Raw genomic sequence first — 121,896 nt, forward strand, 5'->3', positions numbered from 1 at the left:
GAAGTGGAAGTAACCCACACAACTTAGAATGTTTGCCATATTAAACTGGAAAAATGAAAGTTGTGCTTGTAAGAAAAATGGAAATAAACAATAGCCATAAATGGGAAATCGATTTTAAATAGATTTTTCAAGTATTTCTCATCTTCGTTGACTATTGAAGGCATTCAAACATCATTTTGGTCTTCAAATTAATTTCAAACTATTGTAACATTTGTTCATAATCTCAAAGTGGTTTCAAAAATTAGTAGATTCCCTTATTTCCCTCAGAAATGAATCTCTGACACCATTTTGAGGCAGATCCTAGAGAAATAGAATCCCAATGCACTAGGAGAAGCAGCCTGTTAAGTGGGGAATATTTAAGAGAACATCTGAATTCAACTTGCTGAAATTGTACAATATGAAAAGATAAAAATATGGGACACTTGTCTCTCATTCACTCCCACATTCCTGCCTTCTGGAAGGGTATTGCCTCATACTCTACCATATCCCTACAGGAGAGATGTTCCTAAAGTAAGAGCTGTCCAGAGAAACCTGATTCCATCTCAGTGCCCTGGAACACCATCTCCAAGCTTCACCTACTTTTCTCCACCCAAAAAACTTGTCTGGTTTTTCTCCTTTCTACTAGATCCTTCTCAGATAGGGAGCACCTACAATACCTGGGAGTGTGCACCTACAATACCTGCACTCCCAATACCTGGGAAATGCAGACTCTCAGAACCCACCCTGAACTACCAAATAAGAATCTGCATTTTGGCCAGGTGCAGTGGCTCACGCCTATAATCCCAGCTCTTTAAGAGGCTGAGGCAGGCAGATCATGAGGTCAGGAGTTCGAGACCAGCCTGGCCTATATGGTGAAACCCCATCTCGACTAAAAATACAAAAATTAGCTGGCCGTGATGGTGGGTGCCTGTAGTCCCAGCTACTTAGAAGGCTGAGGCAGGAGAATCGCTTGAACCTGGGAAGCGGAGGTTGCAGTGAGTCAAGATCGCACCACTGCACTCCAGCCTGTGTGATGGAGCCAAGACTCCAGCTCAAAAAAAAAAAAAAAAAAAAAAAAGAATCTACATTTTATCAGGATCCCTATGGTATTTTCTTGCACATAGAAGTTTGAGAAGCTGCCACATCATTACATTCTTCTTCTTCCTGAGCCCCTTTCCACCTGGCCCCCTGAGCCCTCCCTTTTCTTTTATTAACATCCTAAAGTTTTTCTTAGTGAGTTTGTCATGATTTCAGTCACAAGTCTTTCCCCCATTGCTATTCTGTCCCATCTCCCACAGTATATGAAGCTGTGTGTAGGAAGATGTTACTTTTATTTTCTCTTGTGCTTTTCATTATCTGTGCTTAACCAGGTTTGCCCTGTCTTCTTCATTACACTTGAAGTTCAGCTCAAACCACATGAATTCCTTGTCTACACTGTGCCAGGCACTGTGGCAGGTGCAATGGTTACAAAGGCAGCTAAGATGTAGGACAAGGACATGTCCTCCAGGAAATGCAGTCTAGACTCTCTCTTGCCATTCATCCCAACAGCAGGCTCTCCTGTGAGCACTCCAAGGGCACCAACAACTGAGAAAAGACCTTCACCAACCAAAACTAGGCAAGACCAAGATGTGACAACAAACAAATTAGAGCTATTTAGGTAAAAACTCATTTTTTTATTTGGAAAAGTGCCTCACTGTACTTTCTATACTTGGATTAGATGGCCAATGCTCAAAGCAGAAAGACCACTATGCACCCTCTTCAGTCCACTATGCTTTCTGGTTTCCTCCTAAGAAAACTTTGGCCAATGCATGCAAGACCGATTCAGCACTTTTACCAAAGGAACAGTAAGGAAGTGGTTGCATTCCCTAGAACCCTTGGGGTGAGATCTATCTCTTAGCCTGCTTTCACCAATATGACCAATCAATGTGTGAACATACAGTGCGTGGTAGAGTAGAGCTGGCCACAAATTCTGTCACTCTCCCAATAAAACTGCAGTTTATTAACTCCGTGAATCTAGGCTATTGCTGTGACTCCCTAATGAATAAAAGTGACAGTGTGCCAGTTCCAGGCCTACATCTTCAGAATGTCTGGCAACTTCTCCTTTGCTCTTTTGAGAGCCCTGAGCTGCCATTTGGGCAATCTGACACCCTTGGTGGAGAGACCCCATGGAGAAGAAAGGCCAGCAGCTACATGGAGAAGGAGAGAGGTGCAGCCCTCCTAGCATCCCAGTCCAGCCTTCAGACAACTCCAGTTCCACTCACCATCTGGTTGCAGCCACGTGAGAGATTCCAAGCAACTAAGCAGAACCACACTGCTGAGCCCAGTCAACCTACAAAACCAATGAGAATTGATAGAATGGTTATTCTTTTAATCCCCTAAGCTTTGGGAACTTCATTACACATCAATAAATAATGTGTTGAAGTAATAAACTTCTGGTAAGTCAGAAATGGCCTTGGGATCTCCAGAAGATCAGCCTACCTATCAGAAATCTGTCTTATGTGAAAGAAAACAACCAACACTTCCAGATGGTCAGCCTTCAGTCTATTGCTGTGCCTGCTGCAGTCCCAGTGCATGTGGAATACACACTCTAACACTTACTAAAAGAGGATGACTGATAAAGGACAGGGAAGTCAGGGTCCAGCTACACTTGCTTCAGAGTGAACATGACTACTGCTTTCAGGTGTGACCAGCCAACTCTCAGCCAGCTGAGGTAATCTGCCCTGTGAACTATGTCACCATCATCAACGTTGAACCTCAACTGTGTCACTCCACTCAAGAGAAGGAAAGACTCTGCAAGAACCTGCGTAGGCTACTTGTAGACATGCCAATGTCTGATGAGGGATCAGGAGTTTTCAGTGAAAAGTGTTGGACCTCCCAGAAGCAAAAAGCCCTAGCAATTTGTTTCTGATCATTAAGTGTGTCCACCCATCAGATCATATTCCTCCACTCACCTCTCAACGCTAAAGGAAAAGCAACACACCCCCGATCTGATCAACTATACAATCATTGCTCATTAGGTCTCAAAGGGCAGTTAGGTGAGTGCAGGGTGGACCAACCTGAGGCTGATGAACTAGAGATGCTGGATAATGAAGTCAGCAACGTGCAGCCAATCAGCATCCCACCATTCAGAGTTCAACATAAAGCCCTGCAAAAGAGAAAGGTCAACAAGAGGCTCATGGTGTCCCAGCAGCTTTCTCACATGACAGCATGTGGAGATAATTTACCTGAATCATTGGCTGCAAAATAGTCAGCACCCAATCTGTGGTTGGCAATGCCCTGGAAAAGATACATATGAAAACTTACATCGAGATATAATCAGCCAAAATTAGGGGAGTAATTAAAGTACTTAGGGTATATTTATGTGAAACTTAATGTTGCCATTAAAAATTATGCTAAGGAAGAATATTGATGAATGGTAAATGCTCGTAATATAATGCTTTCTAGCTAAGTAATCTTGGACACATAACTTCAGCTGTCTGTGCCTCTGTTTCCTCATCTATAAATGAAGATAACACCACCATATTTAATTAACTTTAACATGCATATTTTCTCACATCTTAACATCTCTAGGGAAGAAACAAATTATAATTTATAGTGACTTAAAATTAGTGGGTAGTGTTTTCTTCTTTATTTCTTATTGTACATAAGATGCTCTAAGGTGATGCATCTTAGAACCCACAGCATCTTACACTTGATGAAAAGGTAGGATCTACTGTATTAGGTTGTTGTGATGATTAACAGAGTTGAAATAGATGGACAAACCTGAAACTGTATGTCACAAGAGGCAAGCACTCAGGAAAATTAGCTGTTATCACTGTTATCAAATGAAAGCTCCCTTGCACACATGTACTCACCTTAACAGGAACAGTCAGCTGCCTGCTTCAGAGGGCTGAGCAATGCTGATAGGCAATCCCACCTAAAACAAATGTACACCTCTCTTTATTTTTGTGCCTGGATTTCGCATCACCCATCCCTTCCCATCCACAAAAGCACGGCTTCCCAACTCTGGTTGCACAGAGGAATCACCTGAGGAGTTTTTGAAGTGCCAGTGGCTGGGAGACCTCCCTCACCCAAACACACACACACACACACACACACACACACACACACACATTCTGATTTAATTGGCCTGGGACAAGGCCCTGGCACTGGGATATTTAAAAGCTCCCTAGGTGATTCTGATGTATACCCAAATTGGAAAGTCACTGCAGTAAATTACAAGGTCTTTGAGACGAAAGGTTTTCCCAGGAAGAAAACCAATATAAAGGCACAGTAGGGTCCTGGAGTCAGACAGATCTGGGTTCAAATCCCTGCTCCTCCCCTCGACTAGTTAAGTGACAAATTGCTTAACTTCTCACAGTCTCAATTTCTTCATCTTCAAATCGAGAATAAAACCAACCTCATAGGGTTGTTTTGGGGATTCATAAAATGTCAATTAATGAGCTAAGAATATACATTTAATAAGTTATTAGTGCCATTTTGTGGCCTTTTTGGCACCTACCTAGTGACTTGCCAGTGGAGGTACTTAATAAGTATTTGTTGATTTGAATTGGGACACTAGAGGAAGACTCTTTCACGAGAGAGAAGGACATACAGAAGAGGTCATCAAAGGATCGCAGGTAAAGGCCAATCCCAATTCAGTCTAGACCACACTTGGTAGGAACACATCCTTCATCAACAGGGCAGCATTCAGCTCCAGGGACCTCTACCCTCAAGACGTCCTCTCCATGTTCAGCCTCCAGGGTAGGTAAACTGACAATTGACCAGCATTTGATAATCCAGTCAGAGGCGCAATCTGAGGGGTTTTTACAAACAAGGGACGTTGAAACAAAAAAATATATAAATACTCGACTAAATGCAGGGATCGATGTTCCTTGGGAATAAACCCAGACCTTAAAAGCTGAGTGGACAGAAAGGCACCATTCCCATAGGCCTTTCTATCCTGCATGCCTGGGCCAGACCACCAGCCAGGACTTGCCACGCTCCTGCGGTAAGCTGTACTAACAAGGATTCTCAGGGAAATGAAACCGGGTCCCATTCCTCACATCAGCATCAAATTTTTATTTCTTGACTAAATAGAAGCTCTGTGGCAGAGAAGCAAAATGACTTTTAAAAAGAAGCAAAATTAGAATGGAAATCATTTGCTGCCCTCTTGTGGGTGCCTTGGTATCCCGTCTTGCTGCTTGCCAAGGGAAGTCTGGGTTATCTCCTTAGCCTTGGAAGAAATGGTGAAGGAGAAGCAACAAAAGGCAAAACTTGTCATAGTGCTTATAATTTTCTTGTGGTACAAATCTGAATTTGGGCCTCTGGCTTAACGCTGCACCATCCAGGGGTGGTGGGAGGTAGGAGAGAGCTAGTAAGATGACGTATTCCAAGACCAATCCTTAGGGTTACATCTCCTCTAGAGAAGAGGAGGTCAGGGGCTCAGGCCAATTATGAAATCTTGGACCAGATCAACTGTGAAACCAAACCAGACTTCACGGAGCAGGAGGTGAGGCTGATTCACAGCGAAGGTGGCCTGAGCTGGGAGCAGGTGCTGTGCCCCAAATTGCAGCTCAAGTTCTGTCCACAGTGGACCGAGCTAGACTTTAGCCCATCAGGAGCTAAGCGAATTGCTTTTGTCTTTAGGAATGTTGAAAGATACTCTCCCTAGCTTGGAACAGATCCAAAATGTGTGTTGAAGTCACAGTCCCTCTAGAGATCACCCTGTGCTAATGAAAGATTTAAGATTTCCCTGTTAGCTGCCACATCATTTGCAACTTAACTAGTGACAGAAAAATGAACCTAAATGGATTTTTAAAATTATTACATTCTTAATATATACATGAAATTTCAGCAATCTTACAGAAATGTAACCACATATTCTAATAATCTAAGAAAAGAGGGGAGCCTTAATAAAACATTATTTAATTTACTATTATCTTTGTATTGATATATCATAATACAAAGTCTACTAATACTATTGCTGGAGTAGTGGTTTTAAAGTAGCATTCATTCTGATCCCATGAGCATTCACAACAGAAAAGCCTGTTTTATGAGCATCCTCTATCCTAAGATAGTAGTTTTCATTCTAAGGCTGGTCCATGCAGAAATCAAGCAATGAATTTATTTTTTCCTTACTTGATTGACCTAGCATTGCACAGATACAGCTTCATATTAATGATTCCTCAAATGAAGATTCGTTAAACACATACCTGACTGCATCACTCTTCTACTTGGAAGCTCCCATGGCCTCCATATTCCACAGTGGCACTGTCTGATATTGTAGCCACTAGCCATGTTTGTCTAAATTTATATTTTAATGCACTAAAATTAAAGTTTCCTCATTGCACCAGTCACTAGGCCCTTTATTGTTCAGTAGCTACATGTGGCTACTGTATTAGTGCAACTGTTGAACATTTCCAAGATTACATAAATTGCTCTTAAATATAGGATACTGATGAAAATCCTCGGCAAAACAAAGCCTGGTCCCAAATGCCTTACTCTCGTCTCTGGCCTCTTTCTCCAAATATCCCCACTACATGGCTCCCAATCCCATTGCTGCCACTGATCTCCCCAGGATGTCTCCCCTCTACTTCCTACCCCACTACCTGAGATCTGCTTACTCATCCTGTAAGACCCAGGTTCCTTAAATACCACCTCCTCCCTGCAGCTTTCCATAACTCACTTTCTCTCACCACAAAACTATAAGGTTAATTGGTCTCTTGTAATTTCACAGCTGTTTTTTTAATAAAATATGTATTATTTGTTAATTGTTCTTAACAATATATTTTACTAATATATTTTGTTATAAAATATTTTATCTTTTATTAATATTATTCAGAAATTTGGGGAACTATTACTTTTAAAAATAAATGTAAGCTTTGATTTCACCCATGTTTGAAATAGAGCTCTCAGAAAACACCTCCTGTATCTTCAGGGTCATAGTGAACTGGGAGAAAGAAAATCAAACTGGGGAGTAGGAAGCCTGGGGTCAAATCCTGGCTCTGACCTAACTAGCTGTGTAATCTGAGGCAAGTCACTAACCCTCTCAGGTTTCTCATTTATCACGTGGGGATTTAGGTCTGGCAATTTCTGAGTTCTTCTAGGACCTACGTCTAAGCAAGGAGCCAATGCAAGAATGATGGGCAACACAGGTGAAATTGGAGAATCAGAACACCCCTCTCTTTGTAATGAAGCTTCAGGAAACTAAACCTAAATGTCTACTTATTCTCCCCCAACTCATACCAAACTAGAAAACTCCAAGAGCTGTTGCCTCAGTCAAGCCACCAGAGCCACTAGATTCTTACAACCAAATCAAGATTTACCACTCAGTAGCAATCTACCTAGGGCTGGGCTCTCAGATTTGCTGTCTTTATGATTAACTTGCAAATACTAGAATTATTGGGGGCATTTAAAGGTACTAAAAAACTTGAATGCTACGAAAGTCAAATATCCTTAGCCTTCCGCATCTATTGATCTGGATGTCTCCTGACATGTTGAGGGCTCAGCTCAAATGTCATCTTTTCAGAAGGGCTTTCCCTGACTGTGCACCAGCCCCAGTCAGTCTTCTTCACACTACCTTGTTTTGTATTCTTTGTAACACTTATCATTATCTGAAATTATCTTTCCTGTTTGTTTCCTTGTCTATCGTGCCATAGACACACTACAAAAAGCTCCAGCAGGGCAGAACTATGCCTATCTTATTCACCAAGTTTTCCCTAGCACCTAGAATGATGACTGGTACATAGTAAACACATAAAAAATATTTGATGAAGGAACGAACAAATGAGGTCAGCAACATAGTGACAGGACCACTCCTACAGTATAATCAAGTTTTGCAGTGTAATTAAACCTCTCGCTATTCCCTTGGTTGCTCTTCAGCACTGGGTAGCTATTGAAGAAAATCTCCTTACTGCCCTGATCTTGCTCTTGTCTGTACTAATAAAACTATATTCTCATATATTCCAGTAAACACCCTTTCTTCCTTTGGCATTCTCTTTATACTATGCCATGTCTTTATTAGGAATCATTAAGGGTGAGTAGCTTATAACATGTACCCTTCACTGGGAAGTCTAGAATGCAGGAGCTGGGTCCTAGGGGTTCTGTGTATGCATAACAAAACCTTGAACTTCTGACTACATGAGCCACAGCAAAGTGGGACTTCCAAAAGTGGAGAGCTCCAGGGACCTCCAAGGCAGCTCCAGGGACCCCAATGACACCCAAGTTGGATCAATCAGATTCTTTCACCAAGAATTTTGAAAGATAGAATGGAAAGACCTAGGAGCTGGCAGTCACCAATCTCTAGAAAATGTCACAAACACTTAGCACCAAATTGCCCATTTCAAGGTTTGATTATCCCATTCTTCCTTTAGCTTTGTGAAATAAGACAGAGTTCTCCCAATTGACTACTATGGCTTATAATCAAATGAATCTTAATTGACACAAGATGGGGTGTACTCCATTCCACTTTGCAGCACATGACTCTGTCACTGAATATTTTATCTGGAAGATATCAGGAACAGCATGGATACTTAATTGTAGCAAACATAAATTTACACATTGATCAAAGGTGGTTGTTCACCAGTAGGACGATGTCAATACACTGTAAAGTACAGGAACTCAAGTGAAATCAGCAGCCTAGAAAGAGCCCAGGTTGCTGGAGGAAATGGCACAAAACCAAAATGACCAAATTTTATAGGAATACCTATTAAAACCCAAATTAATGTTATAATCATCTACATAATCAAATAAGAAGAGCTGGAAAGAGGTCAAGCACAGTGGCTCACGCCTGTAATCGCAGCACTTTGGAGCCCGAGGCAGGTCAATCACGTGAGGTCAGGAGTTTGAGACCAGCCTGGCCAACATGGTGAAACCCTGTCTCTACTAAAAATACAAAAATTGGCCAGGTGTAGTGGCGGGCACCTGTAATCCCAGCTACCTCGGGAAGCTAAGGCAGGAGAATCACTTGAACCCAGGAGGCGGAGGTTGCAGTGAGCCGAGATCATGCCATTGCACTCCAGCCTGGGCAACAAGAGCAAAACACTGTCCCAAAAAAAAAAAAGAAGAAGAAGAAGAAGAACTGGAAAAATCTTCCTTCTTGGCCGTTCGAATGGATGAGACCTGAAGATTTTAGCTGGGCTTAATCTCAGGATAAGCCAACACTATATGAGCACAACACGATGAGCATTATTAAAATGATAGACCTCCCAGATCATGATAGGTAATGATTCTACAGTCTGTGTAGATTAAATATTATTTGAAGTATTGTGCCTGATTTGTTGTCATCCTACAAAGATGACACTGGCTAGGGATCATCCAGCGAGGCCTCTAAAGTGATGAGAAATGTGTAAACCGTGTGACATGAGGTACCATTAACAGAACTTGGAGGTGTTTGGCCTAGAGAAGGAAAGTCTTCGGAGTCTAATTACTTCTTCACATATTTAAAGAACAAGCACATAAAAGAATGTGTTCACTGTAACTCTGGAGGACAGAAGCAGGATCCTGGAAGAAAATTACAGGGAAGCAGAATTGTTTTTAATAATTTCAACTTTTATTTTAGATTCATGGGGGAATGTGCAGGTTTGTTACCTGGGTATATTGCATGATACTGAGGTTTGGGTTACAATTAATCCCATCACCCAGGTACTAAGCATAGTACCCAATAGTTTTTCAGTCCTTGCTCCCTCCCTTTTTCCTTCACTCTAGTAGTCCCCAGTGTCTATTGTTCCCATCTTGGTGTCCATGAGTATCCACTGCTTAGCTCCCACTTATAAGTGATAACACACAGTATTTGGTTTTCTGCTCCTGTATGAATTCTCTTAGGATCATGGCCTCCAGCTGCATCCATGTTGTCACAAAAGATATGATTTTGTTCCTTTTTATGGCTGTGCAGTATTCCATAGTGTGTATGTACCACATTTTCTTTATCCACTCCACCATTGATGGGCACCTAGTTTGATTCCATGTCTTTGCTATTGTGAATAATGCTGCAATGAACATACACATGCATGTGTCTTTTTGGTAGAACAACTTATTTCTTTTGAACATATACACAGTAATGAATGGGATTGCTGGGTGAAATGGTAGTTCTATCTTAAGTTCATTGAGAAATTGCTGAACTGCTTTCCATAGTAACTGAACTAATCTACATTCCCATCAGTGGTGTATAAGCATGCCCTTTTTTCCATAGGGAGGCAGAACATAACCTAAAGAATAGCTTGCTTTCACAGTTCTCCAATAATGTAATAATGCACCTAACCAAGGAGTGGGTTGCCCTCCCTGGAAGTATCCTCCAACAGTCTAACTATTTAAGGAAAGTGTTTCTGTGTTAGATAACATACAGTCTCTTTCAGTACTAAGACATACTGCTTTTTTGCTCATGGTCCAGGTGACTTGAACAAGTAACTTAATTTCTTTTGGGCTTTTCAGCCTCACCTACAAGAGAAGGCTAATTAGATAATTCGAGGTCTCTCGCATTGCAGAAATCTGTAACTTACAACAGAGAGGGAACAGAACATCTGGGGTGGAGAAAGGGTAGACTCAGAGAGCAAGAAAGAGGAGGGAGTGGGGAAAGGAATCTGCAACTTGACCAAAAAAAAGGAGAGGCTGATCAAAGACCAGGGTAAATAGCAGTTTTCAAGAGGGAAGAAAAAGCATAAACAGAGTCATGTAGCAAGAGAGAAAAAAAAAGGAATCAAAAAGAAGAAACAGAAAGGTCAAAAGGGAATGGTGTTCTGCCTTTCCCCAGCCCTTGCTGGATCTATTTAATAGCTCCATCCCTGCCTTCTTTATTGTTCAGCTATTTTGATAAATTTCAACTGGCATTAATGTAAAGCATATGGATAATACCATAGTTTTAACTCCCAATTCAATTTTATTACTAAAGGTGTCTTTTTTTCCAAACAAGAATTTCTCTGAGACTCATTGCATTTTCCCTTTATATTCATCACATATTAAAGGTTTCCAGAAGCCCCTAAATTTCCCATTTATGCTGATGTTCCCATTTGGTATGCGGAAGGTACTTCATTGCCATTCGTTATGAATGAGCTGCAACAGTATTGCAGCAGTGCTCAGCAAACAGCTCCTGACTTTCAGGTGTCGTTACATGCAAGTTAAACTAAATGGATGAATTTTTAGCAGGAATAATGTAGTTCATGTTGACATTATTCACAGCTTTCCCAAGAAGACAGGTATTAATCAGAAAACACTCACGTAGGTCTCAGTATATAAATATTTGGGCGTCTGGCTAAACAGTGCCCTAACCTTTAAAAGGCATATAGACCTTATGCTTTAAATAGGATCATCAGTATAAAGGGCAATTTAGGACAAATAAAAGGAAGAACTTCCTTGCACAGGAGTATGGATGTATATGGAACCTATTATTTCAAGAGTTTGTACAGCATAAAAATAAAAATAAGCCCAAGAAGGATTTAGGTGGGTCAGTAATTACAAAGTTCTGTGAATTCTTCCTTCAAAATCACTCATCTATTTGCCTTTTCCATTCTATTTTCACCATCCTCACCTTGAACACGGTATATTTATTGAATCCTCCAAGAAAATATTTTTAAATGCAAGAAAAGTATATTTTCTGAAAATGTATAATCTCAAAAGTGGATGTGATATAAAACAAAAGATGAATAGAAAATGACATAGGCACATGCTAGTTGCTAAGGGAAGAGATAAACAATAATTGCTTCAAACCTTAAGAAGGGACTATTTCTCAGGGCAGGAAGACTTCCTGAAGAAGGATAAACTTGATATGCCACACTGCATGGGATGAGCACAGATAAGCAGACAAGATGGAAACCCCGCAAGCCAAGACACGAAGGCAACCAAGAGTATGACCCAATTTGAGTAAATCAGTTGTCTGGACGGAGAATGGAGTTCAAGTGAGGAAACTTCACATAGAAGAGCAGGAGAATGAGATCTTTAGGAACAGGATATTAGAAGTCTTTGATAAGCAGGCTAAAGAATTGAGACTATTCTGTAATGGTGAGGAGCCATCAAAAATGTCTGAGCAGGAGGTTCTGCCAAGGAGCAATAAGGACCCAAGTTGAGAGCAACAATGTGGAAAGAAACGAAGAAATTTATAGGGCAGTCTGCTCTTCCCTTCTAATGCACACTTCTGCTGGATTAATCCTCCTTTATCAACTTAGTAGTCTTCCACTCAAAAGACCTCATTGCATACCATACAAAGTCCAAACTCCTCTTCTTAGTATCCACTATGCTTTGCCATCTTGCACAGATCTATTTATAAAGTCAGTTGCCACTTACAACATGACCCTTCCACTGCATTCAACCAATCAGTTGACTATATCCAGCATACATATAGTTTATTATTAACAAGGTCACCCACTGTGCCCCGCGCTGTGCTACATGTGAAAATGAAAGAATGATAAAATAGAGACTATTCTTGAAGACCCAAATCTAATGGAATCCCTCTTCTACTGCTTTTTGCCTGAACACTATTCATTCATCTAGAAGCAGATCCACATCTTCCCCAGGGCCACTGATGATCACACTTACCTACACTGCCCTCACTTACTCTGAAATCATCTGTACCTATAATATTTTCCATTTATTTTATAATTTTATATTTATAATAATTTATAATTGTATTTTATTAATCATTTCTGATTTTAACATATCAAGAAATTATCACTTTTTAAAAACAGATTCAACACCTAAGATTGGTTTTTGTTCACATTCCCTGCAATTTGCCTATGCTGTCATCAGGATGCAATAGTGTGCCAGGGATACAACAGCACCCAGACTTTAAAAGCATAAATTTCTATTTTTATAAGTTTTAGATTAGCCCTAATGTTATAAACAAGTATAATTAAAACGCAATTTTCTTTTTGAGATGCAGTCCCACTCTGTCACCCAGGCTGTAGTGCAGTGGCATGATCTCGGCTCACTGCAACCTCCACCTCCCAGGTTCAAGTGATCCTCCCACTTCAGCCTCCCATGTAGCTGGGATTACAAGTGTGTGCCATCACGCCCGGCTAATTTTTGTATTTTTAGTAGAGACAAGGTTTCACCATGTTGGCCAGGCTGGTCTCAAACTCCTGACCTCAAGTGATCTGCCCACCTTGGCCTCTCAAAGTGCTGGGATAACAGGCGTGAGCAACTGCACCTGGCAAAACACAAATTATTATAACTTCCCTGAATCATAATTTGGGAATAAACTTCTATGAACAATTTACCCTTCAGTTTTGGCTTTAGAAGTGAAACTTTAATAACAATTTTTCTCAACAAATTCCACTTACTTTTCATAAAGCCAAGGCTCCTACTAGTCAAGCCAGGCTCCTTGACAGTCCCTTGCCCATTTGCTAGGTATCTTTTCACATACACATATTTTAGTATTCTCATATTAAAGAATAATCTTTAGTCCCTTCAAGTCCCTAACAAAGAACAGAACATGAGGTGAGCAATAAATATCTTTTGATTATATGATTGATTTTTATATATGTGTATTAGTTTCATTTCAGGTTATTAAAAGAACATATGGAAATATTCCTACATACTAAGGGGATATCACCAGAGTACCTCAGAATCTCACTTCAGAGACAAAATACAGGGCTAGCTTAACCAGTTATTTGGGCCAATGAAGAATTTTTATTCTCTTATTTTGCAGTGATGAAGAAAGAGATAGGAGCTTATGAGAAAGAACTGAACAGGTGGGAATACTTGGAGCAGAGCCCTTGTGATGAGTGCCTCCCACATCAAGCCTGAGGAGAACAGACACCAGAGTCCTGCTCATCAGTGGCTCTTAACAGACTCATGAATATCAAGCCCACCTAGAAAATTACTTGGTTCTCTTTCACATGTATATGCTACACTTTACAAGATATTAAACTGGAACTATGCCCTCACCTTCAACTGAGAGCCCAAGACAATAGGCACCAACTAATCTCGCTTTCCTCAGTGGAGTCTTAGACCACATAAGCACGTCTAGCAGAGGTGGGTGAGGAATGGGGGAGTCACCTCAAGCTCAGTGAATGAGGCCTGGTAGAGAGTTCACCATTTGAGTGGAGAGGTCTACATTTTAACATAAAGAAAGGCAGAGAATGGTACCATCTTAGAGACTTTGCCTAAGAGGGCTTTTAGAAGAGTAGAATTCTAACCAAAGGGTAACAGTGGAGTCATAAAGGGTCAGCCAGAGGAGATGCATTTGCCTGTGTCATTGCAGCTGCCAGGTCATAGATCCCCAGTACTAGAAAGTCTCTAAAGGGCCCGTGAATGCACCCACAAGAAAGCCATCTTTAAGCATGTGCAAATATCTACAACCATTTTGATGGCAGCAGAGTTAAACATGCCCTCTCTTCCTCTGCTCTAACTCTAGAAGGGTCAGAAGTTGAGGCTAACTAATGCATGGATGGGATGGGATGGAGGTAGGAGGTAGAAGACTTGACTGAGGAAAGGAAATAAATGTACCATGCCCTTCTTCTGATGGAAATCCAAGCAAAGCAAGGAAGTAACTTCAGTGTTGAATGCAATTCAGAGTTTTGATTATTACACTTGACTGGAGGTATTAACAATAGAACTGCAACTGTTTTAAGGGACTAAAGAGATCCCCTGCTTTTCACTGTGTAAGAGCGAGCAGATAAACAATGAGGCTTGCCTGAAATTTCATCTAATATAAGGAGAAAAAATGATCCCCATTGAGTGACTTTACAGGGGCAGTTATTTAAAAATATAAGTTGCGTTGTAAGTGTTCCTGACGTGTCTCTTTTAAGCATATAACAGCACAGGAAAGAGGGCTAAAAACAATAGCATATTACTATGAGTTCAAATTCTTAATAGCGGCGAAGAGTTGCAGCAGCAGAAGGAAAAACTAAAAGAAGACAGCTTATCTCCTACCTACTGAAACGGGAAAGGCTCCCCTGTCATCCCGCAGGGCGTGCGAGAGTGGACGAGGGAACCTTTCCTGTTTCAACCGGGGCCTCGCCCCAGCATCCTGGAAGGTGAGTGTGAATGAATGTGAATCTGTTGGGTCCACCTCCCTTCCGAAACCCTGCCACTTCTCTCTCTTTCCTGTGGTTAACAGGCTCTGTTTCCCTTCAAAACTCTGCCCTAACTGGTCCGGGCGCGGTGGCTCACGCCTGTAATCCCAGCACTTTGGGAGGCCAAGGCGGGCGGATCACGAGGTCAGGAAATCGAGACCATCCTGGCTAACACGGTGAAACCCCGTCTCTACTAAAAATACAAAAAATTAGGCGGGCGTGGTGGCAGGCGCCTGTAGTCCCAGCTACTCGGGAGGCTGAGGCAGGAGAATGGCATGAACCCGGGAGGTGGAGCTTGCAGTGAGCCGAGATGGCACCACTGCACTCCAGCCTGGGCGACAGAGCGAGACTCCATCTCAAAAAAATAAATAAAATAAAATAAAAATTCTGCCCTAACTGGCAAGTCAAAACCCCCAGACTTTGTCTCTTTTCTTTCACATGGTTTTAAATGGCTCTTATCTCTTTCTTTACAATGTTTTGCTACAGGGTACAGCAACGTTACTAAGCAAAGTGAGCACTTGGCTCAGCTGCCAAAGGTGCAAATCAGACCAACTGTTCCTAGAAGTGCCATGTATGCCACTACCGTGACAGCTGCAGGAACGCATGGCTTAGGACACCTCTCCTTATCCTTTCCCACAGGTGCCTAGCCGTGCCCACAGCAGGCAAAGGCCGAGCCCAACAGCTATGAGCGGGGCGGGAGAAAGCGGAGATGGTAGCCATGACCCTACAGGGTGCTTCTAGCCTGCCAAGCCGATGGAAACTTTTCTCTCCTGGCCATGGAATTCAACCCGGTTTGGGGAAAAGATATAGAGATTAGGGGCACCCACTTGCACTAAGCAAGGTTTTCTTCCCCCAGAATCTTCCCCTCTTTCCCCTTAAACTGTTTTTTCTTTTTTCCTTTTCTAAGTGAAAGGGCCCCCCACCCTGCAACACCCAACTGTGTTTCTGATAGGGAACGTAACAGAGGAATGACGCCTGCTGGCTGAGAACTTTGACGGGACACATTTGAGACACTCCAAACAGATACAAACAGCCTCTAAAATGCCTTTTCAATCCCTAACTCTATTCCAAGCTTCAGGCAGAGGCCCTAGAAAGAAAAACCAGGTCTTAGTGGGTCCAAAGCCAGGCAACAGGCACAATGTAAACGGGCATGACCAATTCCTGCCAACTGAACCCTCCACCCCAAAGAAGGAGGCCATGCTTCGTGGCATAAACAGGCCCAGAAAACTCAAAGTTTGCCAACAGCAGGAAGAAATGGAGGCACAGGTGAGAGTGGTTAATTCCTATTCTCCAGAGTTTCACTGCTTCATGGGTACATAGTGCAGTGGAAAAAGAGGAACTTTTCTGTAGACCTGAGGACAGATGGTCTGAGACCCCATATGTGCAGGCTTTCTATAACTTGCAAGGCAATCCAGACCTTTGTCGACAGTGTAGGATTGATCCAGCCCTCCTGTTTACTATCTCAGGTAGGCTGCAAGGGGCAAGCCCAGGGAAGTAAAGATAGGAGTCCCAGAAGCACCCCCAGCAGAGGAGCCAGCTCTCTCCAGCCCTGCCCCTCCAGGTTCACCCCTACCAGCCTATAGTGTTCCAGCCTCTCACTTACCCCCTCCTAAAAATCCTTGCCCTAAACAAGCCCAGTCTCTCTTTTGCCCCCACCTCAACAGATGCCCAGTGAATTTGGGCCCAGTAGGGTTCAAATTCCCTTCTCCCTATAGAACTTAGGGCAAATTAAGGGAGATCTTGGCAAGTTTTCAGATGACCCTGATAGATATATAGAGGCTTTCCAGGATTTCACTCAAATATTTGAACTCTCCTGGAGAGATGTAATGTTACTTTTGAATCAGACCCTAACAGACAATGAGAAGCAGGCTGCTCTGCAAGTAGCAGAGAGATTTGGGGATGAGCTTTGTTTCACATATAGTGTCAGGGAAGGGGGCAAACATTATCCAGCTGGAAGAGAAGCAGTACTAATGAATGACCCTAAATGGGATCCCAATGATGAGGTGGAAGTCTCAGGTGTGCATAATGGAAGGCTTATGGGACCAAGCCTCTCAATTATACTAAGTTGTCCATGATCGACCAGGGATTTGATAAAAATTCCACTGCCTTCCTGGAAAGGCTAAGGGAGGACTTGGTAAGTCTCTATCTCTTGATTCAGTCGAGGGACAGCTAATCCTAAAGGGCAAATATATTACTCAGGCAGCTCCTGACATCAGGAGGAAGTTGCAGAAACGAGCCCTGGGACCAGAAAGTACGTCAGAGGACCTCCTGAAAGTGGCCACCTCTGTCTTTTGTAATAGAGACAGGGAGGCCCGGGAAACAGAGAGAAGATACAGGTATTCCCAGGGTGCAGCTGTTAACTGCTGAAGATATGGCAAGAACTGTTATCTCTCTTCTACAATTTTATCTGCTCCCATACAAGGTTTAATTTCTTTCACCAGAGTGAAACAGCTCAGGGTACAATGTTGTTATTAGTATACTTCACTTCTTGTCTCTGTAATCTTTGGCACTAAATCCTTTCTGTGTATAATACACATGTTTAACCCATGCATACTTAACCTTATAAAACTTGTTTTTTTCTCTCACACCTAGAAACCATTAAACTCCAAACAGGCAACCAGAGCCTCAGATGATGGCTTACCTTTGCTAGGAACGCTTAGATAGACCTTTGGGAGGAGTCTGACTGCTGTTTTCCTCCAAAACAATGACCCCTGTCAGCAAGATGCAGCTAAGACCTGTCATCGTCCATATTCTAAAGGCAGTTAGATGTACTTCTTCAGAGGGGGAAAATGATACGGAAGTGCTGGGAAAGGAAGAGCGGTCCCTTTAAATGATACGGAAGCGGGGAAGGGAAGTGCTGGGGAGAGGAAAGGCGTGGTCCCTGGCTAGGGGTCCACCCTCAGGGACCCAGGTGAGGTCAGGCACTCCTGCCTTCATGCCCAAATGTTGCATTTCCCAAGACCGCCCTGGCCTGCCATGTCCCCATCCTGTGCCTCTAAAAACCCGAGACCCTAGCAGGGCAGAGACAAAAGCAGCCGGACTTCGAGAGGAGCACATCAGCGGAGGAACACACAGGCGGCTGGACGTGGAGAGGAAAGCACCAGCACCGACATGCCAACAGGCCACTGACCGGCAGAACCACATGGAGTTTGGCTGGGGCAGTTGGAGGAAAGCCTGGCTGCCAGGTGGCCCGACTCCACTGGAAAACCATCTCCCTTCTGCCTCCCCCATCTGCTGAGAGCTACTTCCATTCATAAAACCTTGCATTCATTCTCCAAGCCCACATGTGATCCAATTCTTCCGGTACACCAAAGCTAGAAACTCCAGGATACAGAAAACCCTCTATCCTTTAGACAGGGTAGAGGGTCTAATTGAGCTAACACAAGCCGCCTATAGAAAAAGAAAGGCAAACTGAAAGAGCACCCGGTAACACATGCCCACTGGGGCTTCAGGAGCTGTAAACGTTCACCCCTAGACATTGCTATGGGGTGGGAGTCCCACAGCCTGCCCATCTGTATGCTCCCCTAGAGGTCTGAGCAGCAGGGCACTGAAGAAGCGAGCCACACCCCCATCGCATGCCCTGCGAGGGGGACAAAGGAATCTTTCTCATTTCACTACCTCTCTATTTTTGTGTACAAAGATCAGACTAAATGCATACATGCTAGCACTTAAGCAAAGAATGCACCATGCACTAGCCTCACTCTGCTTCATACAGGATGCAAAAACTGACCGCTAAAAGAAATAAACTTCCAAAATCCCAAAAGAAAGCCATTCACAAAATGTTCATGTATGTAGTCTCGTTAATAAGTTAAATACCCAGTAATACATGGAAACAACATAACACAAAGAAATAGAGAAATGTACCTAACACTAGAGGCTTCAACAAAAGAATTTCTTGGGCAGCAAAAGAATGCAGGGGTGGATAAAAACAGAGTGTCAACCATGGGCAAGATTTGGGATTCAAATCCATGGTATGTGTCTGTCAAGGAAACAGGAGCTATTTGAATTATGGTGCTATAATTCCATCAAGGGATGCTGAGGACTGCATAAACCACTTGAGCCTTCAGAAATTACTACCCCATAGTTCAGTCACCTGTGATTTGTTCTATGAGTAATTTACTGGCCGCCTTTGCACAGTATGTTGTGTCAAACCTGAAACAGGATATTTCTTTGGAATCTGATTTGTCTTTTACCTGAGAATCTGTCCATTTCTGTAACAAATCTTTATTGAGCATTTATTACATGTACCAAGCTGTGAGGGGAAGTGGATTGTGCAGTTACCTTTGGACCTCCAGTTACTTCAGGCTTTAGGCCCATAAAGCTATTGACACCAGAAAACAGACATTCTATAGCCACCTAGAGAGTCCTGCCTGCAGAGTAAATACCCATCAACAAAAAAATTAAACAAATGTTCAATGAGGACACAACCACAAACGTTTTGGAGTGGGGGTTCTCAGAGTGCTCCATCCTTAAACGTCTATCTAAGCAGTTTTCTAGGACTCCACCCATAGGGAAAAGCTGCTGCACAGTGACTTTGGGAAGCTGCTGTTAAGGAAAAAAAGGGTGACTTATCTGATACTAAGACATATACTGCGTACACCCAGTCAGCCCACACCACCTGCCTCCAAGCAGCTAACATGATGCTACTGAGCAAAACCCTGTCCCTCCCTTTCACAGATGCATTCCATGTTCTCTCTGACCTTTTCAAGACACCTCTTTGCCTCCTTTATCCCTTCCATGTTAATGTTATTTACCTGTATAAGATGCTGATGGTGGATAGAGAGTCCTTGACAGTGTGAGTCGTCTCAGGAGGATGAAGATAAACAGAATCTTAAACTTAGAATTCAGGTCATGTGGTCTGTGGACAACTATTTCTTAGACTTCCAGCTTTCTGAAAGTCTTTTTAACCAATAAAATACATGTTTCTTCCTTTCTATGCTAACAAGAGGGCACATCTGAAGGTGTTATGATTTAGAAAAATAAGTTAACCTTCAGGCCAGGTACGGTGGCTCACGTCTGTAATCCCAGCACTTTGGGAGGCCGAGGCAGGTGGATCACAAGGTCAAGAGATCGAGACCATCCTAGCCAAAATGGTGACACCCCGTCTCTACTAAAAATACAAAAATTAGCTGGGTGTGGTGGCACCAGCCCGTAATCCCAGCTACTCGGGAGGCTGAGGCAGGAGAATCGCCTGAACAAGGGAGTCGGAGATTGCAGTGAGCTGAGATCGTGCCACTGCACTCCAGCCTGGTGACAGAGCGAGATTCTGTCTTGAAAATAAATAAATAAATAAATAAAATAAGTTAACCTTCAGTACTACAAGGGCAAGGAGAACAACAGAGAGAGGCGCAGAGCCTGGAAGTTCACTTCCAAGAGACCTCCCTGTGCTTCTGGAAGGCCTGCGGTGGAAAGACTCTCTTTACTATAGAGTCCAAATTATCTTATTATGAGCATCTATTTTGGGAAGTTTTCTTGGAGACAGTCTTGCTCTGTTACTAGGCTGGAGTGCAGCAGTGTGATCACAGCTCACTGCAGCCTCCATCTCCCAGGCTCAAGTGGTCCTCCCACCTCAGTCTCCTGAGTAGCTGGGACTATAAGCATGAGCCACCACACCTGGCTAAATTTTTGTAGACACGAGGTCTCCCTCTGTTGCCCAGGCTGGTATCAAACTCTTGGACTCAAGCGATTCTCCTGCCTCAGCCTCCCAAAGTGCTGGGATTATAGGCATGAGCCACCAGGCCCAGCCAGCATCTACCTTTTTTCAGAGTTTTGTGTGCTCATGCCTTACCTTCCATTGAAGGCAGGATCAATGCCTGGTTTATCTTTATATCCACCACTGTATTAGTCAGGGTTCTCTAGAGAAACAGAATAAGAGAGAGATTTATTCTGAAGAACTGGCTCATACAATTTTGGGGGCTAAGTCCCTCGCTGTCTGCAGGCTAGAGACACAGGAGAACCAGGGGAGCTAATGATGTAAATCCTACCCCAAGGTTGGGAGAAGATGAGATGATATGTCCCAGCTCAAGCAGTGAGGCGGGACAAAACAGAATGAATTCCTCCTTTCTCCACTTTTCATTCTATGCAGTGCTCAAAAGATCCGATGATGCCCAACCACATTAGGGAGGGCAATCTACTTTACTGAGTTTACCAATTCAAAAGTCAGTCTCACGTAGAAATATCCTCACAGGTGCACCAGAAACAATGTTTAATCCCAGCACCCTATGGCCCACTCAAGTTCACACACAAAATTAACCATCATAACTATAATTAGCAATAATATATAGTTTCAAATAGCTAGAAGGAAAAAAATAATAAATGTTTGAGATAATGAATATGCTAATTACCCTAAGCTGATCACTATGTGTACATATCACAATATCACTATCTATTGCATAAATATGTGCAATTATTATGTGTTCATCAAAACTGTTTTGAAATTTCAAAACATTAAAAAAATTTAAACAATAAATAAATAAAAATAAAATTAACCATTATAAAATTAAAGTGATGGTTAATAAAATTAACTGTCATTAATCCACTATATCAAAGAAATGAAAGAGAACCTTCTAGTGATCCTCTCTCCTTGGTGAAACTATAGCGAAATAAAGGTGCTCAGCAGAGAACACAGAAAAAATTAACCACAATCAACTATTTGTTATGTATGTAAAGGAAACAGACAAAGATGTCTGTCGCAGTCTGTTCAGGCTGCTGTTACAAAATACCCCAGACTGGATAATTTATAATATAGTAGAAATTGCTGATACCTTGGGCTTGGACTTCCCAGCCTCCAGAACTGTAAGAAACAGTGTCTGGTGAAGGCTCACTCTCTACTGTCAAAATGGCATCCTCACATGGTAAATGGGCACAAAAGGCATTCTGGATCTCACTAGACCCTCTCTCATAAGGACACGAGTCCCATTCATGAGCACCCTGCCCCCCTAAAGGCCCCACCTCAATACTATTACATTGGAGATTAGTTTTCAACATATGAATTTTGGAGGGACACATACAGTCAAACCACAGCAATGTAAAATTTTTTTTTAAACAGCATCCATCCCTTGGTGGTGGATTGCCATGTGAAACAACGTGACCAAAAACAATACATAGTTTGGTAGCTCTGGAATTTGGTGTGTGAGTATGGAAAGGGCAGTAGTGGGAAATGTGACCAGTAAGGGAGGCAGGTTCCAGGGCATGAAGATTCTTGTATGCCTGAACTTTATCTTGAAATCTACAGAAGCAGCATGAACAGGTTTTTGCTTTTTGAATAGCTTGGCAGCAAGGTAGAGAATGAGAGAGAACCCAGATAAGAAACAGCTCCTGGCCGAGTGCATTGGCTCACGCCTGTAATCCCAGCACTTTGGGAGGCCAAGGTAGGTGGATCACTTGAGGTCAGGAGTTAAAGACCAGCCTGGTTAACATGGTGAAACCCATCTCTACCAAAAATACAAAAAATTAGCAGAGCGTGGTGGCACATGCCTGTAATCCCAGCTATTTGGGAGGCTGAGGCATGAGAATTGCTTGAATCCAGGAGGCAGAGGTTGCAATGAGCTCATGCCACTGCACTTCAGCCTGGGTGGCAGATTAAGACTCTGTCTCAAAAAAAAAAAAAAAAAAAGAAGAAGAAGAAGAAACAGCAGCTCCAGAAATTCACGTTGAGCTGAAGAGGAGAGGAATTAAAACCGTCTTCAAAAAAGAACAAGATCATGTCCTTTTCAGCAACATGGATGGAAGATAGCCAAAGTGAACTAACACAGAAACAGAAAACAAAATGCCGCATGTTCTCACTTATAAGTGGATGCGAAGCATTGAGTATATATGGACACAAAGAAGGGAACAACAGACACCAGGGCCTACTTGAGGGTGGAGGTTTAGAGGGTGAGGATCAAAAAACAACCTATCAGGTACCATACTTATTATCTGGGTGATGACACAATCTGTACACAAAACCCCTGCAACATGCAATTTACCTATACAACAAACCTGCACACCTACCCCAATTCTAAAATAAAATTAAAAAAAAACTATTTTCAAAAAGTAGAATCTACAGGATTAGGTAACTCAAAATTTTCAAAGGGAAGGTAAGAGCCTTTTAGATGACTTCAAGGGTTTTGCTTAGACATTGGGTGGATTAGAAACATCAGGAAACAACAGACTAGGGGAAAGTGATTATAAGTTCACTTCTGAATATGTTGAGACATCAGAGGCAGTGTCCATAGATGTGTTTATATATGGGTCTGGAGATGGGGAACAAGGTCTGGGGTTAGAGATGTAGAAGTGTGTATCACCTGCTTGTAGATGGTGGAAAGCAATATGTAAGGTGAGCTTCTCAAGGCAGTGGCAGTTGAAGCCCTAAGAATCATGCCATTTAAGGGTGTTTTCTCCTTTATTTTTTCCGTAATATCCCCAGGACCCGTCTAAGAAGTCAGGGTGAATGAATTGTGTGGAACCAATGGTTATAACCACCAGAATTAAGGTGAACTGGCTGGGTGCGGTGGCTCACACATGTAATTGCAGCACTTTGGGAGGCCAAGGCAGGCAGATCACCTGGGGTAGTTTGAAACCAGCCTGGTCAACATGGTGAAACCCCGTCTCTAATAAAAATACAAAAATTAGCTGGGCATGGTGGCACACGGCTGTAATTCTAGCTACTTGGGAGGCTGAGGCAGGAGAATCACTTGAACCAGGGAGGTGGAGGTTGCAGGGAGCCAAGATAGGGCCACTGAACTCTGGCCTGGGTGACAGAGTAAGACTCCATCTCAAAAAAATAATAATAATAAAAATTAAAGTGAACTGACCACATATAATTCACAAATCAGACAGGCCCTCTAACAGAGAATCAAGGAGTGTCTGAACATAGATCAAGGGCATGATGATGTGTCCAGAGTTGGTTCCTTCCAGTGGGTTCTTGGACTCGCTGACTTCAAGAATGAAGCTGCAAACCCTCGTGGTGAGTGTTACAGTTCTTAAAGATGGTGTGTCTGACTGGGTATATACCCAAAGGATTATAAATCATGCTGCTATAAAGACACATGCACACGTATGTTTATTGCGGCACTATTCACAATAGCAAAGACTTGGAACCAAGCCAGATGTCCAACAACGATAGACTGGATTAAGAAAATGTGGCATATATACACCATGGAATACTATGCAGCCATAAAAAATGATGAGTTCATGTCCTTTGTAGGGACATGGATGAAGCTGGAAACCATCATTCTCAGCAAACTATCTCAAGGACAAAAAACCAAACACCGCATGTTCTCACTCATAGGTGGGAATTGAACAATGAGAACACATGGACACAGGAAGGGGAACATCACACTCCAGGGACTGTTATGGAGTGGGGGGAGGGATAGCATTAGGAGATATACCTAATGCTAAATGACAAATTAATGGGTGCAGCACACCAACATGGCACATGTATACATACGTAACAAATCTGCACATTGTGCACATGCACCCTAAAACTTAAAGTATAATAATAATAAAATTAAATTAAATTAAATTAAATTAAATTAAAAAAGATGGTGTGTCCGGAGTTTGTTCCTTCAGATGTTCAGATGTGTCCGGAGTTTCTTCCTTCTGATGAGTTCATGGTCTTGCTGGCTTCACGAGTGAAGCTGCAGACCTTCGCAGTGAGTGTTACAGTTCTTAAAGGTTGTGCAGACCCAAAGAGTGAGCAGCAGCAAGATTTATGGCAAAGAGCGAAAGAACAAAGCTTCCGCAGCATGGAAGGGGACCCAAGCAGGTTGCCGCTGCTGGCTCAGGTGGCCAGCTTTTATTCCCTTATTTGGCCCCACCCACATCCTGATGTTTTATCCATTTTACAGAGCGCTGATTGGTCCATTATACAGAGTGCTGATTGGTCCATTTTTACAGAGTGCTGATTGGTACATTTACAAACTTTTAGCTAGACACAGAGCACTGATTGGTGTGTTTACAATCCTTTAGCTAGACAGAAAATTTCCCCAAGTCCCCACCTGACCCAGAAGCCCAGCCGGCTTCACCTCTCCATCTCCCCTCTAAACAGGACACCCCAACTGCTGTTGGGAATTACCCGATGACCGCTCTAGCTACTTCCTGCTGGACAGGGGCAAAGAAGGGGCCCTGCAGTGATAGTGTCCTCCAGAGGGGAACTCTTTAGGCCGTGAAAGGGCCAGCAGGTCAGTCCAGGGGTCCTCTATAGAAGTTGTTAGTCGAGCTCATTTGGGATTCCATTTGTAAGACCATCTGTAGCTTGATGGCCTCAATCCTAGAGGAAACACATTTGACAAGGAGGTTAAAAATATAGGGCCCGAAGGTAAGTAATAGCAAGATGGCTGCCACAGGACCTAGAAAGGGGAGAAGCCATGTTGCCCAACTCCAGAGGTTGGTATAAGAGTTTGAAAGGCGTTGCCTGATTTCAGAAGCCTTTTCCTGTAAATGCCAGGCAGCATCTCGTACTATCCCTGACTGGTTAATGTAGAAACAACACTCCTCCTCTAAGAAGGTGCAGAGTCCTCCTTTCTCAGCAGTGAGGAGGTCTAGACCTTGGTGGTTTTGGAGAGTCACTGCTGCCAAAGAGTCTATTTGGGATTATAGTTACTATCCTTACTGGATAGATTTTGTTATTTCTTGCAAACTGTCTGAGAAATACTTTGAGAGTGTGTGGTAGTAGGATAATGCATGTTACACTATTAACTTTTAGCAAACTTTACTTTAGTTGAAAACCTTGTAAGTTTGGGATTTCAATTTTTCTTTGCTATTAATAAAACCGTTTGGGATTTCAATTTTTCTTTGCTATTAATAAAACCTCGTTCAGTCCACATTAACTTAGAAATGGTATAGATGGCTCCTTCCTGATTCTGTAAGTACTTTAAGATTTGGCTGAGTGCAAACAACTCGCAGGCGTGTTTGAGCAGACCAATTATTAGGCAATTTTCCTAACTGCTTCTACAAGAGTTCCTTATCACTTACTGAATACCCATTGTGTCTTTTTTTTTTTTCCTTAATTGCCTGGGAGGAACCATCTAATGTCCTGTCCTGAAGGGATTTCCTCCTAGATCTGGTTGGACCTTTGTATGGTAATTAATTAAGATTTAGATCCCTGTTAGGAAACCTGCTAGGTTAAGGATTTTTGACAGAAAGGCTATGGGTTGTCAGTGGCCTCAGTGCTTTCAGGCTATGCCCTTGTTTGCACTGACAACAAGGTGGTATTGGAGTGTTATAGGGTCACGGAGAAGACCTTCAATTATCAATTATAGGTTTTAAATTTACCCTGGCTTTTAAAGGAATAGGGTACACTGTTTTTTCTTTACTAATTCCACCTCTCTTTCTTTCTCTCTGACTTCTTTGTCTCTCTCTTTCTGACTCCTTCTTTGTCTGTTCCTCTCTCTCTTTGACTTTCTGTCTCTCTCTCTCTCTCTGACTTCCTCTTTGTCTGTCTCTTCCTCTCACTCTCTCTCTCTCTGACTTTCTGTCTCTTTCTTTCTGCTGGTCTTTCCCTGCCTCTGCTAGCCACTTATACTGGTGTTCTCCCCTCTCCTTCCCCTTTTTGATGGGTTCCACAGTGTAAGACAGTCACCTCCTTGGGTTTTTGCACTGCGTGCAATAACTCCATAATTTCCTTGTGGTATTTAATGGGGCTTCACCCAGAGGTTAGGAACTCCCTTTCTTTCCATATTGCAGCATGGGCATGTAGGATTAGATTAGCATACTTGCTATCTGTGTACACATTTATTCTTTTTCCCTTTCCCAGTTCTAAGGCTTGGGTAAGTGCCACTAGCTCTGCTAACTGGGCACTGGTCCCTGGGGGAGGAGGCTTACTTTCAAGTATGGTTACATCAACTATGGCATAACCTGCCCTTCATATCCCATTTTCCATCGGTATATAGGTTAAGGTCAGGATTAGCTAAGGGGACTTCTAAGAGATGATCTTGGGCGGCATAAGTCTGGACTACAACCTGTTGGCAGCCATGCTCGACCAGCTCCCCATCCTCTGGGAGAAAAACAGCAAGGCTGATGGCTGCACATGTATGCACTTGAAGCACCGGTCCCTCAAGTAGTAGCATCTCGTATCTAAGCAGGTGGTTGCCTGATATCCATAAACTTCCTTTGGCACCTAGTATTTCATTTACATCATGAGTAGTGCAGACAGTGAGGTCCTTTCCTTGTATTATTTTGATAGCCTCTGACACTAAGATGGCCACCACCGCAACTACCCATAAACAGTGAGGCCAGCCTTTTGCTACTACATCAATTTCCTTACTTAGGTATGCCACTGGTTGTGGGGTTGTCCCATGAGTCTGGGTAAGGACTCCAAGAGCTATCCCTGCTTTCTGGAAGGCTTAAAGCTGGAGCTTTTACTAGGGTCTGCTTTAAGGTTTTGAAGGCTCTTTCTGCCCCTGGTTCCCATTCTACTAGATGAGTATTTGCCCTCTTGGTCTCCTAGATTAGAGTATAGAGGGGCCTGGCTATCTCGCTGTATCTGGGGATTCATAGTTGGCAAAAGCCAGTGATTCCAAGGAACCCCTGAAACTGTTTTAATGTCTTAGGGTTAGGATAAGCCAGTATAGGCTGTATTTATTCCTTGCTGAGGGCCCTGGTTCCTCTGGCTAAGATTAGGCCTAGATATTTGACCCGCTGTAGGCAAAGCTGGGCCTTCAACCTAGATGCCTTGTACCCTTGATTAGCTAGAAAGTTCAAGAGATCTAGAGTAGCCTGCTGGCATGAGGCTTCTGAACTGGTAGCCAAAAGTAAATCATCCACATACTGAAGGACCAGAGTGCCTGGACTTGAGAAGTGGCCTAGATCTTGGGCCAGTGCCTGATCAAACAGAGGAGGGCTATCCCTAAACCCATGAGGCAAGACGGTCCACGTAAGTTGGGACGTGTGGTCTGTGGGATCCTCAAAGGCAAAGAGAAACTGGGAGTCAGAGTGCAGGGGAATACAGAAGAAGGCATCCTTGAGGTCCAGAACACTGAACCATTCTGCTTCCTCTGGTATTTGAGAAAGCAGGGTATAGGGGTTGGGTACAACTGGATATAGAGGAATTACTGCCTCATTGATGAGTCCAAGATCTTGCACTAGTCTCCACTGACCATTCTGTTTTTGTACTCCTAGAATTGGGGTGTTGCAGGGACTGCTGCATTTCCTTACTAAGCCTTGAGCTTTTAAATGTTTAACAATATCCTGTAATCCTTTATGAGCTTCAGGCCTTAAGGGATATTGCCTTTGATAAGGAAATGTGGTGGGATCTTTTAGCCTGATTTGGACTGTGTGGGCATTTGTGGCCCTTCCAAATTGTCCTTCCAATGCCCAGGCTTCAGGGTTGATTCCCTCCCAAGTAGAGGACAATAAATTGGTAACTTGTTCCCCATATTCATGTAGATAATAGCTCCAGCCTTGGCTAATATATCCCTCCTTAATAAGGGTGGGACTTTCAGGCATAACAAGAAAGGCATGTGAAAAGAGCAAAGTCTCCCAGTTACAACTGAGAAGGTGGGAGAAATACCTGGTTACAGGCTGTCCCAGGATTACTCAGATGATAATGGACCTTGATGACAACTGTCCAGGACAGGAGATTAACACTGAGAAGGCCGTGCCGGTATCCAGGAGGAAGTCAATTTCCTGGCCCTCAATGGTTAAATGTACCGGGGGCTCAGTGAGGGTGATGACATGGACATGAGCTGGCACTTGCCCTGGGCACCCTCAGTCCTGTTGTTGGATCATCTGGTTGGGGGCTTCTGGCCCAGAGAACCATTGCACTCTGGGGCAGTGCGCTTTCCAGTGATTGCCTCAGCATAGTGGACATGGACGAGGGGGAGGCTTGTTTCTCATTGGACAATCTTTTTTAAAATGTCCTTGTAAACCGCACTGATAACAAGCCCTACTGGGTGATTGGCCTGCTCCATTTTCTGTCCTCTCTGAACCACCAAGGTTTGTTTGTCTGAGGGCCATGACTAAGGCTGTGGCCTTTCTCTGATCTCACTTTTCCTTTTGGGCCTGTTCCTCTTGGTCCCTATTATAGAACACCAAGGTTGCTAGGTATAATAATGCCTCCAGATTTTGTTCAGGGCCCAGGGCTCGCTTTTGGAGCTATCTCCTGATATCTGCAGCTGATTGGGTAATAAACTTATCTTTTAGAATCAATTGACCCTCGAGTGAGTCGGGTGTCAGGGGAGTATATTTTCTTAAGGCCTCCCATAGCTGCTCAAGGAAGGCAGGATTTTCTTCCTTTCCCTGAATTATGGTAGACATCATTGAACAATTCATGGGCTTTTTCCTAATTCTCCTTATTCCTTCTAGGACACAGGTCAATAGATGTTTACGACTCCAGTCCCCATGATCTGAGTCGAGGTCCCAGTGGGGATCCATACTGGGGACAGCTTGCTGACTGGTAGGGAATTTGTCCCTTTCTTCAGCTGTCATTCTATCATTTACTTGACTGAGATACCAGGTATCTCCAAAGTCTCAGGCTACAGCTAAAGTCTCATTCTTTTCATTAAAGGCCAGGGTTTGATCTAACAATAGCAAGACATCTCTCCAAGTGAGATCAAAGGTTTGCCCTAGACCCTGTATGACATCTATGTACCTATCAGGATCATCTGAAAACTTCCCCAGATCTGCCTTGATCTGCTCTAAATCAGAGAGGGAGAAGGGGACATGTACCCAGGTTGGGCCAAATTCCCCTCCCCCTACAGCTTGAAAGGGACATAACCAATAGCACAGGGGGGGTTGTGGTCCTTTGGAGATTTCTTTGCTTATTTCCTTCCAGGTGGAGGAGATTAGAGGAGGCTTATCATTAATAGGAAGGGGAGCTATAGGGAGGCTAGGATATGGGGATAAGCTGTGAGGTCCTCCTGTAGGATGTAAATTGCAAGCTTTGCATAGTTGTGTATTCTCCTTCAATGAAAAGAAAGCTTGGACGTAAGGTATTTCACTCCATTGGCCTTCCCTCTTACAGAAAAGGTCAAGCTGCAGGATAGTATTGTAATTTATACTTCCCTCAGGTGGCCATTTTTCCCCATCAGAGAGACAATATTGGGGCCAAGCTGTAGTACAGAAAAAAATGAGCCAGGTCTTTTTCAGGGTTTGTGGGTCAAATTGGTCCCAATGGCTTAGGATGCATTTCAAGAATGAGCCTGTTGATGCTTGGATGTTTCCCATCTGAAAGACAAAACCGCCAGCGGTTTTGGTTTGTTTGTTTCTCCGCCTGCCCAAGAACCCGCAATGGTCCCTGGACCCTGCTGATCGGAATAGTCGCCCTCACTGATGTAGCAGCAGAAACACCTCTTGCCCAAGAACCCACAACAGTCCCTGGACCCTGCTGATCAGAATAGTTGCGCTCACTGATGCAGCAGCAGAAACACAAGTTTTCCTCCTAGACCACAAGGAGGACCGAGGAAGGTCAGATTTAGTGGCCCTTACTGATGCATTCTCGAAAACCTGTTAGAGTCCTAAGCATTCTTCTGTTAGTATTGAGACCTTACCCGTGTCCTATAAAGATGTTATGCCCCAAAAATGAAGTGGAGGGCCATACCCTGAGGGAGGGAAGGGATCTCCAGAGTTAGAAGAGTGATGCCTTTTGTCCTCACTTATATGAATAGGAAGGATACAATTTCTGAGGCTCCCCAAATCCTAGCTTCAGGAATAGCTTTTGTTAGGCCTGCTTTTCTGAGGAGGGATCCTAAAATTCCAGATAGTCCCCCCTACAATGGGGCTTTGGGCAAAAATTATGTCTTTCTGGTTGGTGAGCCCGGGTGCCTAAAGAAGGTAACAGAGTCCTGAAGTTTATACTATAAATCATTCTTACAGGAGAAACTAGAAAAGGACCAGAGACAGGGAGTGGTTTTTAGAAGCAGGACTAGCCTCGGAGAAGAAAGGCGAGAGGAAGTTTGTCTGACAGGCATTAGGACCCAGGAGGCAAGCATCAGGATAGATAGGATAGATGGGTGAGTCTCGCTTGGGCGACATGACTTTGAGAGTTCTGCTCATGGCTGCAGGGTCAACCAACTTGTCGGGACCCCAGAGCGGAATGGCTTTTCTCTCTGCCAACCCTTGGCTCAGCCCAGAAGTACAGGAAAAGCGGAAGCTGGTTCCAGGCAAACCAGCGCTCCCAATTCCAAAGAGTCGGGGGTTGTTAGAGAGCCCTTTCCCAGAAAGCCTGACAACCATGTCTTAAGTCTGGTGGCCATGCTAGTCACTTTTAACTGGCCAGCTTTTAACAGGTGCCTGGTATTTGGCCCCCAAATTCTAAGGAAAAATAGTACAAAATAGCAAGTGAAAGGGGTCTGATGGTACTCACTGCTTGGCGATAGGCAATAGTCCCATCTGGGTCACCAAAATGTGTCCAGAGTTGGTTCCTTCCAGTGGGTTCTTGGTCTCGCTGACTTCAAGAATGAAGCCGCAGACCCTCGCGGTGAGTGTTACAATTCTTAAAGATGGTGTGTCCAGAGTTTGTTCCTTCAGATGTTCAGATGTGTCCAGAGTTTCTTCCTTCTGGTGGGTTCGTGGTCTTGCTGAGTTCAGGAGTGAAGCTGCAGACCTTCACAGTGAATGTTACAGCTCTTAAAAGTGGCACGTCCAGAGCTGTTCATTCCTTCCAGTGCGTTCGTGGTCTCGCTGACTTCAGGAGTGAATCCGCAGACCTTTGTAGTGAATGTTACACTTCTTAAAGGTGGCACGTCCAGAGTTGTTCATTCCTCTTGATGGGTTCGTGGTCTCACTGATTTCAGGAGTGAAGCCGCAGACCTGCACCGTGAGTGTCACAGCTCTTAAAGGGGGTGTGGACACAAAGAGTGAGAAGCAGCAAGATTTATTGTGAAGAGTGAAAGAACAAAGCTTCCACAGTGTGGAAGGGGACCCTAGTGGGTTGCCACTGCTGGCTCAGGTGGCCAGCTTTTTTTTCCCTTATTTGGCCCTGCCCACGTCCTGCTGATCGGTCCATTTTACAGAGCGCTGATTGGTCCACTTTACAGAGTGCTGATTGGTCCGTTTTTACAGAGTACTGATTGGTGCATTTACAAACCTTTAGCTAGACACAGAGCACTGATTGGTGCGTTTTTACAGAGTGCTGATTGGTGCATTTACAAACATTTAGCTAGACGCAGAGTGCTGATTGGTGCATTTACAATCCTTTAGCTAGACAGAAAGTTCCCCAAGTCCCCACCTGACCCAGAAGCCCAGCCGGCTTCACCTCTCAATGATACAGATCTGCATGGGTTCTGTAAGAAGGCAAACCCTGCATTACGAGGTGAGGATGATTTAACAAAAGTTGATGAAGTAAAATCACTCCTGGTTCAACACAAGCACCTCCCAATCTTCACAGCCTTCTACCTTCTGTGTGGTCTGATAGCAGAAGAGATAGAGTGGTGTAGACCTAGTATTGTGCAGAATGTAAAAGCTACATTCCTAAACCTAGACTCTTTGCTTTCAAACCCCAGCCCTGTTGTTCACTTGGCATGAGATCTCCAGTGAGTTATGTAACCTCACTTTGCCTCAGTTTCTAATCTGTTGATATGATGATGATGATGGTGATGGTGATGGTGAGGATGGTGGTGGTGGTCGTGGTGGTGGTGGTGGTGATGGTGACAATGGTGATGGTGGTGATGATGACAATGGTGATGGTGGTGATGATGATGGAGCCACATGATGGTGATAATGATGGTGAAAATGACAATGGTAACAATGGTGATGATGACAATGGTGATGGTGGTGATGATGATGGAGCCACATGATGGTGATAATGATGGTGACAATGACAATGGTAACAATGATAGCACTTATTGTTGTGAGAATTCAATGAGTTGATATATGTAGCTTGCAAGGAACACGGTGTTTAGCACATGGTAAGTGATATGTAAATGTTAGCTATTATTAGTTGATTTGGTCAATAAACTCTTCATTGATATGAGAATCAGCAAAGCAGGAGGTAGAATTAGTATTTATAGAGAAGTAGTACTCAACTTCAGGGGAGGATGGAAGGAGGTTTGAGCTAGAAGGTATCTTAAAGATCAACCTACAGGCCCCCTCATTTTATATAAGAAAATGATAGTGACATGCTCCAGGAGTTACAATATCTTAAAGACAATTAAACATAATACAAATATAAGGTGCTAGTAATTTTTATTCTGTCTCTAGCTCTCCAGCTTATTTGCTTTAACTATCCCTTCATAGGCTGTGGCTTCACTTTACCCCATCACAAGTTCCAGGCCTGTGATTTGTTACTGGATCCTCAAATTCAGTGTGACTAAAACCAAACTCCATTTTCCCTGCAAACCCATTCCCCTTTCTCCACATTTCCCATGTCTGACAGCAGCATCACTACATCCCCAGTCTCCTGGGGTAGGAGCCTAAGCATTATCTTCATTTTCATCATCTCTCTCTCCACTGCTGCTCCTCACATCCCAGGAGCCTCAGTGTTTCCTTGTGCACGTGGCTGCTCTCTCCCTCTCCCCATCTCCACCATCCCCTCTCCCTTGCACGCCTTTAGCTTCACTCTGAGCCCCGGGAATCAGCAGGTCTAATTGTTCTGCCATGGCCTCTTCTCTGACTAGATCCAGGATGTCCTCAGATGAATCTTATTTAAATACTCTCCCATTGTGTTAGTCCCCTGCTCAAACACCCTCCTCACTCCAAAGGGATGACTTCCGTAGAATCTGGCCCTGCATACTTCCTCCTCACTTACCCCCCTTCCCAAGCTGTGCCACCAGTGAATCAGGACTATTTGACTTTTGACTGTTTGACAGTCCCACAGGATTTCCACCATCTTCCTTTGAAATCCCCAGCTAAAGTTGGGAGGAGGCCTGTGACGGTGGAGAAGGAAGTAGCCAGGCCCCCACACAATCAATGCCTGTAAACAGGTAGAGTGGGGAAGGGGCCTGGGCCTGACCCCTCCCACACTCAGCCCCTCCCTCAACCCTCCGCCCTTCCGGAGCTGCTTTTCGTGTTTGTTTTCATCCAGATTTACCTGTATATAATGTTGAGCACAGGTTACCCAGTGTGTTTGCCCAGGCCCAACATACCCTGCAGTAGGTGAACGTAAACCTCCAATCCAAACAGTCCCTCCACTGGAGACGACCCCCTAAGTCTTCATAACAAGAACACTGGCACTAAAATAGACCTCTTAGGCATACGGGGCAGCAACACGCTAATTCCGTAAGGAAGGAAGCTGGTTCTTTTTCCTCTTTTTTTTTTCTCCAAAATCCACTTTTATCCAAAGGATAAGCTGCTCTGACCTTGACAGTTTTTAAAAGAAAAGTCTGTTGCTAATGGGAACCAGCCCAGCTGTGAAAGATCTAATGAGTGCCTGCCAGTGGCGTCATCTAGAAACAAATCAAGCAGCTTCTGAGAGAGCAGGGAGACCAGCTGTTCCGCCTCTCCTCTAAAAGGAAAGAAGAACAGAAATATGAAACATTGAGTCAAGAAACAGTACAAATGGCAGCAAAACATGTATTTTAACGACTCTGAGATCACAGCACATTGGAAAGGTAAATGACCCTCTTCCCTCTGATGAGTCCTGAAAGCTAGGACAGCAAAGCTTCCCTAACAGGACAGACGGGAAGTCCAGGACCCCACACAAGTTCTAGAAGGGTGTGGAACCAACTGACGTTGAAGTAGATGTAGATCTATTTCAGAGCATTTCTGACTAGGGTCTATGTTAATAAACAGGGCTGATAGTTAGGATTTATAAGTCAAGAGAAATGGAGTCTAAAAAGATAAAAAACAAACTACAGGTTGAGCATCCCAAATCCAAAAATCCAAAATCTGAAACGCTCCAAAATCCAAAACTTTTTGAGCACTAACATGACACTCAAAGGAAACGGACATTGGATCATTTCAGATTTCCAGTTTTGATTTTGGGATACTCAACTGGTATAATGCAAATATTTCAAAATCTGAGAAAAACCCAAATCCAAAACACTTCTGGTTCCAAGCACTTCAGATAAGAGATAATCAGTATTATCACTGAAATGGGAAATTAGGGGGTTCTCTCATTTGCTACTTAATAGATATTCCCATGTTGGGAAGGGAGGGTTAGAATTTCGAATGTTACCTGATTGTAATTTGCTCTAAATGGTAAAAAGCTAATATTTGAGTAACAGTATTATTATTTGACCAAAGATTTGGTCAAATTTTAAGATAGAATTTGAAACATCCTGCATGTCTCTATAGATCTTGACATGCCTATAGGCCCAGCTATCCTTTAAGGTTCATTACCATACACATGTGTGAATCACTTCATAGTAAGATTTGAATTTCCAAAATCTTGCTGTGAATCTCTGACCCCAAAGACTTGAGCATATCATGGCCATATTACCATATGCCAGTTTATCATCCCAAACGTCTTTCTTCATCTGTAATTTGGGAACAATAATTACTTTATTGAAGAGGTATGAAAACTAATTGAGACTATATATGTGTGTGTGTGTGTGTGTGTGTGTGTGTGTGTTTGAGATGGAGTTTTGCTCTTGTTGCCCAGGCTGGAGTCAATGGCACAAAGTCAGCTCACTGCAGCCTCTGCCTCCTGGGTTCAAGCGATTCTCCTGCCTCAGCCTCCCAAGTAGCTGGGATTACAGGCATGCACCACCATGCCCGGCTAATTTTGTATTTTTAGTAGAGACAGGGTTTCTCCATGTTGGTCAGACTGGTCTCAAACTCCCAACCTCAGGTGATCCACCCACCTTGGCCTCCCAAAGTCCTGGGATTACAGGCATGAGCCGCTGCACCCTGCCTAATTGAGATAATATTTATACAAGGGGAAATTGGTCTATTATAAGGCCTAGCCATAGTAAAGGTCTCAACATGTGCTCCCAGCTCTCCCTCTCCTCCTTGTCTTCTCTCTACCAGTGGTTCTCACACTTCGTAACACTCTGAGGCACGCTGGGCATGAAATAAAAGCAGAAGAGGATGGGACAGCATATTCCAGAGATCTGTTTTTCTTCTCAAAAGCCACTCATTTGAAATTCTATCAAAGTTATATGCCTAAAAAATTCATTACCTCTGTTTTAATTATACAAGAGCCTTACAACTAAAATACTCTCCCAGTCAGCTAAGAGACCACCACTTAACAGTATATTAGATGCAAACATTTCAGATTTTCCCCATGAGCCTGAAGTTTAAACATTTAAATTTGCAAAAGAGAAGTAAATTGGAAGAAAGACATTCACAGAAAACTATTTCATATCCATTAGTTATCATTTACACATCAAATACATATAGCATTAAGACCAAATATACAGAATTTCCACATTTATATACAGTAGTCAACATAGTGCACAATTAAAATCTATCTTACAATCAAGTGTACAAGTTTAAATATGGCTTTATAAACTACTAATAACTCTGCTAAAGTAACTCATAGATCCAGAAATAAACACTGAAATGCCATCTTCACATTGGGGTCATCATTCAGCAAGATGCTAATCATTGTGTTTGCAAAACAGAGGGTGCAGGTAAGTGTTTCCAGGTGGTGTCCGCCCATTAGCCCCCAAGTAGCTGAAATGTGGGTTCAAATTATGCCAACATTGGCCCTTCCTATCTCAGATACCTAAAAATAAGTCTGCACATCTTCCACACATTTGAAGACACAAGATTATAAACAAATACAAAAAAAGACATGTAATCAGTGAGATGATGAATTATCAGGCATTATCAAAACATGTTTTTCAGATTGATGCTGAAATTCACAGACAATACATCCTGCATTTGCATTATCTGGGTATCACCTCACCCCTACTTTCTTTTCTTGTTTTGCTTACCTCAGTGTGTTGTTAAATCTTTCTGGAATTTTCAAGGCATTCTAGATCAAGTGGTCCCAAAAGCAGAATTAAAAACATCAGTCTTCAAGGTGACATCAAATTGTTCATCCTTCTCTTTCCCAACCAAAAATGCCTATTTTAAGTAAAAATAATTAAATACCTTGACCTAAAATCATGCATCCATGCCTGTTTTATATCTGCTTTGCCACAAATGGTATATACACATTCTCTAATCAATTACAGGCATCTGGGTGCTACGCCTAAAGACCCCTTGTCCCATTCTCTAAACTCCATTGAGGACCAGAAAATATACTTTTAAAATGTCTATGTTTGCTATGGTTTTTAATGTTTACATCAGTAAAACAGTATATACATATATAGCAGTGTATACATATATACATATATATCATAAATACATACATGGAGGGGCATGCTCAGAAAGTTTTACTAATAGGGTGAATAAACATAAACGTTTGGAGACCACTGCCTAAATAGGGATGGACGATCTGGGCTGTCTGCAAACATTTAAAAGACTTCTCTAAAACAAAATGTACATTACTATGTACAATTTTATATTTATAAAATGAAAAATATATGCCACAAACACTCTTGAGAGACTAGAAGGAAATTCCAAAATTAAAGGAGTAAATGTATCAGGGCCAGACCCTCTAAGCTGCTATCTAAGGTCCCAGGCCTGGCTTCAGAAGGGGAATGGGGGACATGAGCATAGAAATTAAGATAAAGATAAATGTTACTTCACTTCCTGCACTGGCCACTTGTATATCCATAGACAATCCTTCCCTACATAGATTGCACTTGTTTTTGATTTATAAACCTGTACTTTTTATTATTTTAGCAAGATGGCACCACCTAGAAAACTTTCAATTGCCTGATACATCTCTACCACAGCCATACCACATGGTTGCTTGAAACTTTGACATTGGTTACTGTTTTCTTCTCTCCTCCTACTCAGTTAAATTCTAATACCATCAAATGAGGGACTCAGACCCTCGGTTTTCCAAACATCACCATAGAAAAACCATCGCTGTCATCAACATTTGAGTTGTCAGACATTTGGCATGATGTAGATCACTGGGAAAAAAACATGTGTTTACAATAAGCTTGTTCTGATCCCACAAGACTTATTACTTGCAATAAAATCATTTTGACGGGAGTAACATTAAAATCATTTTACAGGAGTAAACATGTCACCCCTACTGAAGCAGAAGCCTTTAGCCTTATTTCTGTAAAAAACAAATCCCAGGCATAATTTGTTAAAGATAAAAATACAATCATTTGGACATGGTTTATATTTTAATAAGCCAAATATAATCTCTTGTAGAAGAGAAGCAAATACGAAAGAACATTTCTGATTCTGAACAATGAAAGAGGAAAGTCATTGATTATTTTTTAAAGAGGAGGAAGACAGTAAATATTCAGAGCATTCCTCTTTTTTAGCCCTCAATGAACAATTATATTATATTCCCTTTGCTATCTGTTTAGCCACCATTAACTAACATGGCAATTCAGAAGTTGGATCTTATTTTTTTAGAAGCCATGGGGTAACTAAAAACACAAAAGATATTAAATAAGGAAAAAAGCTTAAGCATTACTAATAAGTGAAAGTTACTCTATTCCAGAGCCACAAATAAATAAATAAAAATAAATGCATGCCAATGGGGGGTGGGAGGTGAATTAGTCACATTTAGTAGCACAACTTTTTATAAAGTTAACTGATTATGATACACATATATTGCTTTATGGTTAGTGGATTGTTTCAAAAATGCATGATGGCCATTAAATTCTTTGCTAAAATTATTGTGTACAGAACACCAAAGTACCATATCCATCTTTTACTCCAGATGACTTGTTTTCCTACTGAAATGGTCAGTTTGGTGCTGCTAGACCATATCTGTAGGTTATTCGTTTTATTATTGCAATGGTCCCCTTTATTTGTCTACCAATTTGACAATTTAAGGCAATCATCCTTATGAAATTTGAGCATCCTAGTTTGTCATGGTCCAGCCAATAGCAGGAGTTTTAGAGGGTCTAGGTCTGGGGACAAGTTCCTTGCTTCGGCGAAAGCAGAATGGTTGAGGAGGTCACCCTGTCAGCTCCAAAACAGCTGAGCCCCTTTTTTTAAATCTATGCTTCAATGCCCTCTGTAATCATCTCTAACAGGCAAGGCTAACGTTGCTGGTTCCAGCAGTCTCATCTCAAAGATTAAGGAAACTTAAATATCCTTAAGATATTCTTGAAAGTCAGGGACCAAAAATCTGAGTTTCTGGGTAAGGAATTCAGATGAGGAAAACATGCCACAGATGTTCGCATCCACGCCTGACACTAGCAAGAGTCTTACAGGTAAGAGGCCCCTCCCTCCTCACCCACCAAGGGGATCCTTTTGAACTTCCCAAGTTATATCCAGACCACTGGAAGCAACTGAATAAAGGTCAAGCACTTCCCAATCACATGCAATTGATCCCTGGACCTGTTAAAGATGGGTTCCCAGAGCCCAGCATTTATCCTGGGAAGTATTCGTCATTGAGTGTACTTTTATCAGTTCTAGTTTGACTTAAATAGCACTGCATATAAAGGAGAACAAAGGATCCTGGGTCATAGTCAGGAACAATAAAATAACATACTCTGTTTAAAAAAAAAAAAAAACCCTAAAAGAAAGAAAGAAAGAAGAATAACCTGAGTTGTTCCCTATCAACAAAAGGCACCAACCTTTTATTGAAAATACACTCAACAATTGTTCTATGAATGAATGAATAAACGAATACAGGAAAACCTGATTGTGCAGACCTTTCTTCTTTAAGGAAGAAAAATCCAGCCTCTTCTCTCCCACCTTCAGCCCAGGCTGGTTGCCCTATCCATGCAGAAGTGGTGGGTTTCAGGGCTGAAATGAAGCACACTTGGCCCTGAACTCATTTTGATAAATCAATTTTGGGGGTGGTTAAAAGATAAATGACAAGGACAACAACAAAATCCTATGACTTTCAAAATTCCAAACCTCCAAAACAAAATTTTCTCAAATAACCTAAGAGCACTTCTTTCTTCTTTTCTGTCACTCAAGACATACTGAACATGGATAATAGAGATTACTTTTGCTTGCATAGCCTGTACTAATTTTTCTTCTCTCTGGCTGTGTTAAAAACAAGAACAAACACAATGATAACATTTAAAGACTCTTGGGAACAAGACTCTTTAACTGGGGTCCATTAACCCCCTGAGGAAACCATGGATAATTTCAGGAGGTCTCTAAATTTCCTGAATTTATATGTAACATTTTATGTATTTGCATATATGTGTTTTTCTGGGAATAGGGTATAGAACTTTCGTTAGATTATCAGTGGAGTTCCTGACAAACAAAAAGTGAAAATTCACTGTTTAATGGTATGTGACTCACTCTCTGAGCATCTTTCCCATGCAACCTTCAGGGAAGGAAGTGATGAGTGCTTCGTTTTCAAAGGAAGAGATTATAATCAGCTGGGAAGCCTTCATGTGAAGCCGACGAAGTCAGACCTTGAGAGATGGGCATGACTTGGGCCAGTGGAGCAGAGAATAGAACATTTCAGGAGAAGGACTGGCATGAGCAGAGGCACAGAGGTGGGCCACATGAGGCTTTTTTAGGCAATGGCAAATGGATCAACCTGGCTGCACTGGATGGCTCCCATGGAGGAGCTATGGAGACAAGGTGAACAAAGGTGAAAACACCAGACCCTAAGGAGTAGCCCCCCTCACCCTGAGGCAACGCCACACCCCATCAGGGCCAAAGAGCTTTTTAGAAAGATTAATCCATTTGTAGTGGATGGAATGGAACAGGGAAATGACCAAGTACGTAAAAGAGGCTAGAGAAGTCTAGGCAAAAGGGGATGCCCTGAAATCAGAGTTCTGTGCTGTTCTACTTGCCACTCTACAACCAGTGTAGATCTCAGGCACAGGGTAGGTGCTCTGTAAATATTCAGCAAGTGAGGGAATGGACATGGGTTCTTTAAAAGATACATAAGGAAGTATGAGGAGTCTTGGTGATTTGGGAATCCATCTTGCTATTCTTCAGAGCCTAGCAATGCCCTGCACTGATGAGAAGTCTCTTGTATTGGTCTTGACCAGGCTGACAGGACATGGACAAAAGCGAAGTAGGATTCCAACCAGGGAATGGCTGGAGATGTGCTGGTTGTCTGAACACAGGGTGACTTCTCAGGTAACATGCATTTTATAAGACAACAAAGCCACAGTGGTATAATGGAAAGAACCATCAAGGGCAAGGTGGTGTAATAGAAAGAAACCATCAAGGGCAACGTGGTGTAATGGAAAGAACCATATTGACCTCAGTTTTTGGTCCTGCCCTTCAAATAAGTATGTGTGTGACACTGAGTCAATAAGGTGCTTTCTACAGCTAATTTTTAGCACAGCTATACATTTCTATGACTCTACATTATCTCTCGAACAAATCTAAGCAAGACCCACAAGGCCAAAATCCTTAGTATGTCTGTTCCTTGAACCTTAGCTATTTCACAAAAATATACCCTAACACCACAGTATACATGGGCAGGGCTCACTTGAGGAGTAGACTGCAGTTTGATTCAAGTCCAAGTTGTTCCAAGTCCGTGATTAGTCTCCTGGGTAGCCCACAGCCTTGGTAGTGTCACTTTCTACAATTCATTATGTAACAACAACAAATTGGTAAATGCTGACAATATAGTTCATCTTTGCATAAATATAGATTGTCCTTATATCTGTTCTGATGGAGAGTAAAGCTCAATGATTCTGCTCATTAATCTTGTTGAGTGGGGGTACAGATGGGCAAAGAGAGGTGGATGCAAGAGCTTGATTTACTTTTACAATGAGAGGTAAAAAAAGAACGAATAGCCTATGGGTCTGTTGTCCAACCAAAAGCATCTGTTAACATTAAAGATCACATACTTCAAGTTACCTTCCAGCAAAAAGGAAACACGGAACTTGAACAAGAAGCCAGATGACCAAAATGTCCCTTAACTTCTTATTGTTTTTTCTTATAATTAGCACCTGTTCATGAAATTGGAGAACATTTCAAATCTGGGTAGCTTAAGAATGAAGCACATAAAATTAAATCCTTCCGGATAAAGTATCACACTATGGTGACTTTGTCTTGGTTATTTTGTTTGCATAACCCACCTTGGGAAAGTAAAGCGGGGGCATATTCTAGGGCTCTAAATCAAATTAACACCTACAAAATGTTGATGCCCAGTTATATGCTGTCAGGCAATTGCCCAAGACTCCAGATAGCAATGTCCATTCATGCCCCTGTAAGAGGTACCTGGATGGAATGACTTATTTTACAACTTCATTTTCAAAGTTGGTTCTCTACATACTTGTATTGCAAGTAATATAAAATTAAAAACATACATGAATCTACATTCTCATAACTTAATCATCCTTTGAGAGAAAATACATCACACTTGGTACTGTATAGTAAGATAGATTGTTCATAGAAAAAAATTGAAATACATTTCTTTTCTGCTAAAATGTGGTGGGAAAAGGACAACCCATGCTTTGTGGAGACAGGTCTGCAGTCCACCTGTTCATTATATTCATATTTTCAGTCCAGGAGTCTCCCTAGTCACACAGAAATGCCACCAGTTGGCCTTAAAACACACTTGCTAGAGAGAGGGGAGGCAAACAGTCCTCCCAAATGATGCTGGAGCCTCAAACAGGCTTATCCATTCATATCTTCTCCACCACATTCTAATTAGGCATCAAACAGTCCCTTTAAATAAGAATGGTTTTAATAAGATATTAACAACTAAGTTTCCCATGGAATAAGAATTTCTAACTTAGGGTATCTCAGCACATATTCCCAGTTACACATGCTCTACACAATTGCTTAAGTGGTAAGCAGCCTGAAAAACTCTCCTCCCTTTACCTCTTTGTGAATCTACAGCAGCCTTTTAAGATTGTTTTGCAAATGCTATATTCAAAAAGAGGTTGTTTTTTTTTTTTCAAGTAAAGTGCATGGATTTCTCAGAAGTTGCTGTATTTTAATAAGTGCCTCTTTAACCCCATAATGAGCAATCCTTATGTTGGTCAGAAGCAAAGCAGTTTTGTTTGCAATTGTAAATCTTGGCTCTCCTAGCCCAAATCTCACAGCCGTCACCCAGGATCTCTGCCCCATATTTCCCTGGAAAATGTCCTAAGTCAAAACAGCAACAACAACAACAACAACAACTTCATCTTTAGAAATAGAGTGCCTTCACAAATATGGGTAAGCCAACAGTTCATTGAATACTATAGGGAGAGAGAGAGAGAACAGGGATGAGACAGCAAAAACATTAAGACTTGTTCTCAGCATTGCTCTCCTCTCACTGGGCAGTGGCTGAAAACACCAGAAAAGTTGCATTAATAAAACTGCATATAGTCTAACACTGCACAGAGTGCTTTGATACAAGTATCCTCTTGCTACTTCATCTTTTCAATACATCTTTGCAAGGTTTGTTTTCAAAAAGACATTACAAGTTGGCAGGCTTCTGCTTATAAAAATCAATGAAATACTTTCCCTTCAACTCTATGAAACCTGCCGTATACCTGAGATTTATTCTTCTCAAATAAATCAAACATAGGCAACGTAACACCCTGGAGTCAACACAGAACACGCCAGGGTGAGTTCAGGCAATGAAAGAACCACTTTTCTGCAAATACATGGTAGAATTGAAGACTGTTTGTAGCTGTCGATAATTTGTAAAAACATTTCCAATGTTCTTTGAACAAAAGATTTTGATTCAGCCAAGATTACAGAAAGGAATCATGACAAAGTCCTAAGTGTACCTTTGTGTGTATTTCATCTGCTCAGCTTTTGCAGGTGACTGTGGTGGTGGTTGCCTGGATATGGAATTCCTTTGCCCTCAAATCTTCACATGCATGAAGTGCAATAAAGAATAAAATGCTGTGTTTATGTTGCACCACTTCTAAGAGGTTTAAAGCGCCGTACGAATGTTACCACATGAATCCCCACAACACCCCTGTGAGGTAGGTAGGTGGAGAGTATTGTCATCCCCACTTTACAGGTGGGAGAAATGAGGCACACAATAGTTAATAAGAGATTTGCTCAAAATCACACAGCTAGTCACTGGCAGGGCTTAGAATAAAATGTATACTGATTAGCACCTAGCACAGTGCTTTGCACATAGTAGGTGTTCGTTTAATATCTGTGGATTTTATTTGACTTATGTCTCAACATACAATATACACACATAAAGTACAAGCAGCCACCGTAAAACATTTTTCTGATGATATCTCTCATTACTTCAAATCCTGGTGGAGGAAGGAGGTTCAAGAATCCATCTCACAATTAAGACCTCAAGGTTGAAGAGGATCATCATAAAAACTATCAGCTGACAACCAGCTCTTACACCTGCTCTACCACACAATATTATTAATAGTTTTCTAATGAAAACAAAAATGGATTTCAGGAACCATGCTGACATTATTTTTTGCCTATTTGTTTTCAATGGAGTCATCTGAATGGTTCTGTGTTTTGTTTGTACAAAAAAGAAATAAGGCTGCTATAGTCCAGTTAGCATGTGAAAACTGTGCCAAGCACGAAGATCTCCTCCCAGCTCGGATGGATTGCTACCTGGGAAAATGGACCGACCCAGGGAGTGGCAGGTCCCAAGGAAGAGGGTCAGTGAGGCTGGACGTCACTTGCACTGTTCGTGGTCTGTATAGTCATCCATGTCCACATCCGAATCAAAGAGTGAGTGTCCAGTAAAATCTGTGTCTGGGGTTCTGGAAAAACTGTTTTCTGCTCCCTCATCTTCAAAGGTCTCTGTCCTTGAGTAAAAGCTAAAATCCAGCAGCGGGGTGTGGGTTTTGCTGCCTTCGCTGCTCTCCTCAGACTCATAGATGGTATTGTCATCATCGTGGTGCCACTCTGGCCAAAATTTCCTCCTTATCCTCTCACAGTACATGGCAAGGTTGATCAGCTCACCTGCAGTGTGGTAGGGAAAGCAAGGATTAGTTCTCAAAGGCAGCAGTCTACCACTTCTATGGTCTGTGTTGCCCCAAAACTCCAATGTTGAAATCCTGACTCCCAATGTGATGGTCTAAGGAAGTGGGGCCTTTAAGAGGTGGTTCGTTCATGAGGCCCAAGCCCTCATTCGTGGTACTAGTACCTCATAACAGAGGCCTGAGAGAGCTGCCTTCCCCCTTTTACCATGTGAGGACACAGCAAGACAGCACTGTGTCCAGGAAGCAGGAAGTGGTCCCTCCCCCAGGCAGGCCCTCGCCAGATCCTGAATGGGCCAGAGTCGTGATCCTGCATTTCCCACCATGATCCTGCATTTCCCAGACTTTTCCAGACTCCACAACTGTGAGAAATACATTCCTCTTGTTTACCAGCAAACAAGTTTATGGCATTTTGCAACAGCGGCCCAAACTATGACATCCAGCCACTAGGCTTTCTGGGAAACTGGAATAATGGGGAAGGTAAACATTACCAGTATTTTTCCATAGAGATACTGTGAAAATATTTAGGTTTTTATGCACATAATAAAAACGGTGAGTGAGAAAAGTTACATTCAGTGAGTGGGCTGAATGAAATGAAGAAGTGAGTCCGATGATGACGAGAAGTGGCAAGGTAGTTTATCCAAAATGGCAGATAAACTACCATCATTTGGCTTTAGGAAGCATTTTATTATTTTATGTTTACATATCAAGAGAGCTAATGCTGTGATTGGTTCATATATAAATTAATTTATATTCCATAAAAATACATCAAACTGTTGGTTGCATTAAGTCAGCCAGAAGTAATCATTTACTCCACAAATTTTCGCAGTGTTGCTGTGGGCTGAGTACCATGCCAAGCAGCTGAAAAAAGTTATGTTAGGACATAAACCTTTCCCCCCAAAAAATCCATAAAATGGATAACTCAGAATTGTCTTTATGGATAAGTGTGCCTGCAAACACACTTAGTATAAGATATTTTTTAATTTTTACATGAAATTGAACAGCGGTACTCAGGATCCGGGTCCCACTCGGTCACTAGATTACTTCTTTTTTATGTGAATCAAAAGAACTCTTGTGTTAAGTCACTATTACTGTCTAGGCATTTGTCTGAAACATGCCACTCTACCTGGCCTTCATTTCCTAATTCCAAATGAAAAAGAAAGAAAGAGGGTGAGTTTCTCCCTGTGATCCAGCAGATGGCAACACTGCTTATAAATATATGATTTGCTACTATCTCTTATAGGACATTATTACTCTAAGAATGTCTTTGGATTTAAGTTATATAAACATTCACTTATTGTGTAAACAATCCATGTTTTAGTGCAGAAAATTAGAAAAAACAGATAAGCAAAAAATAAAAGCATTACCAATAATCCCATTCCCCATAACATTTTCATTTATGTTCTTCCAGAAAGGTACATATTTACATATACATTTACATATATTTACATGTGCTATATAGGATTTACTATATATTCTTTTTCCTATCCTATGTTTTTCCACTTAACAACGTATAATAAAAATCTTTGAATGTCACACTCTGATCACAGTGATAAGTGCACACTATGTTATATGGCTGTACCATAGCTTCAGTTTGTCTTTATGAATCCCCTATCACAGGTCGTTTAGGTTGTTTCCATATTAATGGTTCTGTTGATTATAGTCTGTCACTACTCTATTTTATTTTTCTGTTAAGGAAAATAACATATTCTCATTTTGGAAAATTAGAATTAGTCTGTAGAGACAAACTGTACAAATACATAAAGAAGAAAACAAAAAGTACCCATGATTTCATCGATCCAAGATAATCACAATTAACGTTTTGGTGTAACTTCTTTCAGTATTTTTTCTATTTACCTATTGCCATTATTATTACATATTATCTCCTGTAACATTATTGTAAACATTTTCTCGTGTTAAAATTTTTCAAAACTTGATTGCTGTTTTACTTACATCCCCTGCAAAACATAACAAAGCAAATCCCCCTGCTTCATGGATCCCACGGACATGTACTGGCTCCAGGTCACCATTTCCAGTCTTCTCAAACTATAACAGCTCAACCCCCACTATGTAAAAATCTATTCTCTTCTAGAAGATATCTGTGGACATGCTCAGGAGCCAGAAACTGAGAAGTCAACACCATTGCTCCTTTTGAGGAGATGCAGCATGGAAAACCTTCACTTACTTTCTCCCTCATGGGGACAGTCATGAAACGCCTCACCAGGTATCGCTGCCAATCCCAGGGGACCAAGAATTGAATAAAGATGTGAGGGCAGCAGCAAGAGAAAAAAAAATATCTAATTGGGGAGGTAAAGAGACATCAAAGATGAAATACAGTCACTTCACAGTAGGACCTGGGGACAGCCCTGTTTGACTCAATCAAATCCATTCCTTACTAGCTTTTCCTACAGAAAATCAGAACCTATTCACAAGATCCACAGGATCTATGAATATCACTTCATTGATGGCTTTTCTTTCTACAGGCTTGTTTCTTCACCTTTCTCCAGAAGAGGTGTCTGCTCTGTGATCATGTGACATTAATACCACTTCAGTATGCAATAATAAAAATTGATAATCATAATAGCAGACAGTTACATAGTCCTGACTGTGTGCCAGGCATGTAAAGTGCTTCACTCACCTGTTGAACTCATATTAACCTCGTTAGTCCTCATGCCCTTCACCTCCACTCAACTCTCTACTGATGAGCTGACAGCATGGCCTGGGAATTAATAGTATTGCACTACCTGTCATGGAATATTTTTCTGTAATTATTCTTGAGGTCTCAAGACTTATGAGGAGACAGGTGCCACCCCTTAATGGCAATGAGCTATCATAAAAGAAGTGATCATTCCAACATGTAGTTGAGAAAGGGTTTGCTTTGATGAGCAAGAGCTGGGAGCCCACACACTCCTCAATTCCTGCCCATGATAAAGAGTGAAACAGAGAGTGGACATCTATAGTTGGGTTTTATCTTTTTCTGGCTTTGCCTATCCCTTTCTGTGGCTAGATTCACCATCAGCTGAGCCACTTAACATGCTACTGGACAAAAGAACAGAAAAAGGTGGCAGCAGAAACAGGTTGTGTGGAGTGTCTGTGTGTGTGTGTGTGTGTGTGTGTGTGTGTGTGATAAGCCTGTGTTAATATAAATGCCTATACAGGCAGGGCACACTGGCTCATGCCTGTAATCTCAGCACTCTGGAAGGCCGAAGTGGGCGGATCACCTGAGGCCAGGAGTTCGATACCAGCCTGGCCAACATGGCGAAACCCCATCTCTACTAAAAAATGCAAAAAGTAGCCGGTTGTGGTAGCAGGCGCCTGTGGTCCCAACTACTTGGGAGGCTGAGGCAGGAGAATCACTTGAACCAGGGAGGCAGAGGCTGCAGTGAGCCGAGATCCTGCCACTGCACTCCAGCCTGGGAGATAAGAGTTAGCCTCTATCTCAAAAAAAAAAAAAAAGCCTATACAGAAGACATAAGTTTGCAAAATAATAGAAAAACTGCATTTCTTCAAAGTGTACTCAACAATCGGATAACAGTTTCATCTACTTGACTGGTAAAAAAAAAAAAGTCTGATAACATCCAATGCTGATGAGGATGTAGGATGTGGAGGGTCAGGCATTGTACTACATGGCTGGCAGAGGCATACATTGCTATAACCTGTTTTGGAAAGTAATCTGATGTTATCTATCAAAAATTTAAATGTGCATATCTCTTGGCCCAGGATTTCACTTTTAGTACTCTATTCAACTATAATAAAAGCAGTGGTATGTAAAGATATATGTACATGGATATCAAATGAAGCTTTTTTAAGCAAAAAAAAAGAAGTAAATGATGAAAACAGCCTGAATCTCCATCAATAGGTATTGATGAAATAAATTAAGGTGCATCTATGCTATAGAATATTGTGAAGCTGTTAAAATGATATGATATTCTGTTAAGTGAAAAAAACAAGTTATAGATAATGTGTATAGTATAATTCAATTTAGTTTAAAAACAGTGAAAACAAACAAACTGAAACACCTAGATATGCTATGCAAATCTGTACATGAAAAAGGCACAAAAGGATTTACATTAAATCCTTAATATTGATTATTCTGTGGAAATAATATTGGACATGGATGAGGAGAAGGCCATAAACTTTTTAAACTATACCTTTGTAATTCAACTTACTGTAACCATCATGTATTACTTTTCAAATTTAAAAATCCAATAAAATCAATTGGTAAGAAACAAAGTGATATTCTCAGACAACTTGATAGGATATTTATCAGAAAGCCGAATGCCCGCCTACCCAGAAGATAATCCCAGATAGAATAAAGAACCTTTCTGTTAAAGTTTCTCAAATGGGAATGCCCTCCCTGCTCTTTGAATAAAGTGATGCATTTTATATTCCTGTATTCCTCTAATTTCTCTAATAATCAAAACATTCTGTACAACTTGATGCTGAAAACATTGTCAACCAAACCCAGAATCCAGAACTAACGTTCTCCCAGCTGCCAATCATACAAGGCAGGAATGCGGGTGAGAGAGAAGCATGCCAATGTCTCGCAGCAGCACCTGCCAGCCCTTGGTCACAAACCAGCAAATAACTTGGAAAACATAGGCCAACATCCAAACACACTCATTTGCTCTACAGGTATTTACTCAGCACCTCCCTGTTCCAGATCCATGCTAGGCGCTGACTACACCCTTGGTTGCTCCTTTTAGCATCTGTCATGCAGGCATGGAGGACACTGAGCATATATCCTCTTCAGAAAAGTTCCTAAAATACTTGAATACTGTAATGAAAACACCGCCTTTGCCTTGTCTCCTCGAAGCTAAAAAATATTAATTCACAGATCTCCAAATACAAAAACAGGCCAAGGTCATTTGTTCCAGCCCTTTCCTGAAACCCAAATCTCCTCACGACAACCTCTTCCTGAACACTTCCCTCCAGATGGAGAATAGTAAGAGTGCAGGAGTGAGGAGATATTTACATGCTGGTCAAGGAGATGCAGCATTTTTTCCACTTTTTAATCTATCAAGTATTAAGTAAAAAGGACATTCAAGTAAAATAAATAATTGCTGGTGAAAGTTGCTGAATGAGGTTTTTCCTAGAGCACAGAAGGTTGAGCTCCTCCTAATTCAGAAAATAGCATTAAGGTCTGTGGTTTTGATAGGACTCTGGAGGACATGCAGACACGCTGCAGAGCTCTTGACCCATCATGGCTTCAATTTCACTTTTCTCAGCTTTCTTAAGCTCTCCACATCTGTTTTAAGGAGTGCCCCCATCCACATGCAATTCTCTGATAAGAACCCTGATGAAAATATCAAATCTAACTCCACATTAGGAATGTTGCTAATAATAAAACTGAGATTTTTTCAGTATAAAATGGCAAAAATTTCAAAATAAATTATATTCAACCCTAATCAAGGAGCAAAAATTGGAAGTACTTTCAGACTTTGCTCATGAGAATATAAATTGTATAATCTTTCTAGAAAGCAATTTAGCCATGTAGACCAAGAGCTTATGCCCTTTGAGACAGTAATTACCGAACAAGAAATGTAGCCTAAGGAAATAATCAGAGATGAGCAAGAGTATATATTTATAACAATATTCACTATAGAATATTAGTAAAAGTTATTTAAAACAACCCACAAGTCCAGAAATAGATTAATCACATAAATTACCATATAGCCATAGGATAGGATATTATGCAACTATTAAAAATACCATTTTGGGCCGGGCGCGGTGGCTCACGCTTGTAATCCCAGCACTTTGGGAGGCCGAGGCGGGCGGATCACGAGGTCAGGAGATCGAGACCATCCTGGCTAACACGGTGAAACCCCGTCTCTACTAAAAATACAAAAAATTAGCCGGGCGTGGTAGCGGGCGCCTGTAGTCCCAGCTACTCGGGTGGCTGAGGCAGGAGAATGGCGTGAACCCGGGAGGCGGAGCTTGCAGTGAGCCGAGATCGCGCCACTGCACTCCGGCCTGGGCGACAGAGCGAGACTCCGTCTCAAAAAAAAAAAAAAAAAAATACCATTTTGAAGAATATTTCATGACAAGGGAAATGGCCAAAATACAGTTAATTTTAAAACTTTAGGTTATAATTGTATCAACATTATGATCCCAGCTTAAAATATATATATATACATACTTACACTTGATAAAAGATTACATACATACCACAATATCAGCAATTGTTCTCTGTGAAAGATGGTGTCACAAGTTATTTTTTATTCTTTTAAAACTTTTCTATCTTTTCTAAATTTTCTTCAGTAAGCAAATTATTATTCATATTTATATGTCTATCTAGATAGACATATGCACACATATGTATATTCAAAGCCTGTCCTCCTGCTCATCTAACTGAAGGAAAATTTCATACTATTCTACATGGTTCCAGAAGTAGCTTGTGTGGCTTTATAAATAATATGTTGGACCAAAAAACTAATATTCATCCAAACACACTCACAATGAGGCAAGGCCAGTGGTGCTTCTGCCGTTCCAAAGCTAAAGCAGAAAACTGCCTGAATCCGAGCCACTTACATGCCTGGGTTTCACCCAGTTCTAAAATCTCCAGGCTACTTGTTTCTACTTAACCCTTCTCATGTTACTTCTTGAGAAAGTCTCTACCACAGAGACAGCAAAGGCAGGGACAGAAGTTGAGAGCAAATTACAGCAGTAGTAGTTTGGCTGCATGTTATCAGCTCCCCTCCAAAGATTTAGAAGGGGTATGGAACTAATACCTAAAATGGGATTTAGAGATCCCTGTGGACTTTAATAATTCATGCTACACCAGCACCCAGGGAAAGCTGGAAGCTACTTTAAGAATCAAAGTACATACAACAATGTGCCAAAAGCCCCGTGCAGATGATGGTGTCAGATTCCCCAGATGTGCATGAGGCCCAAAATCAATCCTCCAAAAGGCTGATCATTTCTTTTAAAAGAACACTAAATGCCTCAAGTCCTTTCAGGAAGTAATAGAGAAAAGGGCCAAATCACAACAAAAAATGCATTATTTCTGAAAGAAAAAATTCTGTAGAGTCTGTGAGTTCTACTGATAATGGGGTCCCTAAATACTTCAGACTAAGTAACAGATGACCACAACAGTGTGTGTGTGCACATTTGTATGTGTATGTACACACATGTGTGTATGTAGGGATGTGTTTGGGTAGAAGTGTAGGTATATCTGTACAAGTGAGTGTGTGGGGGGGTTGTATAGAGCATGTGAGTAGATGTGAGTGTATATACATGTGGGTGTGTAAGGGTGGTATGGTAGGAGGATGGAGGGAATAAAGTAGGAAATAATAGGAACAGAGAATGGATATAAAACACAGCCCTAAATGAACTAAAAGGAATCAACATCTTTTAGACGACTATGGAAAATGTGATTAAATTAAAGGGAAACTAATATTTTAAATGCCACAAACCTCACCAATGTGATAACATATTTAGTTTAGAGAAGTTCCAATGTATTGCAAAACAAGGAACAGCCTCATAATGACCATTTAGGAAATTAAATGACAGTCCATACTATCCCTAGTCCCACTCAGCTGAACTTCCAGAAAACCTTCGATCAATGCCTGACCCATTCCAACGAAGTCTGATAATGTATCTGGAGCTCTGTCCCCACCAATAAGAGGATCTGGAGAGTGAGAGCTGCTGGCGTCAGCCTGGTCTAACCTCCTGGGCATGCACATGAATCGACACACACACACACATACACACACACACACACACACACACACACACACACAGAGCTACAGGCTCCACCACTTCCCTACCCATCTACATGACCACCACACATGACTGCTTGCCTGTCTCAGTTTCTTGTATGATTCTGCCTTGCTTGGTTCCATCCATCCATCCATTCACCCATCCATCTGTCCATCCATTTATCCATCCATCCATTGACCCATCCAGCTATCCATCCGACATTTATTAAGAGCATTCTATGTGCTATTCTACTGGTCTCTCATCTACATACCCAGCCTGCTCAGTTGGGCATAAACATTTTGATTAATTCTTGTCAACCCTCCTCCCCAAACCTAAATATTGAACTTTGATCCCCACATCCCTGGCCCCCAGGCACTTGCTTAGGTACTGCCTCAAACAGTTCCCATGCAACTATGCAGGGGAAGCCTCTCCCAGAGGCCCTGGCTGCCACATACAGATGCTCCTCGACTTACGTGGGGATACATCTCCATAAACCCATTGAAAGCTAAAAATATCATAAGTCAGCTGGGCACAGTGGTTCATACCTGTTATCTCAGCTACTTGGGAGACTGAGGTAGGAGGATCACTTGAGGCCAGGATGTCAAGACCAGCCTGGGCAACACAGGAAGACCTCATTTATTAAAAAAAAAATTTTTTTTAATTAGCTGGACATGATGTCTCACTCATGAAGTCCCAGCTACTCAGTAGGTTGAGACAGGAGGATTACTTGAACCCAGGAGTTTGAGATTACAGTAAGCCATAATCATGCCACTTCACTCTAGCCTAGGCAACAGAGCAAGACCCCATTAAAATATATATGTATATGTAAATGTACATATGTATATGTGTGTGTGTGTGTGTGTGTGTGTGTGTGTGTATATATATATATAGTCCAAAATGCATTTAACACCTCTAACCTGCCAAACATCATACATTAGTTTAGCTTACCTTAAACGTGCTCAGAACACTTACATTAACCTACAGTAAGGCAAAATCATCTGGCAACACAGCACACTATACAGTATCAGTTGTTTACCCTCATGATTATATGGCTGATTGGGAACTGTGGCTCAGTGCCACCACTCGGCACCAGAAGAGAGTACTGCACCACACAAATGGACAGCCCAGGAAGAGATCAAAATTCAAAGTATAGTTTCTACTGAACAAGTATTGTTTTTCACAACCTCAAAGTTGAACAATCATAAGTCAAACAATGATAAGTCAGGAACCATCTGTATATCCCACCACCCTACCCCACCACACACACACACACACACACACACACACACACACACACACACCCCCAAGATCTGGTCCCTGGCACATCAATCCAAGGTGAGCTATCTTTCCGTATGCCATTTCCACCATGAATTTTACTTCTGGCTACAACCCCACACCCACCCCACACATATATGTTCATCCCCTAGCACTGGTTCTATGTATCCTTGCTCCTTAGCTTCCCCTCTCATATCTCTTGTAATTCTGATAGGCCTCACATCCAAGGTACACATTACACAAAAAAAGTACTAAGATTGTGTTTCTTTGGTCAAAATTAACATAAATAATACTTTGGGCGGCCAGGCGTGGTGGCTCATGCCTGTAATCCTAGCTCTTTGGGAGGCCGAGGTGGGCAGATCACTTGAGGTTAGGCATTCAAGACCAGCCTGACCGACATGGCAAAACCCCGTCTCTACTAAAAATACCAAAATTAGCCGGGCATGGTGGTGCACACCTGTAATCCCAGCTACTCAGGAGGCTGAGGCAGGAGAATCTCTAGAACCCGGGAGGTGGAGGTTGTAGTGAGCCAAGATTGCACCACTGCACTCCAGCCTAGGTGACAGAGCAAGACCCTGTCTCAAAAATAAAAAATAATAATAATAATAATACTTCGGAAAGCACTAGACTCACAAAGTATTTGTTGACATTTTCATTTTCCCAGTCTTGAACTTTTTAGCTCTACTAGTTTTGTTTTGTTTTTTTAATTTAAGACGGAGTCTTGCTCTGTCGCCCAGGCTGGAGTGCAGTGGCACAATCTTGGCTCACTGCAACCTCCGCCTCCTGTGTTCAAGAGATTCTCCTGCCTCAGCCTCCTGAGTAGCCAGGATTACAGGTGCATGCCACCATGCCCAGGTAATTTTTCTATTTTTAGTAGAGATGGGGTTTTGCCATGTTGGCCAGGCTGGTCTCGAACTCCTGACTTTGTGATCCACCCGCCTTGGCCTCCCAAAGTGCTGGGATTACAGGCGTGAGCCACTGCATCCGGCTGCTCTGCTACTCTTAGTGAATGATCTATAGCCACTCTGTTAGAACAGGAGGAAAGAGTGGCTTGAATGCAAATGGCACAGAATCCTATGTACTTATAGTTACATGTGCAACATCGAAAAACAGTTTAGACTCAGAGCATCTGAAACAGCCAGTGAGTTCATCAGCGTCAGCCCACCGTAGTTGATGTAGCTGGATATACCAGAAAGTGGGGAGCCCCCATTGCCCAAAGGAAATTAAGGAAGACCAGCAAAGCAAGGGCACTAGGTGGAATTCAAGCCCTATTTCAGCAACAAATCTTAAGTCCCACTATGTAAGCAGATGGAAGAAAAGCGCTAGCATAAAAACATCACAGGACCTATGTCAGCACTGCTAAGAACATAGTCTGGGCAAGACAGCAGGTGAGAAGCCCAGTCTCTCTTCCACCCCAAAGTATCCTGAGTACAGAGAACCAACCCTAGCCCTGTACACCATGCCTGGTGTCTCCATAAAGCACACCCAAGACGAAAGCATTGGTCTAGAATTCTCCACTGTGCTACCCCACTGCCCACCCAGCCCCAGTAAGCCCCAAAACCTGAAGAAGAGTGTAGGGCTTGCCTTTGATCAGCCGTTCGGGTCTTGTCCCTGGTAAGGTCCACATTGCCTGTGCCAAGTGTCCAAAGACAGTGGCGTCAAGAGTGGAAAGCTTGGGCCCCATGATGTACTTCTTATCACCTGCAGTAAATAAAGCAGAGAAGTCAATGGGCTGGCCCACACTGCCCCACATCATCACAATGGCATTTAGCACATTCTATTACATATTCCTTTACTGATACCAAAAAGCTTTGCAGAGTCGAAATACATGCACACCCTTTTGCTTAAAAAAAATAGAACAAAAGTAAAATGAATTAAGCAATCATGTGATACATCAACCCATAGAACAGCAACACAGGGAACATACCAAAATAAGCAGATGAGGGAGGGCATTCATGGAAAAAAGGGAGAACTGATCACCACCAGACCTCTGGGAACCTTCTTGTCTCAAACTCAAGTAAAGCCTGTGATGCTTAAGAACACCTGGAAGTTTGCTTAAATCATCTCAAAAGTAACCCAAAGCAAGCAAAGCCAACATTAGCACTTACATTATTAATTTAAATACATTTCCCCAGGAAAAACAAGAAGCCTAAGCTCCTTAAGAGGTTTGGAGGTGAGGTTTCCCATGACGCTACATGGTCCTGGCAAAGTTCTCACCTCTGAGGATCAGCTTCCACGGAAAACAGTAAGTAAAGAGTAGCTATGAGGTCACAGGGTCAGCCCTGGCATCACGATCCCATGAAAGGATGTTTCACACTACTGCTCCCATCTCTCCATTTCACACTACTGACTTCATCCAGGCCTTGTCACCGGACTATCACACTTGACCTATTAAAACTGACCCAAGTCATCTCCCAGGCTACTGTTAGACACTACTGCATATGGAGGGAGCACTAGGGGAGATGGAGCTGCCTAGCTCACATCCTGGCATCACCGTTATTCACTGTGGGAATCTGATCATCACGTAACCTCTACAGCCTCAGTTTTCCCATCTGGAAATGGGGATGAAACTAAGAGTTTCTATTTCTTTGGGCTATTGTGAGGATGAAATGACATAATGTACATTAGCACTCATGACAGCCCCTCCCTTTCTCCAGTCCTTTCCACATCCCACCTGACACTATCAACTTCCTAAGACTTTTTTTTGAGACAGTCTCACTCTATTGCCCAGGCTGGAGTGCAGTGGCATTATCTCGGCTCACTGCAAGCTCCACCTCCCAGGTTCAAGTGAGTCTCCTGCCTCAGTCTCCCAAGTAGCTGGGATCACAGGCAGCCACGACCACGCCTGGCTAATTTTTGTATTTTTAGTAGAGACAGGGTTTCGCCATGTTGGCCATGCTGATCTTGAACTCCTGACCTCAAGTGATCTGCCCACCTTGGCCTCCCAAAGTGCTGGGATTACAGGCATGAGCCACTGCGCCCGGCCCTAAGACACTCTTTTAATCATGTCACTCCCTTTCAAACACCTTCCATGGCTTTTGAAATGAGTTATAAAATGAAGTCCAAACTCAACTTAGAACTTAAAGTGCATTATACATTGCCTCCAACCCATGTTCCAGCTGTATCCTTCATTCCTCCCTTATCCTAGCAAACCTGGGGACCACCCCCATTCCCCAGCACAATTTATGCCTCCAACTGCTACACCTTTGCTCATGCTGTGCACCCTCTCTCTGCCCCCACAACTTATATGTGCTCACCACTTCTCTCGAATCAATTCTATCCATCCGTCAAGGTCCAGCTCCAGCCTGCTTTCAAAGCTTTCTGGTGGCAACAGGAGCTTTCAGTTCATACAGTCCTGTGTTTACATCTCCCTTTTGCACACACAACCTTATAGGACTTTAAAGCATTTAATGCCTATTAACCTTCTGAACTATAAAATGAGATGAATAACTGAGGTGACTTGAGCAGAGCACACAGCAGATATATCCTGCCTCTTGTCTCTCAGGCTTCTTGAGTGACATTTTTCCCATAATGCTCTATACACAGTGTGTGTGTGTGTGTTTGTGTGTGTGTGTCTGTGTGTGTGTGTTTGTGTGTGTGTGTGTGTGTGCATTTTATCTTTCCAGCTAAATTGTTAGCTCTTTGAAAGTAAGGGTCAATTCTTGCTTTTATTTAGCAAACCCTTATACCACGTTTACTACATGCCTGGCCTGGTTCTACATGCTGTACTCTAGGAATATCTACCCCTTTCACCGTTCTTGAGTGACAAGCTGAGGAAACTGAGTATCTGATGACAATGCACAGGAAAGACAGGAGGGGGAAATGGCTGGAGGTGGGAACACAAGGTAACAACTGTTACAGCACAAATGAAGCAGAAAGTGATTTTTAAAAATCATTTCCTCTATATATGCCATAGAGATCAAGAAATACCCTACAGTAGGGCAATATGCTGAACCTAACCAAATTGCCTTTTCTGGCAAGGACAATCAAGTCATTCACATTAGAGTTCTTAGCTATTTCCTATTGTCAACCAACTTCTCCATCATTTGAGTCTTACACCATTATCCAAACACTGGGGGGAATCCAGAGAAAGTACCAACCGGACAGAAATAATAACGAAAAATCAGATACCATAAGAAGCAAATCCTAAGGTGTTACACCTGAGGGTGCATCCCACTGGCGCCATGCCTCCACCGCACCCCTGCTGGCATTAAGTGAATGCAGGCAGGCAGAGGGAAACTGCACAGGAGCTCTCCTGCCATCCTGCTAGGGCAGGAGGGGGTGTTGGCCAGGTGGCCAAACAGTCCTCCCTGTGGGATTGTACCAGGCTCAACCCATTCAAAGTCCAAACACAGGTCTACCCACACACTGGAAGCCATGAGAGGGCTTCAGGACCACTGTGAGAAGGGCTACTCACAGCCTCAGAGAGAAGAAAACAGGATTTTTGTTGTGTGTGTGTGTTTTTTTAAGAGCAACAATGGCTTCATGGTCAAAAAAAGAGGGGGAGGGGGAGAAAGAAAATGGTGCTGTCCTTGAATTACTCAAAAGGACTCTAAGGGAAATGCCAGAGTCAAGTCCATAAATTTTGAAGTCTTGTAGAATCCAAAGATTGAAGGCAAAATGTAAAACATAAATATGAATAAAAATTTGGAAAACCTAGAAATAGAACACACAGGACTTTGACATAAAGAAAAAATGATTAAAAAAATCATTTGAACCCACACATCAAATAGCACATATAATGGCTGGCCAAAATTCGCCATCTGGCTTCGAAATGTTAAAACTGGAAGGACATTGAGTTAGTGACTAAGGAACAAGGTTGAGAATGCTACCAGGTCTCCTGACTTCTGGCCGATGCTCTCGGTCTCCACAATGTGCCACATGGATCTCCATCTCAGAGATAAAGACCATATGGAAGAGCAGGAGGGCTGAGCTGTGAAAGTTTGCAAAAGGATGATTTTGTCAGGAAGGAACACAGAACGCAAAAGGGAAAAGAGAACAGAAATCAGGTGTTTTCAAAGGTGCCTGCAAAAATATAGGTGGAATTTAGTATCTGTGGAAAATGCTGAGTGGCAGATCTAAAATTATATATGTGTACACACATACAGGACAGTTATGAATGTAAAGAATATAAAAATATCCCATCATTCAAAAGTCCTCATAATACCTGATGGCAGAAAGCCTTTTTAAATTTTTATTTTAAAATAATTTTAGATTTACAGAAATGTTGCAAAAATAGCACAGTGCGTCTGTGTGGGTGTTTCTGGATGAGATTAGCATGTGAATTAGTGGACTGAGTAAAGCAGATTGTCCTCCCTAAGGTGGGTGGGCCTCATCCAATCAGTTGAAGGCCTGAATAGAACAAAAAGGCTGACCCCTCACCTGAGTAAGGACGACAGATTTCCTTCTGCCTAACTGCCTTCAAACTGGGACACTGGTCCCTCCTAGGTCTCCAGCTTGCCAGCTCATCCTGCAGATCTTGGGACTTGTCAGCTTCCATAATTGTGTGAGCCAACTCCATATAATAAATCCTAATGGTTCGGTTTCTCTGAAGAATCCTGACTAATACACCTTCGCAGGGCATCGTATCAGGGAGCATATAATGTCCTATATCTTATGACTGTGATATTAACTGTAACCATGTGGTAAAGGTGGTATCTGCTAGATTTTTCACTATAAAGTTAAGATTTATTCCTTTATAACTAATAATCTTGACAGAGACACTTTGAGACTTTATAAATATCCTGTTTCTCCTCAAACTTTGGCCTGCTAATTTTAGTGTCCATTGGTGGATGTTATCTGAAGCAAATATTACTGTAGTGTTTGCTTCATTGTGAGTTTCAATTTCTCTCATTCTTTGTATTGATTAGCATTCTACTGTCCTTTCTTTCCCATTTCCTAATGTATTCAATTATTTATTTATGTAAGTATGCACTAATGGATATTTATTTTATTCTATAGGTTATAATCCAATACTCTCATTATTTTGTTGCTCAAATTGTTCCAGCTTTGGCCTTTGGGAGCTTGGCAAAAAAAACATTTTTAAAAGGAAATCAAATAAGAGTTGACTCTGCTTAGAGACAAAGAGGCCAAGTTAAAGGCTTCGGACTGCAGCACTCTTGGGGTTTGCAAAGTAGCCCCGGATCTCACGACCAGGGGGTTTTGGCAAAAGCAGAACACTCAGGACACTTGTGAAGGGCACTGAGGGAGGAGACTTGGGTGGTGAGGCACTGTGAGCTTCATTTTTGGCAGGTGAACCATCTGGTGACTTCCATAGGATGGACAGAAGCAGCTGAGGGATATGTGGGCACCTGTAACTCCCCTGCCAGCCTCCAAGCTCAGAATGTGAACTGTGAACCATCAGTGAGGGAAAATGAAGGTTGAAAACATCGAAGCCCTGGGTGTGAAGGGACCTAGGGTACATCAGACCTTCTAAAGTATGCTCCACCTGAGGCCAGCTTCTAAGCACCCAGAACACCTCCCCAAGGGTGCAGAGCCCTCCTGACGATGAGGGTGAGTCCACATCCTGATAGTAGCAAAGTGACTTCAGGTGCCCGCAGTGACCCGACAGACCTCATGGCTTGGTCTTCAAGTGGCAATCAGAGAGCACAGACCAGGGATAAAATACAAGGACAGTGACCATGCAGCCAGAGGGAGGAGCCATGTGGATCTGGAGAAGGAGAGCCCATAGGGGGAGTAGCAGGGGCTGGTTCTACTGTGGGGCTGGAGAATGACAGTTGGCCCTGGATATCTGTAAAATTTCATATGACCTCTCCTGGGTGGTTTAGGCAGCTCCTCTTTGTGAGGAAGGCCATATTGTAGATGAAGGAACAACTGGGGCACCCAAGGATGACCAAAAACTGAGTGGAAGTACTAAACCATGAATAACAAGAATGTTAAGGGGTCCTGATGGATATCAGCTCTCTTACCCAGACTTGAGTTCACTGTGATTGGACTTTGTCATGGATCATCAGTTATAAGCCTTTAGTGAACTTGATTAACCCAAGGCTGCTTATCCTGACTGCCAAGCTTGACCAGCCCTTCCCACATTGTCTTCCACTTCTGTCATGGGCAGCCACAGAGGGTTGACCAGGAGATAAGGGACACAGCAAAGACAAGAGTATGTGGAGGAGGACTGAGCATGTAGACTAGGTCCCTCACCCCCACTGAGTACTAACTGAGCGGATGGCTGGATGAGCAGAGCAGGGAGAACAACAGAGGACAAAGACGCACAGTTGTCCAGGGAGAATGGAAGCAATATTGAGTCTGAGAAGAATGGCCAGAATCCAGGCCTGAAGACTTAGGCCAAATTGAGGGAAAAAGCAAGCTGCAAAGCTGAAGTGAGCTGAACTTGATGAGCAAGGGAGCCAAGAGAATAGGAGGGGACAAGCAGAGAGCCACATGCCCCTGAAAGTTCCAGTGGGGGAGGGAGTGCCCTACGCAGCATAACTGAGGAAGTGCTCACAATCCTGGGCTGTTTGCTCACTGCCTGGCTCTGAGCCGCCCCCTTGGGGAGGATGTATGAGAGCTGACAGTGTGTGACACTCTCCAGACCTGGGCAGGACAAACCGAGCTCTACCTCCTATGAATGGTCTACTTCAGTCAAACATGCAGGTGCTCATCCTATCCTCCCTGCCCCAAATAACTCCGGCTATCTAAGCCTGACCTTTCCGTTAGGACTCAGACCAAGTCCTACCTCCTCCACTGCATGAAGGCTTCCCACACGGTCCCAGTCTACTGGAACCTCTCATTGTCCACGCCTCTGCTAAATCCCAGAGCGGCGAATTGCTTAGAGCGAGGCTACTGAGAGAGTAGTCTAGCAGCACCAGCAGCACCTGAGTGTTAGTTAGAAATTCTTAGATCCCATCACTGAATCAGAATACTTGGGAATGGGACTAGAGAACCTGTGTTTAACAAGTTTTTGGGTCAGGGTTTCTCAAACTTTAGAGGTATTAAAATCACCAGGATAGTCTGCAGTTCTTGGACCAGACTGTGAATAGCACTGTTCCAGGTGATTCTTGTGCACACTGAAGCTTAAGAAGTACTGGGCTAGAGTATATCATTGGTCTTAAACTTGAGCATGTAGCATAATCACCTGGAAGGCTTTTTTTTTTCTTTTTTAGTAGAGATGAGACCTCGTTATGTTCCCCAGGATGGTTTTGAACTCCTGGGCTCAAGTGATCCTGCCGCCTTGTCCTCCAAAGTGCTGGGATTCCAGGCATACAGCACCACACCTGGCCTTGAAGGCTTTTTAAAAACACTAACTTAAGTCCCTGATCCCAGGAGTTTCTGATTCAGTAGGTACAGAGTGAGATCCAAGAATCTGCATTTCTAACAAGAGCCCAAGTAATGCTGATACTGCTGCTCCAGGGACCACACTTTGAGAACCACTGGTCTAGCTCACACATTAGGTAAATCACACAGCCATCTTGCAGTCTTACCTACGTGTAGGCCCTATCTCCTCAAATAATTTTTAAGCACCTTGAGGGCAAGTAAACTTCTATTTTACTTTTCTGTCCATCTGGTACCTATCACATAGGAACCATCAATTAAGGTTATGATAGCCTTAATTATGTTTGATCTCTGTCCTTTCTCAAAATGGAGAGCTATAATAGTGATTAAAAAGTATAATAATGTGAAAGCATTTTGCAAGCTAGGAGGTGCTATTCTAACATAAGGAATTCTTTTATACTCATTTCCAACAATCAAAACAAGTAATGTGGACAGAACCAGTTCAACCTCTCTCCAAGCGCAGGAATCCCTTCTCACACTTTCCTACCAGATACTCCCCATCCCCAACCCCAACCCTGCTGAAACTTCTCTCCCATAATTTACTGGGTAGGGCAGACTATTCTGTGGTTAGATGGTTCCTTATACTGAAACAAAATGGTCTCCTTAGAACTTCCACCATGCATCTCAGTTCTTTCCTCTGGAATTCACACAAAAAAATTATGGCCATATTTATTCTACCACAGCACCCATTCCTAGTCTCCACTAACATACTTCTAAGGAAAAACTGATCACCTGTTTTCATATATATCATTATGAGATGGTGGACAGAAAGTTTATTTCAGACCACTGGAAACACTACAGAAATGAACTTCTGAATCTCATCTCCTTCCTCCCTAATTCTTTTCCCACTTCCCACTGGTCACTGTCAGCTCCACTTCCACAATTTAGCTAAATTTCCAAACTCTATAAGTGACAAAAGAGACAAGACTGGCTGTGCTATAAAATATAAGTTCAAGGGAGAAACTAAACAGAATAATCAAAAGATTTTCCAAGACTCATTTCCCTATGAGTCTAAGACATAAAGTACAATTGTGTGTTTTACATAGGGCTCCCTATACCTGAGCACTCATGTGATTTATAAGCAGGCAATTATAGTAAAATCAATGTGGACATTATTCATACTTCTAATTGTCCCTCTCTCACCTTTCATTAACTGGAAATTGAAGAAAAATTAAGAAACAAAGATTTTGAGTGCTTTTCCCAATGAAACAGGAGGTCACGGTAATCTCACTATCCAAGCATCAAAGAGCACACGCTTAAATGCACACACTTAAAACTTTTTTTCTGCAAGTGAATCTCCCAGAGGGCAAAGCTACAGGAAAAATAAAATCTACTTCCTATTCTCTTACACTCCTGATCAGACCCCACTTTGTCAGAAATAATATATAAGACAAGCCACTTCCTTCACAAAGCCCTTGTTTTCATACTACAAGCATACTCTAAAATCACTATATAGATTGTGATTAGCTCACGATCGCCAATTAGCTCACATTCTGGGAAAAAATAAAGGTGGGTGGAGAAAATACCAGAAGAAGCTCCTTAATTTAATCCCTCTTCAGATTTCATTCTAGAAAGCAACTAGATACTCCTTTAATTTTTAGTAAGATTTTCTGAAAGAACACACAAAAATTTATCTCTTTCCGGCTCATATGAACTATCTCGACACCTTCCTCACTGGCCACCAATACCACCATCACTCTGTCTCTTTGCTGATGTCCCAGCTCTTATAATTCCTTATGGATGAAAGCAGGAAGGACATAAATCCCCGACTCTAAGCAAAGGGTTGTGTATACTCCTCTGTACTTTGGTCCTCTATTAATGTGTCTGAACACCTTCTGAACTCTGGACACTCAGAGAATCCATGGGCATACTTTATAATTTTAGGAAACTTGGATGAAAGATTTGCACCAGTGTGGAAAGACTTTACACATCTAAATTAGGAAAGTATTCCTCAGGATGAGGCAAATGCCTACTCAGGCTCACTTACAATTTAGCATCACTAAACAGCTCCCGGAAGTCTTAAAGATCGACAGCTAACATCTCCAACAAAGATATCAGTTTTACCAACTCACTGATGATCAGCCTTCCTGGTTCTCTCCCTTCTTGAAGCTGCTACAATATTGTTGCTTCTGAGTGACTGCACAGTTAGCTGAAATGGTGAGATTTGAGGGCTATAAAAATTATATGAGTCTCTCTCCCCAGTATCACTTTCCCAAGTACATCTTCTGAGGATAAAGAAAATATATCACTCAATTCAAACTGCATTCCAGGACAGGCTTCCCCATCAATTTCATTTCTGTCTCATCTGCCCTGTGCTGGGCAATCAAAGGAACCAGCTGTTCTATCTCTTTATTCAATAAAGACTATCTGGTAGCCACCAAATTCTGGTTAACGAAACACCACATCAGAAAGAACACAATGTCATGTTGAAATTTAAGTTCAAATCCTTTTATAAGGAACTCGCCCATCTTTTGAGAAAGCTGAATAGTAGCAGATCCTAGTGGGAGGTTTTGTGTTTGGCCATCGGGGCCAGAAAAGCTCAACTCTGCAGGCAGACTCCACATTCCTGAAGGACTTTTCTTCATTTTATGGATTTTAGGCTTCACCTTAGCTGGAATCCAGGATCCTCAACCACTTTCAAACATGTACATAATCACCAAAAACTGGTAAAAATCTTTAACCACCAGCACTGTTTAGGACCTGCCCAGAGTGGTGAGCCTTGCTCAGATTAACTCTCTAGGCACGAATCCCTTAGGAGGAAACCAAATTGTGTTCGACCTTATATTTAAACATGGAAATCCTAAACCTTCTCAAACCATACACTCATCAGTATGCTGGACATCATGTCAAAACTCTTTGTGATGCTTCTCTTCAAGTGCAGGAGTGAATCTCTATCTTCTACTCTGTGGGAGACCACGTTACTCCTCTACCGAATGTGCTTGTCTCTGTGCCCTGACAATTCAATGGTTAAGAATGGCCACAGGCATTGCATGCTTGTATCAAAACATCTCATGTACCTGATAAATATATATGCCTACTATGTACCCACAAAAATTAAAAATCAAAAAATTTTAAGAAGAAAACAAAGTGAATAAAAACCAGGATGGCCACAGAACTTTCTCCAGTGCATACTTCTTTCTCAAAGATCACTGAAGCCAGAAACAGAAACCTCTTGTGTGCCAAGCTCTGTAATCTTGGAATAGATCCTGGTTTCTTCACAGCCAAGATGAGAATACTCCTGCTAAAATCAGAATGGCTAATAATAATAGTCCCTGGAGAGACTGAAAGATAAGATTCTACTTCTACAAGATGTAAAACCTTTTATCTAAATAAATAACTTGAGGCAACTGAGATCGGGTACTTGCCACCCACCATAGCAGGATAAGCTATGACAACCTCTTCTGACAACCTGGCTTTACTCTGCACAGCCCAGCAGCAGCTGAAACAAGTGCCTACTGGGATTAATAGGATTGGGGCTATGTAGGTATATTAGTTATTGCTGTCTGCATAATAAGTTACCCCCAAATTTTGCAGCTTAGCAACACACATGTATTATCTTGCAGTTTCTGTGGGTCAAGAAACCAGAGAGCCTTAGCTGGGTGCCTCTGCTGGGTGCCTCTGCTCAAGGTGTCTCACAGGCTGCAATGAAGATGCCAGCCCTTTGCAGTTATCTCAAGTGTTGACTTGGGGAGGATCTCCTTCCAAACTCACTCACACGGTTGTTAGTACATCTCAGGTCCTCACTGGCTCATGGCCAAAGATATTCATTCCTTGCCACATGGACCTCTCCATAGATCAGTTCACCTCAGAGCTGGCTTCTGTCAGAGCAAACAAGTGAGAGGGCAAGAGGAAGAAAGAAAGATGCCTAAGATAGAAGCCACATTCATTTTGTTATTGAATGTTGGGTCATCCCAATGCTTCTGCCACATTCTTCTTGTTAAAAGCAAATCACGGCCAAGCGCAGTGGCTCACACCTGTAATCCCAGCACTTTGGGAGGCCAAGATGGGCAGATCACTTGAGGTCAGGGGCTCAAGACCAGCCTGGCCAACATGGTGAAACCCTGTCTCTACTAAAAATACAAAAATTAGCTGGGCGTGGTGGCGCATGCCTGTGGTCCCAGCTACTCAGGAGACTGAGGCAGGAGAATCACTTGAACCCAGGAGGCAGAAGTTGCAGTGAGCCAAGATCACACCACTGCACTACAGCCTGGTTTGCAGAGCAATACTCTGTCTCAAAAAAATTAAAAAATAAAAATAAAAGCATGTCACTAGGTCCAGCCTACAGTCACAGGGAGAGGAATACACAAGAGGCCATACAGCAGGAGGTAGGGGTCACTGTGATCCATTTTGGGGGCTGCCTACCACAAGAAGAAAACATCCTTATTTACCAGAGCTACATTCAAAAGTGATTAGAAGTTAAATGTCATGATATCTGTAATTTACTTTAAAATACTTCTGTACAAAAAAAAAAATAGGTAAAGCAAATATAACAACATAACTATTAAATCTAGGTGGTGATTGTAAAGTTGTTCATTGTACTGCTCTTTGACTTTTCTGTTTGAAAAATGTGATCATAAAAAATCAAAATCGTCTGATCTTGTTCACTTATAGTGGGGTCAGTGGGGAAAAAAGTATATTAACTATGCTAAATTTTAAATTATAACATTTGGGAGACATCCTCCAGTGTTTAAATAGGCAATGCTAAATAACCTCTCCGACAAGTGAACTAAGTCCTTTGGGACCTATTTGGTACCTATATGCCCTGATGGTCTCATCAAAATGTTTTTCTTGTGATTTTGTCTAGATTGTATATTCAGTAAGGACAGAAGTCACACCAGATGATGAACTCTACTTGAACACTAGGACTACATCCTCGTACCCAGCCCAGTGCCCAGTATACTGTAGGTGTTCAGTAAATATACTTAACTTTTAGTAAGTGGCAACTATTTATAATACCTTGCCCTTAAATATTTTACACCAAAATTATCTCTTTCAATACTTGATGACATGGAATTCCAGGGTCTAGAACTCTGGGGTTCAACCAAGGACGTGTATAGGTGCTTGAGCTAAAAGTTCATGAAGAAGTATTCTGGCCTGTCCCATACTACTCTAATGCACTGCCCTAGGAGGGCAAGATGACCTTCTAACCAGGCAGCATGACAAGTCAGGCCCTTATGTTCTCTTAAGAGAATGCCCAAGGTTAGACCACCTAGTGTCTAATGCAACAAGACTTCTCTTTTACCAACAACATGGGAGAGCTATACCTCTGGAGGTCACCAAAATATTAAATGTAAAACAGTTTCATTCAAGACTTGTCATGGCTTGCCCTCTCTCCCATAAAAAATAACTTGTATTAGAACGTGAGTCTAAGAGGTGCCTGTGCTATGGTTGTAACGCAAGTTATCAAAACCTCTAGGCTCTTTAAGCTCTACCTCTATAATAATTTTGATCAGAAAAAAATATATAGGAGCTATGTTAAAGTAGATCTTCAAAGAAATGCTTTTGGAGCTTCAACATTCAATCCTGAGCTTTTATTAAGAAAGGTTTTTACAAAAGTTTATATTCAAAAAACACGGTTGGCCGGGTGTGGTGGCTCATGCCTGTAATCCCAACACTTTGGGAGCTGAGGCGGGTGGATCACCACCTGAAGTCAGGAGTTTGAGACCAGCCTGGCCAACATGGTGAAACCCCATCTCTAATAAAACTACAAAAAAATTAGCCGGGCGTGGGAGAGCACACCTGTAATCCCAGCTAGTCAGGAGGCTGAGGCAGGAGAATCACTTGAATCCAGGAGGCGGAGGTTGCAGTGAGACGAGATTGCACCATTGCACTCCAGCCTGGGCAAAAAGAGCGAAATTCTGTCTCAAAAAATAAAAAATAAATAAAATAATTAAAAAAAGAAAACACTCTCCACAAGGAAACCCACTCTCCCTTATATAACATCCATGGAAGAATCTTCTCCTAGAATTCAGGACCAAGAAAAAAATTGTCCCCATTGAAGAACTTCAGTGTTTCCTTTTCTTAGAAAATAAACACAAACCCCACGTTTCCCTTTTTACCTTGGTTGCCAAAAGCTCAAAGTTAAATTGCACCTAATCTCAGGAATTAGCTCATTCCAAAAGCATGATACTTTTTCTAACAGGCTTCTGAAACTTTTCTATTAATGTTTTGTAATATATTATATTGCCCTGTCTTATATGTATTATAACATTGTGGATTGCCTCAACTGACCTTGGGAAGTTAGTATCCATTCAGCAAATAGTTATTGAGTGCCTACTGTTTACTAGGCCTTCTGTTAGAGACCAGGATTAGAGGGAAGCCAGTCAATTCCTTCAGGATGACAATGTCCACAGGCAAGGTTATCAGCAAGTAGGGGAGGGGAGGAGGTCAGGAAGAACCCAGACAAGTATAACACAGCACTCCCTTGATGGAAGTACAAGCTCAGTGCAACAGCAGAGAAGAGAAGCACCTCCAACATAGCCCAGGGAGGCTGGGGGAGGTTAGGAAGAACCTTAAGAAAGATTCTAAGTAAGTGGAAATAAGTTTTGAGAAACTGTGAAGTGAAGCAAAGCAGGGGAAATAGCCTGTGTAAAGGCACGAAGTTGCAGAACAGCACAGTGGACTTCAGGGAATAAGCGTAATTTGGTGTGGCAGGAATCAAGGCACATACGGGGAAAAAGAAGATGAGGTTGGAGATGTGAGAATTCAGCTTGTGGAGAAAAGGAGTTTGAATTTTAGCCTAAGAGGAACTGAGAGCCTACAGTTCTAGTCTGCATTTCAAAGTAACCACTCTTAGTGTTAAAAACCAAAACTGGAGGTTGGGACATCAGCTAAGAAACTGTGGTTAAAATCCAGGCAATAGACATCAGGTGTTTCTACCATGGTTGCGGGGCAGAAAGGAAGTACCTAGAGATTCAGGTACCTAGTGAGCACCCCAGTGATGAATTAGAGCCATCTGTTCGGTAAGCAAGCACTTACTGAGCATCTGGCTCTACAGCCAGACTCCCAGGGCCAGGCCTGACCCCCACCCCTTATTAGTCATGATCTCAGGTAAGCTAATTCACTACAATGTACCTTAGTTTCCTCATTTACAAACCAGGCATAATAATACTAATGATAATAATACTACCTACCCTCATATGCCTTTAGTGAAAATTAATGAGAACAATTTCTACCGCATTTAACTCTCACCAAACCCATGAGAATAATATAGGTATTGTTATATCACCATAGGAAAAAATATATATAGTAGGTATTTTATATATTATACATATATGCATAATACATATTATAACATAATACATTATATATAGTTTTGAGGGTAGGTATATTATACATAAGGGTATATATTATATATTGCATTACTATTTGCCTAAGCACACTGTAAATGCTCCATAAATGTCAGTTCTTATCAATATTAATCAATATTATTTTGACTATTTACAAGACATGGCTCTGGGTGAGTGGGATACAGTGACAAATGGAACAGACAAGGTCACTGCTCTCACGGAGTTTACATCACATGAAGAGACAATAAGCAAATCAATCAATCAATTTAAAAAAGCAGCCAATGATCAGTGCTACGCAGAGAATTAAAGCAAGGTGATGTGATAGAGGGTGGCTGGCAGCTACATTAGAGTGGGTGGTCAGGGAAGGCCTCTCTGTGGAAGCGCTATTTACACAGAGACATGAATGTCAAGCAGGATCGAGCAGGCAAAGATCGGGAGGAAGAGAATTCCAGGCAGGGGAAGAGTTAAGGCACAGACCTGAAAATCAGAATAAGCTTGGAGTGTCTGTAAGGCAGAGAGAACCGTGTGGTTAAGATACAGCAGGCAAGGGCCGGGGTCTATGAAATGAGACTGGAGAGGTCAGGCAGTACAGGGCTTTGAAAGCCCAGTGGAAATGATGCAGAAGGAGACCTCGAGAATGACTTCTGGCATCCAGATGGAGCAACTGGATGGACGGTGCTGCCATTCATGGAGAGAGGTCAGAGGGAATGCTGGGTTGTTGGGAGGATGAAGAGTTCTGTTGTAGGATGTGCTGAATTTCTGCAGGCTCTGGGACATCTAAGTGAAGATCTAGAAAACAGCTGGGATTAAGGAGAGTGATTACATGTGGGAGTATGCAATGTGAGATGAACAGGGTGGGGGCTGGAATCCTGTTAACAACTGATACATTTAAGAAAAAGCAGGGATGAAGGATCAGAGAAATCCAATATGTAAGATAAAGGCTAAAAAGTGTTCAGCAATGACTTCTGGCTTCTCCTAGACTAGGTTGAAATTTAAGCTCTACCATTTACAAGCTTGGTGTCCCTGGGCAAGTTACTTGTTTGTGCCTAAATTTCCTCATGGATAGGATCGTTGTGAGCATGAAATAAGTTAATACCTGAAAAGCTCTCAGAATAGTGCTGGCATGGAGTAAGTGCCTGCATGTGTTAGTAGTTGCTACATCCAACAACCGGGGATCACCTGAAACTACAAGAGACTAATGTCTCATCAAGAGGGAGCTGGGAATCTCTGGAGCTGAAAAGGTGGGATAAAGCTTCCAGAGGAGAAAGCCTGTCCTTTGTAGTTTAATACACCCAAGAAATCTCATTTCCATTAGCATTACAGAAGAGAAGAAGGGCTCCTCGGTTCCTCTCTCTCCAGTAGAAGCTTCCTACTTCCAAACAGCCAAAACATAATAGGAATGCTTTTGAATGGTAGGGTATTATTTACCCTTTCAAGAGCCAACTAGTAGCAGGTCTGGGAGTCAGGATGCAGTGGCTCTTAGAGTAAATGGGAGATAAGGGAAGAGCATCTGCTACATTTTAAATACACTTTTGTGTGAAGGGAAAGCAGGAGACAAGACAGAACTGGGTGGTGTCTTTAAAGATACGAGACTTAAAGAGATAAGAGTTAAAGACAGGAAAGATAATTTGTACTCAAAGGCCCGAATGGAGAGAACAATGAGCCGATGGGGCTGACTCCCAGACGGATGAGGTGAGTGAAAGGCTGGGGCACCGATGGGGGATACTACGGAGAGAGTGGCTTCCATGACTGAGCTCAGTCTTGACTGAGTGGAAGGGAAGTCAATATGGGAAGGGGCTAATCCACTGTGGCGGCAGTGGGGAGGTCTGGAGGCAGGCAAAGATCAAGGGTGGGGTGTTGCGGGCTAAGCAGGAGTGCACTTGCAGGCTGTGAGGGCAAGGTCAGGGGTCAGAGGGCCCCAGGAACCAGTTAAGTCTGGAGCTGGCCTATAGGAGAGGGCGGTTTAATGGAAAGAGTGAGGTAACTGCAGGGCTGAGGCTCACTGCTGTGAGGTGCTGGACAAAAGGTTCACACAAGCGCTGCGATGCCTACAGTGGGATGGGGATTGCCGCAAAGAGGATGAGCCTAAGTCAGTGTCCCTCCACATAAACCTTTAAGATTCCATGTGACTCTCAGGAAATATTTCCCTCAAACATCAGAGACAACGCTGTGAAATATAAATAGATCAAATGACATTTTAAAAAAAAACCTCAACATTCACTGGAAAAATGGATAAAGGATTGGGACAAATCAAAGACAATACATGATTAGAAAAATCCAGGCCAGTCGCAGTGGCTTACGCCTGTAATCCTAGCACTTTGGGAGGATGAGGCAGGTGGATCACCTGAGATCAGGAGTTCGGGACCAGCCTGGCCAACATGGTGAAACCTCGTCTCTACTAAAAATACAAAAATTACCCAGGCATGGTGGCAGGTGCCTGTAATCCCATCTACTTGGGAGGCTGAGGCAGGAGAATTGCTTGAACCTGGGAGGCGGAGATTGCAGTGAGCCAAGATTGTGCCATTGCACTCCAGCCTGGGCAACAGAGAAAAATCCAAAAAGGAAAAATATTTATTCTTACAAGTGATTAAAGAATCAGAAGAATCAGAAAATAGAGCAACCTTAAGATATCAGTTTACAATGAATAAAGTGGTAAACTATTTTTGAGTAGTAAGATCTGATACTGGTAAGACCAGTGGCATTGAAGCCTCAGTCTTTTACTGGTCACTTTGTAAATTTGTGCACCTTTTGGAGAGCACCATGGTGATGCCTAGGAACAGACCTAACAATTTGCATAATCCTTCACCCAGTAATTTCACTCCTATGAACTTATCTCAGGGAAATTATTCCTCAGAAGTAATGCATCCAGACATGAAAGAGTCATCTATAATTCAAAAAAAAAAACTGGACTAACTTTAAAGGAATCAATACAGGTACTTTCCAACACAATTAAACATTATGCAGCTATTAAAAGAGATAAACTTTTAAAATATGTCAATACAGAGAAAAATGTTTAGTGTTTGCTTTTAAAAAATAAAGAGGATACAAAGAGATGTGTATCCATAAAAGTATGTATGTGGAAAGTATACGGAAATAGGAAATAGTTACTGAGTTAGGTGACAGAATAATGAAAGATAACTACTTTTTTTCCAATTTTTTAAAATTTTGGTTTATTATATAAGTTGAATCATTTAAATAAATAGAAATAATTTGTTAGGTTGACCAAGCACCAAACAATTGACAATGTATTACAATATACCAGGTCATCACTTATCTGTAATTCCTCCTGAATTGCATCCAGGCAAATCAGCCCAGCAGAACACACACTGGGAGAGCTTCCATAGCTGGCAACTTATGGGTGGGGATGAAAGGGAAGTGCTGAGCCTTCCCATTCTATATTCATCTCTAACACATAAACACACATAAGGGATGTGTACTCATAAAGATTTTTTAAAGACTATTGTCTACATGATGCTATCTTGTAAGGGTTTTTTTTTTCTTTTATTGTAATCATTCAGTAATTGGAACCCTGAAATTTAAGCACAAAGTCAAAGTCGCTTTTCTCAGAGGAAGAAAAAGCTAAAATATACCCAGGATAAAGACCCAGAATAGAGACCAGATAGAGCCTGTTAGAATTGTAGCAATCCGTTTGTATTGCTAAGTAAGCCACAAGGATTTCTAAGAACTCGGTATTTATTAGCATTTAATTTTATTCTGCTAAAACTAATTTTTTCATTTTCATGAATAATCAACATAGTTTTACCAATTCAGATAGCAACAAGGAAAATGGAAAACAAATAAATCACAATTCAAGACCTCCACTACCTGGTCCCCATAAGAATTGCCAGCATGGATGGGTCCTGGTCCCACAATCCCCAGCTATTGAAAGATACCAGGCCCTCGGCCCTCTGGAAGTCTGGAATGGAGAGGCTGAGTGAAAAGAAGAGTTAATGCTTTCTGAGTGTATGATCTAATGGTCCTCTCCCTTAGAGAGCAGTGAGCAACTTAGAGTTATTGAATAATAAGTAAAGACCCGTCAGAGTAAATCACTTCCACTTCAATGGATGAGCACAGGACTCCGGTATGAACTTGTAAGAGGGTGAGGTACTCACCAGAATGCAATCAATACAGGTAAAGTTAAAATTTATGGTTTTCAGGTCAAATTATTATTCTTCTGGCATGTGACTTTAACAAACCACCAACGTAAACACACAGAAGTTCTACTGGAACAGAAGAAAAGCACTGTCATTTGCTGAGTGGCCTTAGACCCATTCCCTAGCCCTTCTGAACCCCATCTGGCCCTCTCATCCATACAATCACTCACTCTCGGAGCTGTTTTAAGACCAGAGTTACCTTCAAGGTGCTACTAAAAATAGCATCTAAAATTTACTCACACCAAAAAAGTCTACTGTCTAGGCAACTGGTTTTTGACATGGAAAGAAGGGCTGGGTTGTGTACCACGCAGACAGACCGAGCAAAGGTAACCTTTCTGGCAAAACTGAAGTAGGCCTGATTTGTTCTAGATTTTATCACCTCCTCTATAAAAGACTACAATGTTCTCCCATTTGGTGCCTGCCCAAACCAAGGCACGGTGCCCTCACGTGGCCCTTCCCTCCTCCATCCCTGCCCTATATTGGGTTACAGACACATTTGAATTACCTGGTGAGTTTTAAACTACCTTCCCCCAGACCCCTTTCCCAGAGGCTGAATTATCTGTTCTGGTGTGGTGCCCGCATAGCTGTGTTTTAACAGCACCACCCTCCCGCTCCCCACCTCCCTGGGTGATTCTAAATGAGCAGTCAGGGCTGAAAGCCACTGCTCAAGACAAGCCCCTGTAGTTTAGAGAATGCTTAGAACCTGCAATAGGAAACACTGCTTTGAGGTTCCAGCTCATTACTTTCAATGTCTATGTTTTTTTTCTTTTATCTGTGTATTTTATCTTTCTAGCTAGATTGACAGGCATGATTACTTCCATGTCTTCACTTTTCTTCTCTGATCTCTGTTCCCAGTTACTCAGCATATGCTAAATGTGCTAACATGTGTGCGTAGATGTTCATCCTTTTCCACTGCCTGGTTCTGAAGGCTTTTCCCATTCACTTTCATAGAAGGTATGAGTGTGTGGCTGCTGTGTTGTAAGCAAGCAGCTTCTGGCCAAGACTTGAAGGCCTAATGTGGAGATGAGGTGGGCATCTCTATGAGGTGCTGTTGCATGATCTAATTAAACAGAGTAGGAAGAGCAGGTATTAAAACAGCCTATCCCAAAGCTTTCTTAAAAACAAAAACAATTTTGCTACTGTCCAAGTAAAAAGAGAAAAAAATTTTAAAAGAAGTGGAAGATTTATTGTTCAAAGCATAGATTTAGTAACAATGGATGTAGAGTAGTGCTGTAAACACGAATGCTTTAAAGCACTGAGACTTCAGCAGGCGTGAGTAGCAGCCTAAACATAAATCACAACCCAACAGAGCAAACAGAATTCGAGACAACCAATCTCTACTTTGGCCTCTGCCTTGTTTCATGACTTACAAAATGACTCTACTCTTCTCCCCAGAGAGTGAACATAAAATCATGAAGTCAATCACGGTGGCTCACACCTTTAATCCCAACACTTTGGGAGGCCGAGGTGGGTGGATCACGAGGTCAGGAGTTTGAGACCAGCCTGGCCAAGATGGTAAAACCCCGTCTCTACTAAAAATACAAAAATTAGCCAGGCACAGTGGTGGGCACCTGTAATCCCAGCTACTCGGGAGGCTGAGGCAGGAGAATTGCTTGAACTTCGGAGGTGGAGGTTGCAGTAAGCCAAGATTGTGCCACTGCACTCTAGCCTGGGCAACAGAGCAAGACTCCATCTCAAAAATAAATAAATAAATAAATACATACATACATAAATAAAATCATGAAACCATTAGAACTAGAAAGACCTCCCATTTCTAAACATCTCACCATCTGTAAAAAAGACCCCTCCTCAGCTATCATGACAGTGGTCATCCAACCTCATCTGGAGAATAGCAGCTCAGGCCACACCACAAGTCCTCCCAATTGTGGACAGCTCTGTCTTAAAATTCTGCCTTACCCTGAGTTGAAAGCTATTATTTCTCCAAATATACATCTCACCTTCCTCTCTGTCTCTTCTCCCCTCCCTCTTATGCCTGTCATCTACAGTGACAACTAAGTCATTAGCCACTTTTAAATATTTGAAAAAAGTTAGTATATTACCTGATAGCTTTACTTCTCCATACTATCCATGCCCAGTATCCTCAAATTCCTCACACGAAATTTTTTCCCCACTAACTACTCCTGACCAGCCTCCTCTGGAAACACACTAGTTTGGCCATTTTTCTTTTAAAAGCACAATCCCAAAACTGCTCCTTACACTCTTGTTCAATAAATATCTGCTGGATGCCTCATGTGTTCCAGGCACTCAGTTGGGCTCTCAAGACAAAGGAGGAATCTGCCAGGCCTGGCACAGAGTCCAGCTGAGGAAACACTCAAACCAAACCATTAGAAGAGGGTGCAAGGTGAGCTCTGAAAAAGAAAGCACCAGCTGCCTGGGAGCATGGAACAGGTTTGCTGGGAACACTCTGGGAGACAGGTCCAGCCTCGGTCCACTGAACTCCAACCTGGTGACACCAATGCACACTGTTCAGCTCTTCAGAGCATTCTCTGCAGTAGTGATCATTTCTTTAGGTAGTCCTCATTAGAGGACTAATGAAAGGGTATCACTCATTCATAGAGAGACATGCAGATTATTCACAAATGATCTACAAGTGGGTGTCTGAAGATACACCAACTTATACATGTTGTGTACCCGTTAAACCCTCAGACTCCCAGCTGAAGAAAGGGAAAGTTGACAACATAAGGGAGAAGAGGGTAGGGAAAGTGAGAGCAAGTGCCTACAGCAGCTTAAGTTTCCAGCTACTATCTCAAACAAAAATCAGAGACTCCAGACCAAAAAGCCATACTATTAATAACTGTAAGGTTGCAATATTTTAGTATTGAATTCTCCTTCTAGTTAAATCTTTCTAATATTTTCCTAGGAAAAAAATCCTGAAGGTTGAATTACTTAATAAGTAAATGTTAGAAATATGATATTTTATCTTTTGAAACTACTAAAACTACATACTAATTTTTACTCCTACCACAAGAATATGTCAACGCCTCTCCCATACCTCTGCTGATACTCCTTCATATTATTTAAAAAACAAAACAAAAACAAAATATGCCAATTTGATTGACAGAGAAGTGCCTCATTTTTTAGCTTGCATTTCTCTGATATTAAAGAGGTTGAGGCCAGGTGCAATAGCTTACGTCTACAATCCCAGCACGTTGTGGGGCCAAGGCAGGTGGACCACTTGAGCACAGGAATTCAAGACCAGCCTGGGCAACATGGCAAAACCTCGTCTCTACAAAGAATACAAAAATTAGCTGGGTGTGGTGGCACACGCCTGTGGTCCCAGCTCCTCGGGACGATGAGGCAGAAGGATTGCTTGAGCCCAGGAGATCAAGGCTTCAGTGAGCTATGATTGTGCCACTGCACTACAGCCTGGGCAACAGAGTGAGACCTTGTCTCAACAAAAATAAGTAAACAAATAAAGAGGTTGAACATTTTTAATATATTTATTCATCATTTGTATTGTTTTTGTAAATTACCTCTTTATATGTCTTCTGACCAATTTTCCACCTTAAGTATTCACTTTTCTTATTTATTTATAAAAGCTCTTCAAATGTTAATATTCTTTTGTCACATGTTGCAAACATTTTTCCAGCTTACCCTTTCAACTTTAAATATGGCAAATTTTTTATATATAGGAGGTTGGTTTTCTTTTTTCTCATGTCATCAAGCAATTCAACTTTTCTTTTATAGTTTCACCCTATGGCACCATGATTAGAAAAACTTTCCTAAGCTCAACATTCTATAAGTTTCCCATATTTTATTCTGGCACCTTTATGTTTTTATGTTTATGGTTTTATGTTTCACATTTAAATGCTTGATTCATTTGGAATTTATTCTGACATGAAGTCAGAATTGAACTTATTTTGTTCCAAATGGTTAGCCACTTGTCCTAGCACCATTTATTGAATGAATTTGTCTTTCCTCCATGATCACGGCTGCCTTTATCATATACTGCATCTCTACTCATGTGTCTGTCTTATAGGGACCTCAAACTCAGCATACCCACACCTGAAATTCATGATCTTCCCCTCTTCTCCAGTGTCCTCCAACTCTGTGAATGGCTACCTCATCAATAATGTTTATTTGTCCTTTGTTTTTTGGTTCTTTTCAGAAATGAGGTTTTGCTATGTTGCTCGGGCTGGGGTGCAGTGGCTATTCACAGTTGTAATCACAGTTCTCTGCAGCCTTCAACTCCTGGCCTCAAGCGATTCCCATTGCCTCAGCCTCCTGAGTACCCAGAACTATAGACACGTGCCACCACACCCAGCCATCCACTAAGTTTTAATGTCCAGAACCTGATTATGCCTGACCCCGCCCCTCTCCATCACCATGACCCTCCCCCTCTACACATACACATCAAATCACTAAATTTTCTCAGTTCTGTCTCTAAAACATAGTTCTCATTCATAACTTTCTGCCCAACTCTACCACCATGCCTATAATCCAAGCACCATCTTATCTTTCCTGGACCCCGTCTCTACAAAAAAATACAAAAATTAGCTGGGCGTGGTAGCACACGCCTGTGGTCCCAGCTACTCAGGACAATGAGGGAGAAGGATCACTTGAGCCCAGGAGATCAAGGCTTCAGTGAGCTATGATTGTGTCACTGCACTACAGCCTGGGCAACAGCTTCTTCCCTGGGCCACCAAATCTATTCTTGGCCCCTCCAGCACATGAAATGGATATAGGATCACACCATGTCCCAATTTTCAACCTCTGCTGGTTTCCACTGCTCTCGGGAAAAAGTCTAGATTTATTTATGTTACACATAAGACTGTGAGCTCAGCCCCTGCCACCACTGCCTCATGCCACTCCTGCTCTCACACAATTTCCAGACACACTATCCACCTTTTCATTCCTTGAAAGCGCCCAGCTGCTGTTCATCTCAGGCTGTTTACATATGATGTTCCTTCTCTAGTCCACACTATTCTACTCACTGTCCCACCCTTGTTGCCCACACCTACACACATGCCTGCCTTACTTGGGCTTATCTTTCAGAATGCTGCTTAAATATGACCTCCTTGGCCAGGCGCAGTGCCTCACACCTGTAATCCCGGCACCCTGGGAGGCCGAGGCAGGTGGATCACCTGAGGTCAGGAGTTCAAGACCAGCCTGGCCAACATGGTGAAAGCCCATCTCTAATAAAAATACAAAAATTAGCCAGGCGTGGTGCTGCGCACCTGTAATTTCAGCTACTTGGGAGGTTGAGGTAAGAGAATCACCTGAACTTGGGAGGCGGAGACTACAGTGAGCTGAGAGCACACTACTGCACTCCAGCCTGGGCAACTGAGCAACACTCCATCTTAAAAAAAAAAAAAAAAAAAAAAAAACAGCAAATGTCACCTCCTTGAAGAAGGCTTCCAGAACCACCTCTTCATCACTACCACCACCATGTTCATTTCCCCTGCAAAAAAATTCCTCACTGCACTTTGCACTTTACAGTGGCACCCCTCACAAGTGCTGAGATTTTATAAATGTTTACCTGCAATATCTCCCTCAGGTGGCAGCTCTGGTAGCTCAGGGCTGTGCCCAATGTGTTCACCACCAACCCTTAAGCCCCTCACAAAAAGCCTGGCACACTGTTCAAGGCATATGTGTTTAACCACACAGTCCTAAGTCAATGGAATTACCCTTCTGCCTGAATTCTAATTATTACAAGTATACTCTCCTCCTAAGGTGTCTAACAACAGAAAAGTGGCTGAAAATAACATCGCAGTTTCCACTTGCACAGCCCATTACTATTTCTGATCCTACCTACTCTTAAATACATTTACAAATTTAAATTTTTTGCTCAGAAAGCACTCCTAAGATCCACAGATACTGGAGTCCATGCTTGGCTATCTGCTAACAGCATTCTAACATTCATTCATTCTTTTATTCACTCATCTAGCAGATACTTATTGACCACCACTGGTCCACAGCTGAGCCTCACAACTGAAACTGTATTTCTCTTCTTCTCCCTCTATATGACTATATCTCCCAAACCAACTCTATTTACCAATTATTCATCTACTTTTCCCATGAGATAGCTGCTGTATCACCACCCAGGATCTATACAAATCCAATTAAAAGCAAAGAAACATTAGGTTTTAGTAATCTGTGCTGCCTCATCATGATCAGTATCACCAAATCCAGCCACCTAGCACCCTGTACCCCACCCTGAGCTTTAAGGGGTCAGTAGAGAGATCAAGAGAAGAAACTCAGGCCCAGCTTTAACCCACTCGCCCCCCCACCCGCAAGGGGTTGCCCCCTTAACATTCCTGAATAGCTCTGAGCTCTGGGAAGAAAGCTACTTTCCAGAAGCATCAAAATCCAATCTTGTGTTGGTGCTCGGAGAAGCTTGAGAGCCACAAGATAAGGTGTATAAAACCACAGAAAGGGTTTGACAACAACCCAAGGCACACTCCCCAGCGGGTAGCTCTTCTACATGTGTTAACCTACTCATCCCCCTCCCCTTGCCTATTTCCTACAAGAGTCCAGCCTTGTCTTTGGATTCTGAGCTCACTGAAGCCAGTTCTCTCTTTCTTAGCATGCCAGAGCTATAAGAGGGCCGCAATGTGGCACCTGCCTTTCCAAGGTTTTTGACCTACACTGCAAGGCATAATTGCACCCATATTTTCTTTACCTTTCCCTCAACACATGCCTGTCTCTGAGTTTCCCTGACTCTGCTATAGTCATCTGCTCCCTGAAGAGCATCAACACTGCTTCATGGTATAGGCTTCCCAATCTGGAGGGATGGAACCCCAAAGGCATTTCTGGGTAAGAGCAACCTACAGATTTTCTTTTTTTTTTTTTTTTTTTTTTTTTTTTTGAGACGGAGTCTCGCTCTGTCGCCCAGGCTGGAGTGCAGTGGCGCGATCTCGGCTCACTGCAAGCTCCGCCTCCCGGGTTCACGCCATTCTCCTGCCTCAGCCTCCCGAGTAGCTGGGACTACAGGCGCCCGCTACCACGCCCGGCTAATTTTTTGTATTTTTAGTAGAGACGGGGTTTCACCATGTTAGCCAGGATGGTCTCGATCTCCTGACCTCGTGATCCGCCCGCCTCGGCCTCCCAAAGTGCTGGGATTACAGGCGTGAGCCACCGCGCCCGGCCCAGATTTTCTATGACTAATCACAAAAGCTTAACCCTGCTGTTCTCTGAGATTTTCACCTTCCATGAACTAAGTGATCACCCAAATAGCTATATACTTGGAAAACAAAGTTGCTTGATTATTTTATTCTACAGCAAAATACAATCATTCTGAAAAGCAAAACCACACTGTCATTATACATGCTTAGGAAGGTGACATGAAGCAGCAAATGATTCATTTTTACTGCCTCTGAAGGGACGCACTACTTTGCAACTCCCTACTCTTTATTACACAGTCAAGGTCACACTGACGTTTACTAAAATAACTAAAAAGTTTGGTTCTTAAAAATGTGTTGATCCAATGTCAACAAAGACTGAAAAATAATGACTCCTCAAGCCATTTTCTGACTCAATAAAATGCTGTAGCCTGGCCAAAAAAAAAAAAAAAGTAAAAGAAAAGTACATTACATTTTTTATTAATCAAGTGAAGTTTGCTGGAAATCAGATTTTTTTTCACTTCCACTTACAAATAACATTTACCACTTCGCTCTTTCAGAAGCAGCCCCCAAAAAGAGATCATTTCTCCTTAAGCATTTCAACCTAGAGGCTGGGCAGCAAGCCTCCCGATGAAGGGCACAGCTTCAACTCACAAGGCTCAGGATCTCTAAATCAGTGATAATGCTCCACATTTAAATCTGTACTCTGCTTCCAGGGGCAACCTAATCAAATGTACTTAAAAATTACTTTGAAGACCACATTTTAACTTGCCCAGTGGAAGTCGTGGCAATTTTAGAAAATGTTCTAAAGAAATCATCCTGACATAACTTAACTTCTGTACTTTAAAGCAAAATTCTTAAGAAACCAAGGTAGTAGTCAGGTCAGAAAACAGCAGGGGCCTTAGGTCTGACAGCCTGGATTTGAGTCTGGGCTTCACTTGTTAGTGGTTGTGTGATTGTTGGCAAGTCATTCAACCTTTCTGTGCCTCGTTTTTCTTATCTGTCAAATGGGTGGTGTTCCTTTCACTTTGTACTAGAGTCTATCTTCCATTCATATTTTGTATCTCATGGCCACAGCTGGGGATCTCTGTGTTAACATGGGACACAACTATACAATTCTTATTTTCATTGTCTTATTTTGCATCCACTTCAAGGTCATACCTGTAATCTATGTAGGCCTGATAACAGAAATACTAAAAAGGCAAAAGACAAAGCAGGGTTTTGTCTGATAAATCTTCTATCAGTTTTCCTGGCACCAAGGGTGATACCCAGCACACAGAATCACATGGTATAGAATATTTAAAAATAGGGCTGGGCGCGGTGGCTCACGCCTGTAATCCCAGCACTTTGGGAGGCCGAGGCGGGTGGATCACGAGGTCAGGAAATCGAGACCATCCTGGCTAACACGGTGAAAGCCCGTCTCTACTAAAAATACAAAAAAATTAGCTGGGCATGGTGGTGGGTGCCTTTAGTCCCAGCTACTCAGGAGGCTGAGGCAGGAGAATGGCGTGAACCCGGGAGGCGGAGCTTGCAGTGAGCCAAGACGGCGCCACTGCACTCCAGCCTGGGCGACAGAGCAAGACTCCGTCTCAAAAACACACACACACACACACACACACACATAAAATAGAAGAAATGAAAAATATATATGTACAAATATGTATATATAGATGATTCAAAATTATGCATAAAAATATTGGAAACATATGCACCAAAATGGTAACATTTGTTAGCAATGGGTTAGAAGATTACAGCAACAAGAAGTGAGAGAGGGATGGGAAAATATATTTTTTAAAAATTGCAGTGACTTATTTTCCTTCCTTATGCTTTTCTGAGCCTTCCCAAATTTCTACAATTCTAAAATCAGAAAAATGATTTTTGTTATAAAGACATTTTTCCCAGAAAACAATCTTTCCAATGAAGTTGTGTTACATACAAAATCAGTGACAGTGATTATGAGAATAACTATTTATTTAGCACTTCCTACGGGCCAGGCCCTGCAGTAAGTACTTTACAGAAAGCATTTCATTTAGTCCCCACCCACTGTGATGTAGGTATTGTTCTGAACCTCATTTTGCAAATAAACAACTAAAGTTATTTGTGTGAAATCAAAGAGCTGGTAAGCGGTGATGCCCCAGATGTGAACCCGGGATCCGACTCCAGGATTCCCACACCCATATGCCAGCCACTAGGCTTCCTGCCTCTAGCCACGCTGGTTCCCAAAAACCTCACCTCTGTTTTTGATTTTCATGTCTTCTTTGCTCTTTATTGACTCTCATTCTTTCTTGGGAGTGTTCAGAAATAAACAGTGTATGTATTTCTGGCATGTGGAGGCAGTCAGGCAACCATTACACATAGTTATCTGCTGTGAACACACACACCTTCCCCAAGGGGGACATAAGAACATGAGAATTAAAAAGCAAACCCGGCCAGGCGCGGTGGCTCACGCCTGTAATCCCAGCACTTTGGGAGGCCAAGGCGGGCGGATCATGAGGTCAAGAGATCGAGACCATCCTGGTTAACACGGTGAAACCCCGTCTCTACTAAAAATACAAAAAAAATTAGCCAGACATGGTGGCGGGCGCCTGAAGTCCCAGCTACTTATGAGGCTGAGACAGGAGAATGGCGTGAACCCGCGAAGCGGAGCTTGCAGTGAGCCGAGATTGCGCCACTGCACTCTAGCCTGGGCGACAGAGCGAGACTCCGTCTCAAAAAAAAAAAAAAAAAAAAAAAGCAAACCCTCCAACTGTCAGCTCTCACAGCACCACAAACCTCTCCTTCCAGATGCTGGTCACGCCTGCCCTCCACATTTGCCTGCTGTTTGATTACTTCTACATGCCGACCACTTTTCAGAGCACTTTGCATGCATTACTTTTCTTCTCACCATTACTGTTCCTACTTTACACAAGGAAATTCAGGCCCAGAGAAGTCAAGAGACTTGCCCAAGGCAAGAGCTGGGGTTTGAGTTCTGGAGTTATCATTCTCAAGTCAATGAAGAACGAAGGTACACCTCTCCATTTTCTAAAAAAATGTTTCTCCTATTAGGATTGCTTCATTTTATTTCTGTAGGTCCTGAATATTTCGTATAAATCATACTCCTAATATTTTTAAATTATATTTTCCAACTGGTTATTTGAGATACTCAAGAAAACTTGTTTACATGTTAGCTTTGTATCCTTCGTAAACTTACTGAATTCTCTCATTAACTGTAATAATTTTAGTTGATTCTCCATTATATCAGCTACATAATCTCCTAATTTCTATAAATACTAATTTTGTCTCCTCCTTTCCAATACAAAGATAAATTTCTTTCATGTTGTACAACTACATTGTCAGAACCCTCCCAAAACTACATTAAATAATAGCAAGAGCAGGCATCTTTGTTTGGTATTTTATTTAACTGGGGATGCTCCTAGTGACTCAACACTAAGTATGACACCAGTTGTTGGCTTAATATAATACCCTTCCATCGTGTTCAGGAACTAGTCTTTGAGTCCTATTTTACTAAGAGTGTTTATCAGGAATGAATACTGAACTTCATCATCAAATGTCTTCCCAGTACTGAGATAATTATGACTGTCCTCCTAGCAATTAATGATAAAGATTATTAATGTATTTTATATCATAAAATCATATTTTCTATTCTAACTCTACCTGATTTGACTGCAGAGTATTTTTCATATATGAAAATAAAAATTAGCTAATTTTGTTTAACTGTTTTATGTAGTTTGAATTTCATTTATTTTAGTTTGAATTAAGTTACAATTTTTAAAACTATATCCATAGCTATTCACTATGCCTGTCTCCTGTCTCTCTTTACCACCTCCCACCAGGCCTAATTCATCCCCCACAACATCAACAGAGCCGCTTTTCTAGATCACACATGCGGCTCCTTCTCTCTTATTCTCAGCAATCTGCAACATCACCATGTTTCTGTATTATAAAGTATACATCTTTTAGCACGATAATTACTGTCCTTTATAAGATGGCCCCAAACTATCTTTTAATCTTCATTTCAACCATGATTCCCAAATGCCACTCACTTGGGATTCTTTTTCTCATGATTTTCCCAAAAAGTCCTTATTTTCTTCACTGGGACAACTCTTTTCTTTCTTGGGCCAACACACTGCCGCCTCATCTACAGCCCTCCCCAGTCCTCCCTGCTATTTCATCCCAGAGCACCAAGTACACGTCTCTGTCATGGGACTTGCCCCAGCCTGACTTGTGCAGATCCTCATTTGGAGCAGAGGTCCGCAAACTTCTGTGAAGAGTCAGATGGTGAATATTTCAGGCTCTCCAGGCCTCATGGGTACATTTCTGTTGCATTTTTTCCCTACATTTTAATAAAGTAAAAACCATTATTAGCTCACAGGCCATATGAAAACAGGCCACCAGGGATCAGCAGTACTTTGCCTCTCCTGGTTTACAGCCTCATCACCCCCTGGACTATAAGCTAGTTGACAGAGGGGGAAATCTCTAACCCATCTTCATATTCCTCAGCTCCTGGCACTTGGGAAATGTTCAAATCACTGAAGTTGATTGACCAGGAACACTGATAACTAATGTATCCTGATGAGTCAGATATACAACCATGGACAATTATTTCCCCAAATCTTGAGCTATTTCAACAAAAAGTAATTTTGGATTTTGAGTCTCTTAGGCATCTGGGCATCAAAAATGAGCCACATCCATGGGGATGGCAGGGAGGTAGTTTGAATTTCACTTATTCAATAAATGAAATGAGGCTTTTTGCCTCATTTAGTAAGACAAATGATGATATTCAGCCAAAGAGCCTCTCCCTCCCCAAATATAGAAAAAGTGCTTCTCTTATCACAGAGTTCACAACTACACTGCTCCCTGGGCCTCACAGAATATAACGCCAGCTAACTCCAACTTTTCAACTAGCCCGCTCAGCTTCTCATCCCAGAAAATCCAGACTTTTAATGCTGTTTTGAATACTTATCATGTATCCAGCCTAGCTATCAGTGATTCCTTTTTCTTCTATCTCCTGAAAACTGGGGAGAAAGCATTGTCTAAATCGCTAAACACGAGAGAAACAATTGTCAGTTACCATTATTATTGCTATCACCCTGCTCTCTGATTTTCCCAACCAGAAATGTCCCGAAAGGTGAAGGTCGCCCCTCTCTGGTTAAAAAAGCAACACTGTTAAAGATGTGTGGTGCTTATAGCATAATTTCTGTCATAATTCCAGGGGCTCAATTCCTTGCTTACTGAGGCTCACAACAGCATGAGCCGGTGAGGAAGGGGAAGAAGCCAGGAACAGACATAGCCATTGTTAAGGAGAAATGGCCCAGTTGTGAGCCTGGTTTCTGAGGCCAAGAGTCTAGCATTAAGTTTCCAAAGGAATGAGGCAAACTTGAGGTTAATTCCATTCACATCTACATCAAGCAGGTCTACCTGGTCCCAGTGGAGCAAAACAACAGAAGGCCTAGATAATGTCAATTCTGCAGGCCAGACAGAGCTTTTGAAGGAGTCCAGCCAGTATCAAGCCCCCACCCCCAGAACATAACTCCCGTAATGAAGCTAGCCAAGAGCTGGATGTGGTACTGGGATCTGCCCTCTGCAGGCTGGGGTTCAAGGAAGGACCTCAGGTCTAGCAACTGTCTGAAATGTAGAGCAGAAAGATGCAGTCAGAGTGGGTCACTCTGCAAGGGACAGGTTATATCCAGAACGGCCTCTACCCAGCATGGCTTCCAGTTCCTAAGGCACGAGGTGGTCTTCAACAAAACAAATTCTAAACTCTACTTCCTAGCAGAGGTGAGGTACTTAATGTGCTCTAGAATGAGGATGAGGGTGAATCTGGAAATTACTGCAGATGAGGGAGAGCTAGTGAAAACCCACCTTCTGCAGAAAAAACTAGTAGCCCTCAAAGGACCTGGTCAGATGACCTAGTCACATGGAGGACTTGGCTCCCTGTACATTAGCTATCCCCCAGGAGAAGCCATTATTTCACACATAGAAGGTCCTGAATTCAATATCTGTTTATGAATTGTCATCGCTATGAATCAAGCTCTGCCCAGTGAAGAACCACATCAGCCCAGGCCCCCTCAGCCGGTCAGGGGAGCAAGAGTACATCATTCTATTCCCAGCCATCCTCACCAGCCCGCGGGTATACACTGCTCTCTGTGCTTCTCTTTTAGTGGTTTCCCAAACAAAATTATATCATTGCGTGTGACAAATACAAAATCACACTACTAAATGTGCAAGTAATAAGAGGACTAAGAATACGACCAGGAATAAGAGGGGTGAGAAAATGACAAATGTTCCACATATACAGGGAATGGATCAGAATCAGAGCTGTCAGCAGGCCTCTCAAACTCTTGACATCAATGGGCACACAGTTGAACCTCTGAGCAGCGTGTTCCTAAAGCAGCCTGTGACCCTGACCTGTTTATAAACCAAAGTACTTCCTTGCTCAAAATCCCTGTTTTCTTACAGCACATTCAGAAATGCCAGCATCACTTGCAGCCAGGTGGTGAGGCTGAAGCATGTTCCATACTCTCTTCACACGGGCTCACCATGCTAAAAACAGTCAAGTACCAGTGATTAAGTAGAAAGACACATGCTTTTGAAAATTAGAGGATTTGGTTAAATGTGGGGACTGCAATCTACACATGGAAGCAAAGAAATCAACCAAAATTAAAACATAAATTAGTGAACCAACAGTGTTTTACTAATCATGCAAAAGGAAAGAATAGCAAATATAGAATAGAAGGTGTGGTACATTACCCAAAAGCCCTGCTAAAGACCGCATGTCCTTCTCCATCAGCATGTAAATCTCTTCCTCGGAGAAGCGGCCAATGCCGTGGCCGTGCATCTCGCGTTTCACAATTCCTTTCGTTATGTGGCACACGACCCACCTCAGCAGGTTGCTGAAGGGACCACCACCACTAAGAGAGAGCATCTTCCGGGTCTCATTGAGATTGTCCACCCACTGGCAATAAGCTAACGTCCTGGAATTGTGTGGAAACAAGTTACTACTGTGCATCAGGTACATATCAGCTCCACAGGGTCACTTTAGAATGAGTCGTTCAGAATTTACTACAGTCTGGAGGAAGTGAATAACTGCAGCTTTAATAAAGAGCAATCTGCATGGCAGCTATCACAACAGGCTCTAGTCAATGCCTAGACTTAAGGGATTGTGGAAGAAATGGGAAAAAATCCAGATAAAGATGCCATCAAACCTTTCCTGGTACCCACCCTCAGACCTCTCCCCTCCCCTCCCAGTGCCACATTTCTGCCTTCTCTCACACAACCCCACAGAAAACAAGTAGAAACCCACTGGAAAAGTCTTTGAGTCAGGAGAGTGAGCACCCATGGGGGCACAGGGCAGGAGGCAGTAGTGACTGGGGTGTTGGCATCATTCTCTTTCCTGAGCAAGATGATAGTTCCACAGGTTTATGCTTGGTGTTCATTAACTAAGCTGCACATTTGTTTTGTATACTCTGCATATGCGTTTTACATTTCATGACATAAAAGGCTTAAAAAAAAAAGAAAGAAAGAAAGAAATTTCTGAAGAAACCTTTTTGCCTTTTTAAAAAAAGATACAGGGTCTTGCTATGTTGCCCAAGCTGGACTCTATAACTCCTGGGCTCAAGTGATTCCCCCATGTCAGCCCCCAGAGTAGCTGTGACTACAGGCACGCACCACCACACCTAGCCTTTTTGCTTTTTTGATAGCACATTAGGGAGTAAGTGCACCTGTCCATCTTTATTATAAACTAAAATATTATGTAAATGATTTGCTCTCCAAGAAAATCAACTCTTTACCTCAGTTTGTTCTCAAGAACTCTAAAGGGAACACAACTGCCAATGGAACTTGGCTGAATCCTTTTTCCCGTCTAGGTGATCCTAGTGGTAAACTTGCTCATTCGGGTGCTCCTGAAAACAGTATAATCCGTATGGCGAGGCCAGCAGCTATTCACTGTTCCAACATTTTGCTGGCCACCATACCCAGGTCTTTGCTGATTTTATTCCCCAAATGGCAAGAATTTTTTTTATGGCTAATAGTGCTGGTAGATAGAAATTCAAAGGGTTTTCTACCAAAGGCTGAAGAGAATGCAGCTGTGTGCGAGTACAGGCGTAAGACATTTTCATTTTTCCTCCCTAATGAGTACTAAAAGATGTATTGGCAATCACCTCTACTCTTAGTGCTGGCTGATATAGCAGTAATGGCCACTTCAAAAAATTCAGAAGCCAGGTGTGGTGGTACATGGCTGTAGTCCCAGCTACTCGAGAGGGCAAGGCAGGAGGATCGCTTGGGCCCAGGAGTTTGAGGCCAACCTGGGCAACACATAGTGGGACCACTGTATCAATCAATAAATAAAAACTTAGAAATAAAAAGAAATTCATGGAATTGGAAAGCATCAGAGCCAGAATGCTGCGATTTTTAAGATTTTTTTTTTTTAATCAAAGGGGTGAAAAATATTTTGAGAGAGAACTCAAGGAATGACAGTAAATCACAGCTACAATGAAATGCTGTTTTCCACCTCAAGGGGGAAAACAAGGCATTTTGATCATTTTATATAGTTCCGTTCTTTAAGGGTTCTCTGTTCTAAAAACAAATAAAAATAAGAAATAGATTTCTCTAAAATTGCTGGATTCCTGATTTTCACCAAAAAGTCTTACAGCCAATTTCAACATACTCCCTGTGCTGTAGCTATAGCTGTTCTTGGCTACCTTTTTAAACGAATGCCCATAAATCTGATTAGAAAGCTTTGTGTGACTCTTTTGGTAAGTCTCTCAGAATAAAGTACTGAAGAATCAAGAAATAGTTTTTCCCCAAAAGAGGAAGAAGTACATCATAATAGTGACTAATTAATGTGTATAGTCAGAGCATTCCATTGATCTTTCAATACAGAATAGCTCACATTTTTTCTAGTAAATTCTATATAGACATGGAAATGAAATGCTTCCCTACTTGCTCCTTTTTTCACACCTGCAGTAATTAAGATGACAATTTTCACATTCCCTTAGAATAATTCAGCACTTTGACTCTAATTGTATTAGGTCTAAATTCACACAAAAAAGTTACACAACCTTTTACCATTCTGGAATTCAATGGTTTTAGGATAAAACTAAATTATTCTACATTGAACATGAGCAAGTAAGCATCCGAAAAGCATCTAAAGTGTAAAAATGCAGAATGTGTGGCTCTAAGCTGACAGGTTAGAAGGGGAAAAAAATCCTTTGTAGACAAATTACACAGATTTGATCATAAGCGTAACTGATCGAGCTCACCGGGCAGAGCAGAGGGTGAAGGTGTACGCATGAAGAGCATCAGCTGCCTGACGAACTGCAAGAACTCTGTAAGGGGCACGTGGGTACAGGCTGCATTTGAGGAAGCCTGTAAGAGGCGAGGCTGGAGGCGCCGGCAAGGGCCCAATCAGGACAGGCCTGAGGACAGGGAGCTGAACTTTATTCCAAAAGCAAAGGTTAACGGCTGGAAGGCTTTAAACAGACAAGAAACATAATCAGATTTGTGGCAATGTAAAGGAAGAACTGGAAGGTGGAGAAAATGCTAGCAGGAAGGCCAGTTACCAGACTACAGCAAAACCAGGCAAGAGATGATGCACTGGGTGAGGTAAAGGCAGAAGGAATCCATAGGAGAAACATTGCAATAGAAGAAAAAGAGTCTACTGGACTACAATGGATGTAAAGATTTATGGGTAAAGAGAAACTAGGTATTTTCTCCTAAAATGATAGTTTGAGTGGATGGTAATACCATTAACCAATACTAGATTGTACAAGGTAGAATATATTTGGATGATGAAAGATTGGTTAACCTGTAGCATTTGAAGGTCCCATGGAACCGCTAAGTGAAGATGTCTAGAAGGCTGAGAACTCAGGAGACAGGTTTAGACTCCAGATAGAGAACTGGTGAGCAGGGGCATGTTGGTGGTGGTTTCAAAGCTGTGAGAGGAGATGAGGTCACCTTAGGAAGTTTCTAGAGTGTTGAGGAAACCATAGTTCAAGGGCAAGTTAGAAGATGTGAAGGCCAGGCTGAAAGAGGCAGCTTGGAGAGAAGTATAAGGGCATCTTTCTCTGCGCTTCAGAAAGAGAGAGTGTTGTAAGGGGTGAGGGGCTACAGAGAAATTTAGAGTTCCCGCCTGATGACTTCAGCTTCCTCCATAGCATGGGAAATGGGGGCACGCACACAAGGTGAAAACACAGCAGTGTAGAGAGTTTTAGCAGTAGCAGGCACGAAGGGAGAGGCAGCTGTTCTGGGCCACACAACTTGGCAGGGAGGAGTCTCTGCCAGTGCAATGGTGTGGGATTCTCTACCTGCAGCAGGCTGAATGCAGGACACAGAAGAAGAAACACTGGCTTGATTCAGAATTTCACAGCTAGAAGTAACCTCAGAAACTGTTTGGTCTTTCTCTCTTCTCCTTCTATCTTGCTCTTGATTTTTCTTCCTCTCTTTCACTCTCTGTGCTCAATATTATCGACCAGTGTCAGGGAAGAGAAGTAAATGAGGGTCAGGCAGGTCTTTAAGGGTTGAGGCCAGTGAAATGTGTATAAACTTTAAATACCAAAGAAAATAGATGCTTCATAGATTCCTAAATCAACTACCACACATAGAAGATATCACATTGTATATGTTTCCATGTTATTGCAAACAAGAATCCACCTCCTTTCACAATCAAGATTCTTGAAAACCCTGTTCACATGGTTGGAGCCTCTACCCTAACTACTCCACCAAAATCACTCTTGTTCAAGTCAACAGTGCAACATCTAAATAAACCATCTTTCTATATTCTTGAACTCTCTCAAGTATCTGACACTATTGGCCTCTTTCTTGGAACTTCCCCTTAGCTTACACCTCTACTGCTTTTCCTTCTACCCCTTACATATTCCCAAGATCTCTATCTTCATTCCTCCTATCTTCCTACTCCACACTCGTGGAGCCATCTAACTCACACCTATGACTTCACACTCATGTCTCCCATATCCAGCCCTCTCTCCTGAGATCCATGGATCCTATGTGGATGACCCTCAGGAACTGCAAACCAACATTTCCAAAACTGCACTCATCATCTTTGTTCCATTCAAACCTGATTCTCCTCGCCCAAACCAGAATCCCAGGAGTTATTCTTCACTGACCCCTCTCCCTCACTCCTGACAGCCAGTCACCCTGTGAATTTGCCCTTTCTCCAATTCCATAAACACTGCAGTTCAGCCCTTCATTATTTCTTAACTACAAGGAACATGGCCTCCTACCAGGTCCCCTGACATCCCCTCAAGGCCCTTCAGAAGCTCCAATGTATACAAAGAGCTTCCTAAACACAAACCTAATCATAACAGTAATGCTTCTTAGAGTCATTCATTAATACCCCACAGCTCCTTTGCATGGCATGCCAGCCCCTCTCCCCACAGTCTAACCCCTCTATGACCTGGCCCTTCTCGGGCCCCATCTCCCAGCACTGACTCCCATGCACCCCATGCACAAGCCATACAGAATTACATGCACCTCCCTGCTATAGACTGAACGTTCATGTCCCTCTAAAATTCATGTGTTGAAACCTAACCCCCAGTGTGTTGGTATGTGGAGGTGGGGCCTTTGGGATTATGATTAGGTCATAAGGGCAGAGCTCTCATAAATGGGATGAGTGCCCTTATAAAAGAGACCCCAGAGAGCTGCCTTGGCCCTTCCACCATATGAGGTTACAGTGAGAAAGATGACCATCTATGAATCAGGAAGCTGGCCCTCACCAGACACCAAATCCACTGATGCTTTGATCATGGACTCGCCAGACTCTGGAGCTGTGAGAAATAAACTTCTGCCCTTTATGAGCCACCCAGTCAAAAGTATTCTGTTATAACAGCCCAAACGGCCTAATATACTCCCCAAATGCCTCCTTCTTGCCTCTAAACTTGTGCAGATGTTGCTCCCTCTGCCTAGACATCCTAACCTTTCCCGACCACCAGCCCCTTCATCTGCCACTCCAACTGTCCTTGGATTCCGTTTTGACAATACCTCCTCTGCAAAGCCTTCCCCCCTTCTCTCTAGTGATGGCTGGCTGCCTTTTCTTGGTTCTTCAAACCCTCCCCCAGCACTAACCATTACAAAGGCTTCATGTCTGCCTCCAGCCTTTGAGCCACTTGATAACAGGTACACATACCATCCTGGCCACTAACAGTCATTCATTAAGTTTGAAGAAATAATGAATTATTGATTAAATGAAAAAAGGCTTTGCTTTTGAGCCAGCTACTGCTAAGTAGTGTTTCTAAGAGATGACACATACTTAAATAGAAAAATGGGAAAAGAGAACAAAGAGATGTGCCCATGGAAAATGAAGACGGGGCTGCCACTTTTCTCTTGGAATCCATGGCTCTTCACTCTCCACTGGGAGGAGACCCACTGCAAAAGGAATCATGAATCATTAACTGGAGAGGACAGAGAGGGTCAATTTGGAAAGCAGACAAGGCTAAGCAATTAATTTATCATTTTGAGGATCTATTTCAAGAAGTTGAAATACTAATTTTCCTTATCACAATGAATGTATCTAATCTCTTCTGCAAAAATGGGGTCAAAGAGATTTTTTAAAAGACTATCTTAGAACAGAGGAACAAAACCTGCTCAAAAATGTTTACAGGTGAACAAGAAAACGGTCAAAGAGAAGCTGACCCCTGGTATTTTAATGAAGATATCACGCATTATAACTTAATACCTGGCCCGTGATAGAAATGAATATTTATAAGTGGGAACCCATAACAAACTACAATTTGATGACTGAGTATCAACACCTGGACTTCCAACTCATGAGAATGCCTTTCTCTGCATAGGGCTACATCCTTGCTGTCTTTTGCTTATACTCTGAATATCTACTCAAGAATACAGGAGCATATGATATGTTTCTGTAGTTTCACCAAGTTTCACAAGCATTACATCAACTCCTCCAAACAGGGGCCCTCACTACATCTAAAACTGGGGTGGGGAGAAAAGAAAGAAAAGGAGAACATATGAACAAAGTTATAATCAGAAAGAGTAGTCTCTTGGCTTTTAGAAAAGATCTTGGTTAAGTCAATTTATGAAACTATCCCATCTTCCCCCATCTCCTGAACTACACTCAAAATTGTAACACTATGGCCAACCTAGAAGCAAGTTTGAATTCACTGTTCTAATGCCTGTGTGTGTGTGTGCACGCGTGCACACACACACACAGGCATTAGAACAATTTTTGTTATTTTTTTTAGACACATGGTCTCACTCTGTTGCCCAGGATATAGTGCAGTAGCGATCACGGCTCAATGCAGCCTCGAACTCCTGGGCTCAGAAGATCCTCCTGCCTCAGTCGCCACCACGCCTGACTGTTTTGTAGAGAGAGGGTTTTGCCATGTTGCCCAGGGTGGTCTCAAACTCCTGGGCTCAAGCAATCCTCCTACCTCAGCTTCACAAAGTGGTGAGATTACAAGCACGAGCCACCACGACTGGCCCTAATGCCTATATTTTTATGGGTGAAAATATTATAATAACTAGATAGTCTGAAAATGATACCCATATAGGGTTGAAAGACTCTGAAGACGCTCACTGACATCCACAAGGGGGCAGTATGTCACACTGAAGAAGCTGCAGTATGTGTTACCCAAAATCAGTTTTATTCCAGTCATTTGACCCCGTGTCAAGTTGACTTCCCTTTACACCAGCTTCTCTGTACTTACGTATTCAGTACAACAAAGGGGATTTTTTAAAACTGTGTTCTTGATCTTCAGTAACAGTTTTTATAATGCAAGGGGGACATCAGTGTATAGATTTCAAGTGGAAGAAAAGCCACTTTAGAGCTGAGTGTGTTTATTTGAATAGACCTAAAACAGTTTCAGAATTATGTGATGTAATATAACAATGCTAGCTTTCCATTGCCTTTGCTTTTCATAAAATCATGCCTGGGGTGTTTTTAAGGTTTCAGGCCAACATAAACGTATGAAAACTCCACATAATTGAATCAATTGAGTCAAACAAGGTAGGTTTATTAAATTTCCTCTTCTGGCTATGTGAGTATAGACACAACCTAGGAGCTCACTGACTGTTCGAATTTAACAAGATATCACGGAAAGCTCATACCTATAATATTTTCCTACAAATTTTGGTCAGATCCCTATATGCTGGGCCTCAGCTTCCACAGGTAGACATTTTGTGTGTGGCCTTGGAACCGGAAGAGCGGAGGATGGGAGGTGCCTGAGGGAAGAGTATCTGAAGATTCTCTGCCTGGGGCATGGGGAAAGGAGGGTCTTTTCTCCATTGGGATTTAGAGCTCTCCTAAAAGTCTCTTCAGGGTTTCCCCAAAGCAAGAAGTTGGCTAAAGGCTTGAGAACCTTAAGAAACAGATTTGTTTTTCCTTCTGCTACTAGGGACTAAATAGAACTGTGGGAATTAGCAGTGTTGCTTTGAAAGTTTATTAGATATGTGCATCTCAATCAAGACCTTTCCTCCCACCCTCCCTATTTTTTCCTCAAATTAACCAGAGAAGACATAAGCAAGAAATAATAGCTAACCCCTCCAACATTTTTCAAATTAAAAAGTGAATTAGAGAAATAAAATTGTCCTTAGAAGAGTCTACATATGACCCAAGCAGATCCCCAAGCCTTTGGAAATTTGTAGTCCACAAAATTAAGATCCTTTCCCACGGGGTACCACTTCCCAACTCTCACCTCCATCCCTTACCCCGCCCACACTCCACCTCGCATGGAGTATCAGCTCGGGGCTGGTGAAGGAAGAGATGGAAAGGGCAGGGCAGGGATGAACTTTTAGCAGGGAGTAAAGTTATGTAAAATGACATGTATGCACACACAGAACAAAAAATAGTGATGTGTGGTAGTTGGAAATGTTGCTGGGTCAAAAACTTTCTAAGGGGAATATATATTTTCTAAACCATTATGGAAATCAAGGAGTTGTAGCCAAAGTGACAACTAAAATGTATGGCTTTCAGCTTTTCAGACAGCTAACAAAGCGACAGCTCTGGCAATCAATGGGCCCATCAATCAAATGAGGTAGTGCCTTGGAGAGCCTCTGTGAGGGAAGGAACATGGGTCACGTGGCCTTGTGCAGGTCCTTCCTTTCCCTTCACAGCAGCAGAACTGACTGGAGCCTAGTAAGCAAGTGTGCTGGGCTCTTCGCAAGGCTTTTCTCAGAAGCTAAGTTTTTCCTGGAAGCTATGCATGTCAGATGCAGTCATGCATTCTGGTTCCCACTGTGACTGCTGCACACCTTGGGAGGGGAGCCCCAGCAGTTCCCCACCACTATTGTAAGGAAAAGACCCGGTTCATTCCATGAACACTGAGTCTGATTACTTCCACACTAATCTGTACCCCTGTCTCCAGCCTCTCCCCAGCCCCCTCCTTGCTGCCTACTCTATCACCTCTTTAGCGAGTGGTGGGTAGAAGTGGAGCTTAGGTCAGCCCTGGAATAAACTGGGCAAGAATCAAAAGTAAAAAGAGAAAAAGAAGAGGGTCACTTAAAATCCAAGAGATAGGAACAGCAAGTTCTCCATTTAGAAAGAGAGTAGAATAAATGAAATAGGGGAGGAGGAGGAGAAAGAACCTTCTCCAGTCAAGCCCATATTGAGGATATCACTCAGCGGGAGAGGTTTAATAAAAGCTACTGGGCCAGCATCTGCCTGCAGATAACAGTTAATGCCAAAAACAATGGGCTTAACAACTCTTAATTCAATCTTTGGAAAAAGATAAAGTTTGCAGAAATCAAGAGAAACTTTCTCTATCTACTGGGGTGTAGAGAAAGGTGCAGAAACTCCAGAAAATGGATGAAAGAAAAATTTCAAAAACCATAGACTAATGAGTTTGTAAAGCAAGAACCATATCTTCTTAATTCACATGGTACCACCACCAGCTCAAGGCTACAAAAAACAGAACAGGGAAAACTCATCAACTCGTGTGATGGTTCAAACTTGGGGAATACAAACTAGGAGTTTGCAATCAAGCCAAAGAAAATCCAGAAAGGAGTAGTATGCTTTACTTCTGGAACATACAGAAGCTCTTGTTATCTATGGACAATTGACCCTAGGAATTCTATCTTGACTTAGTCTTCCATTCCCTCCTCTGAGTCTCTGACATAATATTACTTTAATTCAACAGTTTATACAGTATTGGTAAAAAGCCCTGAGTCCAATCAATTCAACTATCTTCCTCAACTCAGTGAGTTCTAGTCTAGATCAAGGCCCATCAAATTATAGTCCACAGGCTAAGAAGTTTTTACATTGTTAAATGGTTGAAAAAAATCAAAAGAAGGATATGGTACATTAAATGAAATTCAAGTTTCAGTACCCATAATAAAGTTTTAGCAGAACACGGTCATGCTCATTTGTTGGCATACTCTCTTATCACTGCTTCTGTGATAAAACAGCAGAGTTGACTAGTTGCAAAAGAGACGTACAGCCAGCAAAGCGTAAAATATTTACTGGCTGGTCCTGTACAGAAATGGTTTGCTGACCCCTGGTCTAGGTAACCAGAAGCTTCACAGTCATAATAACTTTGATGACTGAGCCACTCACTTCATCCGAAACTGTTAAGGTAGAAAACTGCTGAAAAGGTGGAAAGAGGATCTGAAAAGTGAAACAGAACTTGGGGCTTACTTCGAAAGGACGGGGACACCCCAGAGGGGACTCACCAGTAGAAGTGCTCCTCCACCATCTTGGTCACCGCTCTGGAGATGGCTCTTTCATGAGGGCCAAGGTTTTTGTTTAAATTCACTCCAAGCTTCTCTTCCAGAAAGTCAATTATGAATTCTGTGCCAGAAACTTTTTCATGATTATATTCAATCCAAGGCATTTTCCCTTGAGCAGAGAGTTTTCCACCAAAATAGTTCTAAGCAGAGTACATTTTTAAAAAGAGAAAAGCAATATTGTATTTAAATTCCACTGCATGACTAATAGAAACAAACATTCCAACCTTATGTTTGATAGTGACAGTACTATTCAAGTGAATGAACTCAGGGCATAAACTCCTTAAGACAACACATGGTTACTTCAGGAAAAAAACTTGTTTAACCTCACATAAAGATATCACTTTATTCTCCCACAGATTCTATCATGGACTTTGGCTTATGATGGAAAAGAAAAAAAAAGACCCCAGGGGCAAGGGATGATGGGGGTAAGGGGTAGCAGATTGAAAGGGCTGAAATGACCCTAGTAATAGTCAGTCTAGTTTCAATGTACAAACAATTCAAAAACTCAGAAAGTCAATATAAACCACAAGGAGGCCTGTATTGACTGGACAGCTAACCAAAGACCTCACTTGAAAACCAGTATCTCACACCTGAATAATAATACCACTACACTATGAATGAACGGTCCCCCAAAATTATAATGCTTAGGTGTAGCAAAGTATGTACAACATATTCAGCTACTGTGCCTCCTAAAAATGCAGGTTCCTGTGACCCAGCCTGGACTTCTGGATCAGAATCCTGGGGATAGTGCCCAGAAATCTGTGTTTTTGACAAGCTGTCATTGGTAGAGAGAATAACGGGGATTTGGACTGATCTCTGCCTCCTGGTGTCTTAATATTTATCTCATTGCTTATTCTAAAGAATAAAAGTAGGCCTAACCTCAAAAAGGGTAATAACTATTGGGGATGTTATAGGGGCTGCTGTTAGTCATATTGCCTTTGTGCAATTAAGAAAATAGAACCTCCTCTGGGTGGAAATGGTCCATTCCAAGGTTTGCGGCTTGGCAAATAGAACTGGGTCAAGATTTCACCCCCACCCTTTGGCCAGGCACTGTTGTGCAGTGAGCAACTTGCACAACCACATATGGATCTCTAGACATTATCCCTGATGTTACCCCAGGAGAAATGTCACCTACTTCTAGAAGCTGCTAATACATCTAACATTCTTGTAATCTGTATACTAAAGATGTAAACTTACCACATACCATAGCCCCTATTTCAGATTTCTCTTGATGCCATCCATATCCTCTTAATACATCCCTTTCTGGACTCTAGTCATTCTCAGATGCAATCTATCCTCCACACTGCCACCAGAGAGAACTGTTTACAATGCAAATGAGACCCAAGACCGCTGCTTCTCAAAATTATCCAATGGCTTTAATAGCTCTAGTCTACAAACTACCCCTTTTCACACAGCAATCTAGACCCACATCCACCATCTAGCCACTGCCCACCTGCCCGGTCTCATTGGCTATCTAAGTCCCTCTGGTCTCCTAATTCCAACTACCCCTACCCAGCCAGGTCAAGGTGTTTGCCCACCTTCCTGACTTTGTGCACTCTTCACCTTTTACAGGAATCCTTTTCTCCACCCTCTGTAAAGTCCTATATCCATGCTTTTTAAAACAAATCAGTTCAAATCTCACCTTGTTACATAACTATTTCCCCAGGATACAACCATTATTTGCCCTTCCTCTGTGCTTCCACTGTATGGTGTGTAGTCCCCTACCCTTACAGAGTAACTATTTACACATCTGGCCTTCCCTCTAGACCACCCTTTCCCCTGATAACTTGTTACATGTTTATCTTGACTACTTTTTAAAATAGTACTAATAAAAATTGTAGAAAGTAAAAAATTTCCTCTTCAAAGTTCCCCTTCTTGTTAAAGAATAAATCATAAGTGTTAGAAATAATAGTTTCTTTTTATTAAAGACTAACTTTCTTCAAGCCTCCTTGCTTTGTGCTAGTAACTCTTTGTTAAGCCCTATCCTACGTAACTGTTGGACATGCTCACAGGCACGTTCCAGCTCACAGCCTATGCCCCTTCCTTATCTGGAAATGTTATTGCTTCCTTAAACCTTTCGTAAGCAACTTCTTTGTTCTTCCTTTCACTTACCTATTTAGGAAAGTTTTAGGCTATTAGCAAATCGGGCATCAGTTTAAGACTGTGAGGCCCTGCTCCAGCCAATGGATGCAGGACACAGCAGTAAGGACAACCCAAATGCGTAAGGGATAAATATGTCTGCTTTTTCTTTGTTCAGGTGTGCTCTCGCCATTGTTCCAGCTGTGATTGAGCACCTTTTCTGCAGAAAGTAAAGATGGCCTTGCTGAGAGATCTTTTGTCTCCATGCTGACTTTTCTTCGCAGCACCAATTATCTATTTCTAACAATTTTGGTATTTCTAACAAAATTAATAATCAATTCTTATGTAAATGGAAGTTCTAGTATGTTTTCATGATCAACAATTATATTTTGATTGCTAGGTAAAAAGCAAGAGACAACATTTTAGAGACACTCTGATTACATCTAAGTAAACATAGATAAATGAAAAAACATTAAAAAAAAAGAGACTTACAAACATGTCACAAGTAATTGGGAAGACTATAGGTGAGATGCCGGTGATCTTTTTTTCCCATACATTTCAATTTCTCTAAATGTGGTCGTATAATTTTTAAAATAAAAAAATATTTTACAGACACGGGTGTCTCACTATGTTGCCCAGGCTGGTCTCAAACTCCTGGGCTCAAGCAATCTGCCTGCCTCAGCCTCCCAAATTGCTGGGATTACAGACATGAGCCACCATGCCTGGCCCAAAAAAAGTATGTTAAAAATGTTGATTTTTTTTCTTTTTTTCTCCCTTTAATTTTTCCTAAATATTTTTATTTCTATAAAATTGAGACAGGGTCTCACTGTGTTGCCCAGGCTGATCTTGAACTCCTTGTGATCCTCCTTCCTCAGCCTCCCCAGGTGCTGGGATTACAGGCATGAGCCACCACACCCAGCCAAAAATAATACTTTTTCTTAACTTCTTTAAATCTATTGAAGAACTCCTGGACTATTTTTATTTAAGCAATTAGACTCTGACTAATCCACTGAGGGTAGTTTCTGAAAGTAATTTTGAGAAGATAAAGAGGTAAATCCTCTCTATTTTTTCCAAGCTGATGTTTCCTTCTGCAAGTCTGCCCCAGGTGAGACTGATGCAGCCACACATATACTACATTATTAGCATGGCAGTGAAGGCCATAGGCTTTGGATTCCAAAATCTCATTCCATCATTTATTCACTGAGTGACCCTGGACCTCCCTGGGTCTCCCTTAACCCTCCCTGGACCTCAGTGTCCTCATCTGTAGAGTGGGGATAATAACAGTTGCTAGGATGAAATGAGAAGATGTGCAGTGCCTTCATCAGAAGTATTTTGAGATGAAGAACTTGAGACTCTAAGAGAGATACCAGAGTCTTGGGACTCTGATTTGATATACTGGCCAGAATACCCATAGGTTTCAGGTAAATATCTATCTATTACATTCACTCTGCCCAGGAGCTATCTGGAGTCATCTTCCACTGGCTAAATTTGAAATAATTTGAGCAGTCTGTGTGGATTATGACACACTGAAAAAATCCACGCACCCACTATCTATTTAGTTTTGAAGAAGAATGTCCTTATTTTTCGGAGCTGAATGTTGAAGTATTGCAGGATGATGTGTCAGGATTTCTGCAACTTACTTTAAAATGGTTTACCAAAAACACTGTTCACAAATGTAGATGTAAAGAGGGGGGAAAGCAAAGGAGGAGACATTAACCATTCACGATCTAGGTAAAGGGCATGGGGGTGTGCACTGTACTATTCTTTTGTCTGCAGCTTAGGAAAAAAAAAAAGAGGCAGGAGGGGAGACAAGGTCAGCAAATAAATACAACATCAAAAGTTAGGGCTGACAGCTGAGGCAGACAGCTCCAAAGGAAACATTTTCTTTTTTCTTTCTCTTACTTAAAAAGAATTCTTTTGTGAAATGTATGCTTCTTATACAACTACTTATATCAAATGATGTAGGTGTCTTTACATGTCTAAAGAAATGTAAGGAAGAAAAGTCAAAAATATCAGTTATGATAATAATCTCCAGCTCGTAGGATATCAGGTAATTTTCACTTTCCACATACACTGTTTTGTACTGTTTGGAATTTTTCTAAGGACCATATATCATCTACACATAATCAGAAAATGCAGTAAAGCTATTTTTGTGTTTTTTAAAAAATTAACCACATCCCCAGGACCTCCCTGTACATTGTTTGCAATTTCCTATAAGTCTATCATTATTACAAAATAAAAAGATTTTAAAATTGAACTACCAATATTCATATCTTGATAGGGAAAAATAATAATAACTGTGTTCAATACATTGAGCTTTTTTTAAAAATAAGCCTCTTGATTTCCTAACTAATGGTCATCAAATATTCATTCCCATTCCATTTAGGTTAAAAAACTCAAGAGCTTCTAATGTAAAGTCATGATCTGAGGAGCACTGGCATTTTAATCTTTTTAAAATGGCACAGGCAAAAGAAGGGGCAAAGGGTACAGCTCCCTGGGTCCATGACAAAATACTCCTCTACTGATCAATCCAAGAAATGAACTCCCCAGCACTCCCCAGACACCCACTGCATCAATACAAATCCCCACTAAGGGAATGGGAATCAAGGTACCCCCAACCGCTGCAACACAGCATCCCTTTCTAAACCACAACACCATTTTTTTTTTACCTAAAATCTGTCACACCCCTGGAGCATTGCCCACTCCATTTATTTTCCATACAGACCTCACAGAAGAAAAACAGCCCTATACAATCCTTTTTTTAAAAAATACTTAATAAGAAATAATAATTTTGGAAGGGGCAAGCACGTCCCTTCTTGAAGACCTCTGTAATAGCTGCAGGCTTCACAGCAAGGCATGAGTCCTGCTGCTCCAGTTACACTAACTACAGGCAGCTGCTCTAAAATGTGAACAAAGGCAGATATGCTGCAGGTAAAGACAGGTCTACAGCAGTCAGGGCTTGATGGCTTGAAGGGCAGAAAGGAAAGTGCAGAAAAGCCTGGCAGCTGCTGCAGCCACCACAAACGACAGGATTATTTTATCAAAGGTGGGGGAGCACAAAAGTTCTTGAAAGTAGTCAGAGACAGCACTGCACAAAATTCAGGTTTTGGACTCCCACTGCCCCAAAGCTGTCATGGCTAAGTGAGGCAATCTGGTCAAGAGTGATGATGGAATAGAGACAGGTAGCTGTTGGGTAGCAATCTCTTCCTTCAATTTGAGTCTCCAAGTGACACACATCTTCAAGTGCTGACTGCCAAAACCAAGCTGAACAACGATCTTTCAAATGTGAGCCAATACATTTAGATGCTGCAGACCTTGTTTCCTCCATTGCTGTCTTAGCAAGTCCTAAGTAATCTTCTCCCTGCTGCTCTCTCTGGACTCCCCCCATGCATTCCAGTTACCAGTTATAAAGATTCCCTTTCTAATCACTTCCTGTTCCCAAACATCCCATGTCCTCCCTGATGCCCCAATCCGAAGTCTGGACTCGGTGCCACTTCACCATGTCCCCAGAGGCCCTGCATTATAGCACTTACCAAACTAAAGCATGTCAACCATGCTGTCCCAGCAGTGCCTTAGAAGGATCACTGCCACCCCCTTCCCCTCTTCTCTACAGAAGCTATCTCAAAAAGCACAGGCTATGGGGAGTCAGGAGCTGGAGGAGTAATATCATTATTGGGGCAGGCAAAAGCTTGGCTGAGTGGGGAGCCCACCCCCTCCAACCTCCCAGTTGGTCTGTTACAACCTGAGGAAAATACCTCCTCCCAGTGTTGGTGCTTTATAAGAGTCTAAAGGTGAACCCCGGAGCTGCAGGAGCCATTTGGGGGAATGGCAGCAAAGCAAAAGGACCAGAGTAGTTTGGGGATGCCTGAGGCTCACCTCCTTCCTTTTTTTAAACTCCCTCAGAGGTACAGGACCTGTGGCCTGGGCTTTAGCCCTTGTCCGGTACAAATTCCCAGGCAGAGAAGTTGGCATCCCTGGTAAAAGGAGTTCTCAAACCAAAATAACTAGATAAGTACCACTACTATGAGAAGGGCAGCGCACTGAATTATATGACATGAAGCAGAATTATTGGGACAGACCAAAAAATTTAAGTAACATAATAAATATCCTCCAATGGATAAAGGAAGAGATTACTAATACAAACTGAAAGAAAACATTAAGAAGAAAAATACAAAAGTTGGAATAGAACACAATAGACAGGGTAAATAGCATAATGGATACAAAAACAAACAAACAACAACAACAAACACACATAGAGCAATGCAAAGGAAGCTCAGAGAGAGGAATGCTTCCAGAAAGAAGCAGAAAAGAATTCAAGTAGAGAGTAGAGAGACATAGAAAATAGAAGCAGAGTTTCCAAAATCTGGATAATAGGGAACAAGGAAGAAGAGGGAAAAGAAAAACAAACATAAAAGAAAAGGAAATATTTTAAGAAAATTGATAATTAATTCTCCAGAATTCAAAAGAGATGAAAGACCTCAGATAATAAGAGTTTATAAAGGACCAAACAGGATATATAAAGACCCACACCAACACATGCCATATTAAAACTTGAGAATATTAAGATTAAATACAAATTCTAAGATAATTTAGAGAGAAAGAGAAAGAAGAATGAGATTAACATCAATTTTCTTTTTTTTTGAGACAGGGTCTCACTCTGTCTCCCAGACTAGAGTGCAGTGGCGTGATCTCGGCTCACCACAACCTCCACCTCCCCACTTCAAGCGATTCTCCTGCCTCAGCCTCCCGAGTAGCTGGGATTACAGGCACACGCCACTACCGCCCAGCTAATTTTTGTATTTTTAATAGAGATGGGGTTTCACCATGTTGGCCAGGCTGGTCTTGAACTCCTGACCTCAGACGATCCACCAGCCTCAGCCTCCCAAAGTGCTGGGATTACAGGCATGAGCCACCGGCCTGGCCTAATATTTTTAAAACATAGAAGGAAAAGAACTTTGAACATAAATTTATCAAATGTGAGAGTATAATAACTATATTCTCAGGCATGCAAAGCCACTGAAGGTTTGCCACATAAAGACTCACTCTAAAGATATTCATCAGGGAAGTTCTCAAATAAAAAGATAAATCCTTTATAATAAGATATATGGGAAATAAGGCTAGTCAAATAACATACTAAAGTTTGTTGCCTAAAAAGGATAAAAAAGAAAGGATAAGAATTGCTAAAATTCCTTTTTTTTTTTTTATGGAGTCTGGTTCTGTCACCCAGGCTGGAGTGCAATGGCGCAATCTTGGCTCACTGCAACCTCTGCCTCCCGGGTCCAAGCAATTCTCCTGCCTCAGCCTCCCAAGTAGCTGGGATTACAGGTACACACCACCACGCCTGGCTAATTTTCGTATTTTTAATAGAGATGGGGTTTCGCCATGTTGGCCAGGCTGGTCTTGAACTCCTGGCCTCAAGTGATCCACCCTCCTCGGCCTCTCAAAGTGCTAGGATTACAAGCGTGAGCTACCGTGCCCGGCCAAAAAATTCCAGAATTAAAATCTTAGACAACAGCAACACAATTGGGATGAGGGCTGGGAAGAAAGGGAGAGACCCGAGGTACACGTAAACTGCTAATGTGTTTGTATTATAACAGAATAAATACAGACTTTAATACATTTAACAAATTAATAAGCATAAACACAAATTTGGGTCTTAAGAGTAACTACAATAACAACAAAAATATAATTTGTTTTAAATGAGAAAAAATATCTATTAGAAAGCAGGAAATGAGAAGAAATTTAAAATGAAGTATAGTAAGGAGAAAAATATTAAATAAGATATTAGAAATAAGTTCTAATAAAACAATCATTTCAATACGTATAAATGGATTAAAGTTGCCAATTAAAAGACTCTCCAATTAGATATGAGAGAGAAATAAATACAAAAAGAAAGAGGGCGAGAAAAAGAGAGAGAGAATGAAGAAAGATATCCTAAGCAAATATGAACCAAAAGAAGGCTGGAGAATCTATCTCAATATCTGATAACACAGAATTCAAGTTTTTTAAAAAATAGTAAGAGACATCAATGGAGGATACATACTAGAAAAATAAACAAGAGTAAAAGATGTGAACTTTTATATGTACCTAACAATGTAACCTAAAATATATAAATACTCTAACATAAAGCAAGAACTGACAGAATGACAGGAAAGAGACAAATCAACAGATACACTTGAATATTTTAACATGCTCCTTTCAGACAAAAAAATAAGCAGAAATAAAGAAGGTCTAAATAATACACTAAACGTGTTTAAGCAAGTAGATCTATAGAGAGCTCTCTACATCCAAACAGAGAATATGTAATTATTTTCAACATTTTAAAAAAGTAACTACAAACCAGGCTAAAGCTTCAGTGAATTCCAAGGAATCAATATCACAGAGACTATCTTCTCTGACCATAAAATTAAAAATGATAACAAAAATCAAAGCTTAAAATAGTTCCATATGGCTAGAACTTGGTTAAAAATAAAAACATAAGTGAACTTTTAAAAAAAATACATAGAATTGAATGACTATGAAAACACAGCGTGTTGACTTTGTGAGACACAGCTCAAGCATTACTCAGAGAGAAATATATACCTTTAAGTACATTCCTCTTCCTTATTTACTGCTAAAATGAACAAGTGTTTCCCTGAAAGTCACACAAACAGAACATGGAGTGCTGTGGAAAAGCTCTCACCACATACACAAATATCTACCTCGTGGCCTACTGGGCCTTCTGCCCCCAAGATTCATGAGGGACAAAATACGATGCTGTCAATAAACTAAAACCTAAAGTAAAAAACCACATCAGGCAGTGGCACACCCATCTTTGTCAAGGCTCAGTAGGCCTGTCCAAACTATTAACCAAAGCATACTTTTTTTTTTTTTTTTTTTTGAGATGGAGTCTTGCTCTGTCACCCAGACTGGAGTACAGTGGTGCAATCTCGGCTCACTGTAACCTCTGCTTCCCCGGTTCAAGTGATTCTCCTGCCTCAGCCTCCCAGGTAGCTGGGATTACAGGCGTCTGCCACTAGCCCAGCCAATTTGTGTATTTTTAGTAGAGACAGGGTTTCACCATGTTGGCCAGGCTGGTCTCGGACTCCTGACCTCAAGTGATCCGCCTGCCTTGGCCTCCCAAAGTGCTGGGATTAAAGGCGTGAGCCACCGTGCCCAGCCCAAAGAATACTCTGTTAAAGAAAAATATCATGGCGCTGAATCTCTCAAAAGTTTAGACCTTTTTGATCCACATTATCAACAGACCCTGGAATCAAGTATTTTATTTCCCTCTTACTAAGGATTAGGCACTGCTAGTTTCAGCTCCCATCCCCTCTGGCATCCACTGTGTGAGATGAAATATTCCCCCCTTTAGTTAAATACTCATCCCCTGATACTGATGTCATAAAAAGAAAACATATTTGCACACAAGTACCTGATACGGTAAGTCAGCCATCCTTAAATAAGTTTCCATCTTTAAACAGAAAGGAGATAAACTGGGAACACCATTGTTAGGTCTTGCAAACTGATGCAAAATAATAGCATCTTTAGAGTCAATCTCTTGCTGTTTCCTGTCAAAACCAAAACAGAAATAAAGTACAATCCACATGTTATCCACATTCGGTTCCCTTACTTCTTGAGAGGACCCTGCAGGGTTGTAGCTCCTCAATGAACAAGCAGATCTGTTTGTCACAGGGCCTTACATCACCCAGCACCCAGTTTGTTGAAGGGGCTTACCTCACCCAGCACTCACGGAAGCTTAGTCAAAACTCAAGAGAACCTTACAAACTCCCATGATATTACCATGACCCCACTGGCTCAGCAAAGTAACTACATAACAACCTCCTTCTGTTACCTATGGCCTCCAGGCAGCAAGAACATTTTCTGGTACTGGTCCACCTATTCTCCAGCCGGCTGTATTTACCTGCCAGGGACAAGCTGGATGGATAAAAATGATATTCTGTGCTTGCTGCGTGTCACACGTTGTTCTGAGGGTCTCACGGGTCTTATCTCCTTTAATCTTCATAATAACCTTATGAAGTAGGTACTACTGTTATCCACGTTTTATAGATGAGGAAATTAAGGCACAGAGGATTAACTTGCCCAAAGTCACATTGCTAGTTATGGCAGAATGGGCACTCAACCAAGAAGTCAGAGCCCATGTTTTTGGCCATTAGACTATACCATGAAACAGTCTATTCATCCATAAGACCCAGGAATAACAGTGCAGATTTGCTCTGCTATGACCCAAGTCTGTGGGGAATCTGAGACTGAAATTCTGGTCCCTCTTCCCAACTGCCCATGCCCTCACCTAACCCTTCTTTCACCTGTAATGCCATGGAACCTGCCTTCTGGATGCTCTCTCTCTAGCTCTGTCTTCCTTATTTTCTGCCTTCCCAGTATCCCCACTTTTACCACACAGCATGTATTTCAGTACCCCTGCTTTTCCCCTTTCTTCTGTCTCAGCCACACATCCATCTTTTCCTTTGGCTACTCTTTTGGGTGAGAAGGACTTCCCTGCATACAGCTTTTCAATAACCACTACACAATGGAATGAATGCTGGATTCCAAGTCTGGACAACTGGTGTCAAATCCAAGCCCTGCTTCCTACTGGCCACGTTAGCCTAGATCTCTCCACCATCTTCACCTGAAGAGTGAGGACAGTACCAATTCTGTATGGTCTATCATGAGGATTACATAAGGTAATACTGTAACTATTTAGTAAACTATCAAGCATTAAGTAATAGTGGAATTTATCCCCATCCAAAGAGATATGGTCTCATCCCTGCAAGCTCATCATTCCACACAGCCCCACTCATACCCCACTCCTCGGGACCCTTTTGCAATTTCCATCTTCATTTGACCCAGCTGATTTCTAGTCAGATAAACTTCACTCTTCCTTCCCCTTGGCCCTCCCTGAGCCTCTGGTTCCCTCGCATTGTTCCCAGTACAACACCACACCCCCTTCTTTCTACCCAAGCAAGAACAAGCTCTTTGTATCTTCATCACATGGATGCCCACTTCCTGCAGATCCCCATTTAGTAAAACAAACTCTCTTGAAAAGTTTACCACCCAAGGGCCCACTCAACTTCACAGTACAGAATGACTCATTTTGAAAATATGTCAAGTCAAAAAAAAAAATATTTGCTGCTTTCTGGCAATATTCACTATAAAAGAAATGTTTTCATTTAGATGGAATGTTCGGGAAGTCAGGTATTAAAATCAAGAACTCATTTAGACAATGTTCCAAGACAGCACAAACTATAGATCTGACAATTAACTGATTTTGTCCAGTCAAATAATTCCCATCACAAAGTGGTATTTTCATGTAAATTAACAGGCACAAATTTCAGAACTGACAGGAGAGGAGACAAACAAAAAATCCCTGCTCCATCAGCCAGAACGATCTAATTCTAATTGTTAATTTGGGCCATGTCATGGTAAGAATGGAGGCTAATTATCTACCAAGCATATGCTAATGACTTTATATATATTATATATGTTAACTTATTTAATTCTGACAATGACACTTTAGAATGGGTATTGTTATAGTTTAAATTTGGGATATCATATTATACTATTTTATAGTAGATAAGAAAATTGAAGCTCAAAGACGTTAAATAACTTGCCTAAGGAACATCAATTTAAGATTGACTCTGAAATAACTCGTTTCCATGCTCTTAAGCACTTCAAGGTCACCAAAATGGGCAATTCCTCGGTTAATCATATTAAAACTGCCAGTTTGACTTAGACCACTGAAGCCTGAAACTTTCTGATAAAAATCACAGCTAATGATGGCCAAGTTTTATTGAATTTTCACCTTGACAAACTCTGTTCTAAGCATGTCACGTGTTATCTCATTTAATCAACTCTATGAGAAAAGCTACTACTACTATTACCATTTTACAGATGAGAAAACTGAGTCATCAAGAGCTTACTGTCATATCCAAGGTTATGTGATTGGTTACAGACAGAGTCTGAATTTGAACGCAGACAGTCTGGCACCAGAGCCCTCCCTCCAACATGTCAGAAACTCCTCTCTAATTTAGGATCAGAGGTTTGGGTAGGTTGTTCCCTGTACAGCTATATTTTATAAAGTGATCTTACCATAAGGTTTATATAAGAGGACAGCCATAGAGCACTAACTAGCTAGTTTACTACTATTCCCGGGGCTAACGATACCACAGATGAACACGCCTCTGTATACAGCTGATGATTTGTTAGTTTGCAGAGATCAGATGTTGATTCGCCAACTAAATGCTCTAGAAGAGGCTGAGCCCGTGTGTCAAAAGTGCAAATAAGCACTGGTAATGTAGTTAGTATTTAGTCATTCAATTTACAAACAAAAATTTCCAAAGCCTGATTGAATTTAAGATAGCTGCCAAGCTATCTCCACTCAGGGAAAACAAAGTAGTGTGCTGGAACAATATTTATTTTAAAATATGGTGCTAAAAAACATGGATAAAACCCCAAAAACCTACTTCGGTTATATTCACTAATTAAACTTCCTAAGTAATTCTCACCTGTCAACTTTACTCTTCCACTCTAGAGACACAGTCATAGATTAAGGTTATGTCTATGCAGCAGAAAATCCAAGTAGGCTGGGGAAGAGTTTGCAATAGCCAGAAACTCAGGGTAGTCATTTTAAGGTGTATTTTCTATCTTACATATTTCAGATTTTGTTTTGTTTTCTGCCTAAATTATAAAGACTATTGAAACCTAGATTTCACCTTAAGTGGAGGTAGTTATCATGTAACCTCTAAAGCCTTGGTCTTTGACCTTCCTGCCTGGTTTTTTTCCCTTTGCCCCTCCACTCCTCTTCCCCTAGACGCTGCAAGAAAGGCACCTGATACAGGTCTGTCTTCCCTGAGCAATGCTTCAGTTCTCCACATTTCTCTTCCTTCCTCTTCCTCCAACAAAATGGATTTCAAAGTAGGTACTTTTTTTGAGACGGAGTCTCGCTCTGTCGCCAGGCTGGAGTGCAGTGGCACCATCTCGGCTCACTGCAACCTCCGCCTCCCGGGTTCAAGCGATTCTCCTGCCTCAGCTCCCCGAGTAGCTATAGGACTACAGGCGTGTGCCACCACGCCAGGCTAATTTTTGTGTTTTTTTGTTTTGTTTTTTAGTAGAGCCGGGGTTTCACAATGTTGGCCAGGATGGTCTCGATCTCTTGACCTCGTGATCCGCCCACGTCAGCCTCCCAAAGTGCTGGGATTACAGGCGTAAGCTGCCGTGCGCCCGGCCAAAGTAGGTACTTTCTAAGAGGCAGTGGTTAAAAACTGCAGGCTCTGATTTGAATCTAGATCCTACTACTCTTACAGTGTGATCTTGGGCAAGCTGCTTAACCTCCCTGAGCTGCAATTTCCTTATCTATGAAATGAACAAACAACAGTTGTGAGGAATAAATGCAGTCACACATGCAAAGCCCATCCTACTCAGTATTCAGAAATAGCCCTTTTTTATTGTTTGCATTACTTCAGAGCTTTCTAATTCAACTCAAACATTTGTCCAGAAACAAAACTGGCCAAGTATGGTGGCTCACACCTATAAACCCAACACTTTGGGAGGCCAAGGAGGGAGGATTTCTTGAGGCCAGGAGTTTGAGACAAGCCTGGGCAACATAGTGAGACCCCATCTCCACAAAAAAGTTAAAAAAAAAATTAGCCAAGTGCAATGGTTCATGCCTGTAATCCCAGCAACTCAGCAGACTGAGGCCAGAGGATCGCTTGATCCCAGGAGTTCAAGAGCAGCCTGGCCAACACGGTGAAACCCTATCTCTACTAAAAATACAAAAATTATCCAGACGCGGTGGTGCATGCCTGTAATCCCAGCTACTCAGGACGCTGAGCCAGGAGAATCATTTGAACCAGGGAGGTGGGGGCTGCAATGAGCTGAGATCGAGCCACTGCACTCCAACATGGGCGACAAAGCGAGATTCAGTCTCAAAAGAAAAAAAAAAAAAAGGAAGAAAAAGTGAATCAACCTAGGATTAAACCCCTTAGTCCAAATAAGCATCCAGTGCTGAGGTATATAGTCCCCTAAATAAGTTAGTAGCTATCTGTGGGCAGAGAGCTCTCCAGCCTCCAGTGACCACACCTGCCAGGGCATGGCCTACTCCGGAGTGGCAGCTGAGCTCCACACTGTTTCTGCAAGGTCATTTAAGCTTTGTTTTAAACTTGGTCCTGTGAAGCCTTCACTCCCTCCACTGCTGAGAAGCCTCATGGTTTGGGATCTCCTCAAAGGCTTTAGACTAGAATACAACTGAGAAACAACTGGGTTACCATTTAAATTACTGCCCAAATGTTTTAGTTCTTTAGGTAGCTTGAAATCTAACTTGAAATACAGTTCTAAAACTAGCACAATTAATAAATAATCTAGAGAGATAATTCTCTTTAAATTTTTTTGTTTGGTTCAGCTAGATTCAAGGCAATGTGTTAAGTGAGAGAATTAAATGTGCAACAAGCTTAAAATAAACTTCCTCAAATATGGCTAAATAATATGAAAACCAATACATTTCTCCAAACCTAAATGATTTCCCACCCTTTCAGAGATGGGAACTATTCAAAATATGTACGTTAGGCCAAATGCCTACATTAGGCTATCACAATAATCTCCTGGGATCCCTGCAGGCTAGTAAAGGTCACCTATCACTGTCTTTGTTTATAACCTATTGTGTAGGATTCCTCCACTGGAATAAGGCAGTGTGGACACATTTCTCTCACTTTAGAAAATACTGGCCAAGAGACATTCTGAGCTATTGAAAACTGGGCTTCTGGTAATCTTCCAGTGACGGAAGGCTCAAATGCATGGAAATTTTAACCATTAATTGATGTATCAATTAGCCAAACGACTGTCTCAGTGCCCTGTGGTATTACTCTACCCAAACAAAAATCTCGTGCCGGCTGGATGTACCAACAGCAGGGGCCTCCATTTTCTGGTATTTCCAACACAATCTTGTAAACATTCTGCGGCAGCGGATGCAACTGTTTACGGCACTGGGCGACTCCGTGTTGTGCCCAACACACCCATGTGCTAGCCTGTCCTACTGCTCACACAACAATGACATCTAAGCCTGAAGGTGGTGCTTGGCGTTCAATACCAGATAAGCAGAGAACCAGGTTAAGGCTGCATCAGAGCTGCCCACCACTACACTTGGTCATGCATCTTTAACAGGGACCCGCAGATTTCTGGAGCTTTTGCAATTTTTCAGTCTTTTGATGTTGACATTTAGGGAAGGATGGTGAAGAACTAACCTTTAGGTAAAAGATAAGGTTAGCAGTTAATATTCCAGCATTATTACTTATAAACAAGGCATTTCATAAAAGTGTAACCTATTTCTGCAGGGCCCAATTCTATTGTTGCAAACACACTGCACTTAGATCGTCCTAAGGCCATTTCTTAATAGATAACGACAAGTGACCCAGAGCATTTTGGGAGACAAATGTTTTTCCCTCCCAGCACCGGTTTAATTCTCCTTTCAACTCCAAACTGCCCCTCACGGCCAGGTGACCACAAATGCCTTTAGGGAAAGGTAATTGCAGGACGCTTGGGCATCTGGGCAGCGTGACCGAGGGGCTGGCACGGGCCCCTCTCACGCCAGCCCTGCCCTAGCCAGGTGCCCCTCTCTGCGCCCCTGTGCGGGGCCCTCTCTCCGGCTCACCTAATGACCAGGAGTTCGTGGAGCAGATACGCAGCTGCGGCCAGCAAAGCTCCCCCGGTCAAGTAAAGGGTTTTCTTCCACCAGGGATCGGAGCCCAGCCCTGCCATGATCCCACCGTAATCCTGCAAAGGGAAAGCGATGATGTCCCCATAAAAGGAGAAGGGCTCCTCGGACCCGGCCCACCAGCCGAAGAAGGAGATGCTCTGGTTCCAGCTCAGATCCACCACGCACGGCCTGGACGAAGCAAAGCCAACCCCCCAGTGCATGCTGCGCGGCTGGCTCCGGGCGCCCCTCCCAGGGCCCGCGCCGCCCGCATGGGAAGGGGCCGGCGCGGCCCGGCGCGGGCTCAGAGGCGCGCGGAGGGCGCGGGCGGCGCGGGCGGCGGCGACTGAGGAGGCGGCGGCAGAGGAGGAGGAGGAGGAGGAAGGGCACTGGCCGCGGACGGCGGGCCTGGCCGGCGGGGCCCCAGAGCCCTGGGCGGCAGCAGCGGCCGCCGGCTCCCCCCGCAGCGGCCTCTCCGCCCCGCTCTTTGTGTCGGCGCCTGGAGAAGGCCGCGTGATGTCATTGCTCCCCGGGGCAGGGAAACAGAGGCGGGATAAAGTCACCTACCCCGCGCCCTGCCCCCGCCCCGCATCTCCGCGGTCCGGCCGCCTCCGCCGGGGCCGGATCTGCAGGGCTGAGGCGCGCCGGGCAGGCTCCGCGCCTCCGGGCGGCACGCCCAAAAACCGCTCGCCGCGCGCGGGCAAGGGCGGCGGAGGTGCCTGGAAATGCGGCCCCACCGCGAGGAAGCTGCAGTCGGGGCCCGGATCCCGGTCCTCCCCTACCCCGGCCCGCCCTCCGCCTGCGCTCCAGCCCCTCCCGCGGGCCCCAGAGCAGGGAACGCGCAGGACTCACCTGGGGCGGCGCGGAGCTGCGGGCAGGAGACGCCACCAGGCGGGGGCTGGGAGCGTGGGCCAGGATTAAAGTCGGGAATCAGATTGTTCTGGCCATCAGGAAAGCGCTGCGTATTTGCATAATGTATAAAAACACTCTTATTACATTACACAATTACCTCGGGCTTGACCAGGTGTTCGCAGAGACGAGATGTCTGGTTTGACAAATAACAAAATACTCTACCTAGAGAGATTTCTCTGACAAACCCAGTTCAAGTCTTTTCTCTTTGAAGTCACTATCAGGGAACTCGCTGATACAGGGTTTCGGTTGGGGGACGGGGGTCCCTCTTTTGTTTTAGAAAATCTGTCTAACAACTGTGTGTGTGTTCAGTGTATTTTTTTCCTTTAACTTCATTTATTAAAGTTCATAAGTACAAAGAATAGAAGCTTGTAATATATGCACAGATTTTAACAACAGCATGGATAGTTTTAAATTGTTTGGAAGAACTGAAAAAGGATTCGGGCCGTGGAGGTTCATCACTCTCAAGGTGGAAGGATGGGTAAAAGAAACCTCCAGGCTCTTGCCTGTGGAGCAGAGATTGAGGCGCAAAAGGACTCCCCCTTTTTTTCCTCTCCTGACACACCCGCCCCTTAGGACAGGCAAGGAGTGTGGTCGTATTGTTAATAAATAATAAATATGGACGTGTCGCCTCAACGACACGGGGGGAGGGGCTAGTCAGCTGATGTCTAGGCACCAGCATGTGAGACGCCCCAAACACTGCTGGGAAAATGTGACCTCCCAGGAAGAAGTAATGTGTGTGGTTGTAAGTGAAGCTCCCATAAGTAGGTTGCAAGGAGTGAAACCCAACGGCCTCCTGGGGTGACTGAGGTGGTCACCAGCCGGTCTTTCAAGGAGAGAGGCCAGAAGGCTGCCTGGCCTTGTCGGCAAGAAGCAGAGTAGTTAAGTTTGGGACCAAAGCTGCAGTGCTCTGGAAGAGGGAACAAGGAGGGCTGGCACCAGGGATTCTCCATGCTCCTTCTGTGCCCTTCCCACAGAGCACTCAGTCTTTGCTCTCAGTGAACACTGAGCCAATATTTAAAGAATATAAGTTTGATACTTGGGATCACATTATTTGCATATCTAGGTCTAGGCATGGGGATGGGCATAAATTGCCTTAAGTGGAAGAATATGGAAGGCAAAAGGGAGAGTCAATCCTGACAAACCTTATGCCCAAAACAAGTTAGAACCCAGAGGAAGTGTAGTATTTTTATCCCAGAAAGCCACTGACTACAATTCACTCTCACTCATAGTGACCTGCCCCACCCACTCATGCAGGCCAGGGGCCCACTGCTGCTTCCTGGTAGTGTCGGACAACTGTTGAGCATCATCTGGTCTCTGATTCAAATATGGTTTACATTTTTAGAGACACTGCAGTGAACATCTTTAAGAAGCAGATGTGGGCTGGGCACAGGTGGCTCACGCATGTAATCCCAACACTTTGGGAGGCCAAGGTGGGTGGATCACCTAAGGTCACGAGTTCGAGATCAGCCTGGCCAACATGGCGAAACCCCGTCTCTACTGAAAATACAAAAAATTAGCCGGGCGTGGTGACGAGCGCCTGTAATTCCAGCTACTCGGAAGGCTAAGGCAGGAGAATTGCTTGAACCCAGGAGGCGGAGGTCTCAGTGAGGAGAGATTGTGCCATTGCACCCCAGCCTGGGTAACGAGAGCGAGACACCGTCTCAATAAAAATAAAAATAAAATAAAATCCCACAAGAGAAACTAAAATGTCATCTTAATCTGATGCATCTTAAATTTTAACTTTTAGATCCATGGCATAGAAGAGAAAAGATGATTATTGCTAGGGCTGTATAAGATGAAAAGAGGAAGAGTAGACTGAGGAGACAACAAATCTGAGTTGGACAAATATTTGGTATCAGAATGTCAGAACAGGCCGGGCATGGTGGGGTGGCTCATGCCTGTAATCCCAGCACTTTGGGAGGTGGACAGATCACTTGAGGTCAAGAGTTTGAGACCAGCCTGGCCAACATGGTGAAACCGTGTCTCTACTAAAAAAAAAAATACAAAAATTAGCCAGGCATGGTGTCGAGCACCTGTAACCCCAGCTACCTGGGAGTCTGAGGCAGGAGAATCACTTGAACCTGGGAGGCAGAGGTCGCAGTGAGCTGAGATCACGCCACTGCACTCTAGCCTGGGTGACAGAGTGAGACTCCATCTCAAATAAAGAAGAAGAACCTCAGAACAAACCTTTGGGGAGCAAGGAAAGCAGCTCTAGCTGTAAAGGCACCGACTGATGCAATCCTCAGCCAACTCTTCATCCAAAGACAGACTGAGTTTCAGAGGGAAAAGCTGCTCCACAAAGGGGTGCAAGCCAGCTGTAGAAAGATGGGAGACTCAGGCTCAGGGGCAAGGGACTCAGCCCCAGAGGAGTGGTGGTGGTGGGATAAACTCGGTAGAAAGGAACCAAACACAGCTTGGTTAACAAGAGTTGCTAAGGAGGCTGATTCTTCAAAGAATGGCTCCTCAGAATCCCTAGTGTAGAGCCAGGTCACAGGCTGAAGCCACAGTAGCTATGCAGGGCCTCCCTACTGAGGCTGAAGGTGCAGGAGCTGAGCATGTCTGCACCCCAGCTCTCCTCCTGAGGCTCCTATAGTTAGTGAGAAAATTTGAAGACTCTGGGCACTAGGCTAGGCATCTCTACTTCACCCCTTCTACCACCACCACCACTAATTTTGACAGCTTTGGTGCCGTACGCATGGACATTAGCTCCAAACTAGAGGCAATTTATTTTTCTTTTTCAAGGACTTTTTGTTAACTAACTTTAATTGAGGTGTTATAAGACAAGAAAAAAGAAGGAACTAATATTGATTGAACACCTGTTTGTGTTGTATAGTGATTTTTTTTCCAGTAACAAGCTATGTTAGATAAGTATTGTCATTTCAATTTTACAACTGAAAGAAACTAAGGCCCAGAGGGGACAATTAACAAGTTCAATTCCCAGAGTGAGTTGATGATGGATCCAAGCATGTCTTACACCAGCGGCCCTGTGGGCGCTCCACCACCTCCATCAGGGGTGTCCAATCTTTTGGCTTCCCTGGGCCACATTAGAAGAACTGTCTTGGGCCACACCTAAAATACACTAAGGACGGCTGATGAGCTTTAAAAAAAATCGCAAAAAATTCATAATGTTTTAAGAAAGTTTACAAATTTGTGTTGGGCCACATTCAAAGTCGTCCTGGACCACCAGGTTGGACAAGGTTTTGACCTACAAGGGTCTCACACCAAGAACAGTGAGTGCTGGAGCGCTGTCCATGGTATTCTTGCTTTACACTATTAGTCTGGGGCTCAGTTTTGAACTGTCTCAACTGAATGACTACAAAACGTCCAATGCCTGCAGGTTATACTGTCACCTGAAAAAGGTAGCTTCAGATAATTTATTATGCGGATATCGGCGTGCCCTGTGTCATGTGGGTCTACAGCCTCGCCAAGACAATTGGGTAAGGACAACTAAATCAGTGTTTCCCAAACCTTAAAGTACATATGTGTCACCTGGGGCTCTGTCATGACGATCAAACAAGAGACAATTAGATCAGAGGCAATTGAGAAGGTGGGTGGTGAGAAAAGTTTAGGATGTTTTGAGTGTGGGCCTCTCAAACATTACCGTGTATATGAGGATATTGTTAAAATGCAAAATTTGACTCAGTAGTTCTGGGGTGGAGCCTGAGAGTCTGCATTTCTAACAAGCTTCCAGGTGATACCAGACCACAGTTTGTGTAACAATTGTTTATACCACTGGCTTATGAGGAAGATCAAGAACTCTGCCCACCAGGTGTACCCCATGTTAGATGGTTTCTAATCAACCCAATCAAGTCACCACCTTTTATTAGTTTGAACATCATACATTGCAGATAAGTTTGGGGCAGTAGTAGAATGAGAAATAGGAAGAAAATAAATCAAGACTCTAGAAGAACAATTAGAACAGAAAGTAATGTGTATTTCTTCTGAGAGACTGACCCTGATGCCCAAGTGCTGGGAGCTGAGGGAGGAAGTCATGGGGAAGGAGAGATGTAAGGGAAGGGGACAGGAGATAAGAGAGAAGACAGAGAATAGGCAATTTATGATGTCTCTGTTTCACTACCTGGGTGATTAATAATATCATGGAACATTTTTCAGGCACCAATACAAACAGCAGAAACAAATGAACAAAATAATTTACAAATTTAATTTATCCTAATCATCTTTTATCAGAATGATATTACACTTGATGTTTTAAAATCGAGTTTAAGAGATTTAAAGCCTTGCTCTTATAGTAATAAGTGGATGTGATGTGGCACTATTGCTGGTTTTTACATAGTAACATTTACTATGCTATTGCATTAAAATATCTCTATGTTATTCAAATATAGGTAATTTAATTGATAATATTTCTCTGAATTTTGTTGTAAACTTCTGCTTTCTTGGCTTGATTTATGGAGAGGACATCTCACACCAAGCTACCCACCTGGCATAGCAGAATTCTTTTTTCTTTTTTTTTTTTTTTGTTTGAAACAGAGTCTAGCTCTTTTGCCCAGGCTGGAGTGCAGTGGGGCGATCTCGGCTCACTGCAACCTCTGCCTCCCGAGTTCAAGCGATCCTCCTGCCTCAGCCTCTCAAGTAACTGGGATTACAGGCGCCTGCCACCATGCCCAGCTAATTTTTGTATTTTTAGTAGAGACGGTGTTTCACTGTGTTGGCCAGGCTGGTCTCGAACTCCTGACCTCGTGATCTGCCTGCCTCAACCTCCCAAAGTGCTGGGATTACAAGCATGAGCCACTGCACCCAGCCCATAAGAGAATTCTGAATCCTAACTAACATTATAGCTGGAAGCCAGTCTCTCACCTCTCACCATAAGGTGCTTTGCCTATATACTTTCTGATCCACTGGACTTGAACATTTTATAAACCATTATGCAACTCTCAGAAAGCATGTCCTGTAAGATTAACTTGATGCTGAGAAAAGATATGCAAATAATAACCAGGCTCAGATGAGTGAGAGGCAATTGAGAAGGTGAATCGTGAGAAGTGTAGAACATTTTGAGTTTGAACAGTGTATTAGTTTGCTAGGGCAAAGAACAGAACCCTAAGAACATCATATTTAGAGAATGGGCAAAGAAAGAGGGAAACTGAGAAGGAGCAACAAGTGGGAGGGTGTCAGAGCCACAGAAGGGAATAGGGAGTTTCGAGAAATTTAGGGTTAGGATCAATAGTGTCACATGCTCCCAAAAAGTCAAGTAAAATAAAGTTAGCCAGTAGGGCAGACATTACTGACCTTCGTGGGTGAGTGAGTGCATTTAAGTGTTGCGGAGGCAGAAACTAGCTTGAAAAAATGTTACTGTCAATAGTGTTCAAAGTGTCTGTTTCCTTGTCCTACCCTTACCGTACATGATATTGTTAAATGTTTTGATCCTCCCTAATTTGAAAAAGCAGTGTCTCCTTGTAGTTTTAAATTTGTGCTTCTCTTATTATGTGTAAGGTTGAATGCATTTTTTGGAAAGATGTATTTCTATTTTTTTGTGAACTGCTCATTTGTTTTGTCTTAAGCGTCAAGTCTCACTATGTTGCCCAGGCTAGACTCGAACTCCTCAAGTGATCCCTCCATCTCAGTCTCCTGAATAGCTGAAATTATATGTGCACACCTGCTCCTGAACTATTCATTTTTCACTTGGCATTATTTATATATTTATTTATTTATATGAGCTCTTAATAGAGAAAAATAACTCTTGGTCTATAAATCAAAGTGATGCAAATATTTTCCCCAGCTTGTTATCTTTCCATTTTTTCTTTTTATTTTACATATTTATTATTTTTGAGACAAGACCGCTCTGTCACCCAGGCTGGAATGCAGTGGCATGATTACGGCTCACTGCAGCCTCAACCTCCTGGGCCTAGGTAACTTCATATAATTCCCCGAATTATCAAACGATCCTCCCACCTCAACCACCCCAAGTGGCTGGGACTATAGGCAGGCATCACCACGGCCATCTAATTTTTTTTTTTTTTTTGTATTTTTTGTGGAGGCGGGATCTCACCATGTTGCCCAGGCTGGTCTTGAACTCCTGGGCTCAAGTGTTTCACCTGCCTCAGCCTCCCAACGTGCTGGGATTACAGGCATGAGCCACTGCCCCAGTCTCTTTCCATTTTTTCTTCTATGGCTTCTTGATTTTCTATTATAGTTTTAGAGTGGTCTTATCCTCTGAATGGGATGCTCAAATCTATTATTTCAATGTTCCGGGGTGACCTCAAATGCTGGGTTGTATTAAAGAAAAAAATATTCTGATACTTGTTAAAGGCAGTAAAGAAAACCTTTTTCAAGGGACTACTTCAATGGGGCTTTGCAATAGGGGAGAAAGATTGAGCTTAACTCCAAATACAACAAGGAAAAGTGAGGATTTACAGCAAAGTGGCAGGAAGAGGGGAGAAGATGTCAGAGGATGGAGAATTACTATGAGAAGACATCAAGGCTAGAAGGCTAAACTGGCCAACAAGATTCCTGATGAAGACAGCCCTGGGTGATCAGATGCCACATGGGAAATGAGAAATTTGATCAGATACTGAAGGTGATCAAATATCAAGGATGGGAGAATCTGGCTAAACTGACTTAGCAGAATTCTCTCTAAAATTGGGCAATGCAAACATAGACACAGAAGTCCAAATGTTGAGGCTTAGTTGAGAAGAAGGCTTAGTGGAGCCTGACTAAAATTCGGTCAAGGAGAGAGTCTTTGTCAATTGTGACCAGGAAGGAAGAAGCCTCTAGAGATAAGAGTCTGTTGCTGACAAGATAGGACACAGACCATCCACAAGGACAGAGGAGTTATTCATGAATATGGGAAGACTTAGGGAGAGTAGAAGAAAAAAGATGCTGTGATTTAGGGGTGTGACCAGAAGTGGGAGTTTGGAACAGAGGAGGAGTAGAGGATGGGAGAGCTAGACCTGAAACTTGGAGAAGCATGAGCTTTTACCCAAAAGTAATGGCAGTGAGTGAAGAGGACATAAAGCCCATCTCCAAAGTCTGAGGTTCATAGAAAATGTGGGACTTCCTCCAGGTGAAATCATGTCCTCATAGGACAGCAGGTTTCAGTTGAGGTAGGAAGTAAAGGGCACTACAAAGAGGACTTGAGAGGGTAGGGTAATTAGTATATCATGAAATGGGCTTTATAGGGGTTGTAGCAGAAAAGTATAGAAGATCAATGGGAGTTAGGCAAGAAACATTCAAGAAACACTCTTAAGGAGAGATTCTGGGAAAGAATCACTATGGGGTGTCTACATGTTGGGCAACGACTAGAGATAGCAGAGATCCTTATCAGGCTATAGGAATGGCACAACCATCTGGACTCGGTGGCTCCCTGGAACACCAATGACCTGCACTTGAACTGATTGTTCTCAGGAAAAGGTGTCATCTAAGGAGCACAGAGACAAACACCAAGCCTGTTTTAAAGTCAAGAAAGGAATGGAGATCTTGTGAGATATCAGTGAGTTCTACATCCATTGGTTCTGTTCCTCAATGAGAAACAAGGATTCAGATCTAGCTGAAGTGGGAACATCTCATGTCCATATTTACCTTGAAACTCTCTACTCCCATTCTTAGCTCTGCCACCACATCATCTTGAGAACATATTTTTTTTCTTTGGGTCCAACTGGTGCCTTTTATCTCCTAGACAATGGTTCTTTATACGTGCCGCATCACTTTTTTCCTCAGATACAAGAGGTTTATTGAACTCACAATCCATTTTTTTTACTTAATTTTCATGCAAACGGTCAGTGTCAGCTTTTTTGATACAGAAAAAGTTTGTATGTCATTTGCATCTCATCAGTAATTGTCAAGTAAGAATCTCCCTTCTAATAGAGTCACATTGTAAGTTAATTAACATCATAAGTTAATCAAAACAATTATGTGTTGACTATACTAACACTTTTATCTCATCTCGTTTCCAACTTTATTTCTACATTGACATTTTCTTAGATGTTCAGACCTCCTTCTGTAGCCTATAATAATGTAAATATGTTAAATGGAATTGTGGGGACCTCCGCAGTCCAGGTTTAAAAAATATTCCCAGTAAGCATGACTT

At 42.4% G+C, this 121,896-nt stretch overlaps 1 protein-coding gene across 4 annotated transcripts; it reads right to left on the minus strand.

Annotated features, from left to right (window-relative positions):
- Positions 1-43,878: 43,878 nt before the first annotated feature.
- On the minus strand, positions 43,879-113,880 carry FAXC (failed axon connections homolog, metaxin like GST domain containing). 4 transcript variants are annotated; one of them, XM_016956031.3, is made up of 7 exons: positions 113,793-113,880; positions 112,899-113,020; positions 106,674-106,809; positions 97,124-97,320; positions 87,233-87,456; positions 55,250-55,366; positions 43,879-44,672 (listed from the first exon to the last, which is right to left on the minus strand). In XM_016956031.3, the coding sequence occupies exons 2-7, from the start codon at positions 113,003-113,005 to the stop codon at positions 44,383-44,385; spliced, it is 1,071 nt and encodes a 356-aa protein (XP_016811520.1). In that variant the 5' UTR covers positions 113,006-113,020; positions 113,793-113,880; the 3' UTR covers positions 43,879-44,382. The 4 variants fall into 4 exon arrangements, with proteins under 4 accessions (XP_016811520.1, XP_016811519.1, XP_024213101.1 ...); XM_016956030.3 differs by lacking the exon at positions 113,793-113,880 and adding an exon at positions 113,508-113,767; XM_024357333.3 differs by lacking the exon at positions 112,899-113,020 and having other exon boundaries at positions 113,793-113,879.
- Between the last annotated feature and the right edge of the window lie 8,016 nt (positions 113,881-121,896).

This window comes from Pan troglodytes, chromosome 5, assembly GCF_028858775.2.
Source record: "Pan troglodytes isolate AG18354 chromosome 5, NHGRI_mPanTro3-v2.0_pri, whole genome shotgun sequence".
In the NCBI taxonomy this organism is placed as follows: Eukaryota; Metazoa; Chordata; class Mammalia; order Primates; family Hominidae; genus Pan; species Pan troglodytes.

Bases quoted from the DNA above. Each gene is read 5' to 3' on its own strand.
- FAXC (XM_003311413.6), bottom strand. From the start codon at position 113,164: ATGCACTGGGGGGTTGGCTTTGCTTCGTCCAGGCCGTGCGTGGTGGAT. The intron at 87,457-97,123 runs GTGAGTCCCCTC...ACACAATTCCAG, and splicing joins GTGGAGGAGCACTTCTACTG to GACGTTAGCTTATTGCCAGT. The intron at 55,367-87,232 runs GTAATGTACCAC...TATTTACTGCAG, and splicing joins GTCTTTAGCAGGGCTTTTGG to GTGATAAGAAGTACATCATG.